The sequence below is a fragment of the Carcharodon carcharias genome, chromosome 10, assembly GCF_017639515.1.
Source record: "Carcharodon carcharias isolate sCarCar2 chromosome 10, sCarCar2.pri, whole genome shotgun sequence".
Lineage (NCBI taxonomy): Eukaryota > Metazoa > Chordata > Chondrichthyes > Lamniformes > Lamnidae > Carcharodon > Carcharodon carcharias.
Genome location: NC_054476.1, coordinates 44,884,841 through 45,029,019, shown reverse-complemented (window position 1 = coordinate 45,029,019; position 144,179 = coordinate 44,884,841). Strand labels below are relative to the sequence as shown.

General features: G+C 40.6%; 1 protein-coding gene and 1 non-coding gene across 3 annotated transcripts; both read right to left on the bottom strand.

Moving 5' to 3' along the window:
• Nucleotides 1–39,115: 39,115 nt before the first annotated feature.
• On the bottom strand, nucleotides 39,116–143,849 carry rras2 (RAS related 2). Of its 2 annotated transcripts, none has more exons than XM_041197810.1 (6): nucleotides 143,446–143,849; nucleotides 54,477–54,564; nucleotides 53,314–53,416; nucleotides 48,274–48,382; nucleotides 42,276–42,394; nucleotides 39,116–40,656 (listed from the first exon to the last, which is right to left on the bottom strand). In XM_041197810.1, exons 1-6 carry the CDS (start codon nucleotides 143,545–143,547, stop codon nucleotides 40,569–40,571), a joined length of 609 nt encoding a protein of 202 aa, XP_041053744.1. In that variant the 5' UTR covers nucleotides 143,548–143,849; the 3' UTR covers nucleotides 39,116–40,568. The 2 variants fall into 2 exon arrangements, with proteins under 2 accessions (XP_041053744.1, XP_041053746.1); XM_041197812.1 differs by having other exon boundaries at nucleotides 54,477–54,548; nucleotides 143,446–143,532.
• LOC121283741 lies at nucleotides 63,657–63,803 on the bottom strand. Its single transcript, XR_005944370.1, has one exon. It is a non-coding gene; the product is annotated as a U12 minor spliceosomal RNA (small nuclear RNA).
• Nucleotides 143,850–144,179: the final 330 nt, after the last annotated feature.

Genomic DNA, 144,179 nt, shown 5'->3' with positions numbered 1-144,179 from the left:
AAGTTGGAATGAAGCAGTTGGGACTGCTTTCCTTGGGGGAAGAGGAAGCTGAGAGAAGATTTGATAAGGCATTCAAAAATCATGAAGGAACTGGGCAAAGAGAAATTGTCCCCACTCGTGAAAGGATCAAGGGGAGGGCACAGGTATAAAGTAATTGGCAAAAGAAGTGATAGGTCATGAGAAAATACTTTTTCCACGCAGCAAGTGGTTTGGGTCCAGAATGCAGAGGCTGAGGCAGGTTTAATTGAAGCATTCAAAAGGGAATTAGGCTGTTATTTGAAAAGAAAGAATGAGCAGGGTGCTGGGAGAAGGCAGGGGAATGGCACTAGCTGATCTGCTCAAAGAGCTGGTGGAGACACAGTAGGCCAAACGACCTCCTTCTGTGCTGTAACAGTTCTGTGATTCTGTGAATTTGGATTGTGACAAAGGCTTCTGATGGTACCACTGTGCCAATACATTTCTTGATGTTCACCGTGTTGAATGGTCTGCTAACTTTGTGTATCGATGTTGCAGTCATCCTCAGCATCTGACCATATAGCTTGGCTAGACATTTCATGGATCATGTTTTGGCAATATTTGGTCAATTGGAATGCTGTACATATCTGGCTTGCAGTTGTGGCTTCTCATTGTGTCGAATCACTTACTCCAGCCTTTGCTTTCTGCATTGGTGCCCCCAGTGTCTTCTGGTACCACACACCTTGCATACATCATTGAAAGCTGGGTAATTTCTGGGTGAATACATGAGGCCACATCACCCACATTGCTTACTAGGCTTGCCTCCATTAGCTATCGTGCCAATGGTGGACGAATTACACAGCCTGTAGACTTTGTCTACCCACTAATAGGCTTTGTATTTCCATCCACTTTGAAGTGGCGCTTCCGCTCTATAAATTTTGGGTTGGTCCAAGTCGTCTTTTTGAAATGCTTCTATTGGGGTAGATGCTATCATCTCAATTAGTCTGGTAGCTAATTCTGCTGCCGTAAATTTGCAATCATGCCCCTTGTCTCTGCATCTGCTTACGGATTGATCACTGGTCACTGTTGATTGCATTCTAAAAGACATGAATTCCAGAGGGTGTATTCAGAAGTTGAGCTTCACTCATAATTGATCTTCCAGTGTTGACCATATTTTGTTTGGATTTTTAAGGTCATCGTCTGACAGACCTTAAGTGTTCAGTCAATGGAGGCCTTCATTGCCTATAGAATTTTAAGCTTTATGGCTTGTTTATTCCGTTTGGAAACATCAAGATCCAGAAAACAGAGCTCTATGAATTGCTTGAACAGTGTGAACTCAGAAAGAAGGTCTGCTGCCTTCTCATCGAGTGTTGGAAATTTTGTAGTCATCCTGTGATTACTATTTTCAGCATTAATCAGATTATCTGTAACAGGAACAAACATTCAGGGGGTTTCACAGTCCTCCCAACCTCCTGAAGAGATGGCCTGCAGCAGCAATGGATTCTCCTGCCTGTGGAACTCTGCCTAGTGATAAAGCCCCCACCCCCACCCCAGAGAGTCAACTATTTAGTGATTGTTCCTGCATGAACCTTTACGGCAGGTAGATTCAGACCACTCAGGCTCTCCCAGACCAGCAATCCCACTGAGACCCAATGCCTGCTGGCTGGAACAGGCTACAATGTCCCAGAGCATTCCTACATTGCTGCAGATTTACTTCAAAGCTGAGAGTATTTGATAGCTACTTCACTTCTACACCAGGACTTCTGTCACACCTGAAAAGATTGAGGCTTGTATATTTCCCAGACGAATCTTGAAAAATCACTTCCGCCATGTTGTCTTCTTCTGTTTATCACACCAATCATACAACAAAGATTGGTGAAACAATAATGTGGATTCTTTACTTAAAATTAAAATTATATAATGGTAACTGGGAGGCAATGTTGAAATGTCTGACCTGTAGGACTACTGCTGAGCTCTGTCTACAGAGTTATGGGATTATACATTACATCCTGTCTTGTGATGGATAGTGGCAGACAGGAGTCTAAGATACACCCTTGAAGGTACATGTACATCACATCATAACAATGGGGATGCGTGCAGACAAGTGCAATCAAGCATTGGTCAAGTCACTAAATTTCCATTTTCCCTGCAGGACAAGAAGACCTATAATCAAAAGGAAAGAGCAAAGACAGACAGAGGTCCTCCCCCTGCTGAGGAAGAAGCCTTGCAGATTGCTGGGAAACAGGGAGGCCGATTCATTGCTTACAGCAAGGCTGGAGAGGCAAGGCAGCAGAGTGAGAATGCATCCAACCTGGTACTTGGTGGTGAGCTACCTAAGACTACAAGTACTTTAATAGGACCAACCAAACTACACCCAACATCTTACAACATGGTGGCAGCAAATGGAACAACTCAAAACCTCGCAGAGACTACAGAAGAAAATTAAAATCCTGGAAAATTGAAGAAAAAATAATCAAAGCAGCATTCTGACTTGAAGAAAAGCTCAAGAAGCAAAGATGCAGAAGGAAGTCACCTGAGAAAAGCTCCAAAGAATGGCCTAGAAGCAGAGGGTAAAAACTAAATTCCTCAATGCAGCAGAAGGCTCCTTTGAATCCCGTGGAAGTCCAGCTTCATACCCAGAGAATGCAGAGATGGTAAACCTAGAAGGGGTGAGCTAAAATTAAACTTCCTGGACAATACAAGTCCAGAGAAAAGTTAGATGCCGCTGTGGGCAGAAATTGCCGTTTAAATTGCAGTCCAAGAAAATCAATTCCAGAGTCGGCACATGAACGTGGCCGAGCTCGCTCTGAACAAAGAGAAAATAAATAAATAAATAAAAATTAATTGAGACTGAGTTGGCAGTTTTAAAAATCCAGCAAAAGCCAGGGTTTGACACTTCCAAGAATAGAGGACATTGCTCTAAAAACGTGGAAGACACTAACCTGTTGATCCAGGCAGCCATTGTTGAAAAAATTTAAATACAGGAGCCTGCCAAAACTGGCAAGCTTGGGGAATCTATTTGTGAAGAAGTGCATGGTGGATTTTCGGAAACCTCTTAAAACTGAACCTGCATTTTAATAATTTTACCCATGGATTAGAAATCCACTCTGCCAGGTCTTTTTGGACTTATCCAAGGCCCAGATCAATCACAAAACCAGTTCTGTCGAAGAGTCATGAGGACTCGAAACATCAACTCTTTTCTTCTCCGCCGGTGCTGCCAGACCTGCTGAGTTTTTCCAGGTAATTCTGTTTTTGTTTTGGATTTCCAGCATCCGCAGTTTTTTGTTTTTATCCCATAGATACATGATTGCTTCAGATCTGGATAAAAAGACAGAAGCTGCACAAGTTAACACCCTGATTTATTTGGTAGGCCCAACAGCCTACAATATAATAGCTAGACAAAAGTCAACAAGTCATTTTCAAAATTTGAAGTTTTAAAATTGAGGCTTATTTTAATCTCAGAAGTAATAAAATCCTCGAAAGGACTAAATTTAATAAACGTATCCAGCAGCCAGGAGAAACTGTCGACTCCTTCATTAATGAACTATACTGAATGGCTGAAGGCTGTGATTGTGGTGACCCAAAATCTGAGTGAATCAGGGATAGAATAGTTGTAGGAGTGACAAACGACACTCTCTGACATGCTTCAAGCAAAAGAAGATCAAACCCTTGAGAACGCCATCCAGATTGTTAGGCAATCTGAAATCTGTTTGCAGCACAGATCCATGGAGAGAATTTTCTCCCCATCGAGAGGGCTGAGCAGGAGCAGGCGCGCAGCCAATCACCGCCCGTGATCGGCTGCGTGTCACCATTTTACGTGGGCGGGCCAATTAAGGCCCGCCCAGCACAATGTGCACCTGGAAGCGCTCCCTGTGTGGGCGGGGGAGGAGGCTGAGTCGGGGCTTGCGCTGTTTCACGCGCGCAGAAGTCTCCGAGGCACGAAGCTGCCTCAGAGAGTTTAATTTCATTATCAAAAATTTAAATAAAGGAAAAAAATTAACAGACATGTCCCTTCATGTCACAGTGACACATTAGCTGGAACATGTCAATTAATTTTAATTTAAAAATTTATTTGATTTATAAAACTTTCACAAAACCTCATCCCACCCATGGATGAGGTTTCATGATAAACACAAAGGTCGCCTGGGCTCTTCGCCTGCCCGCCAACCTTAAGGTTAGATGGGCAGCATCGTTTATCCTTTTAATTTGCTTTTAAATGGCCTTAATAGGCCTTTGGCAGTGCAGCGGGCGTGCAACTGACTCTGGAGCGCGTCTGCTGAACCGAAGATTGGAATGATGCGCGATGATGTCGGGACACACACCTGGCATCACCACGCATCATTTTACGCACCAGGGAGCAGGGCCCGCCCCCACACACCGACCTGAAGGTTCTGGCCCATATTAAGGGGAGAAGCAAACTGTGGTACAAAGTAAACCCTGATATCCTGCTGGTGAAACAGCACAGAAACAGGAACACTCCAGACCAAGGGAAGCAATATCCTAACCGACCAGTACAGCAACCATGCCAGCACTGTGGAACAAAGCGCCCCCACAGGTGTGATCAAGGTCAGTCAATTTCAGCTCAATGCTTTCAATGTGACCAAATAGGATACTTCAGGAAGCTGTGCAAAACATCAAAACGCACAGAAAATCTCAAGAGGATTGACAAGATCGAGGCAGCACACCAAGAGGACACACAATCATGCTTCTTGGGTGAGGTCAAAGATTCTGGATTTTCATTCTGGTACTCGGGTGTCTCGGTTAATGGCCACCTCACAAATTGGACAGAGAGCTATAGCTGGTGACCAACAATGGTGCCACCCACAATGCACCTGTATGGAGCAGGTTGTATCAACTCCCGGTGAAAGATACCCTGCAGGTGACACTCAGGTACAAAGACAAAAGAATCCGAGACATCCTGTTCATGGCCCACAACCAGGACTCAGGCGAAAAGTCGGCATCAACCTTAACCTTTTAGAAAAGATTGACAAGGTCAACCAACAAGAGCCTGGATCCAAGTATAAAAAGGAGCTCCTGAAGCTCTTTGCAGGATTGGAATGACTGAAGAACACATACAAGATCACACTGAGGGAGAATGCTAAACCCGTGTGCCTGTTCACACCACAAAAGATTCCCTCACAGCAGCAGCAACAGGACGAGATGATAAATATGGGGGTCATCTTTCCAGTCACACAACCAGCCGCATGGTGTCCCAGGATAATCCCAATCCCAAAACCAAATGGGTCCATCCATATTTGTGTCGACTTGACACGGCTCAATAAAGCTGTAGCCAAAGATGTACACCTGATGTCCTCAGTGGACAAAAACCTGATTAAACTCTTTAAGAGCATAGTGTTTTAAAAAATTGATGCCAACAGTGGCTTTTGGCAACTTCGCCTAGACAAAGAGTCCACGTTAATTACCCACTTCGGCAGATTCTGCTTAAATGGCCTGCCATTTGGAAACACCTCGGCACCGGAAATATTTCAACATGCAATGTTTGCCATTTTGCAAGGCCTATAGGCTGTCATTTACCATATGGAACAACAAGGCACAACAATGGAGCAACATGACAAAAGACTCTCAGAATTCCTCGAATGTTTGCAGGAAGCAGGCCTGACGCTGAATGAGAAATGCGAGTTCTCCAAGGCATTATTTTGGTTCCTGGGGCCTATTGTCAAAAATAAAGGCCTCACGAGAAACCCACAGAAAACAAAATCTTTTAGCAAGTTCCCAGCCCCATCCTCGATTCCGGACCTCTAGAGAGATTCCTGGGGATGGTGAACCAGTTGGCAAAATTCTTACCAAATCTGGCACAACTCACAGAACCTTTGATACATCTACTTAAGACCGACCAAGGATAGTGCTGGGACACACATCAAACACAAACATTGATGTGCATCAACTCTCAACCAACACAACCATAGGAGCAGATGTTTCATACACAGGCCTTGGAGCTGTCCTATTTCAAGAACAACTGGATGGAAGTCACAGGCCGGTGTGCTACATTTCCAGCAGGCCGTCTGACACAGAGACTAGGTACTCCATCATTGAAATGGAGGCCCTAGCAGTCACGTGAGCACACTATTGATCTAAAATTCAAATTAAAACAGACTGCAAGTCACTTGTCTCATTGCTAGATGAGAAGCTGGCAAAGGTGCCTCCCAGAATCCAGAACCTTATGAGGTTTGCCAACGTGATGATATACATCTAGGGAAAATGGCAGACACTTTCTCCAGGGCCAGAGTAGATCTTCCGACAAAACAGGATGTCAATCTGATTGAGGAGCTTGAAGCACATCCTGAATTGATAAGGAGACACCTGCCGGTGACCACAAGTAAACTATAACGGATTCATCAGGAACAAATGCGAGGTGAGGAGTGTGCCTGCATCTGCCGTCACTGGCAACAGAGGTGGCCATAACAGAAACCAAGTGGTGGCACCATGAAAGCTTATTTCAAACAACAAAAACACTTTACTGTCATTGACAATTTCCTGGTCTACAAAGTGTGCTGGTCATCCCAGTTTCCCTTCAGCTGGAGGTCCTTCAAAAATTACACCAGGGCCACCTAGGCATCACCAAGTACAGGGCACAGCCCAATCCGCTATCTGGTGGCCATGCATTTCCAGGGTAGTTAAGGACATGATAGTGAACTTTCAGCTGTGTGTGTTACACAAGCAGGACCAAAGGGAGCCCTTTATCGCCACATAGTTTCCTACCAAGCCGTGGTAGAGGCTGGGATTCGATTTATTTGTCTTCAACAGCAAATCGTTGCTTATTGTGGTGGATTATTTTCCAGATGGGTTGAGGTGAAGCAACTGTACAGGACAACCACAGATGCAGCACTGAAAGAATTGAAAGAGATGTTAGGTGAGACACGGTATCCCAGTTGAGATTGTGTCTGATGATAGCCCACAATTTTCAAATGAGTACTTCACCCAGTTTGCCATCACATCCAGCTTCTACCACCCTACCAGCTCCCCAAGATAGCCACAGTCAAATGGGGAGGCCGACAAAGGAGTCCACACTCTAAAAGCCCCTAAAAAGAACAATGACTTCCAAACAGCACTGTTAACTTAGAGGTCCATACCTTTACAATGTGGCCTAGCCCCATCTGAACTCCTGATGGGCAGAAAACTCCACACACAACTCCCAATCCTGCCAAAGAAACCAATACCATTGTTGGCAGCCTTTCACCTACAACCAAAGGAACCACACCAGACACTTGCCACAACTACAAAAAGATGACAAGGTCTTGATTAGAGGCAGAGAGGCAGAACTATCATCCAGAAGGATGACCACCAACCCTGGTCATACTTGGTTGGCAACCCAGAGAGTACAGTTAGGAGAAACAGAGGGAGTGTCCTCCTCATCCCTCAGAGGGGCCCTCCCACTGTCCAGCGGAGAGAAATTGAGGAAGACACCCAGGTGCCAGAACAGCCTCCAATTCCACAAAGTTTACCTGCAGCGACAGAACCGAGTGCTCCTCCAACAGAAGTGAGGACAAGATATAGCAGAGTTACAAGACCTCCAGACCACCTGAACCTATGAACTCAGACTTGGGGTGGGGAAGATGGGGTTGTAGTAATGATGTAAATAAATGGGGTAAATTGGGAAAACTTGTAAATATGTTGGATAAAGACTTGGGGGGGGGGGGGGAGGATGCAGTAAAAGGGTCTGACACATGAAGGGTTAACGTGAGACTGAATGCAGCACTGCCCATACAGTGATAGCACACATGACCTGCACCAAGGAGTCTGTGTCATGTTGGACAGAGCTGCGTCTAGAAGCAAGCATGGGGACAGCTCCTATTCTGGATCTTTACTGTACCTATGTATATAGTTTCTAGTAGTTAATAAAAGCTTATTGAGCTACCAAAGACTACAAATACCTTAAAACTTACTAAACTACACCCAATACCTTACAATAGTTGGCACGAAATCAATGTGGCTGCAGGTCTTGCCTCAGGATCTGGCAGATTTTGGCGACCACTTCTTCGGCATCTCTGACATTTAAGTTTGCAAGTAGCAACGTACATTCATACACAGGGACCCATTCTGTGCAAAGAAAATGAATATATTCAAGCCTTGCACCTTTTTTGAATTATCTGGGTGCTTGGGGAGCCCCGTTCCCTGTTGCTGTCTGCATGGCAATGCCTTGGCCAGAGTTGACTTTCCAAACAATCAGTACCGTTTCCTCCTGTAGTATAAATTGTTGTGATTGCTTGAAATTTGGCATTGTATTTGTCCTGATACATGCAAGATGAAAAGGTCAGCAACATTTCTCTCTTTTCAATGATATCTAATACATTTGTCAAATACAATTTTCCTTCCATAAAACTATGTTGACTTTGATCATATTATGATTTTTTCCTAAGTGCATTGCTGTGACTTCCTTAATAATAGATTCCAGCACTTTCCTTACAAGTGGTGTCAGACCAATTGGCCTGCAGTTGCTTGTTTTCTCTCCCTCCTTTCCTGAATTTTGAAAAATCATAGCCGGAGCATCTAGCAACTCTGCAACTCTCTTTTAGAACCCTAGGTGTAGGCCATCAGGTCCTGGGATTTTGTTGGATTTTACTCCCTTAAGTTTCACCTGTATTTTTTCTCTGCTTCTATTAATTACCTTAATTTCCTCAGCTTTTTTAGCACATGGTTGCCCTCTATTTCTGGTATGCAACTTGTGTCTCCTCCTGTGAAGACAGACAAAATATTTGTTCAATGTCTCTGCCATTTCCTCATTCCCCATGATAGAAGTACAGAAAGGGGAAATTAAGAGACCAACATTTATTTTAGCTACTCTCTTTTTATGTACTTGTAAAAACTCTTACAATGTGCTTTTATATCCCAGGCTAGTTTATTCTCATACTCTATTTTTTCCCCTTGCTATCAATTTTTTGGCGGTCCTTGACATGTTTCTAAAACACTCCCAATCCTCAGACTTGCTACTACGCTTTGCAATATTATGAGCCTCTTCTTCTAATTGAATACTACCCTTAACTCCCTGAGTAAGCCATGGATAGATCTTTCTGCTGAGCTTTGATTTTTCCAATGGAGTGTATTTTTATTGCATGTTCTGAATTGTTTCTTTAACTGTTACCCACTGTTTATTTACATCCATATCTTTTAGCCTATTTACCCAATCAACCTTAGCCAGTTCTCCCCTCATAACTACATAATTAGCTATAAGATTCTTGTTTGTGCTTGGAGTATGTTGCTATCACGCTTAACTTGGAATTTAAGTATATGATCGCTAGTTCCCAGTGAATCTATTATTTTAGAATTACTGATTAACCTGCCTCATTACATAATAGGTTGATTCTGCAACATATTGCTCCAGGAAAATGTCACAAAAACATTCTACAAACTCATCTAGACCACCCTTGCTAATTCGATTGGCCTGGTCTATATGAAGATTAAAGTCCCCAGCATTGTTACATTGCCTTTGTTACAGGCTCCAATAATTTCTTGTTTAATGGTGTAACTACTGTTAGGTATCCTATAAACTACTCCTACCAACATTTTCTGACTCTTGCTATTCCTAATTTCCATTCATACGGATCCTACTTCATGATCTTCTGAGCCAAGATCTTTTCTCACTAATGTCCTTATGTCTTCCTTTACTATCAGGGCTACCCCTCCTCCTTTTCTACTTCGTCTATTTTTTCAAAACACTGTGTACCCTGGATTATTTATTTTCCAATTTTAGTCACTATGTAACCAGGTCTCTGTAATGGTGGTAGATCTAAACCATTCATCTCTATTTGTGCCACCAGTACATCTGTCTTAATGCAGATGCTTTGTGCCTTCAGATAGATGTTATGAATTTCAATTCTTTACTACAATTCTCCACATGGTCTTTACTCACTGATGCACAATTACTATTGAACTCATAAGATAAAAACAAAAAAACTGCGGATGCTGGAAATCCAAAACAAAAACAGAATTACCTGGAAAAACTCAGCAGGTCTGGCAGCATCAGCGGAGAAGAAAAGAGTTGACGTTTCGAGTCCTCATGACCCTTCGACAGAACTATTGAACTCTCTCTTCTTGTCCCATTCAGTTTGTCATTACCCACATCGCCACATTGTTCTGTCACCTTGACTTTTCTCTTTGGGTTTCCAAATCTTCCTTCAACTGAACCTTCCTCCCACCCCATTAGTTTAAAGACCTATCCACAGTCCTAATTAAACAATTCACCAGGGCACTGACCCCAGGGTGGTTTAAGTGGAACCCATCCCAATGGAAGAGCTTTCTTTTGCCTGAATACTCGTGCCAGCGCCCGATGAATTGAAACCCCTTCTTTGAGCCACACGTTTAATTTAGCTGGGGTGTTGCAGCTGACTTTCTCAGAGTATTACAAGAGCTGCTGGTTTCCTGTATCAGCCATTTGTTTTCATCAAGGCAGAGACTTCACTATGAGGAAAATAGAATTGTACTCCAAGTTATGAAACTTAAGAGATTTAACTAATTGAAGGAAAACTGTACAACTGCTATTCAAATTTGAGAGTTAATTAACATTTGGAAGGGTTTTTCAATGAATGAGTAAGAAAAGACTTTCTTCTGATTGGTGAGTCAATGATGTGTAGTCAGCAATTTAATAGATCATGAATGGAATGGAGAAGCTTCTTTTACAAAGTGTAACTGAAGGGGCAAAGGCAGGCGATGTAACTGAGGTGGCAGCAAGTGGTCTCTATGTTGTACAGGTTATCAGGGTGGTTAGGGTGAGCAGGAAAGAGGGGGGATGCCTACATGCCATAGATAACTTTTATTTACTAAATTATTGCTTCAGAAATTAAGTTAGGCCAGGGTGTAGGGTTTTATTTTTAATTCTTTCATGGGATGTGGGCGTTGCTGGCAAGGTAAGCATTTGTTGCCTATCTCTAAATGTACCTGAGAAGGTGATGGTGAGTACAATCAAAAACCATTGCACCTTTTAATGAAAAATTTGCTAAGTATTTGAAAGAGAACAAGATGCAGGCCTATGAGGAGGGAAAAACAGCAGAGTTTTTTTTTGGATTGTCACATTAAGGAGTTGACCCAGATGCAATAGGCCAAATAGCTATAAACATTCCAAGTCTCCTCTATTGTCTCACTAAAGGAGCTCATTGGGATGGATCTGTAAACTACTTTAAAAAATATCCAAAAATAATTTACATATTGTAGAAGTCAGAAGATAGCAATTTAAGTGATTGGTAAAAGAAGCAGAGACATGAGGGAAAGGAGAAGACTGAGAAAGGGGGAGTGTAAAAAATTGAAAAATAAATTAAGAGAGGAAAGAAATTAGTTTTAATACCTGATCACGTCCTTAGAATGTTCCAGAATGCTTCACAACAGGACAGCTAATCTGCATATAGTAAATTAATGAATGATTACATAATTCCCTTCTCTTTTTCTTTTTGTACAGCATTGAGGAAACAATTTTCCACCCAGCAAGTGGTTAGGATCTGGAATGCAATGCCTGAGAGTGTGGTGGAGGCAAACTGAATCATGGATTTCAAAAGGAAATGGGATAAACACCCGAAAAAGCAATAATCACCACTCAATTGACATGGCCAAGCTATTATTATATTAGCAGTGAAAGCAAATGCTCCTTCAGTTCTTTCAGGCACAGACACGCCCCTCAATCACAGTGCACACTGCTGAGAAATCTTGGCAGTGCATTTGACAGCAGAATTGGAAATGTGCTACCAGATATCAGCTCTGCTGCTGGTTGGTCAGCTGGAAGTTTGTACTTGGTATTTTAGTCCCCAATAAACCTCTGCCCACACTCGCTGTTTACTGGTGAGCCCAGGGAAACTTTCTGCATTCTTTCTTCTGTTGGCTATTGTATTTTCTTTTGTCACTCAGTGAAGATTGCTTGATTTTCACAGACCTAGAAGGGTGAATAGATTTCTACCTAATGCTGTAACATTGCTGGAGCATTGTGCTCAATTCTGGGTATTGCTCATTGGGAATGGTCAGATGGCTTTAGAGAGGGTGCAGAAAATACTTATGAGAATGGCAGGTTTATGAGCATAGCAGGATTATGAGAAAGTGCAGGAGAACGGAGCTGAGTTGCTCTTGCAGAGAGCTGACATGAATGTTACGGGCCAAATGGTCTCCTCCTGCTCTGTAACCATTGTATAATTTGATGAAGTCCTACAGATGTTGGCTCTGAAATATGACAGTAACTTCCTGTGCAAAGGAGGAAGAGAATAATTCCCATCAGGTATTAGTGAAATCAATGGTTGAGTAAGATTACAACATACCAAGTCCCATTATTCTGTTGGTCTTCGATATTTTTCAACTTCATGTGGTCAAAAAGGAAATTGGTCCTGTGGTCCCAAAGAAAAGTCAGCACTGCCTGCACTTCGATTCCTCCCAGCAACTTCCTAGCATTTCAACTATACTGCATGTTGCGAGCCAAAATTCTTACAACAGTTTTGCAAGATCGTACATTCATACTTAAAGCATGCAGCTGATGGGCCAGGTTGAATTCATGGAAGGGAAAGAAAGAATGCCTGGATGATGGATGGAAGAATAAATTAATTTATACTTTATATTAATTTGATGCCGAAGCCTGAATCCATGCCTTTGTAGCCTTGAGATTTGACTATTTCAACGCACCCCGAGCAGGCTTCTCATGTTTCATCCTCCTGAAATTTGGTCATCCAAAACTCTGCTGCCCCTGTCTTATTCTCCCATCACTCCCTGTGCTCATTGATCTATATTGACTCCTAGTTAAGGGAAGGCTCCATTTTAAAATTCTCATCCTTGTTTTCAAATCCCTCCATGGCCTCACTCCTCCCAACCTCTAACCTCTTCCACCCCACAACTCTCCAATAATATCTACATTCCTGTAATTGTGGTTTCTTGAGCATCCCCAGTTTTAATTGCTCTTATCGTTTTTGGTCATGGCTTTAGCTGCTAAGGTCCTAAGCTCCAAAACTCCCTCCCCAAACCTCTCAATTACCATTTTAGTACTGTAGCTGTACCTATACCACATGGGCTGCAGTGGTTCAAGGCAGTGGCTCACCACCACCTTCTCAAGGGCAATTAGGAAAGGGCAAGTAAACGCTGGCCTAGCCAGCAAGACCAACATTGCAAGAAAGTATTTTAAAAAGTCACTCCTTAAAATCTACCCCCTGGATCAAGCTTTTGTTATTTTTGTCTGCCTATTATCCCCTTATATAGCTTGGTGTCAAATCTTGCTTCATAACAGTCTTGAGAGTGCCTGGGGATATTTTATTACATTAAAGGCAATATATGAATATTGTACCACTTGTGTTATGGCTGTTGTGTACTTGGGCAGAGAAACAAGAAAGAGAGTTTCAACATCAACTAGAGGTGGGAAAGAGTTGTGGCACAGAGATGGTGTCAGAAGAGAAATGCATCCATGTAAAGAGAGAAAGGGGTAGCCGATGATAATAGCTACTCAGGAGGAGGAGATAAGTGCCAAAGTAAATTGTAAGTAGTAAGGAAATTGGCAGCATGCAACTGACTGGGAAGAGAGAAGAATGCCAGTATTGTGTGAAAGGACAGGAATATAAGTGTCAGCATAAACTAAGGATTGGGTGAGGGTTGAGGAAAAGATTGGTATATTACCGGGGGAGATGATAAATCAAAAATTAGATGAATAGTGCTTCCAAGTCACTACGGTAACCAACACCACCATTCAGTGCCATTTTAGGAATCAAATAGAGCAAGAGAGAATGCCAATAAACAGCCATAACAACTCAATTCTTATACACGGAGGGAAATTTCCCACAAATTTTGTCACAGACTGTTGTACAAACAATAAAATATTAAGTATACCTGCAGTTTAAGTTTAGACAATTCTGTGCTCTCCTGCACCTTCAGAATAGCTGCTGGCTTTATGACCCAGATGTCCGCTTGTTTAAGATTGTTGGGAAGCTCTTGTTAGGTTCTAAATTGGAATGTGTTTTCTTTTTCCTATCTCAAGGATAGCAATAGTCAGAGATATTAACTACAGGTCCAAGGAAACAAATGCAATCTTAAAAAAGGAAAAAAGAGTGAGAAAACAGGGAGAGAGAGAGTGTGTGTAAAAAAAGTAGAGAGAAAGAAATTACAGTTTAAAACCTCATGTTCTTAATATGTTCCAAAAAATACACAACAAATGCATTACTTTTGAAGTGCCTTCACTATTATTATCTAGGCAAACAGGGCAGCTAATCTGCAGTAAATGACTGAATGATTACATAATTCTTTTTCTTTTTGGATAGCGTTGGTTGATGTGGGAGTTGGTGGGGGAGAGTTGGACTAGATACAAGGCTACACTCCACTGTAAAATTAAACATGACTGGACATTTTCCTATTATTATATTTTGTGTGTAATAGGTCTTCTGGGTACAATGTAGAGACAAATCAAGCTGGGCAGATTACATACCTAAACAGGGTCCATTCTGTTTTCCATCCAGTAACTTAAACAGACAGAAAAATCAAGTGAGTTTAATTATTCCTAGCCACTATCACAATGGGATTTTTAAAATAAACATATGAGTTTTGCCATGTCGACAGGCACTTCCTGACCAACTAACAGCCTGTGCATATTTTCAAACTGGAACTTCCTGCTCATATTAAAGCAGCTATGTGTCTTTGCATCAGTTCCATTATTTGTTATTCATCCACTGAAATAACATTAAAAACAAGTTATTGTTTATTGTTTTCATTAAATGCTTAATCATTTGAAGTTTGATTTCCTCATCAGTAACTGAGTTGCTATAGTAGGATCAAACTTTTTCCTGAACAGGTCGTTTCTTTGAGTGGATTTTTAATTGCTCCTTTACTGGTATGCTAATTTGCTGAATGCATTATTATAATGATATAAAACATCCATTGAAGGACAACTTGCATCCCAGGCGCTTCACTGTGCCATAATCAGACAAAAATTGACAGGAAGCCAAAGGAGACGACATTAGGATGGGTATCCAAATACTTGGTCAAAGGAATAAGTTCTAAGCAGGGCTTTAAAGGATGAGAAGTTTAGGAAGGAATTCTCACTCAGGGCCTGTAAAGTTGTAGGCATGGTGGAGTGAGGTGGGATGAAGGAAGTGCAAGATGGGCAAAGGATCACAGTTAGAGAAATGTAGTATGAAGTAGTTTGGTGTGTTTCACATGTACACTTTTTCAACAGAAAACGTTCAAGAGGAGAATACAATGAGATCACGAACTTTGTAAATGAGAATGTGAGAAATGGAAAGGAGCTGTGAGCAGCTGCTGCAAGGACAAGGGCTCTGAAGAAGATGAGTGTGATGGCATGGAAGGAGGAGGTGGAGACAGCAAACTCAAAACGAGCATGCATAGTGAGCCAATGTTGTAAAACAAAACACAACAGCCTGACTAGGGCAAGCAAGGTAACAATTCGGAATTCATAAACCTCCACTGCCTTTTCAATGTTTATTGATTGTTCAAGGCTGAAACCAAAGGTAGGGAAGTTGTAAAAGACATAAAAGGTCAGTTGTCATGAGAGACAGCCGTTCTAAAGTGATGAATGTCATAGCTTTATTTCTGATTAAACTTGTGCATTCGTGGCTTAATTGGTAGCATTCTTGCCCTCCACTCTCACTTGAAGACTTGAGTTCAAAAAAAAAAGGGTCTCACTGCAATACGGCATTGAGGGAGGGCTGCACTGTCGGAAGTGCTGCTTTTCAGGTGAGATATTAAACCCGGCAGGTCCTGCCTCTCCTCTCAAAGATCCCATGTCACAATTTGAAGAAGAGCAAGGGAGTTATCCCTGGTTTCTTGGCCAATATTTATCTCTCAAACAATATCATAAAAACAGATTACCCAGTCTTTATTACATTGCTATTTGTGGGACCTTGCTATGTGCTGACGATACAAGTGCAGGAGAGATATGTGCCCTTTTACCTCCTGACCATCCATGGCACCAAATACTTCTTGCAGGTAAACAGCAATTTATTTGCATGTACAGTTTTTAATTTAGTATGGGCAGAATTTAGCCCTTGGATAGTGTGCGGGCCCCACTGGCTCGGCGGCGGACAAATAGCCAACCCCAGCCACCGAAACGGGGCCCGTCACAGTTTTGAGTGGGCATGCCAATTAAGGTCCACCCAGCGGCCTGTCCGACAGGAAGCACTATGCGCTCCCTGTGTGGGTGGGGGAGGGATTCCCCATCTGTCAAAGTGCGCTCTTTTGCGCATGCGCACGAAAGAGCTCACTGCCCCCTGAGACAAAGTCCTGTTTCAGGGAGATTAGTGACAGTGTAAAAAACTTAAAAAATAGAAAAATAAAAATATTAACAACATGTCCCCCTCATGTGACAATGTCACACAAGATGGGACATGTTAATAAAAACAACATAAACTTTAGTAAAGTTTTTAAAAACGGACATGAAACCTCATCCCACCAGTGGCAGGTCTTTAACAATCTTAATTAGCCTGTCAATGGTGGGCAGAAAGCTGATTTCACTGTCCACCCGCCTTACTAAAAATTTAAAGTGGTTCCTGCCAACGTCATCCCACGTCATTTTCCTGTCAATCCGCCCCCAAATCGCTGACGGGAAAATCCTGGCCTATACATATTTGTTGCTCACAATGCGGTGTGCTGTATGTTGGAAAGAACCAAACGCAGATCGGGTGACCATATGTTCGTACACTTGTGGAACGACTCCATTCAGTCTGCAAGCATGACCCCAAGCTTCCAGTTGCCTGTCACTTTAATACTTCGCCAACGGCAATATTCAACCTGAAGCAACATGAATAATAACCCAGCATGCAACATTTCATTTAATCACAGGTCCATCTCAACATGGGCTGCAACACAGGAAGAATTAAAGAGTTGTTGCAAGATGTGGAAATACAAGCCTCTGCTTGGGCATGGAAAAGAATCAACTATCAGTCAGACATAAAGAACTTTGAAAGATATCTTTCCCAAACTAAATAAAGCTGTCAATCATCCAAAGGATTTAACATAGAAGCTGTTGACTACCATACCCCTCGTGTGCTAACCTGCTCGAAATAGTTGCTAGACTTAAATTGATTTGTCACCTGGCTGTGTCAAATGGTTACTTAAGGCAACTAATTCTTAAATGAGCTTCCAATCTAAAGATAATTATCTATGAAAATTCAATATTTCAAATGGTAATCTAATCAGCAATGGTAAGTTTTAAACCTGCAGTAGAAGGGTAAATAACATTGCATAGCCCAAAAGTATTAAAAGTATAGCGTTTATATCTCTCTCGTTCATCTTAATGGAAATTAGCTCCACTCTTAGACATCTGATTATAGCCAGAGCATCTCTATCAATCTCTTCCCACCCTAAACCATCAGCTTCAAATTCCATGAAATATCCATTGTTGGGTTTCTACGACATGGAAAAGAAACCCAACGCTGTATATTTAAAAACTTTATCCTGATTGCTATTTTTATTTTAAACTGAACAATTTCTGCTGAACAAAGAAAATTAAGATGGTTGCTACAAGTCACCTGATCACAGGGTTGACCCTCTCCCTGGGAGTTCTCCCCAATAGTTTCAAGAACAAAATAATTCTATTCTCAGTTTCTGGAATGTCACACCTTATTATGCCGAGACAGCTACTAACATACTCACATCACGTCTGGGACTGGTCAGACCAATTTCAAAGAGAACTGTAGAGATATCATTTCCACTTGATAAGCCAACATTGCTAGCAGAATCAGTAGTCTGCTGAGACAATGGCTTTCCAAATGCCAGACCCTAAGCATAGATAGCTTCCCTTTCAACAACGAACGACTGAGATATTATCAGTCCTGAAACCAAAGCCAATTCCAGAAGCTGGATAAACATCCCTGGTGAAGTCATTGTGGAGAAGGAAGGTCACTTGCCTTTTGGACAGTGCAATATTACATCTCTGATCTTCACAACCATACTGCTGTTTTAACATCAACAAGACAGACGTCCAGCAGCCAGGTTGGGTAAGCAGTCTCAACTCCACAGAGCCTGCTTGATTCAAAAGTCTCTGATCAACGTTTGCCAAGTGGTCTAAACACAGAAAAGCCCATCGTGCAGCAGCATAATTCATTTCAAGGAATTTTGAATCGTTTGACTAGCCAGAAACTGATTGGAACAGAACCCCAACATGAAGGAAACACTCTCTGGATCCTGACTTAGGGCTCTGGAACTCAAATGAATTAATATTCATTAGTTTTTTTATTCATTCACAGAATGTGGGCATCACTGGCTGGGCCAGCATTTATTGCCCCATCCCTTATTACCCTTGAGAAGGTGGTGGTGAGTGGCCTTCTTGAACCGCTGCAGTCCATATGGTGTAGGTACACCCACAATGCTGTTAGGAAAGGAGTTACAGGATTTTGACCCAGCAACAGTGAAGGAACAGTGATATAGTTCTAAGTCAGGTCAGTGATTGGCTTGGAGGGGAACTTGGAGGTGGTGGTGTTCCCCTGTGCCTGCTGCCTTGTCCTTCTAGATGGTAGCGGTCATGGATTTGGAAGGTGCTGTCTAAGGAGCTTTGGTGAGTTCCTGCAGTGCATCTCGTAGATGTTTCACACTGCTACCACTGGGCATCAATGGTGGAGGGAGTGAATGTCTGTGGGAAGGGTGCCAATCAAGCAAGCTGCTTTGCCCTGGATGGTGTTAAGCTTCTTCAGTGTTGTGGGAGCTGCATTCATCCAGGCAAGTGGGGAGTATTCCATCACACTCCTGGCTTGTGCCTTGGAGATAGTGGACAGGCTTTGGGGAGTCAGGTGAGTGACTCACTGCAGGATTGCTAGCCTCTGACCTACTTTTGTAGCCACAGTATTTATATGGCCAGTCCAGTTCAGTTTCTGGTCAATGGTGACACCCAGGATGTTGATAGTGGGGATTCAGTAATGGTAATGCTATTGAATGTCAAGGGGCGATAGTTAGATTCTCTCTTGTTGGAGATGATCATTGCCTGGCACTTGTGTGGCATGAATGTTACTTGCCACGTGTCAGCCTAAGCCTGGATATTGTTGAGGTCTTGCTGCATTTGGACATGGACTGCTTCAATATCTGAGGAGTCAATAATGGTGCGGAGCGAACATCCTCACTTCTGATCTTATGTTAGAAGGAAGGTCATTGATGAAGCAGCTGAAGATGGTTGGGCCTAGGACACTACCCTGAGGAACTCCTGCAGAGATGTCCTGGAGCTGAGATAACTGACCTCCAACAACCACAACCATCTTTCTTTGTGCTAGGTATGACTCCAACCAGCAGAGAGTTTTCCCCCTGATTCCCATTGACTCCAGTTTTGCTCAGGCTCCTTGATGTCACACATGGTCAAATGCTGCCTTGAAGTCAAGGGCAGTCACTCTCACCTCACATCGGGAGTTGGGTTCTTTTGTCCATGTTTGAACCAAGGCTGTAATGAGGTCACAAGCTGAGTGGTCCTGGCAGAACCCAAACAGGGCGTCAGTGAGCAGTCTATTGCTAAGCAATTGACACTTGATAGCACTGTTGATGACCCCTTCCATTACTTTACTAATGGTCAAGAGTAGACTGATGGGGCGGTATTTGGCCAGATTAGATTTGTCCTGTATTTTGTGTCCAGGACATAGCTGGGCAATTTTCCACATAGCCAGGTAGATGTCAGTGTTGTAGCTGTACTGGAACAGCTTGGCTGGGGGCACAGCATGTTCTGGAGCGCAAGTCTTAGGTATTATTGCCGAAATATTGTCAGGGCCCACAGCCTTTGCAATATCCAGTGCATTCAGCCATTTCTTGATATCACGTGGAGTGAATCGAATAGGCTCAATACTGGCAACTGTAATGCTGGTGACCTCCGCATGAGGCAGAGTTGGATCATCCACTCAGCACTTCTAGCTGAAGATTGTTGCGAATGCTTCAGCCTTGTTTTTTGCACTAATGTGATGGGTTCCCCCATCATTGAGGATGGGGATATTTGTGGAGCCTCCTCTCCTGTGGGCTGTTTAGTTGTCCACCGCCACTCGCAACCGGATGTGGCAGGACTACAGAGCTTAGATCTGATCTGTTGGATCACATAGCTCTGTCCATCACTTGCTGCTTATGCTGTTTGGCACGCAAGCAGTCCTGTGTTATAGCTTTACCAGGTTGACACAATTTTTTGGTACGCCTGGTGCTGCTCCTGGCATGCCCTCCTGCACTCTTCATTGAACCAGGGTTGATCCCTTGGCTTGATGGTAATGGTAGAGTGGGGGATGTGCCAGACCATGAGGTTACAGATTGTTTTTGAGTATAATTCTGCTGCTGGTGGTCCACAGTGCCTCATGGATGCCCCGTCTTGTGTTACTAGATCTATTCGAAATCTATCCCATTTAGCATGGTGGTAGTGCCACACATGATGGAGGGTATCCTCAATGTGAAGGCGGGACTTCGTCTCCACAATGACTGTGCAGTGGTCACTCCTACCAATACCGTCATGGACAGATGCATCTGCAGCAGGCAGGCTGATGAGGATGAGGTCAAATATTTTTTCCCTCCCGTTGGTTCCCTCACCACCTGTCACAGACCCAGTCTAGCAGCTATGTCCATTAGAGCTCAGTCTACAGTTGTGTTACTGAGCCACTCATGGTGATTTTCCATTGAAATCCCCAGCGAAGATACATTCTGAGCCCTTGTTTCCTCCAAGTGGTGTTCAACATGGAGAAGTGTTGATTCATTAGCTGAGGGAAGGGGTTGGTACATGGTAATCAGCAGGTTTCTTTGCCCATGTTTCAGCTGATGCCATGAGACTTCATGCTGTCCAGAGGCGAGGTTGAGGATTCCCAGGGCACTTCCCTCCCGACTGTATAGCACTGTGTCGCTACCTCCGTTGGGTCTGTCCTGCCAGTGGGACAGGACATACCCAGGGATGATGATGATGGTGCCTGCGACATTGTCTGTAAGGTATGATTTCCTAAGTATGACTATGTCAGGCTATTGCTCGACTAGTCAGAGAGACACCTTTTCCAATTTTGGCAATGTTATTAAGGAGGATCGTTTCCAGTGCCTAGGTTAATGCCAGGTAGTCTGTCCAGTTCCATTCCTTTTAGAGCAAGGAAAGAGATTATGGGGTTATGTCTCAATAGTCAAGAAATGGTATTACAGACAGGAAAGGGACTGTTCAAACTGCACTGATTTCTGCTTATGGACAGGCGGGAAGAGGAAGATGTTTTGAATTAGTTTTTAGTATTTGATACAACTGAGTGGCTTGCTAGGCCATTCCAGAGGGTATTTAAGAGTCAACCGCATTGCTGTGGCTCTGGAGTCACATGTAGGCCAGGTTATGCAAGGACAGCAGATTTCCTTCCCTAAAGGACATTAGTGAACCAGATGAGGTTTTACAACAATCAACAATGGTTTCATGGTCATCATCAGACTATTAATTCCAGATATTTATTGAATTCAACTTATCATCGGCCAGGTCATCACCCTGGGTCTCTGGATTACTAGTACATTGACAATACCACTACGCCACCACCTCCCCCCATTTGTGGTCTTTATTCTGTAAAACTCCTTTTTCCCTACCCCCCACCACCAACTTTCACTGTGTGAATGTGCAGAGTGGCAAACATTCTTTTTTGCGGGTTTTGAATCTGTAAAATAAACTAACCTCCTGAGTTAATCCTAACTCGAGTTTGCTGTAGCTTATTAGTAAAATTGGATCACAAAAACCAAGAGATTGGAAAAACACACCAACGCCCATTCTTTTAAAAACTAATTTTGAACACCTTCCTCTTCCCACCTTCCATAAGCAGCAATTAGTGCAGTTTGAACTGTCCCTAACACCATGCTTGATCCTTGATTATTCAGACATAAGCACCTGACACAGCTCCTTGCCCTCTCTCCTAGCTCCACCCTTTCTGCAGACATGCCCAGGTTGAAGCAGTTTGTGTATAGTCAGCATTCAGCTCAATACTGAATTTAACTTGTAATCCCATATTCTCTAGATCACAAAGACCACCTACACCCACCTCCTTCACTGTCTGTTTCCATTCCCTACCTTAATCACCTGTTGAAACCCTCATCCATAACTTGTAACCTACAGACTAAGCTATGATAATGGTCTCCTGGCAGGGTTCCCAGTCCATATCCTTTTATAAATCTCAGCCCATTCAAACTGCTGCTGCCCATCTACTATTCCACATTAAGCCTTATTTGCCCATCATCCCATTCATACTGACCTATGTTAAGGCATTGAGGCCAAATATATAGTTCTCAACCTTGAATTTAAATCCCTCCTTAACCTTGCCTTTCCCCCACAGATCCCACTCCCATTGGTATCCATTCCAACAATTCCAGAACCCGTTTCTCTAGCCCCAGGATTTTGCGCACCCCACTCCTCCAATTTTCCCCATTAATTATGGCAATTTTTGCCAGACACCTAGATCCCAATGCAGGATATGTAGCACTTGTGCTTTTGCATCCTCCCTTCATGCCATCCAGGACCCCAAACATTCCTGCTAGGTGAAAGAGTAATTTACTCCTATTTCTTCTGATGTAGTATGTGGTATTCTCTGCTCAAAATTCAGACTCTTCTATAAAGGAGGGTGATCACTTTGCTCAACATCTCTAATCAATCCATATGAGATGCCCCAGGCACCAGGTCACTTACCACCTGACTTTTCCATCACATTCTGACCTTGTCTTCTGTACAGTTCCAAGGTAGCTTGAAGGGTAGCATCTCATCTTTCCAATAGGCATTTAATAACCTTCCGGCCTTAACATTGAGCTTAACCACTTTTAGACCTTAACCACCACTCCCATTTTCTCTCAGACAGCAAGTACTGATAATGGAGGGTGATGTACTAGAGCCACTAGGATCAGAGATGTGGGTTGGTGCTTAGCGTGGGAATTCTTCATCAATAAGCTGTCAGCAGAGATCTGGATCTACTTACTTTTCTTCCACCATATTTGCAGGTCACAGGCACTTTCTCCTTTTCACCAGATTTTCCATGTTTCACTCCCTTAACTGATCTGCTTTAACCATTTACCTCCTCTGCAGTTATCTTCTGTTTCTATACTTGTCTCATTAACCCCTCCTTGTACCATCACTTATATCACATAGACTCATTCCAATCATAGTCCTCTCCCTTTTATTCATTTCTTGCGCCCATTACCCATGCTTTAAAGCTGTTCATCTCCATCATGAGTTCTGATGAATGGTCAACTTGGAATCATAAAATTGGACAGAGAAATAATAGAAAACAGGTTGATTTAAATGCTCGAAATAATCTGCGTTACCTTTCTGTACATATGTAATAGAAAATCTGCATTAATAGTTGTTTTAAATTTTAATAAAGGGTACAACATTCTATGGATTCTATTTTTTTTAAATTAACCACAAAAGGTTGTTCAAATTTTTTGCAGCCCTCTATTCATCCTGGTGATTAGTGCAGATCAACATTCATGCACATATGCCACTAGAGGATGCTATTTATCACAGCATTGAAGAATCTCCCCAAAATAAGAATTGAACAATGAGAAAATCTAAGTAGGAAATGAAATCCTTTTTAAACTGTTCCAGCCAACATTGAAAGTTTAACTTTTTAAGCAGCAAATAAAGATTTCCTTAATTTGTGATTACAGTCTTAGCTTATGTTTAGCTTATACAATTTACTTTTGAAAGGAATTTTTTGAAGGAGTTTTTGAAACCACACTCTGGAAATGAGAGGTATATTCTCCAAATACATACTATTAATGGTAAATATTTAACATTCATAAAAGGATGCAAGATCTTTAATGTGAAGGGATACAGAGTGGTTACTCCAACTCTGCAGCACCAAGTATACAGGATTCAGCAGCGTCAGCATGTACTGGAGAACATTTTTTAAAAGTATTGAACTCCCAAAATTACAATCGCTAAAACATAAATCATAATCAGTGAAGGACATAGACATACTGATTTGGTGTAAATAAAATTAGTGTTTTCCACATTGACTGTGAGGAAAACACTAATTTTATTCATACAAAACCAAAACTAAGCTTGGTTACAGCATGTTTCAGAAATTGTTACATTGTTACTAACTGCTTAATTGGACTTAGAAAGTACAGAACAACTGAATCCAGCAGAAAAATCTCAACAGATTTCTGTTGGATTTAACAGCAAGGATTCTGATTATATTATTCCAAGCCTTAACAAGTAATTGCAGCTTTATCATTTTAAAAGATAACTTGGGTTCATCTAGCACCAAAAGCATAATGTCCCAAGCTACAAAAGAAATAATAAGGAAGTGGTAAAGGAGCAGAGGCCAAACGATCATAAAATACGTAGGAGGTTTGGTCAAAATGATGGGTTTATTAAGATTTTAAATGTTGAAAGATAAGCAGTGAAATGAGGGAATTTCATATAACAGGGCCAATGCAATTGCTAGTGTTGCACAGGCACTGGTGCAGAGTGAGTGAAGATGCAACAAGTTCTGTCAGGGTACTGAAGGCTGTAGATGCAGGGCAAGGTCAAGCCAGACAAGGATTTCAAGGTGAGGACACAGAATTTATATTCAATACATGGGCAAATGTATTATCAAATTGGCAAATTGGACAAATGTGAAACATGACATTGTTGGCTGAGTTTTGAACAAGTTTGAATTTATGGAGTACAAATGGTCAGCAAGAGAGGCCAATGAAGAAATCAAATCCAGGAGGTAACACATGCATCGTTAAAACATTTCAGCAATTGAAATGGGCAATGGTGTCATCAGCATATGGAAGCTGGCAAAATGCCTACGAAGGTATTACTGATGGCCAGAATTAAAATTAATAAAGGAGCAGGGCGAGAATGGATCTTTGCATCTAAAACTATCCCACTCACCCCCTGTGTATATCACATCACTTAAGCTCAACCCTTTCCATTTAAAAAACTATAGCAAGATCGCATCAAGTTACTGCAGGCAGTTTAAACAAGATTGACTCCTCTGTACTCTCTACTCTTTAATCAAAGAAAGAAAATCTGGGATAAAGCTCAAAGATCAGCATTGTGCATCATCTATTCATAAAACTCTATCAAATCAATGGAGTTCTGAATTTAGAGCATACCAAAACTTGAGATTTTATTATTCCATAACTCAAATGACACTTGCAATATGATTGAGCAGAATGCAACTCCCAGAAAATTGAAACAAATCCACAACTTTGCTTTAAAACAAACAATTAAAATAAGGAAGACTTTCAGCAACGAATGTTTATAATCTTGACAGTTTATAAAAGGTCACTTCAAAAGTTCCAAGTCATTGCCACCCCTACCCAGTGCTTTCAATAATTCACAATTATTTAATGCACCTTCCAGAAGGTTATAACATAGTTCAGTGTTTAAATCAACTTTTGAAGCCTCAAAGAATCCTACCAAAAGAAAATGGAGGTTAACTTATCCAGTCAGAGTGAGAAAGTGTAGGTGGTCAACATCCTGAAATGTGAAAAAAAAAACACCCAACACTGGTTATTTGAATTAAAGTGATATTTTATTGAATTAATTAATTCTCCAAGGATACCTCTCACCACAATCAAAATGTCTTTAAAACTGTCAAATTCAATGTTTTCAACCGTCAAATTCATTGCTTTTGGCATCTGAAAGAGTTTATCAAATTCATTGAGTCAGTTTGGTAATAGTATCATCTTAAGGGATCCCACTTTGGATCAGATGCAGTACTGTTGAGTTCAGGATCATCCCTCCACAACAAAACTTCTTCTCCATCCATTGAATTGGGTATTTGCTCAGTATATTAAAATTCATGCACGTTTCATTCATATTGCCAAAGTGACATAATGGGTACTCGAGTTTTTATTGTTGTTGAATTACTGGAAACTGATAATTTTGGCATCAAGGTCTTTTGGTTGTCTCTGAGCGATCTTGGTTTTCTGCTCCAACACAAGATATTTTCATTCCATAAAACGGCTACATCATCTAGCTGTTTCTCTGAAATCTTGGCTGGACTTGGGGTTTGATTTGTCTCATTTAAATGCATATATACTCATTGCATTTCTGGTGACAATGTAATCATAAGAGCCCATTCCCATATATGCTTCTCATTATCAGGTCAGTGGCTGGTACCTATTCTCATGGCACCCTTGGTCTCAAGCATTTTCTTCAGGGTGGATTCCTTCTTCCATTCTCACACCAGTTGTTCATTTACACCGAATTCCCTCACTGCAGTGCCGTTATTTGAAAAATTAGCAAATGTTACGATTTAAGAGTTTGAAACTACCAGGGGGCCTATTTCTGTTTGTCATTCACCATATGCGGGCATGGCTTAAACTCCCACCCATCCTTCTTGGCAACATGGTCCATATTGGCTGCTTGCTTCCATGTGCCAACTTAAGATGAGTAAAAGATGTATTTCAGAGGTGAAAAATTGATGCTGATTCCTAATGTTAAAATACAGTATTTCTTAGCAGAAAAGGGGTCAACTTCTACACTGGGTATAGGCATAAATATGATTTTTGGCACAGAAAGAATGCAAATATGAGACAACCATTAGGTCCATCTCATCTTATTCACCGAGAAAAATTCAACATCTCCATCACTTTGAAATAAAGATTTTGTGCCTCCATTACAGTCCAGAAATCCAATCTAGCTGTTAGTTACTGTACGCCATCAATCCTAAATTTGCCATTCATCAGTTTAAGCTTGCCCTCTCCTTCCCGCAAAGAGTGGCCCACGTTTATCACATATACATGTAAATTTTCTCATAAAACCCCACAATTCCCTCACACCAGTTTCCTTCCGAAGCCTGAAAGCACACATTTCTCTCATCGTTCCTCAAAACAGAATCCGCATGACAGGGATCAGCCTTGAAATATTAAAGTTTTCCTTGTATCTTTGAGTAAAACTGGACATGGCAGTCAATTAAATTTTGCCTTTATGGCATAATTTCCAACCACTGAATTAGCATGTTATAGAGGTGACTCTACGATCACTGACATCTGGAAGATATATGGATAATGTTTCAACAGCAGTAGACAAGAATGAAGTTTGCAGTGACATTGGTTGAACACAACTTGTATTTATATAGCACTTTAAACATAATAAAATTACACAAGTTGCTTCGCAGGAGTGTACAAAGCAAAAATGACCCTGACCTACATCAGCAGATATTAGGGCAGATGACCAATTGCTTGGTCAAAGAGATAGATTTTAAGGAATATTTTAAAAGAGGAAGGAGAGGTAGAAACACAGAGGGATTCAAAGGAGGGAATTTGAGAGCTTAGAGCGTTGGCAGCTGAAGGCACAGCCACCAATGGAGGAGCATTTAAAAATCAGAGATGTTCAAGAAGCCAGAATTAGTGGAGCGCAGATATGCCTGCATCTCTCCTCCAGCCTCAGAGATAGAGAGCAGCACGGCTATAGACGGATTTGAAAAACTGGGGTGAGAGTTTTAAAATTGATGTGATGCTTAACTGGGAGCCAACATTGGTAAGCAAGCACAGACATGGATGTATAAGATTTGTTACAAGAGAGGAAACAGGCAGTAGAGTTTTGGATGACCTCAAGTTTACAGAGGGTAAGATGTGGAACCCCAGTCAGGACTGCATTGGAATAGTTAACGTAGAGGTAACAAAGGCATGGATCAGTGTTACAGCAACTGATGAGCTGAGGCAGGGGTCGTGTTGGGTGACATTATAAAGATGGAAATATGCGCTCTTAGTGACGGCATGATTATTTGGTTGCAAGCTCATCTCAGGACCAAATATGACATGCAAGGCTGCATACAGTCTATTTCAGCCTCAGATAGTTCCCGGGGCAAAAGATGGAGTCAGTAGTTACAGGACAAGGTTTGTAGTAGGCACCAAAGACAATGGCTTTGGTCTTCCGATATTAAATTGGAGGAAATTTCTGCTTTTCAGTACTGGATGTCAGATAAGCAGTCTGATAATTTAGAGATATTAGAGGAGTCAAAAGAGGCAATGTGAGGAAGAGCTGGATATTGTCAGTGCACATGTGAAAACTGAATCTTTTTTCAGATGTTGCATGAGGGGCAGCATGTGAATAACAAATAGAGAGGTCCATGAATAGATCCTTGCGGGGCACCAGAGGTAACAGCATGGGAGCGAGAAAAGAAGTCATTGCAGGTGATTTTCCAGTTACAATTTAGAAAGAAAAGAATGGAACCAGGCAAGTGTAGCCTCACCCAGCTTCATGACAGTGGACAGGCGTTGGAGGAGGGTGATTTGCTGAACCATGTCAAGGATTGCAGATAGGTCAAGAAGGATGAGGAGGAAAAGTTTACTTTTGTCGCAGTCACATAGTGTATCATTTTGATACAGGAGTAGAAACCAAATTGGAGAAATTCAAACATTGAGCTCTGGGAATTATGGGCATAGTCTTGAGCGATGATAATATTCAATGACTTGAGAGGAAAGGGAGGCTTTAGATGAGGCAATTGTTTGCAGGGTTTGTTGGGTGAAGGGTGGCTTTTTGAGGAGAGAGATGATGACATTAGACCTGAAGGAGTAATAGTAGCTGAAAAGAGAGAACCATCAAGACTATTGGCTAACATGAGAAGAGAGAGGAAGTTGAGTCAGCAGTTTAGTGGGGCTAGTGTCAAGAATGTGAGAGGTGGGTCTTGTGGACAAGTTGAGCTCAGAGAGCAGGAGGGATGATAGGAGAGAAACTAGGGGATAATATAAGCTCATGGTTAGTCAGGGGGAAAACTTTAGAGGATCTGGTTCAATGAGCTAGGAAAGGAGGGAAGTGGCAGAGGCTACTGATCGAATGGTCCAAATCTTAGTGACAAAGTCCATGAGCTTTTCAAACTTGTTACTGGAGTTGAAGGCGGAGGAGACAGGGAGAGGGTTTTAAAAAGGTAGCTTGCAGTAAAGAAGCCTTGCAGATTGATCCTGGAATAGTGAGCAGTTTTAGCAAGTGTGAGCAGGACCCAATAATGCTTTACATAGCCCAGTCAGATGCAACAATGGCTAAACTGGTGATTAAATAATGGTTTAAACTTGTTGCTCACCATCTCCTTTCAAGCCTGCACTCTTTGGATTTTAAGGGTACAGATATGGGTGGGCCGTCCTAGAAGAAACAGCCAAGGTGACTGAATAGTCTTCGCTAAAACTAACACTAAGTTGTGCAGATGCACAGCAATCCCGAATGCACCATGCAGGCGTCCTTAAAGGCATTGCACATTGAAACAAAAGGCCTTGCAGATCAGAGGAAAATTAGAATGCACACTGATGAGTATGGCATTACAATGCAAGTGAGGGCACGGCTGAGTAAATCAGTAGCTGGAGAAATGTCAAGGTAAATGGAAGGCTGAGCTGGCCATCTGGGGTTTTGAAAGTGCAGTTGGAAGTGATTTGGGGAATGTTTTTTTTCCCAGGAACAGACACAAAAGAAAGTTGTATTGAAAAAAGGGGGTGTACATGGAGAGTGATACAAGGAAGGGATCAAAGATGGTCTTATCTGTGATTACGAGAATAGCAAAGCCACGTGAGATGGCAAGGTCAAGCAGGTGGCCTTGAATGAGGGTTGGAGATTCTCCATGTAAAAGGAGAGATTATTGAAGGATAAGAGGACAGTGAACTCAGGAGAGAGAGCAGAAGCTGAGATGAAGGTTGAAATCACCAAGGATGAGAAGTCACTTGATGCAGAAACAGAAGGAGTAAAGCAATGAGGATACCTTGGTAAGAACGTTTATGGTAGGGAACCATGATTTTAAGTGAGGGATGACTGGGTGGAACCAGATATGCTCAAAAGGTGGCGCTGAGATTTAGTTGCAGACCACCATGATTATCTTGGAGGGCAAGTGGCAGATGGTCTAGCCAGATGAGGAGGCTTTCTTTAGAGAGAAGGTGTCAATATTCTTCAGTGAGGTTTCCGTCATGACTACCTTGTCAATGCAATCATCCACAATAAGCTCATGGATGGCAAGGGCCTTGCCCATTCTGGTGGGAGATGAAGATAAAAAAAAATTTTTTAAGCTGAACCACTGGCAGAGTTCACAAGGTCAGCGTGGGGCAGGGTAGGTTAGATGGCAAAGAGATTCCAGGCTTAATGGCAGGCAGGTTAGTCCGAGAGTTGGATGGCTGCTCAAAATGGGGCAGTGCTCAGTGACTTGATGGACCAGAGGATGTCAAGAGAAACTCCAAGGGAGTCAAGCCTGGAAGAAGAGTAGGAAATTCAGGTACTAAGGAAGAATATGGGAGGGCAGAGGGGGAAGAAATGAAAGGAGGCATGATAACATCTGGAAGAATGTCAAGGAGGAGTAAAGAAAATCTGGCAGTAAACAGAAAAATAGAAAGCAAAACAAGGTAGTCCAGAATTACAGTCAGGCATCTCATGGTGTCAGTACGGTGGAGTCAGCATGAACTATCAATAAACTGTTGTCCAAGTTCTGATGAAATCCATAGTTTGCAAGCTGTTGTCTGCACTGACTGGTTTCAAAGGCTCAGGCAATAATTAGATCATGTCCATTTATGCTTTTTGAGACAGACCTCAAACTGGAACTGAAACAGAAACTTCAGCTAACTGAAAGGGAAACAGAGCCTTCAGGTTTCTTGGAACATTAAAATGGAAATGAAAATTTCAGGTTTCAGGGGAAACTAACTGTTGAAACCAGACACCAGACACAGCCATTCAAGCTCAGGTCACAATGGTGCAGTATAGGCAGACTGAAGGCGATAGAGGCTGAATCCAGAAACTGGGAATGGATAAATAAAGCATTGCTGCAGCTGTTTGTTACTTGAAGATAACGGTGGAAAAAAAAGAAAAAAAAAGCCATCAGGAGCAGAATTAAGAAGGTTCTACAGAAGTGTGGCATTTTGGTGGAGATCATGCCCATGGAACTTGGGTTGGTTGGGCCCTGCTGTCAGCTGGGGATCAGGCTAAAATTCAAAGGGAACTAGAATTTTACTTAAGGTGGTTCAGTGCTGATGGGCTTGTGTGAAATTAGTACCAAGTATGCTAAGTGGACTGTCGAACAAAATCAGATATCTGTGTTTGTTGTATCTGCTATTTAATGTGTTATTTAAATCACTTATATTGACGGCAATCTGCCTATTAATGCATGTTTATGTTGATTTTGGGTTTGAATGTTACAATGAAAGGGGGGAGAAAGAAGGCAGTGAGAGGGGAACTTTGCACACACGTGCAGGAAAAATTCCCCGAGGCACAAAGATGTCTCAGGAAGATGAAGATTTAAAAACTAAAAAATAAATTTAAAATGTTAAAAAAATGTTCCCTCATGTGACTCTGTCACATGAGCAAGGACATGCTATTGATGAAATGTTAAAATTTTTATTTAATTTTTAATAGCTGTTGAAAACCTCATCCTGCCCATGAATGAGGTTTCCTAAAAAATCCAAAGGCCACTTGGCCTTTTTGCCTGCCCACCAACCGTAAGGTTGGACAGGCAGCGAAAAATTTAATTCAATTGGTACTTTAACAGCCTTAACAGGCCTGTTAATTATCAGCAGGTACACTGCCAACTCTTGCCTGTGCCCACCAACCGAAATATTGCACAACTGCATATTGACGTTGGGAGGCTCACCTGGCATCATCTTACACTCATTCGGCTCAGGCATACACCCAAAGAAAGAATCTTGCATTTATAAGGCATCTTTCACAACCTCAGGACTTCTCCAAAGTGCTTTACAGCCAATGAAAAATATTGGAATGTTACTGCTGTAATGTGTGAGATGCAGCAGCCAATTTGCACACCACAAAATCCTACCAACAACGAGTTCATGACAATCTGCTCTTTTTTTTTAAAAAAAAAGCAGCGATGTTTGATCATCAAAAGAAAACGTTGGTCAGGACAACAGCAAGAACTGCCCTACTTTTCTTCAGGGTGCTTTGGGATCTTTTACATCTATCTAAAAGGAGATATGGGTGTCTCAGTTCAATGTCAGTCTTTTTTGCATATCTTCAGGTGGATATTGAAATAAAGGGATTTGGTGATTTGAAGAGAATGGCATTAGCTAGAGGAATACACAAGAAATAAGCTAAAAATTGGGAAATTGAGATTTAGTGTTCAAAAGTGGGGTAGTGGCCTGGAATGAGATGGCAAGGTCAGGTAGTTAAGCCAGAATCACAGAATTGTTATAGTGTAGGAGGGAGCTATTCAGCCCCTCATGTCTGCACCAGCTCTGAGCATTTTAATTTAGTGCCAGTCTTCTGGCCTTTCCCCATAGCCTAGCACATTGTTTCTAATTAAATAATCATCCAATGCCCTCGAATGCCTCAATTGAACCTGCCTCCACCACACTTCCAAGCAGTGCATTCCAAACCCTGACTACTCGCTGTGTGAAAAAATCTTTTCTCACCTTGCATTTGTTTCTTTTGCAAAACACTTTAAAGCTGTGCCTTTTGGTTAACAGTTCTTGCAATGTATGAAGATCCCCCTGTTGGTCAAGAGATCTGATGATGCTGGAGCTGGAACTGACAGCTACAATTTAAGATAGTAATGTTTTACAGAAACTGAGACCTCCAAGAAGGCCAGAAATGTGACAAGAAGATACAAGCAATTGTACAAGCAAGGAAGAAAACCTGCTTCCTTGTCAAAAAAGCATGGACATAAGAGAAGAACAACTACATTGAACTTGGAATGAGTTGAGATGAAAACATGGGACAGTGAATGAGGCAATGCCTTTTCTTGAGGTGGGGTAGGAAAAGGGGGATGACAACAACCTGGCAGGAAATGGATCAGAAGAATGATTGGCATTCTTTCAAGAGTAGCTTGAGCTCTGGTCCTTATTATCCCAAAAGGAGAAAAAGATTAACGCTGCAATTTTGTTATACCAATGACAGTCAGTGTAACAGGATTTCACTGTAACAAAGCTAATGCTGACATTTAAGTAGCTTTATTAGTCCTAATATTAGACATGTTTCAACACTTCTCTATGAGATTAAAACACAGTCTGGAATTCCTTGAGCTTACTAGTGCTTAAAGAATTAAAGTTTAAACATTTTACCCAGCTACATGAGACACAGTCAGCAAGAAAATGCTCATACTCATTTTCAAGAATTCTCAGTGCTAATCCTCAAAATGTTTTATTTCTGGAAGAATTTTAAATATATTTTGGGGTTAATCAAATGTTTGAGAAGTGAAATTCCATTTTGGGAAGTCTTGGCTTTGACAGCATTGCCCAATTGATGTAAAAACATGTTTTTTAAATCTCATTAGTAGCAGCTTTAGGCTGTAAGACTCAAATTTTTCAGTTTTGAAATTAGTAGGCAAGCATCCTATCCCAGTGGATTGAGAGAGAGAGAGATGCAATTAACAGGGTGCCCAACTCAATATCATTTTCCCCCATCATGCCTGATGCCCTTCATTTCAGGATCAATGCAATGCAATTTTGCAGCTGCCTTCCCAACAGAAAGATCAAAACTAAACAAATTGAAGTTCTCCAAAAAAAAAAAACAACTTTGTTAAACTTAAATGTTAACCACATTCAACAATGTGGACTTCAATCACAGCAGGTGGTTCAAGGACAATGTATCTTTGGTTCAAACAAAAGACTGTCACAAGAAAAAGCTTCAGAGAAAGCAAAACATTTGGCCAGAAACAACTTGAAATTATGGTCAAGTTTTAATCACAATTCTAATTAACGCAGTTAATAACTCAACCAACATTTCTCCTTTGGATGTTAGCACATTTGTACAGATACCGTGGGTTAAAATTCAGATCCACATCGTGCAGAAATACAGAGTTCCAATTACAGTATACATAAATGTATCCCATTATTTATTGTATTCAATCTTCTTTCCCCCTTTTATATACTCTGCACTGTTCCTTTCTTAAAATGCAGGCAACCTCTGAAGACTTCCATCGGTTCTAATTAATCAGAGCAGGTGTATTACAGCAGCTTTGGTGATACTTCCTTTAAGAGTGACAAGGCTCACTCAGTAACTCTCAACAGCCCACCCAAGACAAAAGTAAAATACTGTGGATGCTGGAAATCTGAAATAACAAAAAAAATGCTGGCGGGAAACAGAGTCAACATTTCGGATTAATTACCTTTCATGACCATTCTGATTAAAGGGTTAGTCCAACTAAGAACCTGTTTTATTAATAATAAAAACAGAAACCTGTTTAATTAGATACAATCAATCACCTTAAATTGGCACCAAGCAGGTTTTTAACACGCCTTTTAAGAAGCAAATATGTAGAATTAATTTTTTTGTTCAATTTAGTTTGGGGACAGCATTAATTCCCATTCCACACTGCTTCATGTCTGAACAGAAAAAATGTTGAAGTTGGACCTTCTGTTGATGAGTTGATAGGAATGAGTTATATTCTATAGGATTTCTCAGTTAGAACGATATATCCTATAGCAATTTACAGATCATTGGATAAATTCAGTCAGAGGACAAACATATTAGCAAATATAATGATCGGAGAGTGATTTAAATGCAAGGAAGATGGCAAGACAAGACGACAGAGAGGAATGGAGTGTATGTACTCAAACACATGGCTGGCGAGGGTCACAAACCTCAAGAGGATAAAACTATAGAGGGAATAAAAGTAAGAGTAGAATCTTGAACTCAACTGCCTGGAGCACAAGGAGCAAAGCGTCAACACTTCCCTTTCACCATCATTGGTGATTATGCCTTTAAGTACCCTCTTTAAACCCCTCGACATGTCCATCTTCCTGAAAACCCAGCTGTTTGACTAATGCTTTTATTTATCCTACCAGCTTATTCACTGGATTGATATCTATTTTTTTGGTGAATACACAATTGCCAAGAGCTTTGGGATAATTTTCTACTTTAAATTCTCTATATAAATTCAAGTCCTTCTTGATAAAGCAAGGACTCAAATGATGAGCATCTGAGTTTTGTTGTATGTGAGGTCATGAATCAGTGTTCAATGTGCCTTTTCGATTATAGGACAAATCTACTCTTGAACTGGCAAAAGGTATATACACAAAAGGTTTCAGCAGTAGTGTAACGGCCAGGTGCAGAGGCGAATAATGTTTTGAAGGTGAAAGAAAATGATCAGAGTAAGCAAATGAAGTAGGAAACTGAAAATGGGGTCAGGCATCCTGTGCCTCTAGCTTGAGCAGAGGTTAAACATTTCATAAAATGCATTTTTTGCAGGTATAATTACAAGTTCCCAAAATTCATAAACTGTTTACAGCTGGTAGTTCAAAACAGATTTAATATCACTGGAACATGACAAATGGTTCAAATCACAGTTTCCAAAACAAAACTTGCAAAACATCAGCTCTCATCAACAGTTCATAAATATAAAAGATTATATTTAACTATTGCCTGCTTCCCAGTCACATAATAAGCCAATCTGTGATCCTCATTTAATAGCAGATGTGGCCCTACACTTTTCTTTAAAAATTCATTCACAGGATGTGGGCTTCGCTGACTGGGCCAGCATTTATTGCCCACCCCCAGTTGCCTTTGAGGTGGTGGTGGTGAGCTGCCTTCTCGAACCTCTGCAGTCCATGTGGTGTAGCCACCACAGTGCTGTTAGGAAGGGAGCTCTAGGATTGTGACCCAGCAACAGTGAAAGAATGGCGATATATTTCGAAGTCAGGATGGTGAGTGATTTGGAGGGGAACTTCCAGGTGGTGGCATTCCCATCTGTCTGCTGTCGTTGTCTTTCTAGGTGGTAGTGGTCGCGGGTTTGGAAGTTGCTAAGGAGCCTTGATGAATTCCTGCAGTGCATCTTGTAGATGGTACACACTGCTGCTACTGTGCGTCAGTGGTGGAGGGAGTGAATGTTTGTGGATGTGGTGCCAATTAAGCTGGCTGCTTTGTCATGAATGGTGTCAAGCTTCGAGTGTTGTGGGAGCTGCACTAATTCAGGCAAGTGGGGATTATTCCATCACACTCCTGACTTGTGCCTTGTATATGGTGGACAGGCTTTGGGGAGTCAGGAGATAGGTTACTCATCACACGATTCCTAGCGTCTGACCTGCTCTTGTGGCCACAGTATTTATATGGCTATTCCAGTTCGGTTTCTGGTCAATGGTAACCCCCAGGATACTGATAGTCGGAGATTCAGTGATGGTAATGCCATTGATCATCAAGGGGCGATGGATGGATTCTCTCTTGTTGGAGATGGTCATTGTCTGGCACTTGTGTAGCACTAACATTACTTGCCACTTATCAGCCCAAGCTTGGATATTGTCCAGGTCTTTTTGCATTTGGACATGGACTGGTTCAGTATCGTAAGTGTCCCGAATAGTGAATATTGTGCAATCATCAGCGAACATCCCCATTTCGACCTTATGATGGAAGGAAGGTCACTGATGAAGCAGCTAAAGATGGTTGGGCCGAGGGACTGAATGTCCTTCTGTGTAGCACTTTATCACAGACATATTGAAATACAAGACACACTATCAACCAGATTACCACCATCCACAAAATTTGTGATCACTTCAAAATATTCAACCAAATTGGTTTAGAAAAGGCCTTAATTTTCTTATGCAAATTGTCATTCCCCAATGCTTTCTCCTCTTTCCAAAATGTTTCAGCGCTTCTCTAATAATTCCTTTGACAAATGGCCTATAATTAATGTCAATCAGCCGTTATTTCCTTGGTTCTAACTTGCTCCCCTTAAATTTAAGCAGCACATGGACCACCCTCCAATCCATCTGAACAATCCCAATCTGTTAAGTGCACAAGTCAGTGGTCATCAAAGTACAGGTCCCATTGATTTTAGTACTCTTATGCTAAGTACCATCAAGCCCAGGAGCCCAATCTGCCTTAAAAGTCCAAATTCTCCAGCAATCTCTATGGATTCGATTTTAACATTTCTATCAGCTCAGGAAATTCCACATCATCAATAGTTTAAACAAAAATAACCATTCAATACCTCAACCAGGTCCTGGAACTTTTCTCAATGGCCCAATGCAGCTCTCAATTATTGAAACTAAGGCATGATATCACTGTCACAATTTTCTTCTCCATTGCTCTGTTAAACTGATATTAGATTGTGTTAAGCATAGGATGACTTTTGGCTATTCTTATTCTTGATGATTGATTTTGTATTTCCTAAAATGTTTATGCTTCAGTTTGATGTATCTTCAGACATGACCACTGTGATTTAATTTTACACAGCACCTTCTTTTCAATTCAGGGGTTGACACAAAAGTCTCTATTTATCATACCATCACCCAATGAACCATGACCAAATCCTCTCATGCTTGAAAATGTAACTCTTTCTTAATCTAAATTTGACTCCAGCAGTATCTTGGTAAATGCACTTAAATCTGACATTCTGAGCACTGTTGTCCAGGCGCTCCTCCAAGTGAAGTTCTGAATAAACACCGACACAAGCCAACATTCAACTACTTTGATAAGTTGCAGATAAAAACATATATACAATACCTTTGTTAACAATCCTGACCAAATTATGAATTGTGGGCCAGATTGATTTTTGGGTGGGGAAAAGGCATCATTTCACACTTAAAATTAGGTGTGCCCACCTTTTTACATTGTATGCCAGCACTAACTGCTCCTAGCTCAAGTGCAGCTCCTATATTCTGTCACATTGCACTGCCAGTCTGCCTTAACAGCCTCGGTTCTGTGGTAACCATGGAAAAATGAAACCTAAATGGCTTAACAGTGACATACAATCACAAATTAAACTAAAGCACAAGTATAATCAGACAAACTACTTCGAGACACATCCGTCTCTGATCAATGGCAGCATTCTCACCTCACAAAGTCAGAAAGCAGTGGGTTACAAAATCCTTTCTGGCAGCTGGAGCACCAATTTCATCTGACACTTCAGTGCAGGACTGAGGGAGGGCTACACAGCTAGATGTGTAATCTTTTGAATAAAACACTAAACAAAAACTCTGTTCTCATGTGGTTGTAAAAGATCTCTTGATAGCATTGTAAGGACATTCAATCATTTCCCCAGTCAAACTGAATCTTTCAAACAAAAATCACAAACACAGAATAAATACCATTTATCTTATTTCTGTTTAAGGGACCTTGCTGCGTGCACACTGGCTGCCATATTTCCTTATACTACAACAATAAATACTTGATTGTCTCAAAGCACCTCACAGCCAATCAGTACATGAAAGGCCTATATAATTGTTCCATTCTTTAAAAAGCAGTGATGCACAAGCATTGTTTTCCCCTTCTCCAACTACATTGGTGTAACATTAGCAGTACTTTTTGAAAGCTGTCATCTTGTGCTTTTATCAAATATAGTGCAGAGTAGTGCCAAACGCTGGATAGAATTTTTCTGCAGAATCAGACTTAAGACCAAAACAAATTAAGAGAAACTGTTTCCACTGCAGATAAGATAATTGGCAAAAACAAAAAGGTAGAACTGGCAAAAGCAAGGGCAGATGAGAATTGTGGTAACTTATGATCCAAATTACATTTCCTCAAAGGGTGACAAAAGCAGTTTCAATCATAGCTTGAAAGACTGGTCTGATCTTGATCATATTTTTTATGTCCATATATCTAACGTTCAAATAGAAATTGGAAGCAGACTTGAAAATGAAAAAAAATTAACAGCTATTGGTAAAGAACAGGGGAATGGGACTAATTGGAATGCTCTACTAAATAGCCAGCACATGCTTGATGAGCTGAATGACTTCTTTTTATGTAAGATGATTGAGATTCTGAATCCAAATTGATTTACAGCTCCAAATAGCCTAAGGCAAGATTGTTCCCATCTGTGAATATGACCATGAATTTTCACGGTGCAAACTCATAAGATCGGATTTTGCAAACGTACTTGATGTTGGAAGGTAACTCCAAAGAGTTTTGACAACCTTCATCTGCTGTCAAATTTTGTAATATGCCAGCAGTGGCTTAATTCAACATAAACAAGGTTAACCAACTTCCCCACACTCAGCTTTATTAACTATTCACCTGTCCATGAGGAATTCTCTGCCCCACACATCCTGGTGAAGCTTTGTACCATTTCTGAAACATGAAGTTTCTAAATCCCGCAGAATTATTCTTTGCAATAATGACAATCTCTGTGATTCTCAGACTGCTCCATCATCTGCATGGTTAAATATACAATGTATTCAAGTTTTACAAAAATGTCCTGTGGTTGATAAATACAGCACACTGCCAACCTTTTGGGATCAGACTTCTAAACAAGAGGACTGCATATCAACAGGAACAATTCATCTCAGAGAAAAGGAAAATGCACCAACCTACCTTCCAGTTGACAAGTCATAGAATGTCAAAGTCAGTGACTACAAATAAATCTTGAGCCTCACACACCTATAAGCAGAAAGTGTTGCAGTAAAAGGAGGCACAAAGATAAAATAATAGGTCTTCCACTAAATTAATTATCTTTTATTCTAGCACCAGAAGCTATACAAGGGTATAGTAAAACCAAATTCAAGGAGTTGATGTATAGTCACTGTCAGGATAGTTGTGTATAACCTTTCAGTGATCCAGCTCGAAGAACAAACCTCAAACCAAGTTACAAATCTGCTGAACTTGTACTCAGAGACCATTCACAGTCAAACCCAAAAAATATCAGCAGGAGTTTCTCAGATTCCACATTTTTACATAATAGATCCATCTTCTGTAATGCCTGGTCGTAGCATTCTGGAAAAATCGAGTTAAACTCTGTGTAGGTAAACTTTGTAGGCACATGACCACACACAGCTGGGTACACCCAGCTACTACGAGGACATTAGGAAAGGACTACCACAGTTTTGTAAATTATACCTATAATTTTGTCAGTTAAAAGTGAAATGTGAGAATTAAATACTCATCTTTACATATACACAAGTTATGCTGTGAAAGCATATTTGTTTACAAACATATAAAAATACTTGTTAACTAGTTTGATAAGAAAATAATGTATAAAAGTATATAGCAAAACATTTAATCATCTTCATCAATGGAAAGGTCAATTCCATCTCTTTATATTACATGAGGAAAAATCAACTACAATTTAGCACTTTGAATCCCTTATCCCAAAAAAACTCACATCAAAGGAAGGCAAATAGAAAGACTTGCAACTCCTCAACAATGATGTGGAATTGCTTTCGAAAAAAATCTAGAATGTTCATATCCAGTGAGATCACAGGTTCTTAGCCACATTATTTCTTCAAAATCTCTCTGGGTTGTTTAAAATAAATACAGCAGACTGACTGGATCTGGCCACTGGAACAAACTGCAGCATGACATGAAACTCGGACTCTTAGCAACAATGAGGTGTTGGTTAAGGCTTATTTCTGTGTGTTAACCAGGGCAAAGAAATAATCAGTTCACCCTTCCTTGCTGCCCTTTCCTCTATATCAATTGGTAAGTTTTTTTTCTCTTGGAAATAAAGGATCCCTATGTACAATAGCTGATCAGCATGTAACCATACCACGAGAAATTAAATGGCACTTTGGACAAGACACGTAAGCATGGATTTTAAACACTTCATCCGGCAAGTTAGCTCAAATCAACTGTTTACATTCCAAATTTTCTTTCATAATTAATAGAAATATCATTCCTGAAACAAATACAATGGTGTGACATTCTAAGTAGCAACCTTAGTGTTTGTTTTCTTGAAATTTAACCTTTGGTCTTGAGGAAAGAGGGGTAACAAAATTCTCTCCCCCTCAAGAGCATAACACAGCCAACTTCTTTATCAGACTAAGGCTCTCTGCAACCAAACAGTAATCATGCAGGTAAAGAGGCAATACTGATAGACACACAAAATGATTTTGAAGGCAGAAATAAGGACAGGTGGTGGTTTGGCAGCTGTTAGGTGAATACAGGAAACAACATCTCAAAATAGGACACAGTGACAGCCACTACTGTCTTTTTCATTCCGTGAAGGTTCTGGAGAAGGAGGGCATTCTTGCTCTTGAAATCTCCTGCAGGAAAATGAGACAGGAAGGAAAAAAAGTGAATGATTCTGTCTCTACATGAAAACATGGATATTATAGCATTGTACAGCACAGAGTAGTATTTTGTCCCATCATGCCAAAGCCAACTCTTTGAATGAGCAATCAAATTGCTTTTTCTGCACAATCTTACAAATTTACTTTTTCTATCTACATATCAAATTCCATTTTGAAAGCTGCTGTTGAATCTGCTTCCAATACCCCATGGGACAGTGCAATCCAGGTCATCATAAATCATTACATACAAAAAGAAAATTCTCTCCTTCCTCCTGGTTCTTTAGTCAATTACCTTAAATTTATGTCTTCTGGTTACCAACCCTTCTCCTTATGGAAATAGTTCATCCTTATTTACTCCAGAAAACCATATCATTTCGATCACATGCATTCTCTGCTTAACGTACTCTGTTCCAGCCCCAGCTTCTCTAGAAAACTGAAGTTCCTCATCTCTGGGACCATTCTAGTACATTCCCTCTGTGCCCTCTCCAATGCTTTGACGCCTTCCCTGAAATGTGGTACCCAGAATTGACAAAATACTCCAGCTGAGGCCTTTATCAATGTTCAGCATTACTTTCTTACTTTTAAAATCTATGATAAAGCCCAGGGTCCCATGAGCTTTAAAAGTCTCAACTTGTCTTGCCACCTTCAAAGGTTTGTGTATGCAAGCCCCTAGGTATCTCTGTTCCCTCATCACTTTTATGATTGTACCATTTAGTTTATATTGCCTCTACACATTCTTCACTCTAAAAACGCATCACTTTGCACTTCTCTGCATTAAAATTCACCTGCAACATACCTGCCAATTTCACCAACGTCTTTGTAAAGTCTGCTGCTATTCTCGTTACTGTTGACGACATGTTCAACCTCTGTGCTATCTATGCTGAGATCAGCCCATAATGACCTCTTCTAGGATGCAAAGGTGGCTCTCATTTTTAGTATGCCAATCATCCTCATGCATCATGATAGCAATGGGTATGCTCTCAGAGGGAGTGCCCCCAGTTTAGTACTGTTTAAGATAGAGTTCTCTATTTCTGAAACACTTCCTACATTTTACAAGCAATCAATATCAATTCTTATGTCAAACATATTGAGCCACTGCATGCTGAAAAGTCGTCGCTCATGAAGGTCAGTTTGTCTATGATCATAGATTGTTCTCAGCAAGTCTACTTTTAAAAAGTACAAAGGTTGAGAAATCCAACAGACAGACAAGAGTTAGTCATTGTTAACATTTAAACATGCAAATTACTTTCCCCCCAATGTCCAAATTGCTTTCTCTCTATCCTCTCTGCCACTGCAATTTAACATGAATGATTAAACAAAAGGTCCTTCTAAAATAAAACTTTGACTTGCATTTTTGCTGAAGCTGTACATTCCAAAAAATCCCTTGCCATTCAAGGAAATAACTTGGAGCATAAAGCTTTAAATCCAGAGTTTAAAAAAAAACAGCTCAGCCATGATGGTGAACCTCCACAGAAATTTGTGGGAGGGTTCTAATTTCAAGTTGATATTTACTCTCCAGTGCAATTTTGCATGGTACACTGCTTTCCCTCCCAAAGTAAGGTAATAAACCCTCAGATGCTAATCATTTCCACCTTATAACTCGGACTAGTTCGTGAAAAGCTTGGTCTACATTCAATCGAATTTTGGCTGAAGCCTCCATGTATGTTACTTTGAGCTGTCTTGCAAGTTGTTGCCCTTCTTCTGATGTCACCTGTGGAGTAAAAGATACACATTAAATTAACCAATAAAAAGCCAATTCTGCAAAAATTGTACTTTGCACAACTTACATTAAGAAAAGCAAGTATGTTGGAGAAGGGAGGTGGTTTAAAAAAAACAACCACCAAGAGGTTAGGGGTCAAATCCTGGAATAAAAAACAACCAAGACATGATGAACAGTACTGCTTTGCCAGTGCTTACCCTGCAATAAGTTCTAAAAAAATTCCAATTACTCAGATTACACAATTGAATAAGTAAACATTTGATACATCTAATATTGGCATAAAAGCTAAATTGAGCAAATGCACAAATTTACTAAAAACTTTTGAGAGGGTGCTTTTACCAGGAACAATGGCATTGTGTACAACATTCAATTTAAAGAAAAATTATTCCGAACATTGTCCTTGGAAATCTAAATGGTTCCAAATCTGACCTTCCACACAAGGTGAGGCCACTTCAAAGAAAAGTAGCTTCACTCCCCAAATTGAGGAATGCTCACTGGTTATGCCTCACATCTGTATAAACTAAAGATTATAAACCCTGCATACACTGCAATGATCAGTTTGAGTAAAACAAATTGTATAAAATGATAATGAGGGTTTTACACAATGATCTTCTCGCCACCTTCTTACGAGGTTTACATTGCAACACCATACTGGCTTAATTCGTCTTAAATGGCACCCTCATGGCTATGGTCATGATCAAACTTTCACTCATCATCCACCTTGCCTCTCCATGTTCTTTCCCTGTTAACTACATCACCCGCTTCAAGTGTTTCTTCCCTGCTGAGTGAGACAGTCTTGCTTGGTTCAACTCTTCATTATCCAACCAAAATATTCAATCAACGTTCTGCAGACCTGCCACATCCAATCACGAATGGAGGATGACAATTAAACAACTAACTGGAAGATGGGGCTCCACAAATATCCCTATCCTCAACGATGGACAAGGCCAGCACGTCAGCGTAAAAATCAAGGCGGAAACACTTGCAACCATCTTCAGCCTGTAAGTGCTAAATGCATGATACATTGCTGCATACTCCCAAGGTCCCCAACTTCACATATGCCAGTCTTCAGCAAATTTACTCCACGTAATATCAAGAAACAGCTGAAGGCACTGGATACTGCAAAGGCCTTGGACCCTGACAATATTCTGGCAATAGTGCTGAAGACTTGTCCTCCAGAGCTAGCCACACCCCTAGCAAAGCTGTTACAGTACAGCTGCAACAGTGGCATGTATCTGTGAAAAATTCCCAGGTATGCCCTATACAAAACAAGCAGGAAAATCCAACCTGGCCAATTACTGCCCTATCAGCCTCGTCTTGATCATCAGCAAATTGACAAAATGCCACGACAGTGCTTTCAAGCGGCACTCAGACAGCAATTAATTGCTCCCTGAAACTCAATTTGGGTTTTGTAAGGGCCACTCAACTCACGCTTGCATTACAGCCTTGGTCCAAACACAAGCCAAAGAGCTGAACTCCAGAGGTGAGGTGAGAGTGACTGTCCTTGACATCAAGACAGCATTTGACTGTGTGGCATCAAGGAGCCCAAGTAAAACTGGAGTCATTGGGAATCGGGGGAAAACTCTTCACTGTCTGGAGTCATTCCTAGCACAAAGGAAGATGGTCATGGTGGTTGGAGGTCAATTATCTCAGTCCTGGGATACAATCCTCAGGGTAATGTCCTAGGGCAAACAATCTTCAGCTGCTTCATCAATGAACTTCCCATCACAAGGTCAAAAGTGGGGATGTTCACTAATGATTGCACAATGTTCAGTACCATTCACGACTCCATCAGTGTCCACGTGCAGCAAGACCTGGAAAACATTCAGGCTTGGACTAAGTGGCAAATGCCATTCATATCACACAATTGCCAGACAGTGACCAGCTCCAACGAGAGAGAATCTAACCATTTCCCTTGGACATTCAATGTTATCATCACTGAATTCCCTACTATCAAAAGCCCTGGGGTTACCATTGACCAGAAACTAAACTGGAGCAGTAATAAATGTACCATGACTACAAGAGCAGGTTAGAAGCTGGGAATTGTGTGTCAAGTAACTCACCACACCTGACTCCCCAAAGTCTGTCCACCATTTACAAGGCACAAGTCAGGAATGACATTGAATATTCTACACTTGCCTGGATTACAGCTCCAACAACACAAGAACTCGACACTCTCCAGGATAAAGCAACCCGCTTGAATGGCACCCCTTCCACCAGCCAAAACACTCATCACTGCACAGTGGCAGCCATGTGCACAATATACAAGATGCACTGTGGCAACTCACCAAGGCTTCTTCGACAGCATCTTCCAAACCCACAACCTCTACCACCTAGAAGGAAAAGGGCAGCAGATGCTTGGGGTCACCACCACCTGCAAGTTTTGCACCAAGCCTGCTTTGGAACTATATCGCCTTTCCTTCACTATCACTGGGTCAAAATCCTGGAACTCCCTAACAGCACTGTGGATGTACCCACACCACATGAACTGCAGTGATTCAAGAATGTGGCTCACCACCATCTTCTCAATGGCAATTAGGAATGGACACAAATGCTGGTGTAGCCAGTGATGCCCACATCCCATGAAAGAAAAAGATCTGCAGGCAAAGCTTCCCCAAAGCACATATTTTTATGCATCCATAAATTTTGCCTCCAGAATCACCTAAGAATCTATCCTTGCTCCTGCTTGTTCATTTCTAGATTACTCCTTGGCTGTATCTAAACATACAAGGTCAGCTTCCACAAGTATGCTTGGGATATCCCCTGATCCTGACTTTCAATTATCAAAGTATTTGTCCAAAAATCTTGGATGAGTCTTTATTTCTTCCAGTTAAACACTGGGAAGACCAAAGTCATTGTCTTTGGCTCTCAGCACAAACTCCATAACTTCCCAAACCTCAGCCACATCCATCACCTCTAGCCTCATCTATTACAATCCAGGGAAGAAAAAGCATCGGCACCAAGTAGTATTTTTAAATTATTTGTTGGAGAGAAACGTAGCACTGGAAGAATGGTAAGCTAACACTATACCTATATTTAAGAAGGGAGATATATATTCAGGGAACTGTAGAACAGTTAGCTTACATTGGTGGTAGGAAAAATAATGAATTCCCTCCAAAAAGAGAATTTAGAAACCAAAAATATAATAATGAAGTCAGCCTGGATTCCAAGGAGAAAAGTCTCACATGACCAACTCATTGAGCTTTTTGAAGAGATAACAGAGAGAGAGAGAGAGAGAGAGAGAGAGAAGACAAGTGTAATGCAGATGCAAATTATCGCACAATAAATGCCAATGCCAACCAGGTCCCAAGAATGAAATAAAGCGGCACCAGCGACCCTTCTGAAATTAAATCCAGGGCTGAAAGGCAGTAGGATATCTACCACTGAGCCCCATCCAGTGATCCCTACTTTAAGGTGCACACATGAGAGCACTGGTGTGGGTAGAAGGCGTGTCTAAGAACAAAAGAAACAATAAAGCTGCGATGTCTCCTAACACGCACTCTAGATTCACAAGTCACAACTCAGGTGGGCACAAGAGACCAACAGATCCTCATGGAACTGGAACCCAGGAGTAGCACCTTCAGCAAGGAAGTTTTAAAACACACACAAAACAGCAATGAAAATATTCTGTCCTCTGTCCAATATAGAATATATTTTGTTCCAGTAAAGTTCCGGAGTTGCACTGTCCCTTCATGAATCTAGAAGCAAGATTTTTATGCTATATTTTCTGACTAAGTAGTGATATTAACAAACTAAAACTGTTCCTCTGATTTAATTTGGACTTATTTAAACGTCATTCAGCTTAACTGTAAAACAAAATCACTAAGTTACAAAACAAATTCTAAAATTAATAGTCGAGGCTCAAAGCTTATATACACTAACACAATCCAGCAAGTTGCTAAAATCAAGTTGACTCCAAAACTGTTAATCCTAGATGTAGGAGAGAAATATAATATAAATCTAATAAAATGGGGCTGTATAAATGCTTCAGTTAGATACCTAACAAGGAAACACTTCTGCATCTTCTCTGCCCATACTGTTTGCTAAGAGTATGAACTTCTCCCATCACCGCCCCCTCAATGATCACTAGGTGGGGTGGCAACAGCTGGCCTCAAATCTTCCTTTGTTCCCCCTACTAGTGAGAAGTGCCACCTTATTCTTATCAATTTTCTATTACCTCAGTTAACATCAAGAACTATCAAATTTATAACGATACTAATTGCTTCACTCTGCTGGACATAATTTATTATTACATGATGCTGTGTAATTAATTCATTTGTTCAAATGGCATGACCCCATAATTATTTTGCACAAATTATTATAGTACACATATTTGGCATTAGAACAGTGGGAAACACTTGCTCCATACTTGTGATGTCAAGTGCTCAACAGAGATGACCTGGAATACCTTTCTACCAGTCTCAGTGAATATGTAAATAAGATTTAAATCTGTGCTACTCATCCTCTAACATATCAATCAGAACATCACACTACAATGGCACAGGTTTGAGTAAGAGTTGGGAGAGCAGTAGAAAAGAATATTTTTGTTTCTCCGTATAGATCTAGATCATAAGGTGCCAACTATTGACATCAACAGGTGAATTTTAGTCTCAGTAATAGACAATGTGGTACTGTAAACTTTTGGAAAGGTTCTCGGCTAATTTTGAAATCAGGTGGCAGCTTTGTCCATTTGTAGCTAGGATATTCAACTAATTGTCATGTAACTTTAAATAGACTCATTTTAGCTCCAATCTAATTTTACGAACATGATTGGGCTTAAATTTTAGTTTTGACAAAATCAAAACAAGGAGCTTATTCTTCTCCCTGTAAAGGTATGGAAGTTAAAAGCACATCTTGTGGCATAATTGGAAATGAACAAAGGAAAAACATTTGTAGTTTTAATTCAGACTGCTGCAGGCTTTTCTTTATTCATTCATGGGATTTGGGCATCACTGGCTAGGCCAGCATTTATTGCCAATCCCTAACTGCCCTTGAGAAGGTGGTGGTGAGCTGCCTTCTTGAACCGCTGCAGTCCATGTGTTGTAGGTACACCCACAGTTCCGTTAGGGAAAGGGTTCCAGGGTTTTGACCCAGCAACAGTGAAGGAACATTCTAAATTTTCTGCTTATTGCTGAACAGGCCAGAACTGTGATTTAGACCAATGAAAATTCTAACAAAAGCTTTCTGTTGGTAGTCCAATGTGGTAGAATTATTTTCTGCCTCTTGATAACACGTGCATTTATAGTTTCACGCATAGTCATATTGGAAAATTAAGTCAGAACCCCCTACCCAACTTAGGAAAAAAAAGCACAAAATCAAGGGAAGTCTTTTAACTGTCTGGGACTGAAAACAAAACAGAGGTAAAGGAAATGTTTTTGCGATTCTCAATATGCTTAAGTGGAACATGTACAGAAAATGGTTGGTCATCTTCTCGGTTTGTTGATTATACTTCAATTTGTTGATTCTTCGTATATTTTTATTACGATGAACACAAGAATGACCTCATCAGAAATGCTCATCTTGTCAGAACTAAATTTATGTCACAAGAATTCTGTAGAAAGAGTTGGTGCAAATTTAACTCAAAATACTTCAGCATCCTCAGTTTAATCAAATTAACTTGATTTTTTAAGTCCCAAGATATAAGATTATTATACAAACTGCTTGTTTTTAATACTTTTTTTGCAAATAGGGTTTGCCATTTTAACCAAAAAAGGCTGTATTCAATGACATTTCTGTAGACATCAGGAAGCCACACATCAAAAATCAAAATCAATAACCACTGGAGCTGCCCAACTTTCATTTTATTTGCGTTGCCTTCACTGTACAGAACCACAAGTAAAAGTTCAGAAATGTTACTTCATAGCACTTACCTGCCTTTGATGTTCTAGGTCAGCTTTGTTACCCACAAGGATCATAGGGAATTCATCACGATCTTTTACTCGGAGGATTTGTCTTTGGAATTTGTAAATTTCTTCAAAACTGAAAAGGAAAATAAAACTGCACAACTTAAAACATAATTTTTAAAGTGTTCTCCACCTAAAGAAAGTCTCAATTCATGTTTATCTGAATGGTTAACGCTTCTGATAAATTAGAACACAGTTTGGATTCATACCAATGTCACTTTCAACCTGTCCTAAACATACTCTGTATATACTAGCATAAAAGTTGAATTTCTGAGGCTGATGTTTTAGCCCAAAAGTCACGGAGTCTACTTTTACAAAGGGAATGTTTAAGGGGTTGACATACATGCTTAATTTGGGCCAAGTGAAATCCAAACAAGAATGTCACAATGGAATAAAGTAAAAACCAACATGAAAGAATTTGTATTAATTATTTAACATTTATTCATTTTATAACAAGCTTATATTGCATTGGGTGAAATGTGTAACAAATTAGCTCCAACACTTCACATTGAAATCTTTCAAAATCACTCTGGTCACGATCTGAATCATCAAGTAATTCATCCCAATTGCCTGGCTGTATAACATCAGTATGGATCTTCCGAGTCTCCATAATCATCAGCAGTAATTTTAGCATCATCATTCCACAAGTAATCTGCTCTGTACTGTTGAGCACATTCGATATTACATGTTTCACAAATGATTTTTTGACAATACTGGGAACAAGTTCATTCCACACATCTGTGACCCTTTGACAATATTGCTAGTAAGTCTGCTTGCATATTTCAGCCCTTAATGAATAAGTTTTTTGCCTAACATCCAATTGTTCCACATCTTTCAGAAACTGCCTTAAAAAGGTTTATTTATACAGACATCCAAGGGACGATCAACACAAAGACTGCTAGGAATAAAAACACATCAGTTTTGGTCAATCCTACATCACTGACTACATTATCGACAAGGTGAAATTCAAACATGTCCCACACAGGCAAACCTTTTCTTCACATAGTCCTCTTGGTCTGAAGTCCCACACTTTGATCCATTTCTTGCATTCACCTTCATGCATCCAGCCTCTCTCATGAACATGGATGACAATGCATTTCTGAAATTTCTTTTTTTTGCTTGGATATCACCATCAACTTTAATTTTGTGCCATCCACCACGCAAGGTGAAACCACTGTGAACCATATCTTCAGATGGCCAGCCATCTTTATAAGGACAGTTTTATCACCAATCTTAGCTCTGTTAAGTCGAAGTTTATCGATGTTTCATCTGTATTTCCAATGCGGACCAATCAATTTGCGTATTTCTCTTGATGTTGGATAACAAATTGGTGGAATTTAGGCAGTAGACACTAAAATTTTCATTTTCTGACAGAGTACTAAGCCATGCCTTTACTAATTTTGTGCACTGCCCGGCACTGGCCTTAAATTCTAAAATACGGTCTTTCTTCCCTTCTCTGATGGCATAGAGTTGGATGGCTCCACAGGTTATAACGTGACCTTTTTTGCTAACATTCATTAACCCATTCTGCCACTTTTTTCTCTGGGTGAGAACACTTGCTCAGTTTTCCTCTGTAGGCATTTATTCTCCAACATCTCTCTAGTTTATTGGATATATTTCTCCAGTCAAACTTTTTTTTACATTTGGAAACATTAAACTCTCTTACTGCTACACAATTATTAGTCTCCTCAGCAATGCTACAACTTTCAGTTCAAGTTGAGCTGTGTTATCATTCTTTCTTGAAGGAATTATGATAGGTCATGTGGTACACGAGGCATGGAGATTGCCACTAGAATTGGTAGAGGGAAAATCTAAATGTTCGCATGCATAACTTTAAACTAATGAACCATAATTTCCAGTAAGTAATAAATAATCACAATATAATTTGTCATTCATAGTCTGATCACTAATAATTTGAATAAATACAAACAAAAACTTAAAACATTTACTTGCTTTCATTAGTATTTTTACATTTACAATACAATTGAATCATTAAAATCTCCAGGATTAACTTTAGGGTCTGAATTTTTTAGGCTTTGATACCTGAAAAACTAGGATTTTTAGCCAAAAATCATGGGGTCGATTGTTATACAAGATCAACTTTTGCACAAGTATATACGGTGCAAAAACAACTAAGTCGATCAAGTGTTGTAAGATATGCCCTGTGTTTTATCATCCTTTGCTGAAACTTAGCTTTCTTCTTCATCACTTACTTAAATTCTCCAAACATTTATTTCTATTTTCTCTCACTTATATTTTCCTTTTCACTCTTCCTGTCCAATTCTAGTTGAGTGTGACACAATTACAGCTAACAGCTGAAGATGTATAACCACCAAAACTGATGAAATACACAATACTCCTAGAATTAGTTGCCAGAAATTAAGTGAAAAAAATTCTGCAGTTTAAATGACGAACAAATTACATAAAAATGTACAAGAGCGAAAAAAATGGAATACTGAGGAAATTTAAGATTGAAGCAACCTTGAATGATCATGTTTCAGACTTGCCAATATCCAGCAAAAAACTCGAGTTGGGGAACTAGCAGCCCAGGTTAACACTAGTTTTTCAGACAGGATACCTGTTTGCATCTAATTTTTTTTTATGAACTGGATTCCAGATGGAACTACTTGCCAATATGTTTGCAAGGACATCAACCAACTTGCCATGTGAGCTGAATTCCTAAATGTAAAGGCTGGTAAAATTACAATAAAACAAGTCATTTCCTAGGAGACGGCAAGTTTTCAAACAATAGATGAAATAAAGGAGTAGGGGCAGAGAAAAGGGAGTGGAGATGGGGAAGCAAGTAAAGAGAAAAGAGAGAAAGAAAGGAACAGAGAGGGAGAAAAATGCACAGAGCAAAAGAATGTGAGGGTAAGAGAAGGAAGAAGGCTGGAGGGAACAAGATCAGCTGGTATTTGGATAGATCCTTTAACATAGAAAACACCACCAGCTGTTCACAAAACTGGATGCCAATCCAATGAAAAAAATACCAGGAGATGTGAAATCAAGCTTGGTCAAAGAGATGGCTTTAAGGAAGTTCTTAAAGATGAAGCAGAGGAGATCAGGGAGCTTACTCCAGAGCAAAGGAACTATATGATTGAAAACCACAACCAATGATCCGGCAAAAGGGGTGGGGGGGTGCCGTCCTTGCCAGTCTCCCATTTTTCAAATTCCAGCAATTTCACCTCATCAAATATTCTGCTGTGCACATCCGATCCAACATCAAGTACTGCTAGAACCTATAGTTGGAGGAACACAGGCAGGAATGAAAGACAGAAAAGTAGAAAGCAGGAGTGGAAAGCAAAGGAAAAAAGGACTAGCAGCAAAGTGGGAGTTGTTCTATTTGGAGGGGTTTAAACTGGCCTGGGATCAGTGACCTGGTGAATCGGAATAACTAGGACTTATCATAGGGCTTTAAACTACAGGGATGAGAAATTTCTGCCAGTTGGTGGCATTCTGACTTCTGGCTCATGGAATTCCACCTTTTTAATGATCTTCTGACCTCCGCCTGTCCCAGTGATGCTGTCACTCAGCCCCTCTCTTTAATCCGCCACTAATTCTGATCTGGCTTTGACTCCATATCTGTGATTGGGTAATGTAGAAGTAGTGCCCCCTGTTGCTGCTGTTCTCATTTACAGCCACCCCACCTCCTTTTTGCCTGTGCATCCTAAATATCGAGAACCCTTGGATAATCAGTTCCCAGCCTTGGTCACCTTGCAGCCATGTCCCTGTAATCACAATCATATTATACCCGTTTACATCCATTTGCGCTGTTAATTCATCTACCTTATTACGAATGCTCTGTGCATTCAAATATAGTGCCTTTAGACTTGTCTTTTTGACATTTTTACACTTCTTTGTTTCCCTCTCTTGTGTCTCCCTGCTCAGGTTCCCATCCCACTGCGAATCTAGTTTAAACCCTCCCTCACAGAACGAGCGAATATCCCTGCGAGGATCTTGGTCCCAGTCCTGCTGGGGTGCAACCCATACAGCTTGTACAGGTCTCATATTCCCCAAAAATCAGTCCCAATGCCCCAGGAATCTAAATCCCTCCCTCTCACAACATCTCTCCAGCCACGCATTAATCTGGTCTGTTCTCCTTTTCCTGATCACGCTAGCACGTAGCACGGAGTAATCCTGAGATTATTACCTTTGAGGTCCTGTTTTTTAATTTATGTCCTAGCGCCCTACATTCTGCTTTCAGGACCTCATCCCTCTTTTTACATCAGTGAGCTGTGTGTTTAATACTCTAATCTACTTGACTTTATGGTAATTGGCACATAGTTCCGGTAACAATTCAGAGATTATTCCTTTGAGGTTCTAGGTTTTAATTTGGATCTTAACCCTGCAAACACTCTCAGCAGAGCACCTTTCCTGCTTCTAAAAAGTCGTTGCTTCTTATGTGGACCACAGCAACTGGATTCTTGTCTTTTTTTTTATTAATTCACGGGAAATGGGCTTCGTTGGCTGGACCAGCATTTATTGTCAACCCCAGTTGCTCTTGAAAAGGTAGTAGTGAGCTGCATTCTTGAACCGCTGCAATCCATGTGGTGTAGGTGCACCCACAGTGCTGTTAGAAAGGGAGTTCCAGGATTTTGACCCAGCGATAGTGAAGGAGTGGCAGTATATTTCCAAGTCAGGGTGGCGAGTGACTTGGAGGGGAACTTCCAGGCAGCGGAGTCTGCTGCCCTTGTCCTTCTCGATGGTAATGGCCACAGGTTTGGAACATGCTCTCGAAGAAGCCTTGGTCAATTCCTGCAGTGCATCTCCCACTCTAAGTTAGTCTCCTCTGCAAGAAGGTGACTTGACCCTTGCACGGGGCAGACAACATGAGCTTCAGGACAATCTTCATATTACCTTAAAGGTTAGTTAGTAGCTCAAAAATTCAATCACAAAGTAACTAAAACCTACTGCCATTTTATGGATCAAGAAATTGAAATGAAACTTCCTAGTCCAATGCAAATACTGCATTGTAAATTTTCTCCTGCATCATGTTTTTAAACATACCTTCCTCTATCAGTGACAGAGAAGACAAGGAGAAATCCTTCCCCAGTCCTCATATATTGTTCTCGCATGGCTCCAAACTCTTCTTGTCCTGCTGTGTCTAAAACTTGATGGCAAAACAGAAACTTCAAGTTAAGAATTATATGACAAAGCATAACAGAGAAAATATGGGCTGAGTTGCTGTGCACACAAAATGTTCAGTAACTGCATTTCTCTCAAATGTGAAAAAACAGTTTTCCAATCTCTAAATGAAGCTAGTGGTATCAGTCACAATTTCATCTGCATCAGTGAGGACATTAGAATGCAACGGTCAACTTGAAAAATTACATCCACTCAGCTTCCAGACAAAACAGCAGGTGCATGCTAGAAAAACCATTTCCAGGTATTTTTTTTTACAGTTACACACCCATCTATATAGGCAAGATTCACATTTTTTTCAAAATGCAATTCTGTAATTATTTATATCATGTCCTCAATTAACTGAAACCAGTCCATGGTTTTTCAGATCCTTTTGGACTTCTAAGGGAATGCAAGAATTGAGAGAAAATGTGAGATTACAGCCTTTTAGCATGATGCCTGATGGGACTAAATTCTGCTCTTCTTTAAAATTCATCAAATATCAGGTTAGCAAAATTAATTCAGTCAAAATTAGTTGAAAGCCATTGCTCTTTGGCTAACTAGTTACTGGAAGTTAATGGCATGCTGCAGACTAGTTAATCAACTTCTGATCACAATATCGGCATCAGCATTAAGTTTGCTTTTTCTTAAAAAAAAAATCACAAATCAAAAATATTCTGCTGAAATTTAGTTGCAGCTTCAGCCTTAATTATCTCACACTTACCTGCTCTGATTAGTATTCATCTTAGAATTCTATTGTAATAATTTAAACCAATTTTTCCTCTCAACAGTGTGAAATTAGGTATGTGCCATAGGTAGCATAACCTCATGCTTGGTACCTAATTCGTAATCACCTCAATCCTATTTTTCACTCAAAATTAAAGCTCCCAGTTCAGACCAAAAGAAAATCTGGTTTCTAAACGATCTGTTAGGTATAGCTTACTGTAGTGGATCACCCTAACCTTCCACTAGAATGGTCTTCCAGAGGGCTGCCCACAAACTTAAAAGCATTCAAATACCCATGGTTAATCTGGTTTCAGAATACTTACTATCTAATCTTGCCACTCTGTCATCAATAACACATTGCTTGGTATAAGAGTCTTCAATTGTTGGATCATAATCTGTAACAAAGTAAGACTGTAAAAGAAAAAAAGCATTTAGAAAAACATTTTTCTTTAAAAGCCAGGACTGTCCCCCATTATGATATACAATTGTAAATATAAAATTGTATTTACAAGAAGAGGATCGCACATATTTACAACTCAGGAGGCAGTGATTCAGTTGCATATGTCTCAGAATGACAGCACAGAAATAGGCTATTCGCCCTCTGCTGCCTCTTTTAAAGGGCTATCTAATCTTCTCCTCTCATGTCACCTCTGGTTCTTTTGTTAACTACCTTAAATCTGTGTCCTTTGATTACAGTGTCAACTCTAAGAGCAATCAAAACTAAAGTGTCTACCTCAACCAAACCACCATTAAATCATTCAATGCTCCAACAACTCTATGTATCACTAATTTCTTCCGGCCTCTCTCCTTTCTCAAGTGAAATTTTAAAAATCGACGAACAGTGAGTGATTTCCTGGGCAAAAGAAACAGTGGGCCGTAACCTCCGACTAATGTCGGAAAATGCTGGCTTGCAGAACTTAGAAAAAATATCTACTTACCTGGTCTTGAAAATTACACTGCCACTTCCAATCATCAGAGCTGCCTGGGACCTGCATCAAAAGAGTCCTCGCAAGCCCCAGTGAAGTGCAGCTCCAGCAAATTCAAGGAGGCCATTTGCTGCCTTAAAGCAGGTAAGCAAAAAGGGCCAGGGAAATTGACAGGTCAGGGTAAGTGTTTAATGTAAGTCCGTAGGATTTGGGAGTGCTGGTCAGAGGGCCGGGTGGGGGGAACGAGGTCAGAGGTGGTACAAGGTCCAGAAGGGGCGGGTGGGAGGGAGTCAGAGTTCCATGGGTGGGGGGTGTCGGAGTTTGGAGCAGTGGGGGTGGAGAGGGAATGGAGTCCGATGGGGTCGGTCTGGATCTTTACATTGGTTACTCAGAAGTTAGAAGAGGTTTTAATTCTACTTTTTCTGGATAACTATGTATAACCTGGCAGAATCATCCAAAGTTTGCGATTTAAACTGTATATTCGGATGACTCCCAGCTCAGCCCAATTGTCCAGAGGAAGTGTGCGCTTCTGGGCAATTGCCGCGCAAACCCTTACCTGGGAACTTGCGAGGGATTCCCCAGCACATCTTTGGGGTATCCCCCAAATCCGACACTAGGAAGCACGGAAGTTATGAGCCATTGTTTCTTTATTCACCAGGTCAAAACCATTCCTAACGTTACTAACACACTAAATCTTCTCTTCACTTTCTTTACTTCAATGGAAATAAAAGAAAAGACTTGCATTTACATACTGTAGTGCCTTTTGCGACCAGTGTCCCAAAGCACTTTACAACCAATTAAGTATTTTTTGAAGCATAGTCTCTGTTACAATCTGGAAAACCCAATGTGCACAACATGCTCCCACAAACAACAACATGACAATGTGCAAGTAATCTGTTTTTGAGATGTTGATTGAGGGATAAATATTGTCCAGGACACCAAGAATAATTCCCCTGTTCTTCTTCGAAATAGCACTATGCAATCGAGGGGGCAAGACAGGACCCTCTGTTTGACATCTCATCCAAAGACAGGGCCTCCAACAGTGCAACACTCTCTCAGTGCTGCACTGGAGTATCAGCTTTGATTTTTGCGCTCAAGTCCTAGATTGAGACTTGGCCTGACTCGCAGGCAAGACACAACAGTCCAAGTATCTCACATCAATCATCATGACTATTATTTCGCATTTCTATTATCAACCAATCATATGCCTAGCATCATTCTGGTTTTGCCTATGCTGTTGTCACTGGGCATTATTGTCCTTTCAATTAGGATACATTTTTCAAACTGTAGCCTGTTGCATTCTGACAAATTTATCAAAATCTCTCAACTTTTGTAACCTTATTTATGAAATCCAAGATTCGCTCAACCTTTTTATTTTGTTTTAGGCCATAAGACGTAGGAGAAGTAGGACATTTGGCCCATCGAGTCTGCTCCGCCATTCAATGAGATCATGGCTGACCTGAATCCTTTCCTGCCTTTTCTTTCTTTTTTTAAAAAAAAATAATTATTGATTTATTTTTGGTTTGAAACAAAGATTTCATCAAGCTTAAAGGCCATTACTACAGCTCTTGAATTTTGTCTTCCAGTGTTGTTCGATTGGCTCCAGCAAAGTCAAACACCCTCTCTCCATTCTTGTAGAAACGGAATGTTGGCATGCAACTTATTTGACGCTGTTCAGCAAGAACTGGTGCATCATCCACATCTACCTCACAGAAAATTACACTTGGGCTTTTCTCTGCCAATTCATGAAATCGTGGCTTGATAGTTTGACACAGTCCACATCATGTTGTGGAGAAGTCAATAACCATCAGTTTGCATCCCACCTCCTTCAGCACCATTTCAGAATCGCTCTCTTGTGGAGCGGGAAATTGCAGTGGCAAAAATGGCTTGGCCCTGATCCCATTCTTCCTCCACGTGCCCACTCACCCATAACCCTTGATTCCCTTACTGAATAAAAATCTATCTCAGCCTTCAATATGCTTAATGACCCAGCTTATACAGCCCTGTGCGGTGAAGAATTCCACAGATTAACTATCCTCAGAAGGAATTCCTCCTCATCTCCGTTTAAATGGACCCCTTACTCTGAGATTAAGTGCTCTTATCCTAGGTTCTCCCATAAGAGGAAACGTCTCAGCATCGACCTTGTCAAGCCCCCTAAGAATCTTACATGTTTCAATAAGGTCGCCTCTCATTCTTCTAGACTCCAATGAGTACAGGCCCAACCTACTCAACCTCCATACCAGGGATCAACCTAGTGAACCTTCTCTGGACATCCTCCAATGCTAGTATATCTTTCCTTCGATAAGGGGACCAAAACTGCTCACAGTATTCTAGGTGTGGTCTAACAAGTGCCTTGTATAGTTTTAGCAAGACTTCCCTATTTTTATACTCCATTGCCTTTGAAATAAAGACCAACATTCCATTTGCCTTCCCTATTACCTGTTCAACTTGTACATTAGCTTTTTAGGATTCATACACAAGGACTTCCAAATCCCTCTGTGCTGCAGCCTTCTGCAGTCTTGCTTCATTTAAATAACATTCAGCTCCTCTATTCCTTCTGCCAATGTGCATAACCTCACATTTTCCAATATTATATTCCATCTGCTACTTTTTTGCCCATTCACTTAACCTATCTATATTCCTCTGTAGACTTCTTGTGTCATCCTCACCACTTGCCTTCCCACCTACTTTTGTGTCATCCACAAATTTAGCAATAGTACATTCACTTCCCTCATCTAAGTCATTTATATATGGAAATAATTAAGGCCAGAGCACTGATCCCTGCGGCACTCCAGTAGTGACAGGTTGCCATCCTGAAAATGCCCCCCTTATTCCAACTGTTTTCTATTAGTTAGCCAATCCTCTATCCATGCTAATATACTACCCCCAACACCATGGGCTCTTATTAAGTAGCCTTACATGCGGTACCTTACCAAATGCCTTTTGGAAATCCAAACATATTACATCTACTGGTTCCCCTTTTACCTAATTTTATCTCGTGATATTCACATTTTCAAGGATCTATTCTCTCTGCGCCCAAAGTCTCAATTATTTCATATCCTTCAACTTCCTTCCACTGGGCAGATACTCACATTCCTTATTCCTTTTCAAAAATTGTGTCAGCTATAGCTTTGTTGGTAGCACTCTTGATCCTGCAATCTTCTGACTCAGAGGCAAGTCTTGGACCAGTGGCTGGACACAAAAGGAAAGGCTCCCGCTCTAATGCAGTATTGAGGGGGTACTGTAATGTCAGAGGTGTCATCTTTAAGATGAGACATTAAACCAAGGCTCCATTTTCACCCTCAGATGGGGGTAAAAGCTATTTTCAAAGAAAGGCAGGCGAGTTATTCCCCAGTGCTCTGGCCAATATTTACCCCTCAGTCAACATCAAAAACAACAGATTATCTATCCATTATCACATTACTTCCAAGGGAGCTTGTGCACATAAATTGGCTGTCACATTTCCTCTATTACAACAGTGACTTCAATTCAAAACTATTTCACTAGCTGTGAAATGCTTTGAGGTGTTTGGTGGTCATGGAAGGAAATATATAAATGCAAGTCTTTCTTTTTTCTCTTCAACTACATGTCATCACAACTGTCTGCATTAAATTCCATCTGTCATCTTACTCCTAAAGTCTCAGTAATCCTTGTGGTTATCAAGCTTCTCATTTATGTGCCGACTCACAAATTTCAAGATTATACTCCAAGTCCAATTTGTATCTTTCTCCCTCAACAAAAAAACTGAACACATTAATAACCCTTGTGGCATATCAGCACCAACTCCTCTTCAATGTGAGCAATTTGCATTACTCTTTGCTACCTGTCAGCCAGCCAGCCTCTCCATGCTGCTACATTTCCTCCTATGCCATTCCTACACCTGAATGGAATGTCGGATAATTTAACTTTTAATATAATTTGGATTCAGGCTTCACAACTAGACACAATATCAATTATAAAAAATCAAATTAATTTTTGTTGAGTGTTAAAAGGTCCAAGGTCAAGCAAAGCATACAACATTGATCGTAGTAGTATGAAATGGCACATTATAGAGAAAGCTCAATTATAAGATATAGTTAATTTATCATGCAAATACAACCAACCAACATTCCACCCTCCCTCTCAAGATTCGCTGTGGATCCCTTCATGATATGCCCTTTCTTATCACAGCTACATACTATCTATTCACTGCATGATTATAAAATGAGCTATCAAGAATTCTATATAAGGAGAAACTAATAAGCTAACCTATATCTCATAGTAATTCAGCTTATTAAGTAAGTTGTCTAACTACTAAGAAAACACATTTCTGTTCATGTGCATTTAATGGGATGAATTCTCATCCAGTGATCATGTACCTTCCTTCATTTGAGCTAATAAAACCAGTATAATTCACAACTTGTTATTTTGTCAAAGGCTCTCAAACATCTTTTTGCTCAGCACTTTTTCAGATTCATGTGTTGTTCATCCCTGTCCATTCCCCCCATCATTTTATTTTTCAAAAACATCTTTTATAAATAGAGCTCAATCTTATTGGCTTCAAAATCTAGAGGAAGCAAATCAAGGAGTTCAAAATGATCAACTACCTTCAATCACACACGGATTATGTGCTTTAACCAATCAACTGCTTCAAGGATTTCTACTTTTGTGCAGAAATCAGGAAATGACAAATGTCTTTCACTAACCTTACCTAGTCATAAATGGTGTTCAACAGGACAATCTCAGCACAGTGCAGTATGTCTGAATCTCAGCCAATTTCTAGAAGCAGACACTGGATCTCTGTGCTGCTCCTGGTGCAACTTTCACCATTCACCAAAAGCAGCTCTGAACTGGTCCCACAATGTACCTCGAGTTATATGATGCTGTACCAGCAATGGTTCTTTGTGGACATCCGCCCTCCTCATACTCCCTGATAACTTGGTGCTCAGCGAGGTGAGGGAACCTCTAACTTATCACATATCACTTGCATTCTGCAGTTCATTATTCAACCACATGAATTTTCTGAATATATCTGTGTTTCTAAATATTTTAGTACAACAGTTCCAATGGAAACTTCAAATTAGTTTATGCAGATGCAATCAGATTAAAACCCCTGGTACTTACATCAGAAGGGCATGTTCTCAACTAGGCAAATTAGCTCATTGAAGCAACCCAATTAAAACAGCCAGTGCTCCAAGGGCAAGTTTCAGTTCAAACATTCATTGGCCAATTATGTATACCAGTAATGCTGTACAAAGACAATATCATTCTTTGTCAACAGAATGGTAAAAATCTACGTTACTTTAATATACTTTCTAACTTCCATTTTAACAACACAGCAGCATTTTACAAACAATTGTCATCAAATTGACATCAGCTACAGATTCCCAGCTGTTACCTATTTAACTGGATCCATTTTTGCTCATTACATTTTCCAAAGATATAAGTACGGGACATTCAAAAGACTTGCATTTATATAGAACCTATCACAACCACCTAAAATTCTTTACAGCTAGCGAAGGTCTTTTGAAGTATGTTCACTGTTGTAATGGAGGAAACGCAGCAGCCAATTTGCCAACAAACTCCCACAAACAGTATTGTGATAATGACCAATGTTTTTGTGTTGTTGATCGAGGCATAAATATTGGCCAAAAATAAAAAAGGGAAACTCCCCTGCTCTTCTTCAAAATAGTGTTGTGAGGTCTTTTACCTGGCTTAACCTCTCATCCAACAGACAGCACCTCCAACAGTGCAGCATTCCCTTAGTGCTGCACTAGAGTGTCAGTCATGATATTTGTATTCAAACCCTGGATTACTTCTTTAATCCACAACCCTGTGACTAAATTGAGAGTGCTACCAACTGAGCTGTGGTTGACACATGTGGGAAATGCTGCACTTTCCATTTCAGGCTCAGCAACAAAGGATTAGGTAACATTACATTGCATCTGGCTGTGCTAAAAGTTCCACTGCTTTATCTAACAATGTGTTACCGCCATTGAGATATATTATTCATTTCTAAACGTTTCAGAAATTATAAAAGCTGTAAATTGAGCTCAGCTTTAATTTAATAAAAAAACAGCAGAATGCAGTTGCCAAGCATGATCACAGTGTGCACATCAGACCAGATAGTAACTATTGAACAGGTTTTGAGTTAAAACCTCATCCATCATTTAACAGATGCTTTGGATTGGATGGAATAATGCTTTGCTGCCCCTCTCGCTATTGGCCAGATAACATCCAATGTTTTTTTTTATTCAAGGGACAGGGGTTCACTGGTTAGGCCATTAGTTGTTGCCAATCCCCAATTGCCCTAGAGGTGGTGGTAGTGCGCTGCCTTCTTGAATCCTTGCAGTCCATGTCATGTAGGTACACCCACACTGCTGTTAGGGAGGGGGTTCCAGGATATTGACCCAGCGACAATGACAGAACGGCAATATATTTCCAAGTCAGAATGGTGAATGGCTTGGAGGGGAACTTCCAGGTGGTGGTGTTCCCATCTACCTACTGCCCTTGTCCTTCTGGACGCTAGCAGTTGTGGATTTGGAAGGTGATGTCTAAGGAACCTTGGTGAGTTTCTGAAGTGCATCATATAGATGGTACACACTGCTGCTCTGTGCATCGGTGGTGGAGAGCGTGAATGTCCGTGGAAGGGGTGCTAATCAAACAGGCTGTTTGTCATGGATGATGTCAAGCTTGAGTGTTATTGAAGCTGCACTCATCCAGCAAGTGGAGAGTATTCATCACAGTTCTGACCTGTGCCTTGTAGATTGTGGACAGGCTTTAGGGAGTCAGGAGGCGAGTTACTTTCTGCAGGATTCATAGCCTCTGACCTGCTCTTGTAGCCACAGTATTTATATGGCTAGTCCAGTTCAGTCTCTGGTCAATGTTATTGAGATGTTATTGAGAGACATATGATACCCACAAACAACAGCTACCAGTGTGCAACTTATACACTGCGTCATACTCTAATACCTTTTAATAACCTGTAAATTGGACATTTTGAGAACTGAGTGGTATAGTGGCTAAACACTGGCTTTTTACCTTTGAGATCAGCATTGAATGTCAGAGCAGACTGAAATGATCAAAGTTTCCTTCCTGAAAGCCCCAAGTGCCCTCTGTTATAAGTCTAAACAGTCTTAATCTAATTCCAACTGGGGGTAATGGGCCTACTGCACAGGAAATGTTTCTCATTTGGATGGAAAAGGTCACATGAGCACATTTTTGAGAAAGAAAATGCCATGCTGATGCAGCTCATCTTCAAGCTTTTGGCAGTGCAGAGGCATCATTTGTATTTCACCTGTACTTTGTATCACACCTGACTTGAGGCTGTTTGATGCTGACACTGGTTGCCTGAGCTGAGAAGAGCTCCATTCTTCAGCAACATCTCTTACTTCAAAATGAACACAAAGCATAAAAACAAAAGACTGCGGATGCTGGAAATCCAAAACAAAAACAGAATTACCTGGAAAAACTCAGCAGGTCTGGCAGCATCCCCTTCTTGGAATTTACCTAGTTCTGTCGAAGGGTCATGAGGACTCGAAACGTCAACTCTTTTCTTCTCCGCCGATGCTGCCAGACCTGCTGAGTTTTTCCAGGTAATTCTGTTTTTATGTTGAGCACAAAGCATGTTTTTTTAAACAATCCTACTCATGATAGCAATAAAAACACCCGTAACAGAATCGAAGCTATGTTATACTTTGTTGCATTCTCACCCGCAAAATGTCTAAGCCATTCCAAACGTATGCTAAAGTATTTCCCAAATTAATATTGCTTCGAACCTAATTTCTGGAAAAGTGATAGTAAATCTATTAATTTCTTTAAAGAGTTCGAAGAATATTGGACATTCCAGTAAAATGAACATCTGCTTGGCAATATTAACCATCATGCACTGCCATCAAGTGCACAGTTTTAAACTTAGCCAGTTGATCACATAATGTGATCATTGCCCTGATTAGGATACGCTCATTGTGGAAAATAGTCACAACAATGGGAAGCAGGGACTAGCAGATGATCCAACAACAATCCAGACTCTGCAGAAGGAATCCCATGTGAGGTGTTAATATTAGATTGTCCAGAATAACAGACACTGAAATGGACACAAAAATCTGCAGAATCACATCAACCATCTCAGATGGTTTCAATGTGACCTAATGTTCCTTTGAAGTGCTAAGCATGAAACTACAGTACAAGTTAGTCAGAACAAACAGGACAGCTATTACGTGTTGAACAGAGGCATCAGCTACAATTTTAATGATTCATGAGATGGGGTAGACGTGCTGCCCATTTAATGGTCTAGCCAGGGAACAAGAATGCAGTCTGCAGCTTCTCATTTCTTGCATTTAAAGGCAGAGGCAATTTTGCAGTTCAAGCTGTAGGGTGAAAACTGGGATGAAGGGACGTGGGGTTCTAAACAAAAAAAGGAGCAGGTAATATCAGGCTCGACCCAGAGGAGTGGATATTATCAGTTCTTGAACTATTCTGTAAACTACTGCTTAAATACTTGTTCTTAATGATTATTTGCTGACAGCAAAATAATCACTTTAACTTGTGTTGGTGTCAGTCTTGAACCATTCGATCTTTCCTCTACAAATGTTTTTTTTTTCAGATCACTGCTCTACGGCATCCCAGAAAGTAGGCAGGTCACCTGCAGGGCGACCTTTATTCTCAAAAATTCCTCGCGCACAAGGTGATGAAGACCCGGGCATCACCCCAAACCGTTATTTTCCTTACTCATTAGTTCTACAAACTACAACACCACAAACTGACAAACCTGTCTGGAGACAGACAAATAGGGCTTTTGTTGTTCTCAAGTTCTAAGGTTACCCTACTTGGCCAACAAATCACTTTGGAAAGAAAGAGATTTAACAAATGTGGGAGGTTTGCATCACCTACCACAGTCTCAAGATGGTCCATGGACCAAGAAATGGCAGTCTGAGAGGCTAACTTGATACTGATGTCAAGGAGCCTCTGCTGAAGAAATAGGAGATATGTGACTGATATGATCTGTTCTCACGAGCAATGAATGAAAAACTTATCAGAAGAACCAAGTTTCACTCAAAAACAGAAAAAATGAAAAGATTGAAGTTAGACAAGGGCATTAAATTTAGACATACAACATTTGCATACAGTAGTGACTGAAGAGTTGAGAAACACGTAAGAAAAAGAAAAGCAACAATAAGTTGAGCAGCCCGAGCAGGAAAGAAAGCTGTTAAAACAAAATAGGGATCCAACTTGCATGGATCACGCAATTACAGTCAGGAGTTGGTATTGTCACCACAGAGGGATTTGGGTGCAACAGATGGAAGTAGATTGGGAGGCAGACCACACTACATGTTGGTTAAAATAAAAATGGTTGGGGAAAATTGGGATGGCAAGTAATGACAAGAGATGAGATTTCTGAAACACGCTCATGATCTCATGCTGGGACTTGCAAATCGAGATTTTTTTTGTCACCCGGAACACACACACCCAAAAAGGCAGAAGATTTTTTTTATATAACTCAAAGTAAACCAGGTCTGCAGCTCTGGCAGTCATGAGGCAGATATCTTAAGCTGGGTTTTGGTGGACAATGATAATAATCCTCTGCAAGTGATCAGTCCGAAAATGCAGTGGTTCACAAACTGAGGTCCAAGGACCCCTGGGGGTCTCCAAAATAATCTACCAGGTTAAAAATCGAAAATTAAAAAAGGGGAAAATAGGGAAAAAAATGACTAGGCACCTTTGTATAAACGCTTTGTAATTATTGTTATTCCCACACAAATAGCTGACAAACTACCCAGCCCCAAAGCTCCGAAATACTCTCACTCCTTCACATCGAATGGCATTGTGCCTGCCATGGTTTTCAGCAGTGAGTCTTGCATTTACTTTCAGTGGGAGGCCAGCTGCTGCGAAAACTAGGGTGCATTCAGTTTGGACTCATGCAGTGAGCAAATGCCAATATAATGCTGCCTGGACTGTACAGTGTTTCCAGCATTTTCATTTATATTAATCGCCTGTTGGTTTCATAGAGCTATAATGGCACAAAAAGGAAGCCACTCAGCCGATCGAGTCCATACTGGTTCTCTGTCGAGCAATCCAGTCAATCCTCTTCCCCTGCTCTCTTCCCACATCACTGCAAGATTACTTCCCTCAGGAGCCCATTCAATTTCCTTTTGTAATTATTGATCGCCTCAGATTCCACCACCTTCATAGGCAGCGTTCTAGGTCATTACCACTGGTTGCCTAAAATCTTCTTCCTCACATTCTCCCTTGCATCTCTTGTCCAAAACTTTAACACCTTGTCCCCTAATGCTTGTACCACCACCTTAAGGGATCAGCTTTTCCTTGTCTCTTTAGTTAAACCTGTCAATCTTATACACCCCTATCAAATCTCCCCTCAATATCCTTTGCTCCAAGGGGAGCTTTTCCAACCTAACCTTGCAGCTAAAATCCATTACCCTGGAGCCATTCTGGTAAATCTCCTCTGCACCCTATCAAGGGCCTAAACATCCTTCCTAAAGATGTGATAGCCAGAACTAGATAGGATACTGTAGTTGTGGCTGAACCAGAGCTTTATAAAGGTTCCGTATAACTTCTCTGCTCTAGTACTCGATACCTCTATTTATGAAGCCCAAGATCCTATATGCTTCATTAACTAATCTCTCAACATGTACAGCCATCTTCACTTTTGCAATCATGGCATAGCTGTCAGTTTGACTTGCTTAAATCTTCCACTGTGTTGCAATAGTGCAAATTCCTTGAATAACTGAACCCTAGGAACTGGGCTGGGTTTGCACAGATCTGTAAAATATTTCCAAGAATGCCATGTTCTGTAATAGAATTGAAGGGAAGGAAACTTCTATGTTTATGTAACAGCCAGCCTTCAGCCTGTTAAACATCTACATGGGGCAAGAATATTGTTAATACGGATTGGCCTATAACTGTTACTACTGGATGTGATTTGTGAACTGGTTACCTGTTATGTACACACACACACATTAAAAATAGTTCAGTTGGCATGTGCTAACAGTTTAAAACAGCGAGGGGAAAGCCGGGATTTTTCCAGTTTAAAACAGCAAGAGGAGAGCCTGGAGCACACGAGAGTGGATCTAGAAGGGCAGTAGCGCCAGGAGGTGAAAAAGAGCCCCTTCAACCTATATCTACTTGTCAGAGCCAAGTGTGACATCACAGGAAAACAGGTAGGTGACTGATGGGTATATCTTCCCTGTCTCTTTTGATTGGCCAAGTGGTTTAAATCAGGGGAAGTTATTTACAGCTGAAGAGGACAGTTAATAAATTCACTTTTAAAATATTTAACATCCAAATTAATTAATTAAATAGAATAGAGATAGCTGGGCAGGCAATGTGTAGCAGCTGTAGTGCATAGGAGCTGGTGAACGTTGGTGCGATCCACGGTGACCACATCTGCAGCAAGTGTTGGCTGCTCAAGGAGCTTCGGCTTAGAATTGATGAGCTGGAGTCTGAGCTGGGGACACTGTGATACATCAGGGAGGCGGAGAGTTACCTGAACACTGTTTCAGGAGGCAGTCACGCCCCTTAGATTAATTACATCAAATTTAGTCCATGCTCAGGGACAGGAGGATGTGACTGCAAGGAGATCCAGAATTCAGCTTTGGAGGAGCCTCAGCTGTTGCCCTTGTCTAAGAGATATGAGGTTCTTGCTCCCAGTGTGGGCAAGGGTACAGGCTGCAGGGAGGATGAGCAGACTGACCACAGCATCGTGGTGCTTAGTGCCATTCTACTGGGGGGGAGAAAAGAGAAATGTAGTAGCAATAGAAGATAAGCACATTTATGGGAATACATACTGTTCTCTGCAGCCCCGAGACAGTCCCGAAGGCTGTGTTGCCTCCCTGGTGCCAAGATTAAGGACATCTCTGATGTGCTGGAGAGGAACTTGGAGTGGGAGGGGAAGGATCCAGTTGTCATGGTCCATGTAGATACCAACAACATAGGTAGGACTAGGAAACAGCTGAGCAGCTCGGGGGCTAAATTAAAAAGGAGAACCATAAAGGTAATAATCTCCAGATTACTACCTGAGCCACGTGCAAATTGGCAAAGGGTAAATAATGTTAGGGAGGTAAATGTATGGCTCAACAATTGGTGTTGGAGAAGTGGGTTCCAATTCATGGAGCACTAGCACCAGTACTGGGGAAGGAGAGAGCTGTTCCATTGGGATGGACTTCATTTGAACCATGCTGGGACCAGTGTCCTGGCGAATCATATGACTAGGGTTGCAGACAGAACTGTAAACTAATTAGTTTGCACCGGAGGGGGAGGGCATGGTGGTGGGATGTTAGTTCAATTGAAGCGAAGTTTAAAAAATCAAAAAGAAACAAGACAGCAGGGGTGCAGGGTAGTGAAGGGGCGAACGATAATCCAAGTGTGACAGGGAGGGGCAGAAAATATAAGAAGAGTGCAGCAGAAATTAGAACCAGAATGAGTAATAATGGTCAAAAGTCGAAGCTTAAGGCTCTTTATCTGAGCGCACGCAGAATCTGTAACAAGATAGATGAGTTGATGGCGCAAATAGAAATATATAGATATGACTTGATAGATATTACAGAGACATGGTTGCAGGATGATCAAGACTGGGAACTCAATACTCAATGGTATTCAACTTTCCGGAAAAATAGGCAAAAAGGAAAAGAAGGTGGGGTAGCTTTGTTAATAAAGGAAGGTATCAGTGCGGTGGTGAGTAGTGATACAGGTGCCATAGATTGTTATGTGGAATCAATTTGGATCGAAATAAGAAATAGCAAGGGGAAGAAGTCACAGGCAGGAGTCGTCTATAGGCTCCTAAAGAGTTGCCTCACTGTGGGACAAGGTATAAATCGGGAAACAATGGAGGCATATAAGAAGGGTGCTACAATTGTCATGGGTGATTTTAATCTGCATTTTGATTGGACAAATCAGATTGGCAGGGGTAACATGGAAGGCAAATTTGTAGAGGGCATCAGGGATTGTTTCTTAGAACAATACTTTGCAGAACCTACCCGGGTACAGGTTATTTTTAGATATAGCAATGTGTAATGAGGTAGGATTAATAAGAGATCTCTTAGTTAAAGATCGAGGGGGTATCAATCACGACATGGTAGAATTCCAAATTCAGTTTGAGGGCAATTACAGAGGTATGAAGAAAGAGTTGTCTAAAGTGGATTAGGAAAATAGACTAAGGGGTAGGTCAGTGGATCAACAGTGGCAGACATTTAAGCAGTTATTTCATAATGCTCAGCAAAAATTTATCCCTCAAAAAGGGCTCAATGAGAAGGATAAATCAGTCGTGATTAACAAAGGCAGCCAAGGAGAGTATCCAATCAAAAACTAAGGCATACAAAGCAGCGAAAACTAATGGTAGGCCAGAGGAGTGGGGATTTTTTCTTCTTTTGGAGCCAACAGCAGATGACTAAAAAGCTAATAACAAGGGAGAAAATTGATAATGAAAGTAAATTGGCAGGTGATATAAAAACAAACAGCAAGAGCTTCTCCAGGTATATAAAATAGAAAGTAGTTAAAATGAGCGTGGGCCCCTTGGAGGATTCAACTGGAGAATTGATAACGGGGAACAGGGAAATGGCAGATAATTTAAACCAATATTTTACATTGGTCTTCACAGTGGAGGACACTGTAAACGTTCCAAAGATATCAGATAAGCAAGGAGCTAATGGGAGGAAAAATCTTGCAACAGTCTCTATCACGATGGACAAAGTATTTGACAAACTAATGGGACCAAAGGTAGACAAGTCGCCAGCACTTGACGGCCTGATGGCAGAGATAGTGGAGGCATTCGTCGAAATATTCCAGAACTCTGGATTCTGGGAGGGTCTCAGTGGATTGGAAATCCGCTGTGACGCTCCTGTTCAAGAAGGGAGGGAGACAAAAGCAAGAGCTATAGGCCAGTCCACCTAACATCTGTCATTGGGAAAATGCTAGAGTCCATTATTAAGGAAGAAATAGGGCATTTAGAAAAGCTCAATGCAATCAAACAGAGTCAACATGGTTTTGTGAAAGGGAAATCATGTTTGACAAATTTGCTAGAGTTCTTTGAGGATACAACAAGCAAAGATGATAAAGGGGAACAGGTAGATGCAGTGTATTTGGATTTCCAGAATGCATTCGATAAGGTGCCATATTAAAGATTATTGCACAAGATAGGAGCTCGCGGTATTGGGGATAATGTATTAGCATGGATTGAGGATGGGTTAACACGTAGAAGACAGGGTGTCTGGATTAATGGGTCTTTTTCAGTTTGGAAAGACTTAAGGAGTGGGGTGCTACAAGGATCAGTCCTAGGGCTTCAGTTATTTACTATCTATATTAATGACTTGGAGGAGGGGGCAGAGTGTAATATATCCAAATTTGCTGATGTTACAAAAATAAGTGGGAGGGCATGTTGTGATGAGGGCATAAGGGATCTGCCAGGGGATATAGGCAGGTTGAGTGAGTGGGCAAAAACTTGGCAAATGGAGTTTAATGTAAGAAGTGTGAGGTCATGCAGTTTGGTAGGAAGGATCAAAAGAAGGATTAAATGGAGAAAGACTCCCAAAAAAGTGCAGCACAGCGGGATCCAGGTGTTCTTGTGCATGAAACACAAATGTTAGCATGCAGGTGCAGCAAGTAATTAAGGCAGCAAATGGAATTTTGGCCTGTATTGCTAGGGGGTTGGAGTTTAAAAATGTGGAAGTCTTGTTGCAACTGGTGAGGCCGCACCTGGAGTACTGTGTACAGTTTTGGTCCCCGTATTTAAGAAAGGATATATTGGCATTGGAGGCAGTTCAAAAGAGGTTCACTAGGTTGATTCCTGGGATGAAGGGGTTGATTTATCAAGAACAGCTAAACAGGTTATGTCTTTATTCATTAGAGTTTAGAAGAATGCGGGGTGATCTTATTGAAAAGTACAAGATTCTGCGGGGGCTTGACAGGGTAGATGTTGAGAAGCTGCTTCCACCAGTGGGGGAATCTTGTACTAGGGCACATAGTTACAAAATAAAGGGGCATTCATTTAAAACTGAGATGCATTGGAATTTCTTCTCTCAGGGGGTCATGAATGTCTGGAATTCTCGACCTGAAAGAGTTGTGGAGGCTAGATCATAAAGTATTTAGAGAGAAGGTAGATAGGTTTTAGAAATAAATATTGGGGAGTTGAGGGCTATGAGGAGCTGGTACGAAAGTGGAGTTGAGGCCTGGGGCAGATCAGCCATGATCTTATTGAATGGCAGGGCAGGCTTGAGGGGCTGAATTGCCTACATCTGCTCCTATTTCTTATGTTAATATGCTCATCTTTGGTTTGTCTCATCATTGCCTACATCTGTGAAAGAGTTCTTTAAATTTCTTTTCCAAGTAGACGTCTGTTTTTTTTTTAACATTTACAAAAATATGCTTGCATGCAGCACTTTTCTATTCTGAACAGTGTGGAGTATTATTAACTTAGACAGGAAATCAGTGACAGAATTGTAAGCTTTATGTTTGGTAAAAACATGACGACTCATGATTTGGATACTGAACCTCCTTGATTTTTAGAAATTTGTCTCTTGATTTATGAGATGGTGGGGTTGGAAGTAACCTTACTATCAGCAATTAGAACAGGGATCTGGGAAATCGGACAGATTGGGTGAGCTTAATCGAAAAGCTGTCTGTTACAATGACCCAGGTTATGGAGACGGAGAACCACTGGAAAAACCAGTTAATGTTGTTTCATCCAATCAACTGCAGATGGAGCTACTGGGCCAGCCATGGCAACCATTGACAGTGCTGACCTTATACCAATCATCAGGGCATGGTGAAATTTTAAAAGACACCACATGGAATTGAAAAATGCAGATCTTAAAATGGGTCTCATTCGCTGACCTGAACATCAGGGCAGCAGTCAACTGAATTATCTGCAGAAACTGTCAACAGTCTCATAGTGGGAAACGTGAGCTCTCTGCTCCCAGATGGTCCAAGGGTCCATTGAGCACCCAACAGCTTTTGGCAATTGACTTCCAGATCCAAGAGAGGACCCAGCCCAAGGTTCCACCACAGAGGGGTGCGCTTCATGGCTACCTGTTCATGATGTCCTGTTCAAACAAATATTTCTAAGTCAATTGCAAACATTGTCCAAATGGAACTGGGAACATCAGTCTTGAAAAATATACTCGGGAGGCCATTAATACATGGACCCTTCAGCAAGTGTGAGAAGTCACATTTCCCTTCCCATTGGTAGTGCCTGGAGCAAGCCAGTGGGAGTCATAACAAGACACCATGAATTTATTCCTCAAAACTGAGCAAATGGAACTCCGTTTCAATCAATAACGAGTGTGGTTTGACAGTTCACGAAAAATTCCAGGGAGGATAGAAAGCTCCCCAACTCCTACTAAATCTAGCCATCAGGTGCCAAAGAACTGGAGAACAGCAAATGTGGTTCCGCTATTTAAGCAGGGTTGTAGAGATAAGCCAGGGAACTACAGGCCATGAGTCTCACGTCAGTGGTAGGGAAACTATTGGATAAAATCCTGAAGGAGAGAATTTATCTCCACTTGGAGAGGCAAGGTTTGATCAGGGATAGTCAGCATGGCTTTGTCAGAGGGAGGTCATGCCTAACAAATTTGATTAAATTTTTTGAGGAGGTGACCAGGTGTGCAGATGAGGGTAGTGCAGTTGATGTAGTTTATATGGATTTCAGCAAAGCCTTTGACAAGGTCCCACATGGGAGACTTATAAAGAAGACAAATGCACATGGGATACAGGGTAATTTGATAAGGTGAATTCAAAATTGGCTTAGTTGTAGGAGACAGAGGGTGGTGACAGAAGGCTGCTTTAGTGACTGGAAGCCAGTGTCCACTAGCGTACCACAGGGATCTGTGCTCGGTCCCCTAATATTCATCATTTATATAAACGACATCGATGACTAGGTGGGGGGTAGGATTAGTAAGTTTGCAGATGACACAAAGATTGGCTGGGTGGTTAACAGTGAGGTTGAGTGTCTTGGGCTACAGGAAGATATAGACGGGATTGTCAAATGGGCAGATGGAATTTAACCCTGAAAAGTGTGGAGGTGATACACTTTGGAAGGAGTAATTTGACAAGGAACTTTTCAATGAATGGCGTGCCACTAGGAAGTTCTGAGGAACAAAGGGACCTTGGCGTGTGTCCATAGGTCTCTGAAAGCAGAGGGGCATGTTAGTGGGGTTGTGAAAAAGGCAAATGGGACACTTGCCTTTATCAATCGAGGCATAGATTACAAAAGTAGGGAGGTCATGTTGGAGTTGTATAGAACTTTGGTGAGGCCATAGCTGGAGTACTGTGCGCAGTTCTGGTCGCCACATTATAGGAAGGATGTGATTACACTGGAGGGGGTGCAGAGGAGATTCAACAGGATGTTGCCTGGGATGAAACTTTTAAGTTATGAAGAGAGCTTGGATAGACTTGGGTTGTTTTTGTTGGAGCAGAGAAGACTGAGGGGCGACCTGATCGAGGTGTACAAGATTATGAGGGGCATGGACAGGGTGGATAGGGAGCGGCTGTTCCCCTTAATTGAAGGGTCAATCACAAGAGGACATAAGTTCAAGGTGAGGGGCAGGTTGGGGGCGGGGGGGGGGGGGGGGGGGGGGGGGGGGGGGGGGGGGGGTGAGGAAAAACTTTTTTTACCCAGAGGATGGTGATGGTCTGGAATGCACTGCCTGGGAAGGTGGTGGAGGCAGGTTGCCTCACATCCTTTAAAAAGTACCTGGATGAGCACTTAGCATGTCATAACATGGGCCAAGTGTTGGTAAATGGGATTAGGTAGGTAGGTCAGGTGTTTCTCACGTGTCGGTGCAGACTCAGTGGGCCAAATGGCCTCTTCTGCACTGAGATTCTGTGATCAGAAACCACCCCACCCCCCCCCCCTCCTCAGGACTAGCATGGAACTGATGGAATCCAAATCAACAAATATTGACTTTGACCGCCAGCAACATGACCAGAACTTATATTTGTCAAATAAAGTTGCAGTCTTGACCACAGTGTCTGTTCTTCCTGTCCAAAGAAAGGGCCAGTAAGTCACAATCTCAGAACCAACAAAGGGAGTCAGCATCTCCAAAGTCAGTAGTGAAGTTACGACATGATGGCTATGCTAAACCTGTAATTTCTGTTATACATTGGGGGCAACTATGCTTGCATACACAGGTTAACAGTCGTCATCCATACTCCATAGCCTGAACAGCATGTTGCATGCTTTTAACAGGCTATGATAATTCGTCACATTGTGTTTAAGTTGGGTTCAGGTCAACGTCGTTGCAGGGTAAAATCAGCTTCAAAAATTGACAATGCAAACAAATGAAGGACGAGCCATACTGGGAACTGATTGTGAAATCAGCATGATATTATTAGAATCATGGGAATGGATACAGCACAGAAGGAGGCCATTCAGCCAGTTGTGCCCATTTTGACACACTGCAAGAGCAAATTAGCTAGTCATACTCCTTTGCCTGTTCGCCTCGACCTGAAAACTTGTCTCTTCAACTTGCTATTTTTATTCGTTCATGGGATGTGTGTGTCACTAGCAAGGCCAGCATTTATTGCCATCCCCAATTGCCCTTGAAAAGGTGGTCATAGGCTGCCTTCTTGAACTGCTGCAGTCCATGTAGTATAAGTACACTATTGGGAAAGGTGTTCCAGGATTTTGACCCAGTGACAGCAAAGGAACATCGATATAGCTCCAAGTTAGGATAGCTCGTGGCTTGGAGGGGAACTTGCAGGTGGTTGTGTTCCCATGCATCTGCTGCCCTTGTCTTTCTAGGTGGTAAAGGTCATGGGTTGGAAGGTGCTGCCAGTGCAGCCTTGGTGAGTTGCAGCGGTGCATCTTGTAGATGGTACACACTACTGCTATTATGCATCAGTGGTGGAGGGAGTGAATGTTTAAGGTGGTGGATGGGATGCCAATCAAGCAGGCTGCTTTACCCTGGACGCTGTCGAGCTTCGCATGTTGTTGGAGCTGCACTCAGCCAAGCAAGTGAAGAGTATTCTATCACACTCCTGACTTGCACCTAGTAGATGGTGGACAGGATTTGGGGAGTCAGGAGCTGAATTATTTGCAACAGAATTCCTAGCCTCTGACTTGTTCTTGTAGCCACAGTATTTATATGGCTGAACCAATTCAGTTTTTGGTCAATGGTAACGACACCCACCCCCCACCCCTCCGTTGATCGTGAGTTTCAGCGATGGTAATGCCATTGAACATCATGGGGAGATGGTTGGATCCTGTCTTGTTGGTGATGGTGATTGCCTTGCACCTGGTGTGGCACAAATGTTATTTGCTACTTGTCAGCCCAAGCCTGAATGTTATCCAGGTCTTGCTGAATATGGGCATGGACTGCTTCAGTATCTGAGGAGTCACGAATGCATAGTGTCCAGTATCAATCATCAACGAACATCCCCACTTCTGACCTTATGTTGGAGGGGAGGTCATTGTCAAACAGCAAAAGATGGTTTGGGCTGAGGACACTACCCTAAGAAACTCCTGGTGTGATGTCCCAGGACTGAGATGATTGACCTCCAACAACCACAACAATCTTCCTTTTGTACTAGATAGAACACCAACCAGTGGCGAGTTTCCCCTCAGAGATTGCCATTGAGTTCAGTTTTGCTAGGGGTCCTTGATGCCACACTCGGTGAAACGCTGCCCTGATGTCAAGGGCAGTCACTCGCACCTCACCTCTGGGATTCAGCTCTTTTGTCCATGTTTGGACCAAGGCAGCAATGAGGTCAGGAGCTGAGAAGCCCTGACGGAACCCAAACTGAGCGTCAATGAGCAGATTGTTGTTGACTAAGTGACGCTTGATAGCAGTGTCAATGACACTTCCCATCACTTTGTTGATGATCAAGAGCAGACCGTTTTGGGCGATAATTGGCCAGGTTGAATTTGTCCTGCTTTTCGTGGACAGAACATATCTGCACCATTTTTAACATTGCCAGGTAGGGACCAGTGTTGTTGCTGTACTGGAACAGCTTGGCTAGGAGTGCAGCAAGTTCTGGGAAACAAGTCTTCAGTGCCATTACCAGAATTTGTCAGGGCCCACAGCCTTTGCAGTATCCAGTACCTTCAGCCATTTCTTAATATCACATGAAATGAATCAAACTGGCTGAAGACTGACATCTGCAATGCTGGGGAAATCAGGAGGGGGCCTTATTTAATTCCCCTTTGAAAGTCCCAGTTGTATCTGTCTGCAGCATAATTTCATGTAATGTACTCCAGCTCCTAACCATTCAGTGCATAAAATAGTTTTCATGTCGCTAATCACTCTAAATCAGTGCTTCTGGTTCTCAACTGTTCCGCTAATGGGAACAATTTCTCTCCATCCACACCCCTTATGATATTTCCTCTCAATCTTCTCTCCTCGAAGGACAGTAGTCCCAGCTTCTCCAAACTATCCACACAACAGAAGCTTCTTATCCTTGGAACCGATCTCAAACATTTCTTGTACCTTCTAACACCTTCATATCCTTCCTGAAGTGTGGTGCCCAGAATTGGACACAATACTCCAGTTGAGGTCGAACCAGAGTTTTATAAAAGTTTATCATAACTTCTTGACTTTGTACTCTATGCCTCTCTTTATAAAGCCCAGATTCGCTTATGCCTCTTAAATGATTTTCTCACCCTGCTCTGTCCTTCAAAGATTTGTACACATATACACCCAAGTGTGTCTGTTCCTGCACTCCCTTAGCTCCTTTTGTTTTATATTGCCTTTCCTCTTCCTTGCTCCCAAAACATATCACTTCACACTTCTTTACTTTGAATTTCACCTGCATGTGTCACCCATTCCACCAGCCTATGTCCTCTTGAAATCTGTCATTATCCTTTTCACAGTTCACAATACATTCAGATTTTCCGGCAACTAGGTATCTCCATTGTATACCTTCCTAAAAAAACTGTTATCACTACAGAAAATGCTAGAAAAACTCAGCAGGTCTAGCAGCATCTGTGAGGAGAGAAATGAGAGTAAATGTTTCGAGTCCATATGACCCTTCTTCAGAGCGAAGAAGGATCATATGGAGTCAAAATGTTAACTGTTTCTCTCCACAGATGCTGCTAGACCTGAGTTTTTCCAGCATTTTCTGTTGTTATTTCAGGATTTCCAGCATCCATAGTGTTTTGTTTTTAATTGATATCACTACTGATTTCTATCACTTAGCCAACTTCATATCCACATTCACCCTAACCGCTTTCTCTTTTATTCCAAGCTTCAACTTTGCTGACAAGTCTATTGTGTGGCACGCTTATCCAATGCCTTTTGTAACTCCAGACACACCATATTGCATTATCCTCATCAACCCCTCTCAGTTTTTTTGATGAAGTTAAACAAGTTAGTTAAACATGATTTGGCTTTAACAATTTTGTGTTGGTTTGCTCTAATTAGTCCACATTTGAACAAGTGATTGTAGTCTGGGACAAAATTATTGTTTCTAGAAGCTTTCCACCATCTCAGTTAAACTAACTGGCCTGCTAATGCTGGGCTTATTGTTGCACCCTTCCTTCAACAAGGGTGCATCCCTTTGCAACTCAGCAGTCCTCTGACACCGTGCCCTATATAAGGACGATTGGAAGATTGTGGCCAGTGCCTCCACATTTTTCAACTTACTTTCCTCAGATGCATCCCCTCTGGTCCTGGTGACTTACAGTCTGTCCAGGACCTCTTCATCATCAATTTTTAGACCATCCAGTGTCTCAACTACCTCTCCTTTCACTATGACTTTGGCAGCAGCATCTTCCTTGGAAAAGATAAATGCAAAGTAACTCACTGAGCAACTCAAGGATGATGCAGGCCTGATCGCCCTGGACCAGAGCCAGCCCTTCCATTTGGAGGTAGGAGCAAATGATCAGAGCTTAGTAGCTGCCCTACACAAAATCAAAGCTATTTTAAAACCTAATTTTTGGGAAACTTTAGGAAATTAACCAACTTTTTAAAAATACACCTGCACCATGGTACTGATCAACTACGTTATCCTGAAGCAATGGTTTTCAAATTTGTGTGGGGGAACTTCCAAACAACATTTAACTCTTCTTTGATATAAGTCTTAATATTTTAAAGAAAGTAACTTGCAAATCACTGAGACACACACTTATCTCTCTCCACTACTTTAAGAGCTTTAACCCAATTAATTTTAATGGAATAAAGCTTGGGCCTGCAGCTTCAAGAGGAAGGAAAAGTAGCAGCAGCAGAATAGATCTAGGTTCAAGTTAATGTTGTTAAACATTAATGAGCAGCATTAGTTAATCACTGAAGTTTCCTCTGTGTGACCTGCACACTTGTGAAAACTAGTCACATCATTCACTAAGCTCCAAATCAGTATAATAAGCTATACATAAAATCATAAAAACATTCGAAAATCTCAATGTTAAAGTTATGGCAGTCTATTTAAGACAGATTAAACTTGGAAAAAGTAATAGCCTTTGTTTTAATATAAACAGATGCTTGGTGTGCAACTTTTGAGTGTTTTCTAAAGCCTCAATAAAAATTCAAAATTGAAGTTTGGATCTTAAATGCGATTACTGAAATCTGATGCGCCAAGTAAAAATGCAATCTTGAATCCTGTACAATAAAACTACATTTTCAGTATGGCGCAGACTTAATATGTACATTATTCAGAGGAATACATTTCTCTCAATTTCTCCCTTTAATTCATACTGCTTACAATAAAGTGACAGCACTGTTCATTCATACAGCTTACTCAAGACTTCAATAGTCTCATTACATATGGATGGTGAAAGGGAGATTTTTTTTTTAAATCTTGTAACTATTAAAGGGAATTATTTTAGTTTAACAAATGTTCCCCCAATCAAAGAATATCTCAAAATTGTACATTTGCCACACAAACCATGGCAACGGCTTATACTTCACAGCATAATGGATGGCTTCTCCCTCCAGAGTCCAGTCTCAGCAAAGCTCACAACAAATGAATCACAGGAAGGAAGCCACACCCTCAGCTACTCCCAACAACCTAACAGCCCATCATGTATCACCTGTCAAACAGCAATTGCTGCTAGAAAACCAATAACTTAGTGCAAATAGATTTGGAAATAATTTGAATTAATCAAAACATGACTTGCTGATCAGCAATATTGACAAAAAAAAGCCAAAAATTCTCTCTTCCCCACCGCTTCCCAAAAAAGGAGTTGCAAAAGCCAAAGGAAAACACCACATTGGTGAGAACATCACTTGAGTTCTCACTTTGAAAAGGTTCTAATCTCAAATTTCATTGCTGGTTAAAAGTGGATAGAGTTTTAAATCATGAAAACCCAACAAACAAGTAACACACATACACTAACACTTTTTAAAAAACTGTATAGAGGCCATGAAGTCAAGGGCTAGTTATCAATTTATTTCAACTTAGGGCAAGTTCTTAAGACTCCTGACAAATAGTTTTGTGCAGTGTACCAGTTTTAGTTTACTTGAAGAAGAATCTTTTGGCTAAGTAGGAATTATTCCATACCAAGAATGCCATTGCAGCCGAAACCAGAAATAAAACAAATCGATAATGAAGAGTCCATACCGTTTAATACTCAAAAATAGTGGGAATACAAACAAAAGGACTATTAATTATTTTTCAAACCATCTTTCTCAAACATTTAAGGCCAGATGCAAAGTTTAATTCAGTTAATAAAGCCCATAATGGAGTTTTACCTCCATTCAAACATGTAATCCAGGTTAGTCAAAAAGCAAGGAGGCCTACGAATGTAAAAGCAAAAAACTGCAGTGGCTGGAAATCCAAAACAAAAACAAAAAACCTGGAAAAACTCAGCAGGTCTGGCAGCATCTGCAGAGAGGAGCACAGTTAATGTTTCGAGTCCGAATGACCCTTCAACAGAAATAAGTAAAAATAGAAGAGAGGTGAAATATAAGCTGGTTTAAGGGTTGATGGGATAAGTAGAGCTGGATAGAGGGCCAGTGATAGGTGGAGATAGCCAAAAGATGTCACAGACAAAAGGACAAAGAGGTGTTGAAGGTGGTAACATTATCTAAGGAATGTGCTAATTAAGGTTAGAAAGCAGGACAAGCAAGGGTCAGATAGCCCTAAGTGGGGGTGGGGTGAGGTGAAGGAATCGAAAAAGGCTAAAAGGTAGAGATAAAACAATGGATGGAAATACATTTAAAAATAATGGAAATAGGTGGGAAATGAAAAATCTATATAAATTATTGGAAAAAAGGGGGGCGAAATCAGAAAGGGGGTGGGGATGGAGGAGTGAGTTCATGATCTAAAACTGTTGAATTCAATATTCAGTCTGGAAGGCTGTAAAGTGCCTAATCGAAAGATGAGGTGCTGTTCCTCCAGTTTGCGTTGAGCTTCACTGGAACAATGCAGCAGACCAAGGACGGACATGTGGGCATGAGAGCAGGGTGGAGTGTTGAAATGGCAAGTGACAGGTAGGTCTGGGTCATGCTTGTAGACAGGCCGAAGGTGTTCTGCAAAGCGGTCACCCAGTCTGCGTTTGGTCTCTTCAATGTAGAGGAAACCGCATTGGGAGCAACGAATGCAGTAGACTAAATTGAGGGAAGTGCAAGTGAAATGCTGCTTCACTTGAAAGGAGTGTTTGGGTGCTTGGACACTGAGGAGAGGGGAAGTAAAGGGGCAAGTGTTGCACCTTCTGTGGTTGCATGGGAAGGTGCCGTGGGAGGGGGTTGAGGTGTAGGGTGTGATGGAGGAGTGGACCAGAGTGTCCCGGAGGGAACAATCCCTGCGGAATGCCACGGGGGGAGGGGGGGGGGGTTGAAAGGAAGATGTGTTTGCTGGTGGCATCATGCTGGAGTTGGCGGAAATGGCAGAGGACGATCCTTTGAATGTGGAGGCAGGTGGGGTGATAAGTGAGGACAAGGGGGACCCAATCATGGTTCTGGGAGGAAGGTGTGAGGGCGGATGCGCGGGAGATGGGCCAGACACGGTTGAGGGCCCTGTAAACCACCGTTGGTGGAAAACCTTGGTTAAGGAAGACATGTCAGAGGAGCTGTTTTTGAAAGTGGCATCATCAGAACAGATGCGATGTATGCAAACGAACTGAGAGAATGGGACGGAGTCCTTACAGGAAGCGGGATGTCAGGAGCTGTAGTCAAGGTAGCTGTGGAAGTTGGTAGGCTTGTAATGAATATTGGTGGATAGTCTATCACCAGAAATTGAGACAGAGAGGTCAAGGAAGGGAAGGGAAGTGTCAGTGATGGACCATGTAAAAATGATGGAGGGGTGGAAATTGGAAGCAAAATTAATAAATTTTTCCAGGTCCAGATGAGAGCATGAAGCAGCATCGAAGTAATCATCGATGTACCGGAGAAAGAGTTGTGGGAGGGGCCAGAGTCGGACTGGAACAAGGAATGTTCCACATACCCCATAAAGAGACAGGCATAGCTGGGGCCCATGCGGGTACCCATAGGCTCACCTTTTATTTGGAGGAAGTGTAAGGACTTTTAAGGAGAAATTGTTCAATGTGAGAACAAGTTCAGCCAGAAGGAGGAGAGTAGTGGTGGATGGGGATTGTTTGGGCCTCTGTTCTAGGAAGAAGCGGAGTGCCATCAGACCATCCCGGTGGGGGTGGAGGTGTAGAGGGATTGGACGTCCATGGTGAAGAGGAGGCGGTTGGGGCCAGGGAACTGGAAACTGTTGATATGATGTAGGCTGTCAGGAATCACGGATGTAGGTGGGAGGGAACTGGACAAGGGGAGAGAGAATGGAGTCAAGATAGCAAGAAATGAGTTCCGTGGGGCAGGGGCAGGAACAGGCTGGTATGATCAGTCTGCCGGGACAGTCCCGTTTGTGGGTTTTGGGTAGGAGGTAGAAGTGGGCCGTCCGAGGTTGGGAGACTATCAGGTTGGAAGCTGTGAAAGGAAGATCTCCAGAGGAGATGAGGTCAGTAACAGTCCTAGAAACAATGGCTTGATGTTCAGTGGTGGGATCATTGTCCAGGGGGAGGTAGGAGGAAGTGTCTGCGAGTTGGCGCTCAGCCTCTGCAAGGTAGAGGTCAGTGCGCCAGACAACAGCACCACCCTTCTCAGCGGGTTTGATGACAATCTCAGGGTTGGACCTGAGAGAACGGAGTGTAGCAAGTTCAGAGAGGGACAGGTTAGAGTGGGTGAGAGGAGCAGAGAAATTGAGACGACTAATGTCATGCCGACAGTTCTCAATGAAAAGATCAAGAGAAAGTAAGAATCCAGAGGGAGGGGTCCAGGCGGAGGGAGAATATTGGAGGTGGGTAAAAGGATCCATTGAACAGGGAGAGGACTCCTGCCCAAAGAAATGAGCATGGAGACGAAGGCGGCAGAAGAAGAGTTCAGCATCGTGCCGAGCCCGAAATTCATTGGGATGAGGCCATAAGAGTATGAAACTCAGTCCTTTGCTGAGCACTGAACGTTCAGCGTCGGAGAGGGGAAGGTCAGGGGGTATAGTGAATACACGCACGGGACTGGGATTGGAAGGTGGGATGGGGACAGAGGGTCCTGGATGGGTGTTGGTGTCGATGAGTTGTTGGAGGCCTACTAATGATTTTGTGCTTGTGAAATCCTCCCTTCTTTACATTTACCTCTTTTTCAATACTACCTATATAAAATGCCATGGAGGAATAAATATCACAGAAAAATCATTACTACTTTCATTATGTGTCAAAAAATGCAAGATTTTCCCCCAAGGTAAGGAGATCATGAGAAGAAAATTGTGACTACAATACAAGAGCTACTGTTTTTTACAATACTGGTGGTGCCAAAAGCACTGCAAAATGGTAAAATGAGAGTAAACTTACCTTTGTACCATAGTTTATTCAAAATTCATAAATACAATCACCCTTTAAAAAAAGATATGGAAAGATCAAGCCCGTCAAATAAAGAAACAGAAAGAATGCCTGTTCAGTCATTTATAGACTAGAAACATTGAATGGTTACAACATAGAAGACGACCATTGAGTCAAAGTCATCTCCCTGCAAGAGCAATGCAACTCATACCACTGCCCCACCCTTTGCTCGTGGCCTTGCAAATTTTTTTTCCCCTTCAGATGCTTATCCAGTTGCCTTTTAAAAGCCATGCCTGAATTTGCCTCCAGACAGCACATTCCAGGTCATAGCTAATTGCTGCATAAAAAAAAAATTTTCTTCATGTCACCTTTGGTTTGACTCAATTGGATACCTACACCAGGTGCTTAACTTAACATTGCAATATATAAAACTAAGAAATCTGAGTACATTATTTTCTGTAAATGCAAGAAACAGGAGGACAATCATAAAATTAGAGAATATAAAAAATTACTTGGAGGGAACAGATAAAGTTTATCCAAGTTAAGGCTCAATTTGTTTAATACATCCATTAGCGAACTATTTTTGTAGTTGTTGAAGTGAATTTCAGACGTTGGCAAACAATTTCAGTCACAGCAGCATGAGCTCCATTTCCCAATCCTGCTCTTCATAACAAACACTAAAATAATAAAAACACGAAGTTGCAATCCTGTACCAGAGCCAGGTCATTCTAGTACCTGTGCAGTGCAACAGTAAAACAAATACAAACAAAACACACAAAACACTACTTAAAATTGGAGGGTTAAAAATGCCTAGGCTCTACAATATATGTACACATTAATTGAAAAAATTCATTCCATTATACTGCATATCAAACAAACTGTTAAAAATATTTAGGCAAAGTATCTGTCATACCATTTCTGGCTACAATTGTACAGACTCGTTTTAGAGTTCTCAAAATATAAAGTCATCAAGGACAAATCTAGAATAAAGCAAACAGGATTCCATTTGATTCAAGAACATCTAAACCTAACCAGGATTCGAACACAAAAGCCTTATTGTTTAAAGAGGACTTCAATTTTTTTTTTGCCCAAATATACTACTTGAATTTTGATCAAAAGGAATAAATCCTTAATTAGAAGAGGTGCAGAACAGCTATCCAGTCAATTCAAATCACTCAAGGAAGAAATGCCTTGGAGCATACAGGGAGATCACAAGCTTAACTTGTGAGAGATCAGCTCATGAATGCAGTGCAGCAATATTATAGTTTAACATGTATGAATTTTTAAACTTAGTTTGAAAACTACAGGTGTGGTTCAACATCATTAAATTTGTTTTACAATAAAGTCTACAAAGGACTCAAGTAAAAATGATTTCTAACTATTGCAAGGCACGTGGAACACAATTCAAACAAGCTTGGAGTTAATTACAGTTAAAAGATAACCTTTTACCTTACAAGGTCAGAAGTAGAGGTGTGAAGGCAATAAACAATAGAGGGTCTTCTATCTAAGCTTGTAATGGAACCAGGTCTATCCTTGTCTCAACTAAAGATTTAAATTATAGCTGCCAAATGAAAGCTAAAAGTAACTAGTGGGGGCAACAAGCCTAGAGAGGGCAATTATATCCACTGGAGATACCCATTATACCCATTACTCATATGGGTCACAATATCAAGGCACTTGATTTTGAAAGTAAAAAATTGCTCATCTGCATTTCTCTTTGAACCATCCCAAAGCATGCCACATTGTCATGGGCTGTAGGGGTTAGAAGTTTCTTTTGTTTAATTAGCTGGGTTTTTCCTCACAGAAGGCAATTGCAGGTTTGGTCTTCTGTAGGCTGCATCTCACCGAGTCAAGTGCAGCCTGCACCTTAAGCAGAGAAAATATTAATTTGATTCATTATTGCACGAAATGCGGATGGAGGCTTGAAATCAGTTTGGAATTCGTGAGGGGGAGTAAAGCTGGGAGGATTGCTTATTCTGAAGCTACAGGAAGAAACTTACAGTGGTCCTCACAGAGCCTTGTGGCAGAAAATAGTCAGTCAATGGAGTTAGTCTGTGAGAAGGCAGTTGGATATCTGCCGGCAGCCAGGACAAGACGCTGGGGAGTCCTCAGTTGTGAGGTCTTTAAGGAAAAGCTGGACAATTGCTTAGCCAAAACCTAATGGAAAGATCCCCATAAATCTCGTACCTTGGAGAAAGCTGGAATACTGAGGAGAAATTGAAGTAAATTCCAGAGGGTTGTGGCATACTTTTGGGTTGGTCTCAGAAGAAGTGAATGAACCTTCAAGATTATTGTAACATAAGGGAACTCTCTTGTGTATGTATGGAGGCGTGGGGGGGAGTGAAGAATATAACGGAGTTTGTGGCATAAGACTTTGTAAATTATAGTGTTATTGTTGCTTGCCTAATGTTTTCTGATACAATAAGATTTTGGTTAAAAAAATGTGAAATCTTTGGCGTTGTTCAGTCAGTTAATTACAGGGTGTTTGGATTTCTCTTGAAATGTTAATGGTAACAATATCTACCATTGGAACATGAATTCACAAATGCATTCTGGTTCTAAGCACACAGACAAATCTAAATGCTGTTAATTGTGTATACATGTGTAAAAGTCAAATTTTTGAGATTTTTTTTAGGTAATAAGTTAAAGGGTCAACTTTTACATGTGTAACATTTGAGGACAACATTTGAGGGCTTACTTTCAGCTACTGACGCTTACAGCTCTCACAGCCAGCAGATAACAGTGCTGGGTTTTCAGTGTCTGCTCCAATTTGTTTTTGAGAGGCTTATTTTCAACCACCAATGTTTGCAGCTCACACAGCAGCTGGATACTTTACACAGATACCTCTTGAGTTGATGCACACTGACTCTGCAGTTCGATCCTATCTTAATTAATGACGGAGGTAAGTTCCCCCATATCAGTGGGAAAATTGCACTCTGATTTAGCACTAATATAAAAAGACCAGAAAATCCTGCTTCAAATCTTGGTCACTTTTCCATGAGATCCAAATCATCCAGCTGAAGTCATTGAGCTTTAGCTATAGAAAACGGGAAGTCTAAAGTTCCGTTGAACCTGGCATTCAAACCTGGGCATTTTGAATGATTCTAGAACAATAATTATCATGTAACATATCCTTAGCCACCATGATTAAACCAACTGGCATTGAGGAATTACAAAGCTGGCCTTTGAGGCTACTGCTACAACAACTGGTGGACAGTTGGCTTATTGCACACACAAAGACGATATTCAATATATTAAAATTGGTCAGTAGTAGTGATTAAAAATATTAACTTTCAACCTACAGTATTTTTTTTTACACTTCAAAAAACAGCTTTTACAAACTATTTTTTGGGTTCTCATGCCACGGAAAAAGCAGTAGTACCAGATTTTTCAGATCTTTGCTGGCATAGCTACCAATTCAGCTGCTACAAGTTGATGAATCTCATCCCCACCCTCCAGGAAAGCACTTGTTCTCAGGATCCTTATCTTGCCGTCATCAGGACAGGATTAGGTATTATCAACCTCTGACTTGCCATTTGTCACAAAGCACAATAGAACACAAATATGCAAAGTCACCCTAGATCAATAAGGAAATTTTAAACACTTCATAATTTAAATGGGCAAAATCAGATGTTAAAATGAACGACCACATGGTGTGGAATGAATTTTCCACTCCTCCCCACAACTGCCAAACTGTTTCCGCAAAGCCAACAAGTCCCGAATTTCTATATCGTGGCGGTAAAATGAATTTAGAGTTGTTATTGTGCTGTAGCTCCAAGGCAAGTTGCTATCTTACAAGCCTATAGGACAAAGACACATAGCTATACTAACCACATCCTTGCAGCATAACACTGGCATAATTTCTGCAATGCGTCGACAGCACCAAGAAAATGGAGGAAACAGTCCAGACCGACGAGAAAATAACAATTTCAATAGATAATTGATGGTGACATCCTTTTATGAGTCACTGCTGTAATTTTTCCCCTCTACCATCTCCCCAAATGCTTTTGCCTTTTTATCAGAATATTTTTTAAAAAGCCCTACAGACTCTTTAATTAAATCAAAACCACGTGCGAAACAAAGGATAAAAGATGCTACGCAACTACATTTTATTTATAAATATCACAAATGTACAAAAACAAATTGATAAAGAGATAGCTTAAATTCTATTTTGAAGCTCATGTGAATGGAAAAGCATTTTTTAAAATGTTAAATAATACACAATGCTGTCACTCTCAATTAGGAGTTCTCTCTTCAGCAACATCCAATCAATGCATGTTGCTTGCCAAAATAGTCAATTCTTTTAAAAAAAACTTGAGCATATGACTTTATATAATCAGTATTTTTCTTCAACGATCAGTCTTCAAGTTGAGATTATAAACAGCGTGGCATCTCCAAAAGATCTGAATTTAAAAAGGGACACCATGTCTAAATTTACATATGACAGAAAATGGGGTAGGAGTGGAGGAATGGTTGGCACCTTCCTGTTCACCTGGACTCAGGGATAAAGATAAATTGGTCCCACCATTGTGGGCAGGATGCCAGTCAGGAGGTCTGGAAGTCCCACAGGGTTTTGAAAACTATCTTGCCACTTTCCTTTCTCACTGAACTTTACCATCACAGGAGAGGTACCATCGACACCATCCAACAAGAGAGAATCCAACTATCTCCCCTTGACATTCAATGGCATCACCATCACTGAATCCCATACTAATACCACCTTGGGGATGACCATTGACCAGAAACTGAATATATAAATACTATGGCTACAAGAGCTCAGGCACTGGGAATTCTGCAGCAAGTAACTCACCTCCTGACTCCCCAAAGCCTGTCCACTATCTACAAGGCACAAGTCAGGGGTGTGATGAAACACCTTCCACTTGCCTGGATGAGTACAGCTCTAACAATGCTCAAGAAGCTCAACACTATCCAGGGCGATTAGCACCCCATCCACCACCTTACACATTCACTCGCTCCACAACTGACACACAGAGGCAGCAGTGTGTACCAGCTACAAGATGCAGTGCAGCAACTCAACAAGACTCCTTCAATAGCATCTTCTAAAACTGTGACCTCTACCTCCCAGAAGGACAAGGGCAGCAGATGCATTGGAACACTACTAACTTTGGCTGTTCTTGATAAGTCAAGCCTATCATCCCAGGAATCAGCCTAGTGAATCTCTTTTGAACTGCCTCCAATGCCAGAAGGACAATACCCTCAAAATTGGATTGCTTAAGAAATAAGGGTAAGAGGCCAGTCTGCCCTTTTAACCTGCTCTGCAACTCAACAAGATCATTGCTGATCTTCTATCTCAAATCCCCTTTTTCCCCGTTGCTCCTCAACTTCTTCCTCCTGCTCCGGCTCTAATATTTGCTTCCTTTCCAAAGTGTAATTGTTCAGCATGCAGTACACAATTACAAGTTTTGACACCTATCACGCTCCACAGTACATTGAAGAACCATGGCAGAAGCTCACAACCCTGAGATGTCGTCACCCTCAAATTGAGGGACAGTCGATGACAATTGAAATGCACCTCTAGATTTGTCAAAGCCTCTGTTGCATACCTGTATCAAGGTGTGCAACAGGAATCACCTGCCAGGTGCTCACGGATAAACCAGAGAACACAAAATTATTGTACCTTTTAAATTGCAATAGATGTACACCACCTTTTCCTTCATCCTAATTATCAATACATATGGTTAACAGCTGAAGCCGCAGTTCAGATCTCTGGGGAACATCATTCATCACATTCCATGAATCAGAAAACAAACTTTCTAACCGCCTTTCCATTTTGTATATCCGAACATATTTTGTATATCCGAACATATTTCCTATCCACATAGCAAGATTGTTTCCAATTCTGTATGCTTTCAATTTTTATTAATGATCTCTTGTGCAGAACCTTGTAAATGCCTTCTGGAAGTCCATCTGGTAACACACATAGTTATTCCATGTGAGTGGCCCAATCAGAAAAAAACCAAGTAGATCTCCTAGGCATGACCCACCTTTCATTCAATTGTGCTTACCCTCTGATCAGCTGATATTTCTAAATTGTTTCCTGCTGTGTTGCTCACAGTGTATTAGGTAGTACAACCTTGCAATTTTTCATTTCAAGGCCAAGGTCCATTGTTGTTAAGTAAATGATCAAGTATTAGAATTTAATTGCAATCCTTGTAATCCCTTAGTAAATGCCATTGTGCTTGGTTTCATCCTCCAGTTCAGAAACAACGAATACCTTAAAATCTTTTACACAAGGTTAGAACTCTGGGTTATTTTTAACATGTGTTCAGGCTATTGGATGCAGTATTGCTGTGTTAAAAAAGTGTTGTGATATGGTGAAGGAGACTGAATAAATGCATTTCAACTAACTATTGGTCCTTCACCACTTCAATGCATCTCTTTTGCCAATGCTCATGGCAAATTGGAGGATACACCAAACGAACTATCTTGCAACAAGGCGTATGTGCTGGTTCTTGTGGTCAGCAGCGACAATGCTGGTCAATCATTGCACTTACCACTTTCCCATAGGCTGTTTGCTTTTGCATTGGAACTTGTAGTTTTGACGATTGAATATCATGTCTCTAAAGGAGACATGGGATCTATGAGAACAAGAAAAGTCATGAAATCAGATTGAAGAGACCAGCAGGCTCCAAACCAGGAATTGTCAGGTTAGAATAGTTAATACAGAAAGCTGAATAAAGAAAGCGAAAGAAAGGCAGAGTTATGGGATGAGGGGGGAGACAAAAGGAAAACTTAAATAATTAAATAGTAAAAAAAAAACTTTTCAGAACTTTGTCAAATCTGAAGGAATGAGACTCCACATTTGCACAGATCAATTCAGTGCCAGAGGTTGTTTGGCAATAATGATTAAGAATTAATGATTAATAATTTAAAATAATGTACAAATGAGTAAATTAGACTCCCCCTTACCCTTTTAATACTTAAATAGTTTGCTAAAGCTTCAACATTTCAATATTCTACAGGAAAAATAGCTGGCAACTGGATAGATTATCTTTCAATAGGTATTAAATATTTCAGCTTTTACACTGTACAGCCTTTTATAAAGACCTGGTATTAATTATTTTTCACATTGAAAATCCAGGGATAAAAAAGAAAAGCAATTGAGCCAATGAGGCCCAAAAATGAGTGGACTCCCACGTGGCTCCATACTGGACTTATGCAAGTGTAGTAAGCAACTAGGAAGCTAACGGGTTTTGAGCCTTTATCTAAGGGGATTTGAGTACAGGAGCAGCAAGCTCTTGCTTCAATTGTATAGAACCTTGGTTAGACCACACCTGGGTTAGTGCGCACAGTTTTGGTCCCCTTATTTAAATTAAATTATTGCCATAGAGGGAGTGCAACTAAGGGTCACCGGACTTGTTCCTGGGACGACAGGACTGTCCTTTGAAAAAAGACTGGAGAAACTGGGCCTGTATTCTCTACAGTTTCGAAGAATGAGAGGTGATGTTGAAGCCCACAAAAATACTAAAGGGATAGACAGGGTAGGTGCAGGCAGAATGTTTCCCCTTATTGGGGAGTCTGGAAGCAGGGGACACAATTTCAAAATAAGTGGGAAGTCACTTAGGACCAAGATATGGGGAAATTTTTTTTTTTACTCAGAGGGTTGTGAATCTTTGGAATTCTCTCCCCAGGGAGCTGTGGAAGCTCAGTCATTGAGTATGTTTAAAGCAGAGATTGTCAGATTTCTAAATACCAGTTACATAAAAGGGATATGAAGATAGTGTGGGGAAAAAGGCTTTAAAGCAGATGATCAGCTATGACCCTACTGAATGATAGAGCAGGCTTGACAGGCTGAATGCCTTACTCCTGCTCCTATGCTTCCTATGTTCCTAAGACTTATCATACAATTAAAAATACACTTGCACTTACATGGAAAAGCCCTAATGTTTACTGCCGTCTTATGGGTACCTTGTGGTTAAAAACCGTAACTTCAGTGCTTCAATGCCAAATCTCTCAGGAAGGTACCAGGAAGTTACCAGTATAACAAAGTTTGTGGAAGAGCAGAACATCTCAGACAAGTTTCCGTGTTTAACTGCATACTTGTGCCAGTTAGAACTTGGTGCCCAATTTACTCTTGATAAAAGTAAGCATTCTTAGTATTGCTATTATTTCTACCACAAAATCTGGGCCAATACATTTAAATACTGAAGTTGTGTTAATATTCAAAGCATTATGGATGATTCAGCATTGTGACATAATCATGCCCATATTTTATCAAAATTACCTTTTTTTTAATATTCATCTATGAGATGGAAGCATTACTGTCAAGGCCAGCATTTGTTACCCATCTGTAATTGCCTTTGATGTGATGCTGGTTCTGTGCCTTCTTGAACTGCTGCAGTCCAGAGGGTGAAGGTGCACCAACGGTGCAGTTAAGGATGAAGTTTCAAGATTTTGATCAGATGATAGTGAAGAATCCACAATACAGTTCCAATCAGGATGATATGTGGTTTGGAGGAGAACTTGCAGATGGTGATATTCCCATGCATCTGTTGCCCTTATTTTACTGGATGGTGGTTGTTACTAGTTTGGAAGGTACTGCTGAAGTAGCCTTGGCCAGTTATTGCAGTGCATCTTGTAGACGGCACACACTGCTGCCACTGTGTGGCGGCGGCGAAGGAAGAGAAGGTTTTAAGGTAGTGGATGGGATGCCAATCAAGTGACCAGCTTTATCTTGGATGGTGTTGAGCTTCTCGAGTGTTGTTGGAACTGCACTCATCCAGGCAAGTGGAGAGTACTCCAATATACTCCTGGCTTGCGCATTGTAGATGGTGGGCAGGCTTTTGGGAGTCAGGAGGCGAGTTACTCGCCACAGGATTCCCAGCCTTGGACCTGCTCTTGTATCCACAGTATTTAGATGGCTGGTCCAATTCAGTTTCTGGTCAATGATAACTCCCAGGATGTTGATAGTGGGGGAGAAAGCAATGGTAATGACAGTCAAGATGAGTTGCAAAGATTATCTCTTGTTAAGGATGATCATTGCCTGTGTGGGATGAACGTTACATGCCACTGATCAGCTGAAGTAATTTAGTGTTTGTTTGTACAAAATTAGATTTAAAAAAAATAGTTGGTTCCAGAGGAAGATTGAAAGAAACATATTGAAAGCCAGTGGCAATGTAGCTTGATGGTATAGTGGGTTGTGACTAATGGAAGTAGGGTATGAGGTGTGGGAAAGAATACAGATGCACTTTAAATAAAAAAGTAATGGTGTCTGATGGTGGATGAATGCCCTTTGGGTTTTTTTATTCATTAATGGGATGTGGGCACCACTGGCTAGGCCAGCATTTACTGCCTTTGAGAAGATGGTGGTGAGTTGCCTTCTTGAACCCCTATATTCCGTTGGTGTAGCTACAACCACAGCGCTGTTAGGGAGGGAGTTCCAGGATTTTGACCCAGAAACAGTGAAGGAAACATAGAAAATAGGAGGAGTAGGTCATTCAGCCCTTCAAGCCTGCTCCACCATTCAATATGATCAAGGCTGATCCTCTATCTCAACACCATACCCCTGCGCTCTCCCTTTATCCCTTGACGTCTTTAGCATCCAGAAATCTAATTCCTTCTTAAATATATTCAGTGACCAGGCTTCCAGACTTCTGTGGTACAGAATTCCATGTGTTCACCACCCTCTGCGTGAAGAATTTTCTCATCTCAGTCCTAAATAGCCCACCTCATATCCTGAGACTGTGACCCCTTGTTCTAGACACCATTAACCAGAGAAATATCCCTGCATAGTCTGTCCATCCCTGTCACAATTTTATATGTTTCAATGAGATCGCTTCTCATTCTTCTAAACTTCAGTGAGCGCAGGCTGAGTTAGCCCCATCTCTCTTCATATGACAATCCTGCCATCCCAGGACTCAGTCTGGTGAACCTTCGCTGCACTCCCTCTATGGCAAGTATATCCTTTCTTAGGTACAGAGAACAAAACTGCACACAATACTCCAGGTGTGGTCTCACCAAGGCCCTGCACAGCTGCAGTAAGACATCCTTGCTCCTGTACACAAGTCCTCGCGCAATGAAGGCCAACATACCATTTGCCTTTTTAACTACTTGCTGCACCTGCATGCTTGTCTTCGGTGATTGGTGTACAAGGAGACCCAGGTCCCTTTGTACATCAACATTTCCCAATCTATCACAATTTAAATAATACTCCGCCATTCTGTTTTTCCTACCGAAGTGGATAACTTCACACTTATCCAAGTTATACTGCATCTGCCATGTTTTTTTCCCCACTCACTCAAACTGGCTAAATGGCCTTGAAGCCTTTTAACACCCTCCTCATCACTCACATTCTCACCAATATATTTCCAAGTCAGGATGATGACTGGCTTAAGGAAAACTTCCAGGTGCTAGTGTTCCCATGTCTACTGCCCTTGTCCTTCTAGATGTTGGCAGCCGTGGCAGCACTTGGATAGTAATAGTCACGGAAGCACTAAGATGATGGTGACAGGTTTTTTTTTGGTGACGAGGGGAGGGGTGGGTGGAGGTGCTGCTTGGTGCCATTAGCAAAACTGCTGTTAACCACATTCACAGCCAAGGTCTGAATATTCTCTCCCTTCAAAATCCTTAAGTACACATAGAGCACAATCAGTACATTAAAATACTCCTGATCCTTGGTCACAATAAGAGACAGAAATCCGGTCTGCAAGGATCCTTGGGGAAGGCCCATAGGGCATTCAGAACATCTCCTTCCCAATTTTGATGTGGGACACCTTCAGCCTCCTGGACCCTATGTTCAGAATTTCCTCTCCTCCTTTAAGTTTCTCTTCAAAATATACTGATCATTGAGCATGCTTACCGTCCTACCATCGTCTTTAGCTCAGCATCTTTTTTAACATTATGACTCAGCAGTATGTTCAACTCACTTTACAATGGTAAAGCCATTAGATAAAAGCAAGCTGCTGTTTAAACAGTTCCAGGATATTTCTTTTCAAACAAGAGCTCTCTGGTGTCCTGGTTATCATTTATCTGTCAACCATAAACACCAGTATAGAATAACTGTTCTTTTTATATAGTGATGTAACTTAAGGGATAAGTGTTGGTCAACGCACCAGCAGAATTCCCACATTTTTTTGAATGTTGCCACAGGATTTTTGGCACCCACAGAAGAGGGCAGACGAGACCATTTTTAAAAATGACTTAAAATTTCAGTCAGTAAAGGCAGACGAACAACACTTGTTTTTCTCCACCAAAACTGTGCACTCCGAACTCTGAACTCCAATTAGTAAGGGAGAAAGAGGCAGTACAAGCTGCATACTGCCCAGTTGCACTGTAACATAAATGGGAGTAGCAGGCTCATGCCAAGATAACTATAGCATCGTTCATGACAACACTACAAATGCCACAGGAAGCCATTTATGTCCAACACCAAAACTGCAAGTTTGCCATCTTTACAAAGGAGGACAACAATCACAGGAGACGAGTATCAGATCACCAGTGAAATTAGAGAATTCCATACAAGTAAAATGAAAAACGTAAACCAGTGTTTAAAAACCTCAATACAACCAAAATAGGAATAACCTTCATACCAGTGAATTCAAATAAAATCTTAAAAAATAAGATTTGTTAAACATATCATCTATAGGCAAAAATGTTATACGGCCACCATTTCATGCTAATTGGTTTAGATTGCCACACAACTTCATTAGGACTTACTTGCAGCCCTGTTTCTGATCCAATTAAACTAGCAATGAAGCAGTGAAGTGGGTGTTTTTCAAACAACTTGAGCTTTGGCAGAACAGAAGTTCCACCTGACAAAACATTTTTTCACACAATATGGATTATCCATTTCACAATAGTCATATGCTCAGGCCTATCTTTGTGACTTGTATGAACCTTTCACATCAGCTATAATAGTGTGCGAACATAAAGTGCAGAATTAGAAAAGGTTCATGAGCCAATCGAGTCTGTCCCTTCTGAAGAGTACATATAGTTCACTCCATTATCACCTGTACAGTTCATCTTCTGAAGAAAACTCTTGGGAGATTCTCCTTGACCCTCAAAAGATCAAAGGCAAGTAACAAAATACCTGACCAAATTTGGATCCAATCTCAAGTAACCCTTCACACCCCATTACAAACAGCACTCTAGTTCAATCTATGATTGTAGCGACAATCCTAAATTCTGATTTTTAAAAAGGCACCTTCTTACTATTACAAGAGCGGAAAAGCCTGGAAAAGGAAAGCAGCTAAACGAACATTTGAGAGAACAAATTAAAGCTGATGCCCAGGTGCACTACTGAGGCAGTATGACATTGTTGGAATGCCAGTCTTCAACTTAGTTATAAAAACTGTTGAACGATTCAGTTGAATGTTGAAGATTCCTTGACACAATTTCAACAGGAGTAAGAAGTTTGTCCAGTTTCCAGGCAGACATTATTCTACCGTTACCACCATCATTTATTTTATGGCTAATTTCTGGACCTTGTGCATAATAGCTGTCACATCTGCTTACTCAACAGCATAGGCCCACTTCCAGAACATAATAGTGTAGCACTGAGAAGTTTGCTAAGAAATGTAATAATCTCTTTTATTCAGTGAATTGATCAATTAAATGTAAATTTGTCCAATATTCCCTCCATTTAAGTTTTGTTATTAAAGAAAAAAGTATAAGCCTGATTTGATGATTCACAGTATGTGAATCATGTGCCATATTTTCTAGTGCTCTATGCAAGCTTCCCGGCATTAGTCAAGGTCATGGGCTGCAGTGATTCAAGATGATGGCTCACCATCATATTCTCAAGGGCAATTAGGAATGAGCAACAAATGATGGCCTTGCCAACAATACCTGCATCCCATGAAAGAATTTTAAGTCTGCCAACTGTAATAGAGCTTCCAAAGCCAGAACCTAAGGGCACACAAGAAAATTTAGCCCAGATGATTACCAGCAACATGATGAATACTGTATCAAGAGAATAGTATCATCGTATATCCTACATACTATATAATTAAATCCAGTGAAAACAGTTAAATTTAGATAATGAATTCCATATGACAGCATATGACATTCAGTACATAGATCAGATAAGCTTTTACCCTGATTTACTGTTAGTCTTATCAATCAATATTTTCTCCACAGCATGCTATGACACGCCATGTGGAAGAATTACTTAGCTACTTTTTACATGTCTTACCCAAGCAAATTCTGAAAATATAGAAGAGTTTATGAACAAGTGTTCACTGAAGTCATGTCACTTGAGTTTATAGGAAAACCAAACCCAGAAGAGATTGTGGGTTGTCCATTTAGTAGCCCATTGCTTCAATGACTTCAGAATTCACAAATAAGAACATACAAAAATAACACAGCTATGATCTCAGCAGTACTATAATCACCTGTTGAGCAACAGAAGCCATCAAAGAATGTGTACCAACATTACAGTACACAAAAGTGTTGCATACAAAAAATGGACCATTACCTTAACTTACCTCAGTCTCAGTGTCCTAATTACCAGATAATAATTTTAATAATAGCTAGGCTAAACAGCTCTAATTTCATAAGAGAAAACATAATCATTATATGAAAGGGGGGAGGGGTGGGGGGAAGAAGGGACTCAAGATTGGCATTATGTTCAGAACGAGCTGAAAATCAGATGGAGTTCAGTCTGGAGACTTCACATTTGCCTTCACGATCGAGTACTGCTTTAGGGATTTTGGTAATGTATAAGATGTACCGCGAACACCCACTTCCTTGGGACAACCCATTGTAAAGTCATCCCACTACTCGTTACTCAAGAACACAAATTAGCCAGGTCTGCCTTCCAGTCATGTTACAACACAGCCAAAACACATACTACTTTCTCTGACTAACTGTCAGCAAAGCCACAGGAGATTCACTTAAAGATTTTGTATCAAACATACATATGCATTTGTCATGCTTTCAATCATGTCACACTTTGCTGACTGGCTGAAAATAAAATAGCAGCAAATCAAAGAACAGGTGGGGACATACAAATCAGAAGTAAGTAAAGTAGCTAGAAAACTTGTGAAAGACTTTTATGAAAGCAACCAATCTGAAAGTCCAGTTATGATAAGCTATCAGGCAAAGATAAACAAAGGCAGACAGACAAAGGTACACCGCTGCCACCATACACCAGTGATGGAGGGGGTTAACGTTTAATGATGGGGTGCCAAGCAAGCAGGCTGCTTTGCCCTGGATAGTGTCAAGCTTCGAATGTTGTTGGAGCTGCACTCATCCAGGCAAGTAGAGAATATTCAATCACACTCCCGACTTGTACCTTGTAGATGGTGGACAGGCTTTGGGGAGTCAGGAGGCAAGTTACTCACCACAGAATCCCTAGCCTCTTATAGCCACAGTGTTTATCTAACTGGTCCAGTTCAAGCAGTTTTGTCTCAAAAAAAAACCAGACTTCCCTAATCTAACATTTAAATCGAGTGACCTCAGGACATGTTTACACACGATAATTGGACTTGCTAACTTGAGATGGGTTTGGTCAGGTGAAACACAGTTCCATCTTCGGAGCAAGATTTAACGTGAGCAATGCTATGGAAGATGCCTTTCAGTTTTCCTAAACATTCTGGGTATTACAGCAGTTAGTAATTATAGCTTAAAACATATGCAAACAAGTAGAATATTTAGAAGAATGCAGAACAGTTTCATAAATGTTACCTTGCACATGGCAGTTCTGAGTAGATTTAGTTTGTTTTTTTTTCTCTAGTCATCAAAAGACTGATGTTATCACCCACATTCTCAACCACAATTTGTAAAATGTAGCCAGTAACAATTCAGATACAGGATTCAGTTAAGCATCACAGTTCACAAACTGAACTGCAAGTAGTATCTCATTTTATCTACAAAAATTTGGTCACTTTTGGAAAAAAAAAATGGAAAGACAGGGTAACAAAACATAAAGCCTATTTGTAAGAATTAATTGTAGGGCATTCAAGTTCTACAAGTTCACAAGTAGTCAATGATGAATTGTAATATTTTATTTGATGCATCAGTTATGGCAGCTAAACCATAACTTAAGCCAGCAACACATCATTAACAACCATAAATTAGTATAGGCAATGAAACATTTGATAAAAAGTAAAATTATTTTACATTAAAAATATAGTTTTACATGAATCAGGTTTAATACATAAGTTCTTACTTTAAAGTCACTCAACCTCATTATGTTGGTTTAACAAAGTTCAAGCAATAAACACTTGCAATGCAATTTCATTTAAAGTGCTTAATGCATCTTAATGTCTTGAAGCAAAACTGATCTTGAATTAACTTGAGTAATTTAGATTAACTGCAACAAAATTTGAAGTCATTTTAATTAGAACTGGGTGAGGCCTAGGGTCAAATGTATGCTATATATCTGGCTTCTACTGCACAAGCCAGAAGTTTTGAACATTAAAATGAAAGTCATTCCTCTCAGTCCTTCAACTAGTTGTTGTTTCACTACTCTGAAACAGCACTCCTTTGTCCTTACATTATGGATTAGCTATGCAACACTCCAAACAAAACTATTTCAATACAGTTTTTCTTATTCATTCAAGGGATGTGGACATCACTGGCATGGCCAGCATTTGCTGCCCAGCCCTAAATGCCCTCAAAAAGATGGTGGCGAGCCACCTTTTGGAACCACAGCAGTCCACGCGGTGCAGATGCACCCACAGTGCTGTCAGCAAGGGAATTCCAGGATTTTCACCCAGCAACAATGAAAGAACAATGATATAGTCCAAGCCAGGATGGTGAGGGGAACTTACAGCTCTTCTGGATGGTAGAGGTGGTGGGCTTGGAAGGCACTGTCGAAGAAGCCTTGGCAAGTTGCTGCAGTGCATCTTGTATATAATATACACTGCTGCCACCATGTACCAGTGATGGAGGGAGTGGATGCTGAAGGTGGTGGATGTGGTGCAAATCAAGAGGGCTGCTCTGTCCTCGATGGTGTCAGCTTCAGTGCTGTGGAAGCTATACTCATTCAGGCACGTGGGGAGTATTCCATTACACTCCTGACTTTTGCCTTGTAGATGGTGGACAGGCTTTGGGGAGTCAAGTGAGTTACTCCCTGCAGAATTCCCAGCCTCTGGCCTGCTCTTGTAGCCACAGTATTTATCTAGCTGGTCCAGTTCAGCTTTTGGTCAATGGTAACCCCTAGGGTGTTAACAGTGGGAGATTCAACAATGATATTATTGAATATCAACAGGAGTTGGTTAGATTTACTTTTGTTGGACATGGTCATTCTAAGGCACTTGCATGGTGCAAATGTCACTCCACACTTCATCAGCCCAAATCCAAATATTGTTCAGGTCTTCCTGCATGAGGGGACTGCTTTGTTATCTAGGGAGTTGCAAATGGTACAAACTCTGAACAATCATCAGTGACTATCCCCACTTATGACTTTATGAGGGAAGGAAAGTCATTGATCAAGCAGCCGAAAATGATTGAACCAAGGACACTGGCCTAAGAATATCCTTCAGCAATGCTGAGATGATTGGGCTCCAATATGGCATCGCTTAGCTCTGTCTGTGGCATATTGTGTGTGCTGTTTAGCATGCATATAGTCCTATGCATCACCAGGTTGACACCTCATTTTTAGGTATACCTGGTGCTGCTCCTGGTATGCCCTCCTATATGCCTCATTGAGCTAGTGTTGGTCCCTGGCTTGATGGCGATAGCAGAGCGAGGGATATGCCAGAACCAGGTGGTTATAGATTCTGGTCAAATACGACTTTGCTGCTAAGGTCTACAGTACCTCGTGGATACCCAATATTCATTTTTTGTATATTTGAATTTAAAAGCTCCAAACATCAGTTGTTTGCAAAAACAAGGAGTTAGATAGATTTCTAGACTCTAAAGGCATCAAGGGATATGGGGAGAGAGTGGAAGCATGGCACTGAGACACAGGTTTAGCCACGATCATATTGAATGGCACAGCAGGCTCCAAGAACAAAATGACCAAACTCCTGCTCCATTTTTTTTCGATTTTTGTTCCCAAATTCCAAGTTTTGATTCTCAGATTTGTAACACCTTAATTAGATAAGGAAAGAGCACAAGTTTGCAAACTGAAATGACAATTTCCCAGTCACCATTAATCAGAACACAGAATAATTAAGCTACCCTCCTAAATTGGAAAGTACACTAAAAACTTTGACATCTGCTGCATTTTTGCCAGGGAAGTATTTTATTTTTTTAAATGGCCCCTGGAGTTTCAAGATGGGAAAGGGAGGTTGCGGGGGGCGGGGGGGTTCGGTTTTGGCTTTTTTCAATTTCTGAACTGAGATGTCTACAGTAGTACACTTGTAATCAAAACTAAGATTATAATCTGAAAAGTACTTTCATTGTTAGGCACACAATTAAAAATAAACAATTTTCTTTGAAGCTAACATTCAGTAAAACAATCATCTTCAAACCTGTAACATTTAAGGTTAACTCGCTTACAATTTCCTTCCCATAAAACCTGTACACATTTGATTAAAACAGCATTAACAGCAGAAAATAGCTTTGCTCAATTAGTGAAAACAGCCATTCTCATTTGCACTGACTGAAACCACATTACTTTACAGATAAAGACGTTAAAGGCTATACTATTTAGTGCACTACATCTGGAGAGTCCTTACAGTCATACAGACACTTATGATATAACACAAACTACGGGTTCACACAATGAATTAAAAGACTTTGGTTGTACACAACAAGTTTAAATCAAAACAAAATCGGTCAAGATAAGGAACAGTTTATCACGTGATTTCTTGTGACTGAACAAAGATTCTACAAATAACCATGGGCAGGTTGAACTGTTATTTGGACTGATATATGTCACTCCCATCAGAACAGCTGATTTTTTTAATATATAAAATGTCACAAATACAACCATCAATTATACATCCTCAAAGATAATTCCAGAGAAAAACAAATAGTAAACTGAAATTGTTCAAAACATTAAGCAAACATTATTGGTCTTAAACGACCAGCCTGTAGATTTTACGAACCATTCTTCTAGCACAGATTTGAGAAAGCAAAGTAAGGCCTCCAAGCAATCAAGACAGCCAGGAGTCACTTGCCTAAAATTTTACAAGGATATATGGGGGAAAACAAAATATTCAACTAAGTACTTATTTTTGAGTTGTGAACCACATCAAAATTTAAAACGTCTAAAGATGCCTTGTTCAAAACAAAATATAGATGTCGTCATACAAACAGAAGAGAAAATATAAACTCTTTGATCTGAACATCCTTGACAAAATGACCAAGCCAGTGTGGTTCAGTTGATAGTAGCCACACCAAGTCAAAGGTTGAACAATCAGTGTTATAGGAACAACTAAAAGTGGACAAGAAATGCGTAAATCATCAGAAATAACAGCCAATCCTAAACAAAATCTCAACAAACTGCATGACCACTTAGCAGTAAATCTGGGGGGAAAAAAATGTAATTTTCACAAGTTCATAAAGTTCACTATAAATCAGAGTTGCATGTAATACTGAATGAGAAACAGCTCAAGAATTTAATTGCCAGTTGTGCCAATGACTGAGACATCAAGTTAAGCAGCAAGCAGAAACAAATAGAATTATTAAGGCAAAGTGGAAAATCATGCATCTCATGGAGTGATCTTCACAGTTAATTTCCAATTGCAGAAGAAGCATTATACAAGACGAGCCAGCTGTGGCTCAGTTTGTAGCGTTCTCACCTTTGAGTCAGGAGGTCTTGGGCACAAAAATCAAGGCCAACACTCCGTGCAGTATTGAGACAGCAGTGTCTTTCAGATGAGATGTCAAACCGGACCTCCAGCTGCCCCCACCGCCCTCCCCTAATGGATGTTAGAGATCCCATTATTGACATTTTTATGTCAGGGGAGTTCAGCAGAGAGGTTCCAGAACTTTGGCCCAGCAAAAAAGGAAGGAAGAGCAATATACTTTCAAGTCAGGGTGGTGCACAGTCAACTGTGGCTACAAATGTATACCATCTGTAAGGTACACTGCAACTACATACCAAGGCTTCAACAACACTTTACAAACAGTGACCTCTACCACTTAGAACAAGGTCCTCTCAATGAGGTGCACCATCTTCGATGACATTTTCCGTTGTTTTGCTGATGATTGTGTAGTGTCATTGGGCACTAATTTACTAGATTGGATTTGTCCTCCTCTTTGTTAACAAGTCACACCAGGGTAATTTTCCACATCACCAGATACATACCAGTGCTATATCTATGCAAGAAAGTTTGGCTAGAGGTGTGGTTAGTTTTAGAAAGAAAGAGAACAAAAGACTTGCATTCATATAGAGCTTTTCATGAACACTGGACATCTCAAAGGTCTTAACAGCCAGTGTTCTTTTGAAGTGTCGTCACTGGTACAATGCAGAAAACAAAGTAGCCAATCTGCACACAACAAACTCTCACAAACAGCAATGCAGTTTGGTAGTACAGAACTTGAGTATTGCTGAAAAAATACATTTGTCGAAGCTTTTCATCTTGCATTCATCAGGACAATTGCCAGAATACCAATGTCAGGGGGAAGCAACAACTTTATACTGTATGAGAAGAGAGTGTTGATTGGTTGGCATGCGGACTCTGATCAGGAGAGGTATTGCCATGGAGAATGCACAGGTTAAAATGGTGACTCACGGTTAACTGCCAAATGTTTAACATTTTTAAACCAGGCAGCTCGACTCTGATTGGTCAAGGTATTGCCCTGAGGAATGAACCAGCGAATGGCTATCACTTATTTTGTGATTTTATGCTGTTTGATACAATCTGCCAGCAAGTCCCTTCCGCTGTTCACACTGGGCAAGGTACAGACCACGCTCAACCAGCCAGTGCTTGCGAAACTGAAAAGAGTGTCCAACATTAGGTGTGATTCAGCAATTGGGTAGCATTTGCTAATACTCTGTGCTAAAAATTGCACTGACGACCAATTTAAGATCATCAGTTGGGCTTGCAGCGTGGCACATATGTGTGCATATTAATACATTTAATATATTAATACACAGGGCCCCTGTCCTTTGCAGACAGAAAGAACATGTACACATTGTGCCTGTTTAATCCACAGCCATTTGCTGGCTCATTCCTCAGGGCAACACCTCTACCAGAATCCACTTGCCAACCAATCAACACTGTCTTCTCATACAGTATAATGTCGTTGCTTCCTCCTGACATTTGTATTCTTGCGCTTGTCCTGATGAGCTCAAGACGAAAATAAACGGTCTTTTTTCAGCAATAAACAGCAGTGTGATAATGAAGCTGCATTTCCTGCCAATGCCGTGCATGCTCCTAGCGTACACAGTTCGAGCATGTTGCTCCATCATTTGGAGCGTCTGAGTATGCAATGGCCAGGACCAAAGATGGCGTTGCTGAAATCACAGATAGCCGGCAGCTTCCTTTTAACAGGCAATCGGAAAGTAATATGAAATTGTATTCATTTGTACTCATCCAGTGGGGGTTATTTAAATTAGAACATACATAAAGGAAGGACATGTATAAAGCAAGACACTGCGTTCCCTCCGTTATGGATACCAGCATGCTGGAATTAATCTCGGCTGCTTGTAACCAGAGCCTTGAAAAGTGCAAATTTTGCAGGGGATAATTGCAGAATAATCTATGGAACAAGGAGTAAATGTTGAGTTTCACTGTGAAAACTGTACTCTGCATGCCATCCGTAAAGCCTGGAGAAAGCATATGGCAGCATGCACTTTATGACAAAAGCATTACATAAGGAAGCATTGATGGGATTCCCAGAGAGGGTTTGCCCAGGGAGGGGATGGGGGCAAGAAGCAGCAGATGGACGCCCCATGCCAACTGACACACTCCCCAGAATCCACTGAATTTTGAAATGTCACCACACAGTGCAACCCTTAATTGCACATGCTCAGACATCGGCATGTGCATAGACTGATGCTGGTAGTCTGAGCGCCACTAAATGACGTCAGTAGATTCCTACGTATTTGTGGGCCAGCGCACATCTTGCATCAGCAGGAGACACAATGGATAATGACCAGTTAATTAGTTTTTCTGTTATTGATAGAGGGATAAATATTGGCCTGGACACCAGGCTAATTCCACTGCTCTTCTTCAAAATCATGCCCTAGGATATTTTGCATCCACCCAAGCAGTGAGATGGGGCCTCAGTTTAACGTCTCATCCAAAAGACAACAGCTCTGAAAGTGCAGCACTCCCTCGGAGTATCAGTGCCAAATTTTGTGCTCAAGCCCTGGAATGAGACTTGAATCTGGAACCTTGTAACTCAGAGGTAAAGGTGCTACTAATTGAACCACAGCTGACACCTTCTAGAGCACACTTCAGCAGTTTTGTTGGGACCTATAGGTTCTGCTGTACCTAGTGCATTCCATTTCTTGACATCACTTGAAGTGAATTGAACTGGCTGAAAACTGGTTTCTCTGATGGTGGGGGCCTCAGGAGAAGGCCAAGATCTACTTGGCACTTGAAGCTGAAAATGGTTGCAAGTGTTTCAGCCGTGCCTTTTACATTCACAGGCTTGGTACCCCCACCATTGAGGATGCTGATATTCGTGGAAATATATCTGCTTAATTGTCCACCACCATTCACAACTGGATGTAGCAAGACTGCAGAGTTTTCATCTGATCTATTTGCTTAGCTCTGTCTATAGCATGCTGCTTCCACTGTTCAGCATGCATGCGTTGAGACTTCACCAAGTTGGCACCTTTTCTTGGTGCACTTAGTGCTGCTTTCCAGCATGCTCTTCTGCACTCCTCACTGAACCAGGGTTGGTCCCCTGGCTTTATTGTAATGGTACAGTAAGGAATATGCTGGGCTATGAGATTACCAATTATGGTGGAATACAATTCTGCTGCTGGTGCACAGTACCTCATGGATGCCCAGCTTTGAGCTACTTGAGTGAAGATGGAGCTTAGTCTCCACAAGGACTGTGCAGTGCTAACTACTACCAATGCTGTCATGGGCAGATGCATCTGCATCAGGAAGACAGGTAAACATAAGTTCACTTAGTTTCTTTCCTTGTGTTGATTCTCTCATCACTTACTGCAGGACCAGTCTGATAGATATGTCCTTCAGAACTGAGCCAATAATTGTGCTGCCAAACCACCCAGCCATGGACATTAAAGCCCCTCACCCAGAGTACATTGTGTCTTCGGTACCCTCAGTCCTTCAATATGGAGAAGTACTGATTCATCAAAAGAAAGGCTAGTAGATAGTAATCAACAAATTGTGTCTTTGTCCATGTTTGGCCAAATGCAACAAAACTTCATTGGGTCTGTAGGCAACGCTGAGGATTCCCAGAGCTACACCCTCCCTCCTGTACGCCGCTGTGCTGCTACCTCTAATGGATCTGTCCTTCCAGTGGGCAGGACATATCCAGGGATAGTGATGGAGGAATCTGCGACATTGGCTGTAAGCTACGATTCCGTGATTGTGGCCAACAGGCCATTGCTTGACTGGTCTGTGGGGCAGCACTCCAATTTTATCCAAGTGAGGAGGGCTTTGCAAAGTCCACAAGGCTGGGTCAACAAGTGTGCCTTTGTCATGTTTAGTGCTCAGGTTGATGTTGGGCGGCTCATCTTTACTGTAGTTTTTGTAAGCATTTGGTACAAAAAAAAGTTTGCTACATCATTGGAGAGCGCAATTAAGAATCAACCACATTGCTATGTGTCTCAAGTCATATCCAGGCCAGTTTTTCTTCCTTAAATGCACTGGTGAACTACCTGGCCTTTACAATCATGGCACCATGACTGATACTGGCTTTTTAATTCCAGTTTTATTTTACCTATTAACTGATTTTAAATTCCCCAGCTGCCACAGTGAAATTTGAACTCCTCTCCAAGTACTTGCCCATGCCACTGGGTTACTAGCCCAGTAACAGAATCATTATCCTACTGTGACCCAGTACTTGAGCCTTGTAGCTAGAGGAGAGACTGAGGAGCCAGGGGGTGGCCCAGTCATTCAAAAATGCCCTGCTCTTGCAGCCGCCATGTTGCTATTGCCATTTCAATTGTACCCATAAACATGGGAAAAAAAATCACCACTGGTGAAACCACTGAAGGTCATCGAGAGATGGTAGGCCTCTCTCTTGTTGGAGATTGTTATTACTTACCGCTCCATGGCGCAAACATATCTTGACTTCTCAGCAAAAGTTGCATGCTATCACTGTCCTACTATAGGCTGCCTTGAGCAGTTTCTTATCAGAGACCTGAGTACCAGAGCTATTCACAAACTGCCCAATTTATGTAGTCATGTAGGGCACTGATGGAGCACCTGAAAATGATTGCCGATTCATTATTACCTTTCTCATCTCAGCAAGGTAAGAAGCCTCTCTTAGGGTCAAAAATAGTAGATAAAGACAATAATCTAACACACACCTAAATAGATCAAGCAGAATGCAAAATAATTGGAAGCTAACTGTGATGCGACATTTAAGGCTATTTTCTCTTTTCTTCCAGTCTGTACAAGTAGGCCATTTTCTAAACCAAAACAATCTGGATAGTTTAATTCACTAGTATGATGAGCTTAAATTCTGACAATTCAAGCCATATTAAGTTTGACCCTCCAATGTAAATGTAGATTCCAATATAGTACTATTATGTTTCTCTTTGGAAACAATTTGCTAGTCTCAAACAAGCAACTCTTTTGAAGAAGGGAAACTTCCAAGACAAGTCTTCTCACGAGGCAACGAAAGAACAGTATTTATGCCAGCCATGACATCAATATGCTGGATATCTCAAACTCTGAATAAAATAATTTAATTAAAAGTGAAGAAGCTTCATCAGTCCAAGTCATATGCAAAAATCCAAGCCAGTTTGTCTGGTCAAGTCCAGTTAAAAAATTGGACTGGTGGAGTGGAAAAAGGAGGCAACTATTCTATGGTCAGAATTCAGGCATATTATCGGAAAATCAATGAAACACTGCTTCGAACAAACACCCTAAAAGTGCCTGGAAATTCTTCACATGGATGTAATTACAAAAAATTCGAAGTATAAACAAAACAATTATAAAGTGTTTATGTAAAAAATACAATTTTCATCAAGAAGGTTTTGAATATCACAAATGAAATATTCTAGGCATACCAGGAATCATTACCAACCTGTATAAACATGTTTGAGTGTATCAAGTTTAAAACATGTTTGTATAATTTCACAGCTATGCACTATTAAACATGTATAATGAAGGCATGGCTCTTTACAAACATGGTATCCAGTAACTTCAGTTGTTAATCGCTTTTGATTGCAAAACAAAACATGACATTATTTTTTTTAATTAAAAAATCCAATCTCAAATCAGGTGATAGTTTCATTGCAAAAAAGGTTAGGTCATATGTCAAGATATGTGGGCACAGAATTATTTACCAAACTATGAGGTACAAATCTCATGAATGGCAATCAGATCATTTTAGCTCAGTTATTAATACATTTGACTTTGAATCAGAAGGTCATGCATTGAAATGCAACCCCAGGACTTAAACACACAATCTCAATCAGGGGCAAGTAAACAGCATCGACTGAGCCACATGTGGCTCTTCTGAGTTTGAAGTGTAGGTCTTTGAATTATTTTTTCAGATGTCTTTACCTCACACAGTTCTGATAAGAGAATGGAAAAAAAAACACATAAATCAACCACAGTAGAACAAGTTCTTCCATTTACCTGGTTAACACATTATGAATTAGTTGCAAAACACCATTTACTGCTGGGTGTTCATGAATAACTTAATGCTGTTCACAGCCAAAGCACAACACTACTGAAAACTGGGATCCAAATTTGGGTTTTAAGTTTCTGAAAAATTAACTACCTGAAGGAGGTTTTTTTTCCATTAAAACCTGAGATGAAACTTCATTATGCCCACACATGCATCCCATGCTGGATTAAATATAAATTTTTAAAATGTGTTACTTTCAGTTCTTCAGCATGTTGCATGAGCTGTTTGTAAATTGGAGCAAGGTAAATTCTGTTGAAATTATTCTTTAATTTATTTTCTAATGGAAGGACATTAAACTGGACTTTTTCTAAAAATGTCCATTAAATATTAAACTTCTGCATTCAGTGAGATGTTTGTCATCAGTTTTGATTAAGATCACCCAAGATTCTCAAATCTGTAGTTGTGGATATTAGCAATTACTTTGGCTCTATGCATTTTTGCTGATACTTCCAGTTTGAAGATTTTTTTCTCTATACATTTCCAAAAATGCCATGGACATATAATCCTGCAATTAATATTACAACATAGTTTGTACTATTGTACTGTTTGAGAATGGTTTCAAAAAATTATGATAGGCACTTATGATAGCTATATGTCCAATCTTCAGGTTTAGAAACTTCCTGGCTACTCTATGTGTTTTAAGATCTTGAAGAAAAGTTATTCCACATATTTTTTTAAAAAGCAAACAAAAAAGGGCAGCGAAGTAAAGAGACTAGAAAGTGGATTATGCCCGAGTTCTAAGTTAATGCAAGTATGGCTGAAATGTGCTTGTGTCAATCTTAAAGGAAATTAGAAATACCATTAGCCATGATTAAGAGCTGCTTGAAAACCAGCACATACAGATCATTGATTATATTTCTTGAACAATAATTCAGGAAATGAGATAAACATTTGGAATCATTTTCTGATTCATCCTATTTGCAATGGATTGCCAAGCCCAGTGGGTCCTGAGCATACAATAACTGTCCATGGTTTAAAAGGCTAACAGCGGCCGTCATTGCTGCCAGTATCAGGAGCACTAACCTTCAGTATACTCAAACCTGCAGCAGAAAAAATTCCTGATGTTATATGGAACAAAAAAGTACTCTGATTTATGAGACAAAGCTATCAATCATCCAGCGTAATGAATATTACAAGGATTTCAAAAACCCTTGCTACATTGCAGCCTGATCTCAGCACGCTGACTCTAAATGATCCACTCTCCTATTTTGTCTTGTAATATGCAGCCAGTTCTTCCTCCTGCAACGTTGGACTCAACAATTCATATATTTGCAAGATTAGCCATAATATTCCTGCTTTGTGCATGATGATGTTGTGATATACAAGTTGACAATTGAAAAACCTAGAAACTGCCAATGGAAAACAGGTAAAAGGAAAATACTGCAGATGCTGGAAATCTGAAACAAAAACAAAAATTGCTGGAAAAACTCAGCAGGTCTGAAAGCGTCTGTGGAGAGAAAGACAGGGTTAACATTTCAAGTCCATATGACTCTTAACAGGTGTCCTTTGCTTCTGATCGGAAAATAATTCCAGTAGTTATGCCTTGACATGGCACTAGAAACCAGTGACTGTAAAGCAATGTAAAAGCAGCTTAAATCGTCTAATCAATCAGGTTATAATTTCAGTGCAGTGCCAAATAAATCCTGCAATTTCAAAAAGGTGCTGTTTTGGATGAGACATTAAACTGTTGTTCCATCTGTAATTCTGGTGGATGTTCAAGATCACATAGCAATAGATGTGGGGTTGCTTTGTTAGTAAAAAATGAAATGAAATGAAATAGATAGCAAGAAATGACGTAGGGTCAGATGATTTAGAATCTGGGTAGAGTTGAGGAACCGCAAAGGTAAAAAAACCATAATGGGAGTTATGTACAGGCCTCCGAACAGTAGTCAGGATGCGGGGCACAATCTACACCAGGAGATAGAAAAGACGTGTAAGAAAGGCAAGGTTACAGTGATCATGGGGGATTTCAACATGCAGGCAGACTGGGAAAATCAGGTTGGTAGTGGATCCCAAGAAAAGGAATTTGTGGAATGTCTACAAGATGGCTTTTTAGAGCAGCTTGTGGTGGAGCCCACTAGGGAACTGGCAATTCTAGATTTAGTGATGTGTAATAAGGCAGATTTGATAAGAGAGCTTAAGGTGAAGGAACCCTTAGGAGGAAGTGACCATAATATGATAGAATTTACCTTGCAATTTGAAAGGAAAAAGATGTAACAGTATTACAGTTGAATAAAGGTAACTACAGAGGCATGAGGGAGGAGCTGGCCAGAATTGACTGGGAAATGAGCTTAGCAGGAAAGACAGTACAACAGCAATAGCAGGAGTTTCAGGGAGCAATTTGGGAGATACAGCAAAAATTCATCCCTAGGAAGAAGCGTACTAAAAGGAGGACAAGGCAACCATGGCTGACAGGGGAAAGTCAGGGACAGCATAAAAGCTAAAGAGAAAGCATACAATGCAGCCAGTGGGAAGCCAGAGGATTGGGAAGCCTACAGAGGACAACTAAAAAAGAAATAGGGAGGGAGAAGATTAAATATGAGGGTAAACTAGCCAGTAATATAAAAGATGATTGCAAAAGTATTTTTAGATATATAAAGGGTAAGAGAGAGGTAAAAGTGGACATTGGGCCGCTGGAAAATGACACTGGAGAAGTAATAATGGGGGAGAAAGAAATGGTGGAGGAACTGAATAGGTACTTTGCGTCAGTCTTCATGGAGGAAGACACGAGTAACATCCCCAAAATTCAAGAGAGTCAGGGGGCAGAGGTGAGTATGGTGGCCAGTACCATGGAGAAGGTGCTAGGAAAACTGAAAGGTCTGAAGGTGGATAAATCACCTGGACCAGATGGATTACACCCCAGAGTTCTGAAGGAGATAGCTGAAGAGATAGTGGAAGCGTTAGTGGTGATCTTTCAGGAATCAGTCGAGTCAAGGAGGGTCTAAGAGGATTGGAAAATTGCTAATGTAACCGCCCTGTTTAAAAAGGGAATGAGGCAAAAGACAGGAAATTACAGGCCAATTAGCTTAGTTGATAAGATTTTAGACTCCATTATTAAGGATAAGATTTCAGAATACTTGGAAATGCATGGTAAAATAGGGTAAAGTCAGCATGGTTTCATCAAGGGGAGGTCACGCCTGACAAATCTGTTAGAATTCTTTGAGGAGGTAATGAGCAGGTTAGACAAGGGAGAGCCAATGGACGTTATCTACTTGGACTTCAAGAAGGCTTTTAACAAGGTGCCGCACAGGAGGCTGCTCAGTAAGATAAGAGCCCATGGTGTTAGAGGCAAGGTACTAGCATGGATAGAAGATTGGCTGTCTGGCAGGAGGCAGAGAGTGGGGATAAGGGGGTCCTACTCAGATGGCAGCCGGCGACTAGTGGAGTTCCGCAAGGGTCAGTGTTGGGACCGCAACTTTTCACTTTATACATTAATGATCTAGATGAAGGAACTGAGGGCATCCTGGCTAAGTTTGCAGATGATACAAAGATAGGTGGAGGGACAAGTAGTATTGAGGAGGCAGGGAGGCTGCAGAAGGATTTAGACAGGTTAGGAGAATGGGCAAAGAAGTGGCAGATGGAATACAACGTGGGGAAGTGTGAGGTCATGCAATTTGGTGGGAAGAATAGAGGCATAGACTATTTTCTAAATGGGCAGAGAATTCAGAAATCTGAAGTGCAAAGGGACTTGGGAGTCCTAGTCCAGGATTCTCTTAAGATTAACTTGCAGATTGAGTTGGTAGTTAGGAAGGCAAATGCAATGTTGGCATTTATTTCAAGAGGACTAGAATACAAAAGCAGGGATGTGCTGCTGAGGCTTTATAAGGCTCTGGTCAGACCACATTTAGAATACTGTGAGCAATTTTGGGCCCCGTATCTCAGGAAGGATGTTCTGGCCATGGAGAGGGTCCAGAGGAGGTTCACGAGAACGATCCCAGGAATGAAAGGCTTAACATATGAGGAATGTTTGAGGACTCTGGGTCTATATTCGATGGAGTTTAGAAGGATGGCGGGGGCGGGATCTGATTGAAACTTACAGAATACTGAAAGGACTGGATAGAGTGGACGTGGGGAAGATGCTTCCATTAGTAGGAGAGAATAAGACCCGAGTGCACAGCTTCAGAGTAAAGGGAAGACCTTTTAGAACAGAGATGAGGAGGAACTTCTTTAGCCAGAGAGTGGTGAGTGGTGAATCTATGGAATTCATTGCCACAGAAGGCTGTAGAGGCCAGGTCATTGAGTGTATTTAAGACCAAGATAGATGGGTTCTTGATTGGTAAGGGGATCAAAGGTTAGAGAGAGAAGGCGGGAGAATGGGATTGAGAAACTTATCAGCCATGATTGAATGGCAGAGCAAACTTAATGGCCTAATTTCTGCTCCTATGTCTTATGGTCTTATTCATCAAGGGTGGAAAGTTTTCCTGGTTTCCTGGGTACCATTCCTCCCTTAATCAATACCAGCAATAAGTAATTAACTATTAATTTGTCTAATTACTGCTTCCTAGATTTTCCTGTGCATTTGTGAAGCAGTTTGTAGCAGGGCCTAGCTGAGGAAACTAAAGATTCATGCAAGACTTCCATGACAGACATTTAGCTTGAAGGCAAAATTTGTTGAAGGGACAGAGAGATGGTGGTAGGGTAAAGCTGGGAGTCATCTGCATAAAAATGCTAACTGAACCCACACCTGAGGATGGTCTTGCTAATTATAGACAAGGAAGAAGAGGGGGGGGTCCAAGAATAAATTATTTCCAGAGTCTCGAAGTCACTTTGTGGAACGGGGAGAGATTCTCTCCACATTCCAAACTATCAAGAGTGGAAGAAAGCACAATACACTGGGGTTCAACAATGGAAGAGCCATTGACGGAAGATGGCATTATCAAATGGAGAAATTAAGGAGGAATAATGCACCACAATCAGCAGAGAATGCTGTTTATGGCTTCAATTAAGACTTTATCAGTACTATGAAACCGGCAAGACTTCGGGAAAGGAATTACTGGAGAAATAGGCATGGAGTTGGGAAGAAACAACATGCTCAAGGAGAGGAAATGGAGGTGGGAGATGGGAGGAAAGAGAAAAATCCTGAAAAACTCAAATATCCTTTGAAGAGACTTTCATAAAGCATCCTTTAAATTCCAAGCTCTGACAGAACTTGCAGAGTTGAGTAAATGTGCCACCACCCTGCAGGTAGGGCTATTGCTTGCTCTCTCAAATATGCATGTTAAATTCCTGTTGCTTCAACCAAAACTGCAGAATACAATTCAATCTCAGCAATCCACACCATTTCGCAACATGATCAGCTTAACTATCTACAAGAAACAATGGCTTGAAATAAATCAAATACTCAATTGCCATTTTGATTTTAAACACGAATAGCCATTGCAATCACTCAACTATTACTGCTGCAAACATACCTTAAAGGATGATCAAAACAAAACCAGACTAAAGTTTCCACAAATAATGAGGAGGGAATCAAATAAATAATTTTACCATCTTTACATTTTGCAACAGCAAAATCTGTGTGTTCTTGGTCTACAAGATCCAATTGCAAACTGCACATCTTCAATGCATAAAATATTCCAAGGCACCTTTCAGAGCCAGTAAAAAAAAGGGAAGATAAAATAGATTTTTTTTAATGACGGAATGGACATGGCCATGGTAGTGGCAGGGTGGAGTATTAGGCTATGAAAAGTTTGGCCAAAAAGAAAAAGTTGAGAGAAAGGTTTGGAAGGCAGAGAGAAATTTAGAAAGGGAATTCCTAAGATAGGGCCAAAACAACTCACTTTTCCACCAACGGTGGAACACATGCAGGAAGATGGGGTGGAAGAGCAACAGTCCAAGGAATCAAGAACCTATCTATTTCGACCACGGTTTTTTTATACATGGCATTAAGTCTTAACATTACCAATTGCAACAGTTACAGTAAAATATTCACACTACAAACTTTGGAACCCATAAACAGACACACTATGTATTTTTTAACTCCTGTAGTGAGTTGTTATTCACTTGACAGGTGGATATGAAAGAGCAAAGGGACAGTCAAAGGACAAGTCAGGCCAATTGAGGAGGTAGGGGCCACAGTCGTCACAAGAGGATGCTGCCAATATCACAGTAAACGGGGGGATGGGATGGTGTTCTGATCTCAGTCGGGACTAGTAACTTAAAAAAAATCCAAAATCCGTGTTATTCACTGAAAGAATGAAGCAACAAGATTCCACAGTTTAATACAGAAGAATTTTTGCTAAAAATGAGTCAAACAAAGCAAATCCTACTTAGCTAATCACCTATATACTCTAAAACCCTGTCAACATGAGTTAAACAGGAATTAACAGGCAAAGTTTAGTTGATTATGAACTACACATTAAATGACAGATACAACTATAGACAGCTCTTATGAATTGGCTCAGCAGTCTACTCAGCATAGATGTCAATTTCAGTTACAAAGTAATTCAAAACCATGTCTTTCTCACAAAGAACTTTAGCTCTTGTTCTACAATGTTATCCGATCCTTAGCTGACAGCAGTACACAACCAGAGTTCCATGTTTTTACTGTCTTCACCAAAACTGGCACATCTGCAGAATCTCAGCTCGATTTCAGTGGCATAGATCCACCAATGTTATCAAGTAACAACTGCAACAACTGTATATTTGCTTATTCTCAATTTCTGTATCTAGCCTCTGTCTTCTTCAGGTTGCCTATACTGCACCACTGGACTCATCAACCGCTACTGAGTTCTGGTGGCAGTCTCCTTTTACATTGTTTCAACTAGAAGTTTTAGTTTCCAATCTCAGTTTCAGTCTTCATTTCCTTACCAACTGGGAAGGTCAGTTTCCCTTTTGCATTGGGCATGTTTCAAAAAATACAAGCTTTGACCACAGATTCCATCACAGAAGTATTTATGTTATGGTCCCAGCTGATGTTACCACTGGACAAGCATAATCCCAGGATGGAACCCAGCTTGATAGATCCCAACTTTTACTTGTTTGTTTAGATAAGTGGAGAGCGGCTACTGAACAGTCATGGGAGTCAGCTAATGAATTTTTAACAAAAGAATAAAACATTTATTAACCAAGTAAAGATTAACTATACACTACTTCTTCACCCACAACTATACCTTTACAGATTACACACAGATTTGTAAGGGTAACACAAATTACAAAAAGCTTTCTTATACTCCAATGTTCACAGTAAGTACACAGTCAATGTAAACCAATAGGTGACCAGTGGTCATACACAACACACACAAACCAAGTGACAGATGCCACCTCAACCAGATCCTATGGATTTCTCATCAGCTTCCCCTCCTTCAGACGCTTGTCACACTGTGAGCCAACTAGTCTCACTGAACTCTGTCTTTAACACAAACGTTTCCTACCTCCACTCTCCAAGAACTTGCTTTGGAATCTTCTCCCAAACTGACGCTTTCTCGCAGACACCTTCCACAAGGGTCCACCGCCAGCGTCTCAAACGCTCCTTCTGACATTCTTCTTCCCTGGGTCACCTAATGCATTCAAGCTTTCTTCCACACACACTCTCACTGACTCAGCTGTCAACAGTTCACCGCTGCTTCACATGTCCACAGCAAAGAGTTACAGACCTTCAGCTGTCTCTTTGGACTTTCTGGTTTCTCACAAAACTTTATATTGCTTTAAATCTTCTCCCTGCAGTGTTCGTTTCTTTAAGCATGAAGCTGGGAGCCTTTCTCTACTCCCCACTCTTAACTCGACTTAACAGGGCCTTTTCCAGGTTCGTGTCCTTCCTTTGACTAGAAGGTCTGCTTGGGATTTTCTCCTGTACCACTCCCCTGGATTTTGGGGACTTTCTTTTGTGTAGAACTTGTTGTCTGTCCCCTTTGCTCCATTCTCTCTCTGGCAGCTACTTCCAACCAACTTAAGCTTGGGACTAGCTATCTGCCCCTCCTAGGTTGCTTCTGCCTGGCAGCTGCTCCCAAATGAAATCGATCTGCTTTCTCTTTAGTTTGTGTGGGAGTGGGACAATAGCACAGTTTGTTCTACTCGTGTTTGCTTTACTTCTCATAGAATCATAAAACTCATTAGAAATGCAGGTACCTTTTAAAGTGAAACTAAAACTCAACTTGACCTTTTCTGAACACACAAAGTACAGAAATGCAATCAAGCTTAAACTTAAAAGCTAAAACTCATTCTCAACACCCACAAATACAAATATAACTTGCTTAAACTCTATGTCCTAACACTTTTTTAAAAAGTTGGCAGCGCTCAAAAGTAGACAATCACCTGGTCTGGATGGTCATTTTTCCAGGCTGAACTGCAGGGATCAGTATTCAGACCACTGCTCTTTTGGACATACATCAATGACTGGATTTAGATATAAAAGAACAATTTGAAAGATTGTAGAGAACACAAAACTCCGAAATGTAGTACACAGTCAGGCAAGAAAACTTCAGAAGCACATCAACTGAATGGTGACATGAACAGACAAATGGTAGATCAAACTTAATTTAGAGAAGTGTGAGATGATGTATAATGGAAGCAAGAATAAGAAGCAGCAAAAGAGTTTTACCTATAATGCAGGAACAAAGATACCTGGGTATTCATACATAGAACATACAGCACAGAAACAGCCCATTCGGCCCAATTAGTCTATGCCAGCGTCACGTGTCGGCCATGACTCAGTTGGTGGCACTCTTGCCTCAAGGGTCCCAAGGTTCTGGGTTCAAGTCTCACTCCAGGACTTGAGCACAAAAGTCAAGGCTGATACTCACGTGCAGTGCTGAGGGAGTGCTGCACTGTCGGCTTTCCAAAATGAGGTGTTAAGACAGAGCCCCATCTGCCCGCTTTGGTAAATGTAAAAGATCCCATGGCACTACCATGAAGAGTGGGGGAGGTATTAGTGGTGTCCTGCCCAATACTTATCCCTCAACCAACATCACAAAGACAGATTATCCGGTCATGATCACATTGCAGTTTGTGGGAGTTTGTGCGCACAAATTGGCTGCCATGTCTCCTAATTACAACAATGAACACACTTCAAAAAAGCTTCATTGGTTTCAAAGTGTTTTGAAGCATCCAGTGGTTGTAAAAAGCACTATATAAATGCAGGGTTTTTTTCCCTTTCTCAACTCAAGCCTCCCATCCTTCCTCATGTAATTATCAGCATGACTCTCAATGCCTTTTTCCATCATATCCTTATCCAATTTCCTCTTAAACGTATCTATACAATTCACCTGGACTATTCCCTGCAGCAGTGAATATCACATTCTCAGCACTCCCCTATTTCTTGGTGACTATCTTATATCAATGGCCTCTAATTTTGCTCTTCCCAAGTGGAAAAATTCTGGGTCGACTTGATCAAAACTTTGTCATCATTTCAAAGACTTCTATCAACCCATCCCTTAACTTTTCCCCATTTCAAGAGAATAAGAGAGCCAGCCTGTTCATCCTCATAATAGGTCTGACTTCACAGTTCACGATCACCCTTCAAAACCATTTTTGCACCCTCTCCAAGGCCTCAATAACATCTATTTATAGTACAACAACCAGGTTTGTATGTTGTAACAAGTGTGACCTAAACAAAGTTGCATACAAGTTTAACATAGCCTCTTTACTTTTCAATTATTTCCCTCTACAAGTGGACCAGACTTTGGTTTGCTTTTTTAAAATGGCCTTGTTGTTTCTTGTAGTGATTTTATAGTTGATACTTAGTGATCTGTGCATTCGTATTCCCATTGCTCCTCTGCCCCATTTAGATTCTTATTTTCTATTTAATCTATAACCTCCTGATTTTTCTTGTTGAAACACAATACCTCATTATCCATGTTGAATTTCATTTGCCAATTATATGCCCATTCTGCAAGTTTGTTAATGTTCTCTTGTTGCTGTCTTGCTCCGTATTGTTTCTACCTTCCCAACACAATGTCCATCATCAAACACTCCCAATTTGGTGTCATTTGCAAATTTAGAAATTGTGTTTTTAATTCTAAAGGAAAAATGATCAGTCTGGATTTCAAACAACAATGGTTCTAACACTGATCCTTGGGGGATCCCACTTCCCAACTTCTGCCATTCTGAAAAGCCATCCTTTACCCTTACTCTCTGCTGTCTTGCAGCCAGCAAGCTATTTATGCAACAATGATGCAGGATCTCAGGATTTGTAAATGAAGGCAGACAATACAGAAGGGAAGGAATTTATGCTAAACATTTATAAATCACTAACTAGGCCGTAACTGGAGTACTGTGTTCAATTCTGGGCACTACACTTTACAAAGGATTTCAAGGATAAAAAAGCTTGCACAGTAGGTTTATTACAAGGATGCTAGAAATGGGGGAACTTCAGTTACGTGCAGAGATTAGAGAAGCTATGACTTCTTAAGAGCAGATAAGATTAAGGAAAGATTTAACAGAGGTGCTCAAAATTGGTAGGTGTATTGAAAGAGTAAATAAGAAACTGTTCCAACTAGGAAGCATGTCAGTAACCAGTACTCTGATTTTTGATAATAGGCAGAAGAACCAGTGGTGACACGAAGATAAAAAATAAACACTAAGTTACGATGAGCTGAAATACAATTCTTAAAAAGTTGATGGAAGCAGATTTAACAGTAGCTTAGTGAGATGTATATATACTTGAAAAAGGAAAATTTTGCAGGGATGGAGTGGCTGGGGGGGCAGGGGGGTGGGGGATGGAATTGAGCTGGGAAGGGGCCTAGTTCTTTCAAAATGTCAGCACAGGCACAATGCTATATGATTCTACAAAGAACCCATTTATTTCATGTACAACGCCACTTTTTTCTTGGATGGCAAGCAAATACAACTGCAAATCTTCCTGGAACTTGATTTTCAACTATGTGTTTAAGCCTCCACTTGATCTGGATGATTTACTTAACCCTAACATATCCTGAATGCAATCTAAATGCTTCCAAAACCAACTGCAATATGTAAAGTTACAAACGTATGAATCAACAAAAACTGTAGTAGGATTTAAACTGAATGTCATTTGATACAATCTGAAACTATAAAACTACACATCACCACCACACCCACTGCCAATTATTTTTCCACCTCTCCCAATTGCTTATCAATGAAACACAATGTCTATGCATCAAGAGCACCTCACCAAAGTTGCCAGTCATTACAAATGGACCTCGATAGACAACATTGCTTGTAAATGACCATGACATTATCATACTGAGCACAATCCTGTCTGCACATACATTTTGACAGCAAGACTGACTGAACACTCTTCACGAGGGTGACCTACGACTGCAATTGCTTTCTTCCCTCGCCGGGGCGCAGAGCCGAGTTGATGTACTCTTACTGCTTCTGATCATGATCAACTAACTCAGTCCAAGACAGTAGTTGAACATGGGATGTTTGTTAGCCTGTATGGCTCAGTACCACTGTGCTCCAACCAACTGAGTTACTGGGGGAGCAACCTCAATGCCTTTCATATTTCAATTTATTTCAGGTATGAAGGCAAAATTTCTAAACACACCATTAACTCAATCCACATAACACAGAGCTACCAAAATAAAACACCAGTAATTCTAACTCTCAAATAAAAAATAGGGATGTGTCCTCCAACAAACTCTCAATTTGGCGGTTTAAGATTTCAAAAAAATCTTCTGTCCAAAATAAAGACTACAATGCTGAAAAAAACACAGCATATCTGCAGAGAGAAAACATAACTTGTTTCGGGCAGAGGATGGGTTGTTGGAGGTGAGAGTGACTGCCCTTGACATCAAGGCAGCATTTGACATAGTGTGGCATCAAGGAGCCCTAGAAAAACTGGGGTCAATGGGAATCAGGGGAAAAACTCTCCACTGGTTGGAGTCATACCTAGCACAAAGGAAGATGGTTGTGGTTGTTGGAGGTTAGTCATCTCAGCTCTAGGACATCACTGCAGAAGTTCCTCAGGATAGTGTCCTCAGCCCAACCATCTTCAGCTGCTTCATCAGTGACCTTCCTTCCATCATAAGGTCAAAAGTGGAGATGTTCACTGATGATTGCACAATGTTTAGCACCATTCACGATTCCTCAGATGCTTAAGCAGTCCACATACAAATGCAGCAAGACCTGGAAAATATCCAGGCTTGGGCTGAGAAGTGGCAAGTAACATTTGCACCACACAAGTGACAGGCAATGACCATCTCCAACAAGAGCGAGTCCAACCACCACCCCTTGATGTTCAATAGCATTACCATCACTGAGTCCCCAACTATCAATACCTGGGGGTTACCACTGACCAGAAACTGAACTGGGCTAGCCATATAAATACCGAGGCTACAAGAGGTCAGAGACTAGGAACCCTGCAACAAGTAACTCACCTCCTGACTCCCAAAGTCTGTCCACCATCTACAAGGCACAAGTCAGGAGTGTGATGGAAGACTCCCCCCCACTTGCCCGGATGAGTGCAGCTCCTACAACACTCAAGAAGTTTGACATCATCCAGGAAAAAGCAACCCGCTTGATTGGCACCAGATTCAAAAACGTTCACTCTTTCCATCAATGACGCACAGTAGCAGCAGTGTGTACCATCTACACAATGCACTGCAGGAATTCACTAAGGCTCCTTAGACAGTACTTTCCAAATCCACGACCACAACCACCTCGGCAAGGGCATCAGATAGATGAGAAAACCACCGCCTGGAAGTTTCTATCCAAGTCACCCACCATCCTGACTTGGAAATATATCGCCATTCCTTCACTGTCGCTGGGTCAAAATCCTGGAACTCCCTTCCTAACAGCACTGTGGGCATACCTACACCACACAGACTGCAGCAGTTCAAGGTGGCAGCTCACCACCACCTTCTCAAGGGCAACTAGGGATGGGCAATAAATGCTGACCCCACCAGGGAAGCCCACATCCAGTGAATGAATTTTTTAAAAAATTCAGATGGAAGTCATTTTTTAAATCTTATCTGATGTTCAATTTAGATGTTGAATCAATGGTTAGTCAAATCCTTGTTAAAAACTAATTGCAGGAGTTGACTGTACTCCCTTTAACACAGTTTTGTTTTTAAAGGGCCAGCAACTCCATTTACAAACCAAGTGAAGGAAGCATCACAACTTGCATCCTATAGACCAGTCTCCAAATTTATCATCTAGGACTGAGTTAGCACTTAAATCAAATTCATAAAGGCTCTGGCTTACTTCTTCACCGGCCAAGTGATGCCTGCTGAAACTGTAGGAAATTAGACTATCTTTCCAGAGTTTAAATCAATTTTGTATGCTTGGTTTTGCTCTTTGTGAATTATTACTCAAAGAGAAATACATAATATCTTTGGGAAGCAAATACTACCAAAACCCAAATTAGCTTTGCAATCTTTGAGGAGATACTGACATAAACCTATGCAAGCTATCTGGAGATTAAATCAGACTTGGAAGTCAATCACTTAAAAAGAGTGGGGAAAAGACAGCATGCTGTTCAGACTGCCAATGTACCAAACTGCATTAAAATTGCCATCAGTTGAAGAAACGTTTTTAATTTTTTGCCAAATTTCATTGATGTGATTTAAGTTTGCCTGCACACCATTTTTCTTCTTATGAAATCACATTTTGAAACCATCATTCCATCATACATCCTACCATAAAATCTCAGTTTTTTTAATTGAGGGAACAGAGTTTTGCACTTCAATGCTACTAACTAGTTCAACATCCCGAATGTAATAAAATTATGTTCACTCCCTCTGGTGGGATACAAGGTATTCAAAATCAATATTTAAAAAAGCCATTACTTACAATACAATGAAAATTTCCAAATAGAGGTAATTAGTGATAGAATCCCAGTCTCAATATGCTGTGATACAAATCTAGCAATTAACAATTCAAATTAATTTCCTGGTTCAAAATCCCTTAATTAACACAAAACTAACTGTTCCATGTCCCACCATAATTTACATGTCCACTTGATGTTTACTTCAGTGAATTCTATTATTTATCATACTATAGACAAAGCTGGTACTAAAAAAAGGTTTGAATACATTTTCTGAAACGCATCAACCAACAAAAATGCCACTGTACAACATCAAACGTGTCCAAAATTAGTTTACTAGTAAAAACAACAACGATGACTCAAATGGGTGAAAACAATTTCAAAGTTTAAACTTTAAGTGGCATCGAGCATTTCATCATCTTAATGCACAAGACTTCTTTGCAGATTGCCACAGCTAAATGAAGCCTGGCGTTTTTCTCTTGTGCTACCAAAAGCAGGATACCACAATTCAAACAAAACAAGCCGATTTGAAAAACGTGCCGAACTATATCAAAACCACAAACATGATGAAGACAGTATGCAATCAATCAAGGCTGAATTGGAGGCATGTGGTGTGTGGATTTAAGGGTCAAAAGGAAAAAACACCACCCTGTGTTAGAAACCAAATAAACATATTTGCACAAACTGCTCTTCAAATCAAGGAAGTTGTCAAACAAATATCTTGTAAGAAAATATATTTAAAAACTGCAAATATCATTCACCAAGTTACAAATAGTACTATCACACTGACACTTTAGCACCTTTTTAGCCTGCAAACAGAAGTAACTAATTTGCTGTGAAAAACACAACTAACAAACCTGCTAGAGAGGACTATTTCCAGAAGCCTTATTGTAAGTCTTGCATTCAATTATTCAATCATATTGGAGAAGGAGCCATTTTTTTTCCTTGACAATGTCTCAGAATTTCATACCTATCTTACACACAATTCTATGTTTGAACCTCTCCAATCAGGTTTCCTTCCCACCACAGCAGTGAAACAACGCTAATCAAAGACACAAATGATAACTTTCATGACTGACACACTATTGTATTTGTCCTTCTCAGCCTGTCTGCAACATTTGGCAGAGTTTTACCTATCTGAGTGGGGCTATCATGACCTGGTACCATTCTCAACTATCCAGTCCTGGCTTGGGTATCTTCTGTCATGGCATCTCATCCAACTCTGCACCATTACTTCTGGAGGACCCAAGCATCTGTAACTTGGCCCTCTCCAATTTCTCAAAGTGATATCATCATCCAAAAGGTGTAATATCAGATTTTACATGTACAGTGACAACATCCAGTTCTACTTCACCACCATCCCTCAACTATCTGTGTTTCACAACTGGCTGCCCAAGACCCAGTTGTGAAATGCCAAAATTTCTTCTAATTAAACATTGCGAAGACTGAAGGCATTGTCTTCAATCCCCATCACAAACTCCATTCCTAGTTAAATTACCCTCCATGGCCACTGCCTCAGGCTGAATCAGAATATTCACAACCCGAGTGTACTATTTAATCCCGAGCTGGGTTTCTAGCTCAAAGGCCCTCTACGTGTAATAAAGATTGCTACTTCTACCTCTGTAACATGGCTTCTTTCTAACCCATCTGATGCTCAAACCCACATCCATTCTTTTTGTTACCTTCAGATTCAACTATCGCAATGCTCTCCTACCTCTCAACGTTAACGCTCCATAAACTTGACCTCATCCAAAACTGTGCTGTCCATATCTTAACTCTCATCAATTTCCGTTCACCCATCAGCCTAATGCTCACTAGTGTACATTAGTTCCCAGTCTACTGATGCCTGAGTTTTCGAATTCTCAGGTGTATAAATCCCTACATCACTGTGTCTCCCTAACTGTGTAAATTCTCCAACTGTATAATTCTGTGTCCTCCAACTCTAGTTTCTTGGCCATCTTCCATTTCCTTAACATTTGCCCCCATGTCTTTAGCCATCAACACCCAAAAGCTCTGGAATTCTCTCCTAAACCTCGCCACTTCACTCTCCTTAGGAGGCTTACTCGTCCTAATATCTCCTCCTTTGGCTTGTCTGATTTGGCTGTCGGGCATTTTAGTACATAAAATCCTTTATAAAGGCAAGTTATCATTTTCCTTATTTGTGTACCCCAGAACCAAAACAACGAGTATCTAAAATTATGCTTTTAAGAGCACGTAGACAGAAATGAACTTGAAGTTTAGAAACAGATTCAATGAGACAAAATGTGTGCAGACAGTGGTAAAAGACAGCAATAGTCTGAATACTGCAACATTTAAATTGTACTCACATACAAGTCTGAATTTTGATCAATTCAAATCTGAATCAAATTATCCAGGATTTAAGTTTCGCACATCGTCAGTTGTCTGAAATTGCTAACTTACTGCACAGAAGGAATTTAAAATTCCTTTTTTTTTTAAAACGGTAATAATTCATATTAGCACAAAACTGACTAGAAATCGACATCACTTCAGTTGTAAATCTGAACACAAATTTCACTAATTTACACTTCAACAGTTCACTATAAAGCAATTTCACAAATAGCTATGTGAATTTCTAAATCCATTGTAACAATGCTCAGACTGCAACAGCACAGCATGTTCCTGGACTTCCACAAAGAATGAAAAAAGCTGTGCCAACACTTCCCACGTAGTCGAGAGAAAAACACTGAACACAATTTAAGTACACAACTGAACGGTAGCAAAGAGTTATTTCACTTCACTCTCAGCGCATGAGGTTGATTTTGTAATTTTCATAACTTGCTTAAAATCAGTTGGGACGTGTGGGAAAAGTAAATTTTCAGATTGTTTACATGAAAAAAGGTTCAGAAAATAACATATTTGTCATGTTAGGCTATTGAGGGACATGAAGCATCAGTGAGCAAGTGGAGGATGAGATACAGATCAGTCATGATTTAATTAGCAGATTTGATAGGAGCGGGTTTAGGCCATTGAACCTATGTTCTATAGTATATTGCTAAATGGCTCAAAAACAAAAGCTGTGACACTCCTGAATTAGGGTGTCAAAATGTCACTTTTTCACCCCTTCTTGACCTATTGCAAAATTGTTTAAACAGCAAGTACTTATGACAAGCAGTGACTAACTCCTATGCCTAATATTGCTGGTTATGTCAGCAATCCTATGATTTCAACTAAGGAGGGAAACTTCCTTGGAGTTTCTCTTGCTCCACCACTATAACTTCAACAGAAATTCAGTGGAAATTCCATTTGTGCCCATTGCCAAGGTTTCCAAAGTTATGGCAGCTGTGTGGGAGAAGCTCAGAGGAAATTTACACACTGATACAAGCCACCCAACATTCACTATTTTAAAAATATTAAGTTCTGAATACATAACAGCATAAATTAATTGCAAGTCAAGACCCCTATATTATATCAGACTTTTTTAATGATGTGATAAAGTGAGTTAACAGTGTCATCCCACATCTGCATCTTGTTTAAATTCATAACAGAATGATGGGATGCTAATCTGTCAGCCACCTATCCAGGTTCAGAACAAAATAGGTTTGGGCAGCCTAATCCAACTTCTGGCTAGATTTACATAATCAAGCAAAACATTAACATGGCATTCACACTCAGGAAAGCCATGAGTCTGGTCGGTGAATAATGTTCTGAAGCAGTTATTCAAGATAATATGTTGGATTATATGCATAATTCATTTGACTTGGAAGTATTTAAAGCAAACATTTGGACCAAAATGACAAACAAAATTTTTTTTTAATGAATGTAACATCTTAGCATTGGGCAAGGTTCAGGCTCTTCAAGTATAAATTATTTTGCAGAGCTTAAGTTGTAACTACAAGTTATCATAAGTAACCCTACAATGTACTTTACGTGACAGTCATCAGAACAGCAAAATTTACTGAAGTGAAATGTTAATTATCTTTTGCGGGGGGAAGTGACTGATCACTCACAAGTGGTGCATCGGGAAATGCAATTCCGGCATCCATGTCATTTCAAGTTAACAAACAGCATTATGTCGAATGGTCACAAAGAAAAAAATATTCTTTCAACCTTGTCCCTGCATCTACACTGTCCTTTATCAGGATCAACTAACTTAATTTTAAATGTACTGTACCAAGGATCTCAATTTGTTTATTTCAACACAATACCAAATTAGCAATACAGAATTTTCATCCCAAATTTCAATTCAAAACAAGAAAGGTTACTGCAATTAGCGCAGTTCATATTATAATTATCAGGCCTAACAACTGGCTTCTACATTTCAAAACATTAAAGTTAGATAGTACAGCATAAAAAATGCAATACCAGTTTTAACAACATTATTTTAACATCTGCCATCAGTGACTAACTTGACGAGTTATCAACTGCCAGCATTACCACATGTTAAGTGTGCAAGTTGTTGCTGCTCAAATTTCAATACATTACTCTCTAAAGCAGTAGTTTATCGATTTACTCCCTCACCTGCATATTATCTTTAACCACATTGACATTGTGTGTTGATCACATCTAGAAAAACTGTTTTGTTCTAAGCTATTAAATATCATCAAGAATCCTAAAAACTGCAAATGCAATTTGATAACCGTTCCAATGCTCTGTAGAGCATGCCACATTCACACAAGTCATACCCACTATGTTATATCAGACTTTATTAGTCAACATGCAAACTTTAAATTCAATTAAGTTAAATCAATGTTGAAGAATGACTATGAAAAGGGTTGCCAGTTGTCACCTGATGTTCCAAAAATATTCCCATGTAGCATTCATGTTCATCAGGTAGAAGGATTAAGGCGAGAGGTTAATACCAAACCAAATCCAGTAATGACTTGTTGTCTCGTCACAGTTCAGACAGTAAGCTGCTGGAGTCAAGTAATTCAGTGAAGCGTTTTTCTGATGTTTTTTCCTGTTATTTCAACTCAAAAGAGTAACTGCTGTATGACAGAACAAGAGCCAACAACTAAGTCACTAATGTGTTTCACCTAACTGCCAATCTTCTATAGCCTCAACAACAAACTTTTTTTCCATTATTTAAGGTTTCCAAATGGCTTAATTAATAATTAACTTCTCCACTGAAATCCAAGGCAAATTTGATTAGAAGCACAACATGAGAATTATGCATTCTTCAGGTGTCTGCTCTTCCATCCCAGCATGTTGGCATTATAACTGCCAGTGAATACTTAAAACAACATTTCCAGCATCCCCCCAATTTACTGACAGCAAAGTGAGGGTAATCAACTTCCTTACAGGTCAAGCAAGGGAGAACCCTAGAACATAACATGCAGCACTCAAATTTTACAAAATGCTGATCGCTTTCCGTTAAACTGTTTCCTCAAACCAAAAAGTTACTATTGCAAACATAGATCAATACTTCAAATCTCATCCCGTACATTCACTCAGGGTTATTATAAGATTAGTTGGTGTTAGAAATTCAGAAGTTCTGCCCAATGCAATAATTATGGTACACTGCTATATCAGTTGATACTCTCAGTCTAAGATTTCATATTGATGAACAAAAGATAACAAGCAGAGGCACTTCAAAAAGAACAGTTCTGCAGGTAATACAAAGTGTAGGATACAAGGTGTAGCCACAAATCTCCACCCCCCACAGCAAATTTCTGAAGTCAACTACAATGCTATGTGATATAACAGAATTAGCGCTTTTGCACAGATGCAAATGAACAAAGAATGATGACCAAAACAACATTGGTTGAGCGTGGGAGATGGTCATCTCTTTAACCCTTCCGGCAAAGAATTGCACATGGCATGTAAAAAATCTTAATTCTCTGAGTGACTTTACTAAAATCACATGGTATTCAATAACAAATCTGTAAAGCTGAAAAGAAACTTGCTTTTTCTGTAAAACTAAATCCCTTGATTTCTGTTGTTCCAGCAACACACTCTGTTCAGGTTCCAGAAAGATCTGCTAGGAAACCAGTTAATTGTAAAATTATAAAATTAGTTCCATAATAAATTGTATTTACATTGTCTGAAGTATGTGCAGATTCCATCATCAAATTTTTCATTTTAGATGCCAAAATATATTGCCAAAGTTTAACTAAGAGCTATGCCAGTGTTAGGTCCAGGATGGGAGGAGTGCGCAGTTTATCTAGCCCCACTACTCCACAGGTCGCAACATTAGTGTAAATGTTTAATTCACTCACCAAAATGGCCAAATGTTTACCTTTGCTACTCTTAGACCCAGAATAAAAGAGACTTTAACCAGGTTTCTTTCAATAAACTCAATGACTGATTGTAAAACATAACTTCTTTTTAAAAGAAGTTGCAAGAACTGGTTAACATGCAATTTGTAAGCTGAAAGTGTAACTATCTATCCCTCTTAAAATTCCCCAGCACACACAAAGAACAAACAAATAAGGGTCTCTGCAGAGATAGGCAGTTGAAGGAAAAACTTTACCAAAAGGGATAAAGTTTGCAGGGTTCTGATGTTGTCAGTGTGGTGCTCCCTCGTGTGAAGATGGGTCGCGAGTCCCAGGAGATGTCTGGAGGTTCTCACCAATGGAACTTAAGTGTGGAGGAAAATAGAGCCGGATCAATCCTCTTTGTCTCAGCCTCTTGGATTTCCAAATGCAGACAAGATCCACTGAGATGAGGATTCCCAGCTGGATACTGATAACCACACTGTATTTCACACAAGGCAAGGAGGGTGCAAGCTGGGCAGTTCATTTTCAGCTCATTCCCAACAGAGTTCAAAACAACAAGTTCAAAGCAAAGCTTCTGCATCAGGTGATTCCCAGTAAATCATCAGGTCTTTGTCTTTAAAACACTTTTTACCCCATCAATTCACATTATTGCAGTTCAAATAAGCAAATAGCTTTCCTCCACGATTACCATGCTCTAGAGGTGATTTCTTGGAAAAGGCATACTTGTTCACATTCAACGGTGAACCCATAACCTTGTTAAAAAAAAATCCCATGTGTATAAATAATGCAATGTCCTTCCAAATTTTAAAAGAAAGTTTCAGTTCTTAAAGATATGGTTTCCCAACACCAGTTGTATTTCTCTTTCCACATCTTTTTACAGAAGAGTATGCAATATTTTGAACTATTAATCTATCCTGGTACAAATCTCACAACTGTTCTGCTGAAAATATATTCATCATACATGGAACTTATTAAAGGCTTGCTCTAAAATGGTTCAATAAATCTCAATTCAGAAAGGATCAGTATTTCTATTATAAACCCAGTCTACTTAATCTAACATATATCTGTCCCACCCACTACTGATTTGTCCAGCAAAATGGACAAGACCTCAGACCAAAGCAAAAAACTGCGGATGCTGGAAATCCAAAACAAAAACAAAAATACCTGGAAAAACTCAGCAGGTCTGGCAGCATCTATGGAGAGGAGCACAGTTAACGTTTCGAGTCCGAATGACCCTTCAGGGTCATTCGGAATCGAAACGTTAACTGTGCTCCTCTCCATAGATGCTGATGACCTCAGACCAACTGAATGCAGTCCAACATTCAACACTAATCTTAAAGCACAGAATGAGGCTTAATGATGCCTTATACAAAATTTGTTACTTCATTGTTTTTACATCCAGTAGCCCCTTGTAGAAAACCCAGACTCCCATAAGCCTTTAATTTTAAATGAACTTTACAATTTGCACTCCACCTTTAAAGATCTATATATCCATATCTCTAAATCTATGTTCTTTGTTCAAGGTATAGTTAAGGAATACTTAAGGCATGCAGCTCCAATAGAAGTTTAATACCAGCCAGGACAAAGCAACCCACTCACAACCCAAAATATTCATTCACTTTACCACTGGCAAACAGAGGACTGTTGCAATTCCCATTGAGGAAAAGTAGCTAAATAATGAAATTTACTGAATCACCTCTAAAGAAGAAATTACCAACAGCATTTTACTTTTGTAACTTTTACTTTAACACAAATCAGGATCAATGTAAATTAAACATGAATCAACAGGCCAATGATACTTCAGACAAGATAAATTCTACTTTCAATAGTCGATACAATAAAGGTACATCCTACATAAGTATTCCCCTTCACCATGTATGGCATTACGCAGCTACAAAGTTCCACATTATGCTTTTTTTAAATTCATGCATGGTAGGGTATCCAACAACAGCTTTCACTTCCAAACTTCATGGGTATGATCATCATCTGCAAAGCACACTTCTAAAAGTCCTCTCTCCCTCTCGTCGCGACAGTCCTGATTGGTGTAGCTTTCCAGCATTCCTTTTCAACTGACCAACCAAAAATACCCCGGTTCATAGTTTGGCCACTTCTAGGAGAACACCCAGCTATTTAGCATCTCCAACCTTTTCAGACAACTTTCCAGGTTTTTGACCTTTTTTAGTCAGCTCTCTCAGTGCCAAGAGCTTATGTCCCTTTTTTTTTTAAACTAAACAGGAAAACTGATCTCTTCCTGAATGACTTGTTTCTTCTCAAGAAAAGTGTGTTCCTCTTTCTGTCTGTTTGCTTTCTCTGTCGCAACATCTGGGCCTTTACCCTCCAGCTCCTCAGTTTGTAGATCTCCTTTGCATCTAGCCATGTGGCACCTGTAGCTCAACTTCCCTCCTGTGATACCCGGTCATGGATCAGCAGGTCACATGGACCAGTATTTATTATCCAAAAAAATTAAATTTGATCCCTTTGCAATTGATGCAAACTCTTTAAAACAATTAGATTCAACTGACGTTTAAAAGAAATTACAAATCTTCCTTACTGCACTGCTTGTGGGTCAAAAGTCATTACCAGCTGCAGCGTGTAACACTAACAAAATGCACTGCAGCAACTCACCAAAGCCTCTTCGACTGCACTTTGCTTCCAAACCCAAGACCTCTATCAACTAGAAGAACAAAGGCATCAGACACTTGGGAACACTACCACCTCCAACTTCCCCTCACAGGTTTCACAAGATCCTGGCATAGTGCCATGTCCTCATTCATTCATCACCACTGGGAACTCTGGGTGTATTTACACTCCATGGGCTGCAGTGGCTCAAGAATGGGACTCACCACCATCTTCTGAAGGGCAATTTAGGATAACAACGAAAGTTTGAGTTGCCAGTAACAGCCACATCCCCTGAATGAGTAAAGAAAACTTCATTTTTCCCCCAAAATGGCCTTCACATCTGCTCACTCCACTAACCTACTCCTGTCTTCCTGACAACTCCTGCATTCTGCCACACTTTTTGCCAGAGTCTCATTTGTAGGATTCAATGTAATTGCGCTTGAACTCGAGACAAAATCATTTTGACACAAACAGAAAACAAAAAAGGTCCATGCTTCTTGTGCCTTATCAATGTGAAGTATGTCCATTCACCTGATTCTGTAAATTCATACATATGCCCATCACATTCTTTTGTACAAATCCATAAAATGTCCTTAAAATCTGTTGGGTGTTTCAGTTAGAAACACGAGATGGTTAAATTACTGAAACTATCAGAAAGTGAGGCACAACAAAAACTGAAGACACAAAGCAGTGTGAAGAGATGGGGTTGAGGGGTGGAGGGGCAGAGGTGGTGGATGAGGCAGGTAGATATGGAAGCACAAAAAATAGTAAGACCATAGAGGTTGCAGGTGCCCAGGAGCCTGTGGGAAGTTAAAACAGAACAAGGGTGCAAACCACCCCACCAATGCAGTGTTCTGATGGAGGGTCGCCACTGCATCAATAACACCTCTTGCCGAAGAGAAAATGGAAGCTTTCATTAAGATCTGCACTTAAAAGTCAGTATCAAGGTCAATTGGTTACCAAGTGCATAATGGAAAGATACAGTGCTGCTCTTTAAGCTTGTGTTGACCTTTTTAGGAATAATGGAGAAGGTCAAAGAGGTCATAGAGTGACAGGGAGGTAGAGAATGAACTATAACAGATCAGAGGTATTTGGAAAAACAGTCATCTAATCTGTGTTTGGTCTCCCCAATACAGAAGAGATCACACCATGTTCTGCTTCTTTTTAAAATATTGTTCATCTGTAATATCCTCCCATTTAATTAAATCCACCCTGATCGTTCTACAAATGCTGCCTAGCCTGCTGAATCTTTTCCGTATTTTCAGTTTGTATTACCAGTTTACTTGTTAGAGTACAAATTCCAACCTCTACTTCGATCACAACAGAAGCAAATCTCTAAAAGGCACTTTGGGCCTTTTCAAAGCATTCTTCAATTCAATATTAACATGTTTACAAATGGGGAAAGAAAATATTACCAGTTCTTGGCTCCTTTTAATGTTTGCCAGAGATAGATTTAGAAAACATATTATGATTTAATGAATATAAAATTTGTCTCCCATGAATAGGCTGATTTAATGAAGTTGCAATCAACTTGTGGTTAGTTTTGAGAGGGAGACACAGAATGATTCTCCACTAGCCTCCATATGTACTATGCCTGTTAAAAACTGAGTGAAGAATGAGTAATGAAAAATGACTAAGGTAAGAAATGGGTCATGGCCCCTGTGATTTGGTGGCCATGGTGCAGTTAGATTACTGCGGTGAAATGAAAATTTACAAAAGCACAGAAAAGTGAAGTAACTGCTGAATTCCATTCTCCAAAACACACATTTTAAATAAATGTTTAGATTCACATTAACTCAGAAATAAACACATCCTATGTATCAGTGAATATAATTTTACTAAGCAGGTACAATACCAAAACATGAAAAGACCCTCTGGTCCATCCTGCCTGTCCAACACTATTATTATGCCTGGTGTAATGCATTGTATACTCTCCAAACTCCACCAAATTTCTTGTGATCTAGTGGGAGAGGGGGTAAAAAAAAAAAAATTAGAAAACCTAGGCTACTTTAGGAGGAAAAATCTGGGAAATTCCCCTCCGACCAACAAGTCCATGAGATCACCCTGGCCACAATAACACTGTACATTATCTGTTATAGGAAATGATCTCTGCCCCAGCCAGATACAGGTCCTGCTCACACTTAAAATAACTGAGCAAATCGAAATCCACCAAACTAGCCAGCACCCTATTCCAGGGGTCCACTATTCTTTGAGAAAAGGACCACCTTCTGACATCCAACTTAGATCTGGCCCCACACAACCTAAAAATTGCTACTCGCGGATCTCCCGGAGCTATCTGATCAGAACAAACCAACTCCAACAACCCCATCATCTTGTAAACCTTAATTAAATTCACCCCTTAAATCTATAGAATCACAACTCTGTAGCCTATTTTGATAAATCAGATACTTCAAACTGGGAATTAGGTTAAAACTTCATGTGTCCACAGCAATCTAAAATAAGTGGCTGCTACTCGATTACACGATTATATCACTTTTCTTTAAATTGAATAAATAGAATAAATTGAATAGAATAAAAATCTTCACATTCCAGTCCAAAAAAATTGGCTTTGGCCTTCCTGAACCTGGAAGCAAAAAATAAGTCCCTTAAGTCCTACCTTTTCCCACATGAAAATAGCCAGTTATTATTCATTTTCCCAAGCACACATACGAAGAATGTGTACTTGAGCATGATGCCAGAAGTTTCCCAACAACCATGGAACAGTCTCATTACAAATCACCATATGGAAACATGGGGTACAGACCAGATGGAAAATAAACACAATCACTTGTACAGATTTTCAAATATTATTGGTCAAATTTTGACAAATGATTTTCCAATGGGATTTTCAAAAACAACCCAGGTAACAGACTAACTCCAATTTCTGACAATGCCAATAAATTAGAATAGAAAAAGCATGGGATTAGAAATGAAGAACATGGTCTATTTCTGACTAATAATACTGCTGCAAAAATTACACTTAATTTTTTAAAAATTCATTCACGGGATGTGGGCTTCGCTGGCTGGGTCATTGCCCTTGAGAAGGTGGTGGTGAGCTGCATTCTTGAACCACTGCAGGCCATGTAGTGTAGGTATACCCACAATGCTGTTAGGAAGGGAATTCCAGGATTTTGACCCAGCGACCGTGAACGAACGGCAATATATTTCCAAGTCAGGATGGTGGTGTTCCCATCTATCTGCTGAACTTGTCCGTCTAGATAATAGTGGTCATGGGTTTGGAAGGTGCTGTCTAAGGAGCTTTGGTGAATTCCTGCAGTGCATTTTGTAGATGGTACACACTGCTACTGTGCAGTGGTGCAGGGAGTGAATGTTTATGGATGTGGATGCACAAAAGAAAACTTGAGTACAAGTACTTTTCACATTACCTTTTGACGTAACACTTGCTATTAGATCTGCAACAACAACTATGATTTTACCATAAAATAAAATGCATGGTATCAGAGGGTTGTCCCACACGCAGACAAATTTAAGATCCGCTTCCCCCTTCTCCCTCAAATTAGTGCTTTTTGGTGTTGATCAGCTGTTGAAAGTGTCAATTTTAAAGATGCATTCCCCCAGTTCTATTCGCTTACTATATTGAGTGGCAAATTAAAAATAAGAAATTCCCATTGGCAGTTTTTATAATTGTTCTTGTAATATAGCACCTCAAGCAAAGCAGTACTTTCTCCAAGAACAAATTCCCACCACAATCACTCTGCGCTAACAAAATATTCACAAATTTACAACCCAATCTTTACTCAGTCTAAAAAGCGATTTCTCTGATGCATGATCCTGAATTGAGGTGATTGTGGAGCAGAAGCATTATCACCTGCTTTCAATCTAAACAATCTTCAATGTCAAAAATCAAGCGAAGGAAACAAATTTGTTCAGAACTTCAACATGATTAAAAAAACTAATTCTGTGATTACTTAGTTTTAACACTGTAGACATATTGTACTCATATGCATAAGACAGGAATCACTCATCAGAATTACAGGAAGCCTAAAGTTAATTGCTCCGAGGTCAGAAACAAGAAGAGCTCATGAAACTAAGAGCCTTAATTTGATGTTGTAAAAATATAGCCTCATTTGACAACAAATAGGTATTTATCTAAAAGTTTGCGTTATTTGTCCATCATCAGATGATTTCAAGCATCTAGATCAGTTCTCTCTCAGAAGTTCTGAAATTATGGCCTACATGAACATTGCACTATAAAAAAGGTCACTTTAGGCGAAGGTCCATGCCAGTGACATTAGTTCCTACAGACAAATTTAATGCACTCGATCGCAACTTGAAAATAAATTGCCAAGATCCACCAAAACCAGATGTTCAGAATGTCTGTTTTCTCCAGTCTTCCCTGCCACCAGCTGCAGCAGGTCTCAGCAAGTTTATTTTTAGGATGTAGCCAGCTGTGCAGGATCCATACAGCATAAAATGGCATTAGCACTGATCTTTACAAGAAAACAGCATCAAAATAAAGCAAAACCTACCAGTAAATTAGAAGGCAAATCACAGAACTAAGCTGAAGATGGAATTCCTGGCTGTATTTCTGAACTACTAAAACAACGATCAATTGCTGCTTAAGATCTCAAAACTGATGCTCAAGGCTGCGCTTCAATGATTGAAATAAAATGCCAGAAATATTTCAAATTACAACGTACTTTCTTCAACAAAGTTACTCAAATAAAAAGAACAGTTTTGCTAAATTGACCTAATAAAACGATTTTCATTCATATGGTACATTTAACGCAGTAAAACACAAGTGACTTCAGAGGAGCATTATCAAACACAATCTAAAACCAAAACTTTTAAGGAGCTATTCGGACTTCATCAGAGGTAGGTTTTAAGGAACAGCTTATAGGAGGAAAGAAAGAGCTGGAGAGACTTAGGGAAGGAATTCTCAAAGAGAACGGTGCAGGAGTGGGAACAGAAACCAATGCTTTTGAGTGGACATAAAGAAATAGAACCAGGCAAAAGCAGTCCCACTCAGCTAGACAATGTAGCAAAGGCATTGGAAAAGATTGGTGTAGTCAAACGTGCCAAAGCCTGCAGACAGGTTGAGGAGGAATAGTCTACCATGGTCACTTACATAGGATGTCATTTACGACATGGATAAGAGCTGTTTCAGTGCTGTGGCAATACAATACCTTCAGAAACATTGAAACTGGAAAACCTGATTATATAGGTTTTAATTTGGGTAAATTGTTCAGCTAAAACAATAAACTGACTCTAAACCTGATTTATTACAAGAGTCTTTGAAAAGTTAATAGCAAAACAATCAAGTTGCTTGACCCCATTAGATTACATAAAACATTTTGTTTTATTCTTGCATGGGATGTGAGCGTTGTTGGCAAGGCCAGCATTTGTTACCTATCCCAAACTGCTCTCAAGAAGGTGGTGGTGAGCCAGCCACCTTCTTGAACCACTGAAACGCATGTGGGGAGTGGAGTTCCAGGTTATTGACCCAGCAATAGTGAAGAGACAACAATATAGTTCCAAGTCAGGATGCTCTCCCACAACCAAATGTCTGCTGCCTTGTCCTTCTGGGTGGTAGAGGTTTGCTGGTTTCAACAAGCAAATACTGAAAGCTAGATTTTTGAACTACTTGGAATTTCATAAATTGAAAAAACATTGCTCTGCTGGAAGAGTTACAGATTTCATTGTATGCAAGTTTATTGACACCGTCTCATACATGAAAGCAAAAGCCATCACTGTTGTTGTATTACCCAACACAAGACTTTAAAAAAAAAGCTGATTGTTTCTCTTAGGTGCTACTTCAGAGTTAGTCTTTCGACATTTTCCTTTCTTAACAAATACCTTAAAAACTTCACGGGTGTAAAAACCAGTGACCTGCAGTGTTACTTATGGCATCTCACAGCGTATTAGGTGCAAGAATGTGAAACAATGGAGCTGGAACCAAGGTCACTTTTTATTCAGCTGAACCTTTGCACACATCTGAAATTAAATATGGGATTTTTTTAAAAGCCGTAACTTGCACAACTTATATTGGGGAAAAGTGTCTTGGATACATGACCAATATAGGGTCTGGTAAGCAGGTATAATCATTCTGTAGTTCTCCGCAAATTGGACAGATGACGCTGATCAAGCACCCATCTTCCATAGGCCAACCATTCATTATCTACCCCATCATCGATTCTACCTGCTGTCCTACCAACTGAATGTCTAAAAAGATATTTTGCTTCCTACGTTCAACTAATACCCTTTCCATTACAAGAACCATAAGGAAACATAGCTACAAATATTCCAGGTCATTATGTGCTCACATCAGTGTACAGTTAAACCTATAACTTCAATCCTATTTCCAAATCGAGAATCTTCTTAAAAAGAGATAAGACAGAATCAATGGCTTATGACAAGAGGCTGCTCCATATATCAACTGCTGTATTGCAAGAAAACAGAGAAATTTAAGTCCTGTTTTACACAATCATGCCTTCTAGAGCTGCACTATCAATGCAAGCTAAATTGTCACCCACGTCATCTATGTGGCTCGAAATTTCAAACAAAAAAGTTTTCATGATGAAAAGTTAAGTTCAAGGCCATTCCTGTAACCAGGAGACCAAAGTCCAAGAATCATCCTAAATATACATATTGGAAAATGTTCAGTCTAAATTCTTTTGCAAATTGGGTGACCAGAAATGTGCACAATATTTCAAATATGGCCACTGCAAGGCTGATCGATAATTCATATAATTCAGATGCCACGTTTTTTACGTGTGACAGGCAGAAATGTCTGAACTAGTGCATTCTCCATGACAGTGCCTCTACCAGAGTCCACTTGCCAACTAATCAGCACTCTCTTCTCATCAAGTATAAACTGCTCTTCCCTTTACATTTGGCATTCTTGCGAATTGTCCTGATGAATGCAAGACGATGAGCTTCGACAGCGTCTTTGTTTTTTTAGCAATATTCAAGTTCTGCACTACCAAACTGCTGCTTATTATTCTGCTATGCAATGGACAACTTTTAGAAACTGAGCATTAAAACTCCAAGAAACTGGAGTTACGTCACAAATAAAACCACTAATGAAATTCATTCAAATTAAGTGTTAACCTTCATGCGCAGATTTTGCACTCAAAATATTACGCAACATATGCTAATCCAGTTTAATCAATAACAGTACTCTTTTGAGGGAATTCAGCACAAAGTACTCAACTAAGTAACTCCATGACTCAGGCCATATGGCAATACTAGCTAAGCTAGAATATGCAAGGACAAAGAACAAAGGACACAAATAATGGGTGAGAATACATTTACGAGACACCCCAAGGCCTTCAGCCTCAGTTCAAACTTGTATCTGACAGGAATATGAAGAACTGCTCTTCAATCCATGTAATCTGTTACAGCTTTTGCAGTAAAGTGACACGGACCACGTCCATCGTCAAAAATGCATCAATTCATCATCAGTTTTACACGCACAAGTGAATCAAATGTTGCACTCTTCCTGTATCTTGTAAACAAGTGCTAAAATAGTCCTCAGGCTCCTTTTAATGCCAATCTAGTATTTATATCAACTCAATCCATTTTCACCAGTGAGGTCAGATTCAGTCAGCTGATTTCATTCTTAAAATTACTAAGATCAAAGTTCTAGCTTGGTACTTGCTTACCTGCAACTTTCCTTCCATTAAAAGTGAACTAAAGAAAAGCACAAGCGCAGAAGAAGAATTTCTACTCCACTGTGACTAACTCCAATAAACTGCAACTTTCAAGAACAGGCATATATTTTCTAGAGTTTATAAGAATGAGAAATGAGCTCATTGAAACGTGCAAATTTTAACAGGTTAGATGATGAGAGGCTATTTCCACTGGCTGGAGAGCCTAAAACTAGGAGGAGTCATAATCTCAGGATAACAGGTTAGCCATATAGTCCTGAGATAAGGAGAGATTTCTTCACTCAGGAGGGTTGTCAACCTTTGGAATTGTCTATTCCAGAGGGCTATAATTAGGGGAACCATAAACCAAAACAACCAAAATTAACTGAATGGCCCTAAATGCAGAAATAACCAATAGGGTTCTACTTTTTGTAGTTTTTACTTTACCAGGACTTGGAACCAACCTAAATGAAACATGAATTAACAGGCAAATGATACTTCAAATTAAAAAAAGGTAAAATTTCACTTTAAATAGTCGACACAACAAAGATACACAACCACAAGCAATCCCTTTCAGCATTTATGGCACTACATAGCTATACAGTTCCACAGTATGTTGTTCTTTATTCACACAGGATAAGCTTGGAGTCCTATACAACAACAGTTTTCACATCCAGGTTTCACAGGTATGATGGTCATCAGCAAGGCACTTCTACAAACCCTCTCGCCTTCTGGAGATGACAGTCCTAACAGTGTAGCTTTCCAGAGTTCCTTTTCAACTGACCAAACAATAACACTCCAGATCGGCCACATCTGGGAAAACGCTAAAATAAAAGCAAAACACTGCAGATGCTGGAAATCTGAAATAAAAACAGAAAATGCTGGGGGGAAAACTCAGCAGGTCTGGCAGCAACTGTGGAGAGAGAAACAGAGTTTCTCCCCATGTTCTCAGGTCTGGGAAAACACCCAGCTCTTCAGTGTCTCTGAGCTATTTACACAGTTTTTCAGATTTTAGACCTTTTTGAGCCAGCTTGCAGAATGCCTCCATGGTCTCATGTCTCTTTCTGCCAAACAGAAAAACTGGCCTCTTGCCGAGAGTGATTTGCTTCTGCTCTACACAAGGGTTTAGTGTGTATCTCTTTCTGTCTCTGCCTGCTTTCGTGTGTCAGCATCTGGGGCTTCACCCTCCAGCTCTCCTGCTTGTAACTTTCCTTTGCATCTGCCAGCCACGTGGCTTCTCAAACTTTCTTCCTGCTGGTACTCCTTCCAGGTCAAGGGTCACCAGGTCATATGGGCCAGTGTTTCTTATTATCCAAGAAAATTACAATTGATCCTTTTACAATTGCAACTCCTTTTACAACTCTTTAAAGCCCTTTTCAAAAACATTTTTAAAGACAACTGCAGATTCCACAGTCATTTTAAAGAAATAAGAAAGTTTCTTTACTGTACTCCTTCTGAGTCAAAGGTCATCACACTATAGATGCTCAAGTGATGAGTACATTCAAGACTGAAATCATCAGCATCAGGACGACAAATGTTATTGTCCAGGATGCTGTCAATGCCAATTGGTGGTATGGCAATATGAAGTTGGTGGCTCATATATCTAGGCTCCACAATCACCATCAATCCGTCATATTATGCTAAAATCAGTACACACATTGTAAAAGCTGCAAATGTTATGTTCAAGCAGTGTTTGGAAAAACAACCTGACTGAGAACACAAAACTGCAGTCTACCAAGCCTGCAACCTCAGTGCACTCCTCTACAGTAGTGAGGCCTGGACAACATATGCTGAGCATCAAAAATGTTTTCACCTTTGCTGTCTCAGACATAGCTTTGGTATTTCCTGGTGGGTAAAAGGTCACCAACTCAGAGGTCCTTAAGCATGCTAATTCCATTAACCACCACTCATTACAAAGCCAACAAACATCTGCACTGACTTGGCCACATTCGTACACCAAAAAGATCTTTTATTTTTTACAGCGAGCTGGCCATTGGGTTACGACTGGCTAGGCACTCATACTTCCACTACATGAACAACTGCAAGTGAGATATGAAGATGGCAGACATCAGCACAGACAACTGGGAGACAAACGGCCATGACCACTGGAGGCTGACTGTTTGGAAAGGCACTGGAAGAGAAGAGGAGAAATGGAAAGCTCAACTGGCAAAGAGGGCAGATTTCTTTCTCTTCCTTCTTACGAGAGTGTCAGTTGAGTCGCCATGTTTCCAAAAGTCATCTCTTTCCAACCCCCCTCCCCCCATTCATTTTACTATAAACAAAAAGGGTCCTTTAAATTTGTCCAAAACAACAGTTAAAACTGGAGAGTTGCGCTGGGTTTTTATTTAGTGTGGAATTGAGAACCAGTTGTTTGATTTGTCCCTGCACCTGACACATTACTTTCTGGCAGTATACCATTAGGGAGTGTAAACTTTGCAGTGTTAGAGGCCAAGAAACATCTTTGTTGAAGCATCTAAAGAACTTACTTGAACTCATCCAAACTCTGCTGCCTGCATCATATTCCATACCAAGTAGCACCCATCCATCTTCAGAGAATTATATTAGCTCCTAGCAACATGTTTAAAACTTGCATCTCACGTCTAACTCATCACGGCCCCAAACTCATTGGTGCCTGCCTACCCTCTTATGTATCTATTCTATCCCCCATCTCTAACACAGCAGGGTTATACAAGAGGCCAGAGGAATGCAGTGGAAGGAACACATTGCAGTGGGTTATAAAGCTGGCGAATGTTACAGAGATAGGGAGGGCAAGGCCATCAAAAAATTTAAATACAAAGATGAGAATTTTAAATTTGAAGCATTGGGAGTACAACATTTGCTTCAGCCATTGGACAGTAACTGAACTTTGCCACTTACACAGGCACAAGAGGGCTCGCAACTGCAACACGTCATTGCATTCCCCACCTAAGCCTCAATCTGGCTTCCTTCAGTCGAGCCTCAATCTCGTGCCTAATCAGCAAAAGCTTTCACATTAAGTAAAACAAAAATAATCAAGGTTGAGTTGCATAACTAATTTTGATTAATTTTGTTACTGCAGCTTCAATGTATTTTTATATCATCAGGAAGGGAGCCTCAGAAGAAAAAAGGTTGAGAACCCATGGCCTAATCCGCACAACAACCTTGAAGTCAAAATATTACATGTATACCCTGTGGTGTTAAATCATAAATATTTGGCGGGTGTTGTGTGGGGAGCAGAGGTGGGGACCTGAGCTCAGAAAATGGCTTGCCCCTCTAAAGCCACTACTCTTAAAAGAGAATCAGATAATTGTAGCTGGTGAGGTCAGAGTTATTATGGACAGTTGATAAATTATAGGTTCCAGACTAGCTTTCAAAAGAAGATGATTTTACATTGAAGTGTAGCATTTTATCTCTGCACATCAGATTCAAAATTTGTATTATGTACAAAGTAAACCGTGGAACCAGATTTTTTTTTTAAACATTTTGTTCTTACAGCTCGACTCCAACAACCAATTCATATAATTTGCATTGCAGTAACTATAGTAAATGTCACTGATTATTCAAGAAATAATATAAATAACAATATTTTATTGAGGGTAACAACAAAATATTTTAAACCAGGAAATCTGCCAGCTTCTTTCCAAAGGCAATGAATCAATCTGACTGACCCACAGAAGTAACTAGGCAAATTTTAAACATCAGTTTGCAACAATATCATTGTCCCATACCAAAAACATGACCACCCTGCAAATGTCACATTTGAACCCACAGATCTTTTTTGTCAACAATGAAATTGTCCACAGTACTTGGCCTGGATTTTGCTGAGAACAGCAGCAAGGCTAACAGTGCTCACCATTATTGTGGAGGAAGTCAGGCAGCAATTTTCAGTATTTGCACATGCTCAGATTAACTAATTTCAGTTTAGGTGATGTCCAATTTGCCTTGCCTGTCTATCTACAAGTTTCATTAAGCCCACATTTCAAAGAGAAATTCTCTATTAAAACATATGAAGGGCGACAAAGAGTTAGGGTTTGAGATTTCATGCTTAAGTATATTTTGGCAAAATGGCAAATCTCTTTTATATACAGCTAAACGACGCACCACTACTTCATTGTTTTTACAGGTATGGAGTCTCATGCCTTCAGATTTTAACTGTTGTTGAAGATTTTCCTTTTTTTTGCTTTGTCTCATCTATTTTACCTTCTGTACATGATCTTACATTAGAATATTTCATTCAGTTTATATGTCCCTGTTTAGGCTCTGCTTGTCTCAGTGAAGATCCTTCGTAGGTTGAAGGGACAATGTTGCCTGACTTGTGCACACACATCAGACTCCTTGAAGAGGTCAGCATGCTGAAATGGATCTTTAATTACCCTAAAAGTACCACGCAAAAGCTGCAAGCATAACTAAAGTCAAGCACCATTCCTTCACTGTTGACTAGAGAATAAAAGCCCTGATGTCACCGATGCGGAGTAATCAAGTGACTATAACAATAAAGGAGAAACAATGACACTGACAAGGTATTTAACAACGTGTTGTCAGGACCATAAAGGAGAATATAAATTGACATTTTAATATATTACAAAATTTATCAAATGCACAGTAGCAGATTTCCTGTGGTGCTGCTAATCTGGATGATCCATTGTTTTATAAAGCGCAGAATGCATTATTTCTGGTACGAAGCTGTAGCTTTAGCACTGTGAAATGTTCAAGTTTACTAATCATCTTCCTTTTTAAAAATTAATTATTGAGTTATGTGTGTGTCAATAACAAGGGCAGGATTTATTGCTCATCCCTCACTGCCTTGAGGTGGTGATGAGGAGCCAGATTCTTGCATCGCTGTATGGTGCGGGTACTTACACAACACCGTTAGGTGGGAAATTCCAGGATTTTGACCCAGGAACAATGAAGGGACAATATATGTGCAAGTCAATACAGAGTGACTTGAGGAACTTGCAGGTGTTGATGGTCCCCTTCTCCTGCTCCCTTGCTCTTCTCAGTGATAGCAGTTGAGAGTTTGGGAGGTACTGCCGAAAAAGCCTTGGCAAGTTGTTGCAGTGCACTCTGCAGATAGTGGCTGCAGCATGTATTGTGGGCTGATGGTGGAGGGAATGGATGTTTAACATGATGAATTGGCTGCCAATCAAGATGACTGTTCTGTCCTGAATTGTTTTGAGTTTCACAAGTGTTGGTGCAGCTGCACCCATCCAGGCAGCTGGAGAGGATACCATCACACGCCTGACTTGTGTTTTTGGGTGGTGGAGGGGCTTTGGGAACATCAGCTGTGTTACTTGCTACAGAATATCCAGTCTCTGACCTGATCCATTTATGTAGCAGGCCAGTTGAGTTTCCGGTCAATGGTAACACCCAGATTCCTAGGAGTGAGAGATTTGGTGATGGCAATTTCATCAAATGCATATATGTTATACACCAAGCTTTCTTCAAAAAAAAAGTGCTTGGTAAGGTTACTCAGAGGTTACAAACATTTTAGCTACCGTGTCAAATGACTGCCTTTGTTTATTCATACAGTACTTTTATAAAGCACTTAAGTCTTACACTTCTATGACACTATTCTTTCCATTCATCAACAAACTACGGAGATCAACAAGCATCTGAAAAATATAAACGAGAGAATGGAAATGGTGCAATTTAGAAACAGTGTCAAATATTTACTCAGATGTTGCAAGGGAAGTGGCATGCTGGCTATAGCCAGTGACAGGTTTAACGTGACAGCTGGAAGAGTGCTGACAGTTGTAAGCAGATAGTGGTTGAAATGTAGCAGCTGCTTAAATGATACAATACATCACAAGTTATCGATACAAAAATACAAAATTACAAAACAAATATGTTTTGCTCGCCACCCATAACAAATAATGCGTCTTAGAAACTTATGGGCAAGCGTAAGCCATTTAGCACCTCCAGCATTTTATTCAGATGAGCTTCTTCTTCAAATTCCCCAATCAGGTCATACGAAAAAATCATTCCAGTTACATTTAAGAGAACTCGCAAATCAAAACCTCAGGAGTACGGTAACCACTTAGGTAGAAAATGGAACCGAGCGGCATCCAAATAGATCACGAGAGTAATGAAACCCCGGTTCCTAATTACATAAGAACACCCCCCAAAAAATCATTACACTGCCCTGGTGAGGTTACATGTACAGGTTCCTCAATCCTAAAGTTTCTGTTCGCGGTAAACAAGCTCTCGTACCAGTTTCCAACCTTACAGATTGTTAAAACCTAACCAAAATTAAAAATGAAAAATAGCTAAAAGATTCCTATCAACCCCAATACGAACTATTATGAACGTCTAGTTCAATACGAAACCTTAAAAAGTTTCAACATTTCCATCCAAACAGTATTTTTCATACTCTAAGATACTAGTCTAACGTGTTAAGACATTGGCTCCGATTCCGGTGGCGCTTTTTGAAAAAAAATAACTTGAAAAAAATGGTTATTGCCTAAAAGGGGGGGGGGGGGAGGAGAGAGAAGAGAAGGGAAGGGAACGTCTGTATTTTACCGAACAAACTGGATTTAAAATCTTAAACCGATAAGAATGGCTGATGGGCAAAGTTGTCTATTAGTTTGAGCTGAAATTGTGCAGCGCCCAATCCCAACCTCGGCCGAACAGGACGGAAGCGAACACGAGGAGGAGGAGGGGGGGAGAGAATCCAGAGCCCGAGCAAAGCTCCTCTCCTGCTGCTCACTCATTAAACAGACACAAAATCTTCATCAATGAACAAAAGCAAGCAACACAGACACATGTGAAGGCAGGCCCGAGTGGGGGGGGGGGGGGGGGGGTGTGCCCTGGCAGCCTCCCGCGCCCCCGGCGTCAGGAGCCGAGCCGCAATCTCAGCTCCGGATTCATCCCCCAACTAGGCCGAAGCCCCGGTCTGAATTAGTTTGGCTAAAAGGCGGGGCTAGCCGCACACACACATAGACACACTGACCTGGATGAACTGGATGGTGAGAGCGCTTTTGCCCACGCCGCCGCCCCCCACCACCACCAGCTTGTACTTCTCCTGGGCCACTCCGTCCTTGGCGGCTGCCATGGTAACCGGGCCTGGAGCCTGGACTCGCTCTCTCTCTCTGTCTGTCTGTCCCGCACCGACCTCCCCACCGACTCACAGAGACCCGCCTTGGGTAGAGGGGAGGGGAGGGGAGGGGGTGGGGAAAGAGGGAAAACTTCAACACCGAAAAGGCCTAAAAACTTTACTGAATTATACGGAGGAATAATTTGTAAGAATGTGACTCATTAAAGTGGGTGCAAGAGCCAGCAAAAAACAGCAGCAGTCGGAGCCACCACACAGCAAATGAGAGGTCAAGCAGCGGGAGCCGCTACAAATGGTGGCCACAGCCGCCTGGAGTGCATCAGAAATTATAATGAGATGCAAATCACTGCTGAATATTCATACTGTCAAAATCAATGCCTCAACTCCACCACCACGGCTGTACAATTCCAGGGAACGACACGCTTTGTGCACAAACGCCCAGGTTCGACTTTTCCCAGCTCTCACAATGTATCTCCCCTCCCTGGTGGTGTTTTAACTCCGCATTGCCCGGCCCGGCTGCAGTGCAAGCTCGTGAAAGAATCCTACACGAAATGACAAATGTATTCTTGAGTATTCTGCGCCAGGAGAAGCTCAGAAGCATTGTGAACTCTGAGGAGGATGGTGCAGAACTA

Bases quoted from the DNA above. Each gene is read 5' to 3' on its own strand.
- rras2 (XM_041197810.1), bottom strand. From the start codon at position 143,547: ATGGCAGCCGCCAAGGACGGAGTGGCCCAGGAGAAGTACAAGCTGGTG. The intron at 42,395-48,273 runs GTAAGTGCTATG...TTTACTCCACAG, and splicing joins ACCTAGAACATCAAAGGCAG to GTGACATCAGAAGAAGGGCA. The intron at 40,657-42,275 runs GTGGAAATGATT...ATTTTCCTGCAG, and splicing joins GAACTAGTCCGAGTTATAAG to GAGATTTCAAGAGCAAGAAT.